Source organism: Microtus pennsylvanicus, chromosome 1 (assembly GCF_037038515.1).
Source record: "Microtus pennsylvanicus isolate mMicPen1 chromosome 1, mMicPen1.hap1, whole genome shotgun sequence".
Taxonomy (NCBI): domain Eukaryota; kingdom Metazoa; phylum Chordata; class Mammalia; order Rodentia; family Cricetidae; genus Microtus; species Microtus pennsylvanicus.
This window is the reverse complement of record NC_134579.1, coordinates 47,276,822-47,421,000: the sequence shown is the minus strand read 5'-3', so window position 1 is coordinate 47,421,000 and position 144,179 is coordinate 47,276,822. Positions and strand designations below refer to the sequence as shown.

At 39.1% G+C, this 144,179-nt stretch overlaps 3 protein-coding genes across 11 annotated transcripts; 1 reads left to right on the top strand and 2 right to left on the bottom strand.

Moving 5' to 3' along the window:
* Positions 1–19,592: 19,592 nt before the first annotated feature.
* Positions 19,593–49,829, bottom strand: Btla (B and T lymphocyte associated). 3 transcript variants are annotated; one of them, XM_075963640.1, is made up of 6 exons: positions 49,526–49,829; positions 35,167–35,487; positions 32,013–32,048; positions 30,621–30,779; positions 27,573–27,619; positions 19,593–24,911 (listed from the first exon to the last, which is right to left on the bottom strand). In XM_075963640.1, exons 1-6 carry the CDS (start codon positions 49,608–49,610, stop codon positions 24,651–24,653), a joined length of 909 nt encoding a protein of 302 aa, XP_075819755.1. In that variant the 5' UTR covers positions 49,611–49,829; the 3' UTR covers positions 19,593–24,650. The 3 variants fall into 3 exon arrangements, with proteins under 3 accessions (XP_075819755.1, XP_075819761.1, XP_075819766.1); XM_075963646.1 differs by having other exon boundaries at positions 30,621–30,776; XM_075963651.1 differs by having other exon boundaries at positions 30,621–30,761.
* A 47,204-nt stretch (positions 49,830–97,033) lies between these two features.
* On the bottom strand, positions 97,034–123,199 carry Atg3 (autophagy related 3). Its single transcript, XM_075963594.1, has 12 exons — positions 122,789–123,199; positions 119,737–119,778; positions 115,644–115,693; positions 112,894–112,964; positions 111,304–111,411; positions 107,113–107,162; positions 104,310–104,391; positions 102,173–102,207; positions 101,902–102,057; positions 101,089–101,216; positions 98,792–98,860; positions 97,034–97,271 (listed from the first exon to the last, which is right to left on the bottom strand). Exons 1-12 carry the CDS (start codon positions 122,858–122,860, stop codon positions 97,190–97,192), a joined length of 945 nt encoding a protein of 314 aa, XP_075819709.1. The 5' UTR covers positions 122,861–123,199; the 3' UTR covers positions 97,034–97,189.
* Positions 123,200–123,293: 94 nt separating this feature from the next.
* Positions 123,294–142,868, top strand: Slc35a5 (solute carrier family 35 member A5). 7 transcript variants are annotated; one of them, XM_075963546.1, is made up of 7 exons: positions 123,294–123,528; positions 124,284–124,469; positions 127,530–127,628; positions 128,633–128,766; positions 132,365–132,432; positions 137,454–138,234; positions 139,460–142,868. In XM_075963546.1, exons 2-7 carry the CDS (start codon positions 124,304–124,306, stop codon positions 139,523–139,525), a joined length of 1,314 nt encoding a protein of 437 aa, XP_075819661.1. In that variant the 5' UTR covers positions 123,294–123,528; positions 124,284–124,303; the 3' UTR covers positions 139,526–142,868. The 7 variants fall into 7 exon arrangements, with proteins under 7 accessions (XP_075819661.1, XP_075819654.1, XP_075819677.1 ...); XM_075963539.1 differs by having other exon boundaries at positions 123,312–123,768; XM_075963567.1 differs by lacking the exons at positions 123,294–123,528; positions 124,284–124,469 and adding exons at positions 127,941–128,021; positions 128,120–128,381 and having other exon boundaries at positions 127,529–127,628.
* The last annotated feature ends 1,311 nt before the right edge of the window (positions 142,869–144,179 follow it).

Here is a 144,179-nt window from a genome sequence, read left to right as displayed (position 1 = left end):
ATTTCTTCCAATTTTTGTTTGTCTTTTCCCCCATCTCTTTAAGGGAGTTTTTCGTTTCCTCTTTAAAGGTCTCTATCATTTTCATAAAGTTACATTTAAAGTAATTTTCTTCTACTTCTTCTGGGTTAGAATAATTGAGTTTTCTTGTTGTGCGACCATTAGGTTCTAGTGTTACCAGGTTGCTTTTCAGGTTGTTGGAAGAATTCTTGCATTGGTATCTACCCATCTCTTCCTTCAAATGAGGCTGGCAGTGTCTTTGCATCTTGGTCCAATTCTTGCAGTGGCTATTCGAGTGTTTGGGAGTTTTTCTTGGTCTGCTCTGTACTGTCAATGTCTTTCTCAGAAAGCCTCTGAGGTCTCTATAAGCCTGTTCTCTTGGTCTTCTCTCCTGGTTTGCTCCTTGGTGCTCTCTCTTAATCCCTTCCATGTTGTAGCAAGCTTTCAGCTCTTAGGTGGGGTGTAGCTAGTAGCTTTGGGGGTCTAGTGGATGGGTTTGGGTTTGGGGGATCCTATTGACTGGAAACTCCCTGGTGGCTGGCTAGAAAAGCCTGGGGAGTTAGGGGAGGGGCCCAGGGCTTTGTCCTACTGGGAAAGTTTTAGAGTGTGGGGCGTACTGCCTTGTGGCTGTTCACTCATCTCTTAAGTTGCTCAATATTGGAGCAAGCTGTGTTTCAGAGTTCCACTGAGGTTGCAGGAGGATAGGCCTCTTTCTTTATTCTGTATGTATAGTGTTTTGATTATTATGTAGTGAAAGAACTTTTTTGGATCCAATCTATTTGGTGTTTTGTAAGCTTCTTGTATCTTCATATGCATATCTTTCTTTAGGTTGGGAAAGTTTTCTTCTGTGATTTTGTTGACTATATTTTATGTGCCTTTGAGCTGGAGTTCTTCTCCTTCTATACCTATTATTCTTAGGTCTGGTCATTTCACGGTATCCCATATTTTCTGGATATTTTGTGTTAAGCATTTGTTAGATTTAATATCTTCTTTGAGCTGATGAGTCAATTTCCCCTATTGTATCTTCAGCACTTGAGATTCTCTCTTCCATCTCTTATATTCTGTTGTTTATGCTTGCATTTGTGGTTCCTGATCATTTTCTCATAATTTCTGTTATAATTCCTTTGGTTTGTGTTTTCTTTATTGTCTCTATTTTGGTTTTCAAGTCTCTAATCATTTGTTTCACCTGTTTGGTTGCTTTTTCTTGGTTTTCTTTAAGAGATTTGTTGATTTCTTCTAATTTTTTGTCTTTTCCTCCATTTCTTTGAGGAAAAGACAAATTATTCATTCCCTCTTCAAGAGCCTCAAACATTCTCCTAAAGTAATTTTTAAGTCATTTTCTTCTGCTTCATGTATATTTGGTTCTTCAAATCGTGCTGTTGTAGGGCTACTAGTTTTTATTGGTAGTGTATTGCTCTTTGTGGTGTTGAATGTGTTCGTACCTTGTCTACCCATCTTTTCCTCTGATTGGTGTAGTTGGAGCTGTCTGTATCTCTGGTGATCAATCTTCCAGGTGCCAGTAGATCCATGGCTCAGATGGTTACTCCTCATGCTGCAGTCAGGGCCATGGTTCCAGTCACCCTGGAGGTCACTCAGTGTTCCTAGAGGTTGCTCAGTGCTCCCTAGGGACACTCTGTAATACCAGGGGTCATTTGGACCTGCTCCCATAGACATTGCTTGTTTAGAACTGCTTCTTCTGAGGTTGCAGCCTTGGGCCTACTCCAGCAGAGGTCACTGGCTTAGGCCTGCTCTGGGGGAGGTTGCTGGTTTGGGCCTGCTCCAGCAGAGGTCTCTGGCTCAGGCCTGCTCCCTCAGCAGTTGGTCCCTTGTACCTGCTTCTGTGTGGGTTGCTGCCTCAGGCCTGCTCTGGTGGAGATTGCTCAAGAGAATCTATCTTGGGACAGAATTTGGTTCAATGATGAATTCCAGAACCACATAGAACTAGTACATCATTTTGAAAGGGGAAGAGAAAAGTTACTAAAGAATTTTGAATTTAGTCAAGTTATCATCTACATATGAGGAAGAGAGAAATGCATAGGTAATTTTTAAATGTGTAATTCTCCTTACATTAAAAATAATGTTGTCAACATTATTCCAACTGCCTGGAAAAAAAAAGAATCTAAATCAACACCCAAGAGAAGGGTGATTCAGGGAAGAGAAGAAACAATAAACTTTTAAAGGAACCTAGGGAGCTTTTCAGGTAGTTTGGCCATTTCCCTAATGGAATTTCTGAATCTCTTATATCTGGAACTGTCTATATCTGTACACAATTGCTCCTCTTGAGGAGAAACCCATCATGTGAAAAAATGATCTTTGTTGCTGTCTGGATTGGAAGCTAGGAGAGCATGTTAAAACCTTTCTGGAAGGTCTTTCTGCCCATGTAGCTAGATCTGGAGATGCTACTTTCATTGTCTACCTATTTCGCACATACCAACATTTCCATCAGAAAAAGCCAAGATCAATATCTGTGAGTAATCCTTCTTTAAGCCTGGAGATTAGCTTTGTCTGGTGTTCAGCTCTTCAGTGCTACATCTCCTTGACACACACAATCATAAGAGCTAAGCTGACCATTCCTTCTCATGTACCCAGAAGGAACACCAAAGACATAGTTGGAGGATGACATATATGGTTAGAGTCACCTTCTTTAACCACCCATTGCTAAACTTCTGATTGGTCTCAATGTGAGAGGACCCATTTGGAGACTCTAGCCTGACTCCTATAATAGCCTAAATCTGTTCATTCAATTAAGTTAATGGCTTATAAAATATAAATTCTTTTGAAGTTATGTTTTTAAATGCACTTTTAAATGCTTTCTAAAAGGACAAAGGTCTTTCTTTCTTGATGTTTTAAAGGGCCAAATGTGCTGTTCACTGTTTTTGGATAACTGTGGCTAAGACTCCCCTTGAAAACCATGTAATGTCTTCTAAATTATTTTAATCTTTCTTCACTACAAGGCATATTCACACAATGAAGATACCAGTTACAGAATAAGACATTTAGGCCCTGTATGGGAACACATTCTTATAATCTGAGCATGTGGATTATGAAGACAGAAAAACCAGGAGTTTAAGGATACCTTTCTCTATAGAGTGAGTCTAAAGTCAACCAATGCTATGTGAAAACTTGTCACAAATAAACCAAACAAACCAAGCAAAAATTGGAATGTAGGAATTAGATGAAAAACCACAATTCATGACTATGATAGTTTGAATGTAATTGGCTCCCATAATCTCATAGGAAATAGCAATATTAGGAAGTGTGGCATTGTTAAAGTGAGTATGGTCTTGTTGGAGGAAATGTGTCACTGTGGGAGTGGGCTTTGAGCTTTCATGTGCTCAGGATACTGCCCAGTATGTCAGTCAACTTCCTGTTGCCTACAAGATGTAGGACTCTCAGCTACTCCTCCAGCACCACATCTGCCTGCTCCCTAACATGAAAATAATGAACGGAACCTCTGAGAGTGTTAAGCATGCCACTCAAATTAAAGGATTTCCTTATAAGAGTTATGGTGGTTATGGTGTTTCTTCAGAGCAATAGAGACCATCCTGAAGACACTGGCATATATATTTTGTTTTCACAAACAAAAGGGACATCTTAGAATGTCAAGTAGATTGATCTTTAGGGGGTATGGTATAATAAGGGCAAGAGTGTTTCTAAAACAATTTTATAAATGTTCATTTTTACCTGAAGAGTTGGTTTTCTGGATAAGTGAAGTAAATGCATTGTGCATAAACCATTCACAGCCTCCCCACTACTTATGAATATTTTCCACATCTGATAGTATGGCAATTAAGAACCATCATAGCTTTTACTATGCTCAGGATATAGAATGCACAAGAATAGATTAATTTTACATCTTTTCAAGTGTAAAAATTTCATTGCTTTTTAATTTTTCTTTCCTCTGGGCTTCAATCCAAGCATTTCATTTTTCTGTAAATTGGAAGCATAGCCCATGGGCAAAATTGAATCAGTCTCTCTCAAGCACATGCTGATGGATATGTGGGATCATTTGTGGGGCTGTAATGAGGTGAATTTGTAGCATGAATCTACTAGTTCTTTTTCTGACTGCCTGGCACCTCAGACCCGAAATTACCACACAGAAAGTATATTGTAGGGTTAAGCCAGCCCCTTTAGGGGGCGGGTTTGCCTTGGGCGAATGTATACTGATAAATCGGGCGCGTGGGAGGCGGCTAGTCCCTTTTTCCTGCCTCCAGTGCTACGCGGGAACCTCGGTTCTCTAAGTTCATTTAACCATTAAAGCTGTATATATTAATATCTGCCTGCATTTATTTACACCGATACAGTATATTATTTGCAATATTATTTGGCCAACAGCTTAGATGTATTTCTGGCTAACTCTTATATCCTAAACTAGCCCATCGACAATAATCTGAGTATCGCCACATGGCTGAGGCCTAACATGTAAGGTTTCAGCGCCTCTCTCTGGCGAGGCTACATGGCTTCTCCTGACTCCACCTTCTTTCTCCCATAATTCAATTTAGTTTCCCCTGCTTCGCTCTGTTCTGCTAAGACACTGGCCAAAACAGCTTCTTTACTCATTAACCAATAAAAGCAACACATAGACAGAAGGACCTCCCACACCATGAATTAAATAGGAACTAATATGAGTTAAGGCAAGGGATCTCTTGGCAAGACCAGGTAGAATGTGATCCAGAGCATCTACTGGTTCAGACCTTAAATATCAAAAGGAATTTCAGAGGGAAATTTTGTGAATAAAGACAGTGAGTAGCAAATTAGAAATAGAGACATGTGCATAAAAGAAAAACAAAATAAGAAGAGTAGATTCATCCCCTTGGTGTTAAGAAATAATATTAGAATACACTGAAGAATTTACAGATAACATGTGAGTTTAAACATCAATAATATCTAGAGGTAGAACAAGAAATCCAAAGCCAGGCTCAGCTGCAGAGCTGTTTACAAGCCAGCTTGAACAACATATAATCCTGACTCAAAAGCAAAATAAACCAACTATTAAAAGTCTTAGAAGGAAAGTGATAGGAATTAGGTCTGAAATAATCTACCTGCCAAGGGCACAATATATGAAGTGAAAATGGGAAAAGAATAGATAGATGTTCAAGGTTAAAGTAAAGTAAAGAGTTCATGGGCACTGGGTTATCAGGATTGCTATGGAAATTTTTCCCTCCATGCATAATCTCTTAAAGTAGAACTCAACACTAGCTTTAAGATTCCGTGGCTATAGCCGGGTAGTGGTGGCTCATGCCTTTAATCCCAGAACTTGGGGGGCAAAGGCAGGTGGATCTCTGTGAGTTTGAGTCCAGCCTGGTCTACAAGAGCTAGTCCCAGGACAGGGTTCAAAGCTATAAAGAAATCCCTGTCTCAAAAAAAAAAAAAAAGGATTCCATGAGAGCAATGAAAAAAGACATGCTAAACACAGCATGACAGCAAACATCACTCCATGAGTATTCTGTGGAACACAGTGAAGACCACTGTGCTCTCTATTTAGCAAGATTTGAGCACTTAAGGCAAAGATTTTTGTCTTTTAGGTATGGGAAGAAATCAGGAAAATAAGTCTAAGAGGTTTAAGCTACAACCAAATTGCATAGGTTTGGCATGCCTCACAGGGGGTTTTGAAGTTAACCTTCATCTATTCTTACATCTAGAGAAACAGATTATAAGGAGAATGGGGGAGGGGTGGCGGGGGGAATTGAATGGGCAGAGGTGCCTGCTGCTGAACCTCAGGTTTGAGCTGTACCTTCAGGATTTTAATTGTGTGAAAAAGGATTGAGTCCATTTGGATTTCCTCTGTTCTCCATGGCAGCACCATCACACACACACACACACACACACACACACACACACACACACACCACACTCACACACACACACACACACACAGAGAGAGAGAGAAAAAGAGAGAGAGAGAGATGCACACACAATAACAAATGTACTAAAAAAGTTTTAAGAGAAAAATTGTGAACTGAGAGGTAGAAAAAAATATGAGCAAAGCACAAAGCAGGCTGATAAAATTCCTCTCTAACAAAATTCAGGACATTGAGTAAGAACTTAATAGGTGGAGAAAGCAATCCAGCAAGTCTACCATCGACCTGTAATCAATCCAGTGCCAGACGGACTTGCCTATGCAAGTGATAGCACGTATCAGCGAGATAAAAGGAGCCCCGACTTTAGAAAGAATCAGTCAGAACTGAGTGTTGGAAGAAACCTTCCACAAAGACAAACAGAAACTGGAAAAGACAGTAGGGCCAGGAATATGAGCTTGCTTACAAGATAAAAGAAACAGTCCAAGAAATTTGGCCAAGACAGAAAGGCGGATCCCTTCCTGTTAATTTCCAGGGGTAAGGGTGAGAGAGGGTTGGAAGAAAAATATTTTGTAACTAAGATATGAAGCCAGGTTTATTTGTGAAGCCACGGAATTTTGGTGAGATATTTTCTGTGTTTACAATCTCATTTCTCAGACTGGAATTGACTAAGGGTGTTTTCCATTCCTCTCTGAAACATTCCGGGAAATTCTCTCAGTAGCCAGCCATCCTCAGGTCTTTTGGGTTCTAAATGGTGATGGACTCACTCAGAAATGCTTTGGAGGTGGGATGAAGCAGAGGTAGATTGATTTTTTTCAAGGTCAAGAGTAGCCCCCAGACTCAAGATCCAACTTCAAGATCCCCTCTTCATTAGCAGTGTGTGCACCTAGCTTCATGACATCACGTCACACAAACTGATGTCAGCAGAAAGCCGTTGTCTCCTGACTTACTTTACTCAAGAGTCTAAGCCAAGGGTGAGGGAAATTCTAAGAACCTGAATATGAACACCCTTCCTTGTAACCACATAAACAAGACTTTTCTTGACAGGGCTCCTAACCTCTGGCAAGCATGCTAGCCATGCTAATCTCTGACCTAATCTCCCATTCACATGTCTCTCTGTTTATTCCCATCTGTCAGGCAGCATCATAGGGCTTAATGAATAGAGGGAAAACTAGTTATATAACTTTGCACCACTTTAGGTAGGTCGTTTAAGATCCATCCAGACGGAACCTTCATCTGGTGATGGATGGAGATAGAGACAGAGACCCACACTGGAGCACTGGACTGGGCTCCCAAGGTCCAGATAAAGAACAGAAGGAGGGAGAACATGGGCAAGGAGGTCAGGACTGCAAGGGGTGTGTCCACCCACTAAGATCTAATGGGAGCTCACCAAGGCCAGCTGGACTAGGACTGATGGAGCATGTGATCAGACCAGACTCTCTGAATGTGGCTCACAATGAGGGCTGACTGAGAAGCCAAGGACAATGGCACTGGGTTTTGATTCTATTGCATGTACTGGCTTTTTGGGAGCCTAGTCTGTTTAGATGCGCACCTTTTTAGACCTGATAGAGTGGGGAGGGCCTTGGACTTCCCACAGGGAAGAGCGCCCTGACTTCTCTTAGGACTAGAGAGGGAGAGGGGAGGGGGAGGGAAGTGGGAGGAGGGGAGGAGGTGGAAAATTTTAATTAATTAATTAATTAATTAATTAAAAGATCCAGGGCAAAGTCACTAATAATCTCTCTGGTCAGTTCACGTTCTCCTGTCAGGACATCCCTAGCCTAGTCTATTTTAGAAGGAACATTTTTCAGATCACAGGGAAGCAACAGTATTTTCTAAGCAGAAAGAATCACTGAGGACTAACTTTAGTAAACAAACTTTTTTTCCTGCCAATGGATAGACCCAAACTTTCCTATAATGTCCAAAAGAGCCACATCTTCATGATATTTTAATTGGAATTTATTAAATACTGAAATTTTTAGGAAAAGTCATGTGGCATCTAAGTCTAAAGACGTAGTTTGTGTTTGCATTTAATTTAGTTTCTAACCTAAGAGAGGACCTCTTTAAAGTTGGAAGTGTAATTGTGTGCCATGGAACATCTAGATCCTAAATATTCTGAGTTTTGCTGAAAGTGTCTACCTCTGTAGCCACATCTCCCAGTCAGGACAGAGGGCTTCCAGTTCTCTGAGGAAATCCCCCTGCGAATCTTCCTTCAGAATTACTACATAGATACACTCAGCCAGCATCCTATAGTTGTTTTTCTGACTCACTTTTCCTATTCTAGAACTTCATACAAATGAAATTACCAGAACTATGTCCACGTTCTTCCCCTTAGCAAAATGGTTTAGAATTACATCCACGTAGTCATAGGCAGTAGCACTCCTTTGTAGTGCTGAATGGCCACATGTGACTAAAGCTTGGCTTCTAAATTCGTCATCCTATTGATAGAAATTTGCTGCTGTGCATAAAACTGCAGCTGAAACTGCTGTACACTTTCTTGTACAATGAAAATTTTATTTTCATTGGTCTTTTGTAAATATCTAGGAAAGGATAGAGACATGTTTAATTTTATAACAAAATGTGTGAATTGATGTATAGACTCTCTCTTCCACTGATGTGTTGTCTCTACAGAGGTTTCTTTTTTTTTCTTTTTTTTAAATTAATTTATTTATTAAGGATTTCTGCCTCCTCCCCGCAACCGCCTCCCATTTCCCTCCCCCGATCAAGTCACCCTCCCTCATCTGCTCAAAGAGCAATCAGGGTTCCCTGACCTGTGGGAAGCCCAAGGACCGCCCACCTCTATCCAGGTCTCCTAAGGTGAGCATCCAAACTGCCTAGGCTCCCCCAAAGCCAGTACGTGCAGTAGGATCAAAAACCCACTGCGATTGTTCTCAGTATTCCTCATTGTCGTCTATGTTCAGCTAGTCCGGATTTATCCCATGCTTTTTCAGACCCAGGCCAGCTGGCCTTGGTGAGTTCCCGATAGAACATCCCCATTGTCTCAGTGTGTGGGTGCACCCCTCGCGGTCCTGAGGTTTCTTGATTGAGGTTTTAATGATAGATTAATAAATTTCCCCATGCCCTTGATCTTTGTTATGTCTGTTTTAAGACCTTCTTTCAACTCCATATACATTGAGAACTGAAATTTTTCCTACAAAGTTAATGCTTGAGTTATAAAATATCCCTCTTCACCTGATAAACTTCCTTCTTTTAAGTTCTGTTAATATCAGTATATACTTTCTACTTTTATTATGATTGGTATTTGTGTGGTATATCTTTTTTCTACCCTTCTACTTTGGAGCTGAACTTTAACATTCAAGGCATATTTCTTATAAACTGAATATATAACCATGTTTTATTGTTTTCCAGTGCAGCAGTTTCTAATATTAACTGGTAATTAATTGGAGCTTGTATTACTTTTTCATTTGTGAAATGGGTGATATGTTTGGTTTATTATCATAATATTTGTTTTTATTTGTCTCATATTTTCTCCCTGTTTCTTCTTTCTTGATTATTTTCTGTTTGATGGTTATCCTTTCATACTCATCCTTATTTGGCCTTTTAGCTGGAGTTCTTCAAAGCACACAGTGATTGTCCAGGGCAGTTCAAGTTTATTTAATGCACCAGTTTGATATGCACACCCTGCTTCCACTTCCCATGTTCATTCTTCAATCTCCTATTCTTATATATTCTAAAATTTCCATATTACATTGTTCCTTTTTTATCTCAGTCATTAATCTTTCTAAAAACTTAAAAAAATATAATTTCACCTTTTTAATTAGACATAAAAAGGGAGATGATGTGGGATGTCCTTCTGTATATGTGTTGCTTTCATTTGTTCTTGAATAAAACTGTTTTACCCTGTTGGGACCATTTGGAGTCCTGGCCTCTAGTTGCTCTTCCCCGCTAGTGACCTTTTCTTTCCCATTTGATTTGAGCTTCTGGGAGCTGTGTCAAAGTTGTTTACCAACCCTGCTTCCTGAGCACACATTGCCCTGGTCTTGACTGAGGATCAGGCGATGAGGTCTTTACCTGTTGACCCACCTGGCTGTGTTAGGTATAAACACCTGTTGGCCCACCTGGCTACGTTAGATATAAAACTTCCATGGTGCTGTCCAATAAAGGGCTTCTTCTACCAGCAGCTTGAGAGGTGTGTATGTGTGTTCAATCCTGACATCCTTCGCTTGGTTTTGGTTCCAGGCCATGCAGGCATGGCATTAGCCAAAAAAAAAAATAGAATTTCAAATGCTCTTTATATTTATCCATAGACTTCTATCCCTCACACTCTCTATTATGGTGCCAGGACCTGCTTTCCTCTGGAACTACTTTCTTCTTCCCAATGAATACTTTTTAAATACTCAAATATTTTCTTTGAGTTTTAAAAAAGATTTTTGCTTTGTATTTGGTTTTTGGTAATTTAATTATGCTCCCTCTAGCCATATATAGTTTTCATTGTGCTCAGATCTTGGTCTATCAATTCAAATTTAAAGTCAAATTCATTACACTGTGTATATGCATATTTCTGCTCTTATTTAAGGTATTGTGTTTATGCAGCTCATTTAAAAATGTATTGTATAATTAAAATTGCAGATTAATAGTATTCATTTATAATAATCAAACTTGCAGTCATGTTAGTTAGGTTTTCTAGATATATAGAAATAAATTTCAGTTAGATAGATAATCTTCAACACTTCAAAGACCTAGGAAATATGGCATTTAAAATGTTTAAAGAACTTAGACCTTTCTCAACAGTGAGACACGTCTGCTTCTGGCAGCACCAATTACTTCAAAGAAATTAATAGGCATTGATAAAACTCATTATGGAATTTGCTTTTAATGTGACAAGGGTAGCCATTTGGACAAGAAACTGTTCTTGTCTGGACTGCTTAATGGTATGCTGTATGAACTGGGTATGCAAGACCCACAAAAAAAAGTAACTGCTAAACATTCCAAAAGATAGGATGGTCCTTCAGAGTTCCTGCTTCATAGAAGAAATTGCCAGACATTATACAGGACGTAGAAAAAAGTGACTGACAAACTGCTAATATAGGCATAACAGATCTTCAAATTTCCTGCTTCATGGAAAAGTCTGCTGGATACTATAGGCCTGTAGGCTGAAGAGGAATGCCCCAACATTACAGAAGAATTTTGGGTGACTGTCCAGGCAGCAAGATGTCTCTGCCAATTCTAGAGTTTTAGAAGTTGCTTGCAATACACTTCCTGTTTATTAGATAATATTATATCCTTTTGGAGTCTTTGATGGGGTTGAAGACTAGATAGTTATAGTTTTCCTTAGTTATGATAAAAGATAAATTAGATATGAAATTGTAGACTCACAAAAAAGTATTATAACTGTAATGCTTGCTTGATAACTAGTCTTTATTTAATCAGAAAAGGGGAAATGATGTGGGATATCTTTCTCTATATGTGTTGCTTTTATTGACTAATGAATAAAGCTGTTTTAGCCAATGGCTTAGCAGAATATTGCCAGACTGGAAGAGATATATAAAGAGAGTAGGCTGAGTCTACAGGGAGATGCCATGTAGCTGCTGAAGGAGACAGATGCCAGGACTTTACCTGGTAAGCCATAGCCTTATGGCAAAACACAATTGAAATTACTTAATCCAAGATGCAAGACCTAGCTAGAATCATGCATAAGCCATTGGCCAAACAGTGCTGTAATTACTATAGTTTCTGTTTGATTCTTCAGGTCTAGGTGGCTGGGAAATGAACAAGCAATCTCTGCCTACACTTGTGTTCTTTTCTGTCACCCAGGAAAGTTTTGTTCCCAATCAACCACATATATCCAGGCTTGTAACACCCTATATTCTTTATATGTCATCCATTTTTATTTTGGGAGTAAAACATGGGGTTGTATGCCTTCATATATGTTCATATGTGTTTGCGTGGGGGTCAGAAGTGCATATATGTTCCTGTGTATATTTGCACATCTGTATACAATGTGTTTGCATGGAGGCCAGAGGTTGATGTTGTATCTTCCTCACTTGCACTCCATCTTAGTGTTTTGAGATCAAATTTCTTATTGAACTGGCAGTCTACAGATTTGGCCAGACGAATAGGCCAGCAAGTCCCCGGATCTTCCTGTCTCTGCCTCCCCAGTGCTAGGATTACAGGTTGACATCATTGCACTTGGCTTTTAATGTAGATTATAGGGGACTGAAATCAGGTCTTTATATTTGTGCAGCGAACACAATACTGACAGATTAATATTCTTATCCCTCTATGTATTATTTCTAAAATAAAGCATTAGTTTTACTATGAAAATATGGATTAAAATGCCTGTCTCGTTTTTTCTTATAACATATTAAGATGATTAAAATCATTAGACACATTTATTTTAGCTATCTGGCTATGGTATCACCCCAATATGAATTTAAGGTTATTTCAGGTTTTTTTAAAGGTTATTTATGAAGTATTGTTATTACCCAACTTTACAAAGAATTCCCATGATTCCAAAGTCAAACTCTAGAAGATATGAGCTTTTATTTTTGTTTTTGTTTGTTTTTTGTTTTGAGATAGGGTTTCTCTGTATAGTCCTGTCCCTTCTGGAATTCACTCTATAGATCAGGCTGACCTTGAATTAACAGAGAGCTACCTACTTCTGCCTCTGCTGGAATTAAAGACATGCACCACCGCTGCCCTGCCAAAATACAGTTTTTAAAGACCCATTTTCTTTTTATTTCAATTTTTTGACACAGAGTATCTCTATGAAGCCCCAACTATCCTGGAACTCTCTATATAGAGCAAGCTAGTTTTGAGTTAGCAGAAATATGCCTGCCTGTGCCTCTGCCTTCTCTTCTTCCTCCTTTGCCCTTGCCTCACGAGTGCTTAAATTTCAAGTATCCATCACCATGCCTTGCAAGACTCAGTATTTTTCTTTGCTTATTCTACACTATTTCTTCCCACCAAGAGGTAGCCATTTTAAAATTTTTAGTTTTCATTTTTTAAACTAAATATACAAATGTATCCATGAAAATGCCTGTGTCTGTGTATCTATGTGTGAATGTGTATAGATATATTTTTTGATAATACTGTTAGTTAGGCTTTCTGAAATGCTAAACAAATCTTACAATACAGAATAGGAATTTTACAAAACAAAACCAGCTTGATTGTGGGGTTGTGTCTGTTTTAAAGTTGTTTTGGTTTTCATAGAACCGTATACCACAAGACCAGCATATTTTAGAGTCGTCAGCTAAAAGGGAGTAAAACTGGGTGTTCACAAGACATGTGGTATTTAGTAAATGGAAACTGTTGATTTTCCCAACACCACTAGAGTTCATTTTTAGCTTATGGGTGATGGGGCTGGCCCTTAACCATAAATTTGGTTCAGCAGTTTGCCCCACCCCTGGCCTCTACTTTCATCTTTGGTATTGCTGCCAATCCTATTTTATTTGTTTTTCCAACATATCTGTGCTTGAGGGGGGGGGAAGTGCGGTAAGAGCTGTCAGTTCTGCCTACAAACTGTGCTTTCCCCAGGACTGTTACTGGAAGCATCCACCTTCTCTCATTCCACGTTACTCTTCTCCAGAAAAACCTGGAGCGTCTTCATCTTCAGATTTAAGTGCACTCCAGTCTGGGACCAGACCTAGGTATGGAGTATGTTACAGCCCCCACACTCACATGTAATTGGCCTGAACTCAATGTAAACATTAGTTTTCTGTACCATTTGCTTGGTCTCTCGCCACTCTTGCTTGGATCACTGATCTCTCATTTACAGTCTGCCCATTTTTCTCCTCCTCAGCATACCTGCCCTGAAGGCCATCTTACCCTTTGCCCACTCCACCACAGTGTTCTACACTTCCCTTCGCAATCATTCTTTCCATCCACTTCTCAACTCCCTCTGATAGCCAATCACAAACACTACTGATCTCACACAGGACTCAGCAAATACTACGTCCAAGTCAGCTTCAGCAGACAGCTCTAAGGCATCACATGGCTCTCAGCTCTTGTGCATACTATAGAGCCCAACTCAACCCCAGCTCCTTTGTTGCTTCTTGAGTGGGAGAAACACAGGGTCTGCAACAAGTCTGCTATCTTGCAACTCACTCCTTACACTTATGAATGATAGGAATATGGGCAAGTTATTTGATCTATGTGTGCCTTGGTTTTCTGATCAGGAACATGAGCACAATGTCCACCTTTGTCACGGTGGCTGAGAGTGTTAAACAAGCTGTGTATGTAAAATTCTTAGAACAGTGTTTGGTGTACTGGGGAATATTATTTTAAAGTGTGTGGCTTTGTTTATGCTACATTTGTTTAACTTTGTGAAGCTGTGATTCTTTGCCTGTCTAAAACACCTGATGTTCTTAATAAAGAGCTGAATGGCCAATAGTGAGGCAGGAGCAAGGCCAATAGGAAGGACCAGCAGGCAAGAATATAAATAGGAGGAGAAACGAGGAGGAGTAAGAGCTACAAGGAGAAGAACATGTCAGGGGTCAGCCACCCATCCAGCCACAGAGTAAGAGTGAAATCAGAATACACAGAAGTAAGAAAAGAGAGCAAAAGGTAGTCAGGATAATTTAAGTTAAGAAAAGCTGTCAAGAAACAAGCCAAGCAAAGGCTGGGCATTCATAACTAAGAATAAGCTTCTTTGTGGTGGTCTCCCCAAAATTCAAGAGAGTAAAACAAACAACATCGGTGTGTGGAAAAGCAATAGCCAAATAGCAGCTACCTGCCATTGTGGACAGTAGTGCTCATAATGCGCAGTTATGAGCATAGAAAGGCCCTAAATAGCACAATCTTACTTTCATACCCTACTGATTGGAATAAATGTATTATACTATTTAAGTTAGTCTTCCTAAGTTTAAGAGAAGATATACTGAGCATTTATAGACATAGAATGAACTTGGAGATCACATCAGTCCACACTCTATTGAATATCACTCAAAGAAAATAAAAATTCCCTAAAGTTTGAAAACCAACATAATCTATGGTAGGAGCTATCATTTCGCAACTTTCAGTAGTTCGTGAATAGTAAGAAAGTATGAAGAATTTTTGTTGTTAGTATTTTTATTTGTCTCTTGATTTGTTTGGTTCAAACAGCAGCTCACTATATACCTGGCTAGCCTCAGGCTTGTGATACTCCTACTTGATCCTCCTAAGTGCTTGGGTGGGCATGCACCACCATCCTAGGTTACCGAGTTTGAACTTTCTAATCTTTGTTTACTATTTCACAGGATTTGATGAAATTCTAGCCATGCCTGCCAAATAAAATTATCAACATAATTACTAAGATTTGGCTAAGTTCATAGCACTGTTGTAAATAGAAATGAAAGTTATTGTTATATAAGCATGTTGCCAATGTGGTTTTTTTTCTGCACATGTATATGTTCATGAATGTGTCCTTGCATGTGGATGTCAAAGACCAACATCAGGTGTTTTGTTCATTTGTTCCATACCTTAATTTTTGAGACAAGTTCTCTCACCAAACTTGCAATACATCGATTTGATAAGATTGGTTGGTCAGCAAGCTCCTGGGACCCTCCTATTTCTACCTCCTCAGAGATGATATCCTAGCTCTGCACTGCTGTGCCTGGCTGTTATTTTATGTGGATTGGGGGTATCAAACTCAGATCTTAATGTTTGCATTTCCAACATTGTCAAGACATACAATGCTTACAGGAGCAACTACAGAGACTCCTAACTGGCCAGCATGTTCATGATAAGGGCTTGAGTGCTCAGTCATAAATAGGACATCTATATCTCCCACTCCACATTTCATGGAATAGCACAGAAGAGGGGCAAAAAGAATGTAAGAACTGGAAGACAGAGCAGGACACTATAGAGTGCAGACTTCTGGGCACAATATGACCATCAAGGTCTTTTTTTAAAAATTAACTCTACTTTCTATGTTTGCGGGGAGGGAGATGTGTGTGCCATAGCACACATGCGGAGGTCAAAGGACAACTGAGGGAGTCAATTCTTTCATTTAGCCTTGCGGGTCCCAGGAATCAAACTCCGACCATCAAGTCATGTAGCAGACAGCCTTACCCACTAAACCAACTTGCTGGTCCATATCATTGCAGTCCTGGATTCACAGGAATGTGAGTAGCTACACAGTACTTACAAAAGATAGGGCCTATCTATATCCCATCATGGAGCAGTGAGGGGCACAAGAAGCCTTCCACCCCCCAAACCCTGAGTATCTGTAAGCAGTTAATGCCTTCTGGAAAAGGGAGTGATATTTTCGTCAATGATATAGCCACTGGTAAAGTGTCTGTGCTCCTGTAAACAGCCTCGCCACCCATGCTCTCATAAGTAACCCTGATGATACTCATAGAGTCACTGAAAACTAACAAAATCCAAAAAGGGCATGATAGTAGTGGGGGGACTAGTTGCGAAGATGGCCAGAGGGTAAATGTGATCAAAATATATTACATACATGTATAAAAATTGGGCAATGAAACTAACTAGTGTGTATAATTAATATGTTTTAATAATATATTATATATAACTATATAATATATATGTATATATGCACTAATAGAAACAGTTTTCAAAATACCCTGTCTCCTTAAAGTGGCTATCTCCAGTTAAAATTTTCTCTCTTTAGTCTGGCTAGAAGAGAAAGCACAAATCCCATTTCTTTGATCTCTCCCAAAGAAGAGTACTTTTTATTCCACCCAGTAATTAGTAATGTTTTGTGCACTCTTAATATAAACTCAAATAAACAAGAAATCATTCTTTTGATTTTCTCATGGCTTTACCCTAGCCACAAAATAGATTCTTTGTCTGGCCTACTCTCTGTTCAGGCATGCCCTCCAGAAAGAGGATGTGTAGCTGGTTCCAAGAGACAGGGCTCTTGCCCTTGTGACCACATTAACCTCGGGAAGAAACTCTTACATTAAAGATCAGGAAGTTTAACGATCAGGGAAATGCAAATCAAGACAACTTTAAGATACCATCTTACACCTGTCAGAATGGCTAAAATAAAAAACACCAATGATAGCCTTTGCTGGAGAGGATGTGGAGAAAGGGGTACACTCATCCATTGCTGGTGGGAATGCAAACTTGTGCAACCACTTTGGAAAGCAGTGTGGCAGTTTCTTAGGAAATTTGGGACCAACCTACCCCTGGACCCAGTAATACCACTCTTGGGAATTTACCCAAGAGATGCCCTATCATACAACAAAAGTATATGCCTAACTATGTTCATAGCAGCATTGTTTGTAATAGCCAGAACCTGGAAACAACCTAGATGCCCTTCAATGGAAGAATGGATGAAGAAAGCATGGAATATACACATATTAGAGTACTACTCAGCAATAAAAAACAATGACTTCTTGAATTTTGCATACAAATGGACAGAAATAGAAAACACTATCCTCAGTGAGGTGAGTCAGACCCAAAAAGAGGAACATGGGATGTACTCACTGATATTTGATTTCTAGCCATAAATAAAGGACATTGAGCCTATAATTCGTGGTCCTAGAGAAGCTAAATAAGAAGGTGAATCCAAAGACAAACATATAGGCATCCTCCTGAATATTAACCTTCATCAGGCGATGAAAGGAGACAGAGACAGAGACCCACATTGGAGCACTGGACTGAAATCTCAAGGTCCAAATCAGGAGCAGATGGAGAGAGAGCACGAGCAAGGAACTCAGGACCATGAGGGGTGCACCCACCCACTGAGACAATGGGGATGTTCTATCGGGAACTCACCAAGGCCAGCTGGCCCGGGTCTGAAAAAACATGGGATAAAACCGGACTTGCTGAACATAGCGGACAATGAGCACTACTGAGAACTCAAGAACAATGGCAATGGGTTTTTGATCCTACTGCACGCACTGGCTTTGCGGGAGCCTAGGCAGTTTGGATGCTCACCTTACTAAACCTGGATGGAGGTGGGTGGCCCTTGAACTTCCCACAGGGCAGGGAACCCTGATTGCTCTTTGGGCTGATGAGGGAGGGAGACTTGATCGGGGGAGGGGGAGGGAAATGGGAGGCAGTGGCGGGGAGGAGGCAGAAATCTTTAATAAATAAATAAAGATCAGGAAGTTGTAATTCCGGTCCCTCCTCTTGGTCCGCAATCAAAGCTTGTAGCTTCCTCCACAGGACTGGAGCATCTCTCTTGTAGATCAACTCTATCTGCCTGTGAGCGCAAGTTCAAGCAGGGTTTAGAAAGGAAATTGCAGGAAACTGGTTTTGTCTTTGGGCTCAAGCCACGCTTGTCAATTCATTTTTACTTCTGATATTGATAATTCTCCTGGTCTGACTCCCCATTTAGTATTTGGGTAAAGATTGGTGCAGAGAGGGAATGTGGTGGATTGGGGTTTCTTCATAGCCCTCCAGGCCATTCCTAGGGAATTAGGAGTCTAGGAAAGTAAAAAGCAAGCTTTACCTTCAAGGGACTGAGAGCTGCGTCGGGTTTGTACATGTTCTGCGTCTACCTATACAACATCATTTAGCGGCTGTGTTACACGTTTTCTTCAGTTCCTGCTGATCCATCTGCTCGCAGTGTCATGCAGAGAGAGGATCTTGTTCATCACGTAGTCTCAAGCGAGCAAACCAAGAGGTGCAAGTACGTGCCCATAAACACAGGCGAAGCAATGCACACTGAATGTTTCCTCATTCTGACTTCTGAACAGAGCCTCTTTTTGAAAAACAACCTCTATAATTTGCTTTTCAGGCTATAAGTTGATTTCTAGCACAGAACTTGCAGTTCTCATATTCTCAAGTTCTTTGGCACATGCTTCTTTTAAAAAAAAGTTGGGTTTTCGTTCTTAGTTGCCATTTTTACTTTCTGAGTGGGGTGGTAAGGGTCTTCCTGTGCCTGCTTAAAATAGAACTTTTTAGATTCGTTTCTCCTTTAGACGTACCTTTGCTTCCTACCGCACTTGACTGAGGGTGGGGACAGAGGCTCACAAAGGCTCAGTGAACTGTGAGGTCCACAGACTGCATACAACCTGTCTGAGATGTTCAAATGGGGACTCCTGTTTAGGGTGTGAAGAGCTCACACTACTAATGAGCTCCCAAGAGATCCTATGCATCTGTCAATAATATCACCCTTTGCATATGAAGGAAGTGGATGGGGTTTCACCATAAGCATTCAACACTAATTATAATGTATGCCAAGCACTGGGTTGTGAAACTCAATGGGAATGTGACAATATTTACCCCTAAGAAGTGCACAGACAGGTACGGAGAAATTCCTCATACAGGTTCTCCTTGTATACTGACTACAAGGGGAAGGTGCTGAGTCTTACTGCAACCTAATAGGCCATACTTTGTTGATAGCCATGGGAGGCCTGCCTTCTTCTGAACAGAAATGGAGGAGGGGATGTGGGCAGGACAAAGGGAAGGTGGGAGGAGGGACTAGGAAGAGAGGAAGGAAAACTGTAAATTTAATAAATATTTTTTTAAGTAATTTCAAAAAAGAAGCCCACAGATAGAGAAGGAGAGATGGCTCAGATGTTAAGAGCACTGACTGCTCTTCCAGAGGACACAGGTTTAATTTCTAGCACCCAAAAAGCTGCTTAAAGCCATTTCTATTTCCAGTTCCAGAAAATCTGATGTCATTTTCTGGATTTTGAAAGCACAAGACAGTTTGTGTGCATATACACATATGCAAGCAATACAGCCATATATATTAAATAACTTTTAAGTCTGCAGTCTAATATGGCAGTCGTCAAAACAAATAAATTCAATGATTAGCATGAAATTAAGAAGATGAATTGTACATTGGGATGAGACATTTGAACACATACCTCACCATAGAAGATCCAGAGAAGAAAAATAAGCCTATAAAGATAATAAGGAACAAATGCCACTATGAAATTTAAAATTTAAACAACCATGATATATTATAGCCAAACACTAGAATGATGAAATTCCAAAACAGGGCATCAAATGTTAGCTAGAAAATTGGTGGAAGCATAAAATGGTACAGTCATTGTAGTAGCTATTACAAAAGTAAACACAACCTCAGGCCTACGATCATCTTCTTCGGATTTTATCCAAATAAAATAAGAATTCATTCCTACCCAAAGACTTCTGTATGAATGTTTATAACATGTTGAAATTACCAAAACTTGGAAGCAACCAAGATTTCCTTCAGAAGGAGAATGAATCAACTATAAGTTGTTCAAGCAATAAAATATCATTAAACAGAAATAAGCTATGTGAAAAAAACATGAAGGAACTAACATGTTACCGCATCTAAGAAGCCAATATGAAAAAGACACATAAGATGTGACTCCGACTGTTCTGGAAAGGGCAAAGCTACAGGCACAATACACAGATTACACAGTTTCCAGGAGTTAAGAGGACAGAAGGGTTAGATAGGCGGAACACAGTGTATGGGAGGGTAAATTCTATAAAGTTATTCTTCATGTCACCCTGATGATGGCTACAGGTCACATACAGTTCTATAAAGTTATTCTTCATGTCACAAGAATTATGGGTACAGGTCATTCTACAAGTCTGAACTCCATAGAAACAAGAATACCAAGAACCAATCCTAAGGCACACTAGAAACTGTGGTTGGTAATGACATCTCAGCATTGGTTCTCTTTGAACCAATAGTTTCCTCCCGAAGGATGAGATGGAGGTCAGCTGTGCACACTGCAGAAACCACATGGAAAACTTCTGTGCTTTCTTGTTAATATTTGTTCTGATGAAAAGTTTTAATTACTTTAATTTTTTAAATGGTTTTATTGAAAATTTTTTTTCATATGTTCTGAATATGATTTGCCCTCCCCCAGCTCCTCCCAGATCTTCCGTCCCCCTTCAACTCCACACTCTTTCTTTATCTCTTTAGAAAACACAGCAGAGTAAAGATTTTTTGAAAGAAAATTCCCAAGAAACACACACAATTCACAAACACAAACAAAATCCATTAAAAACACAAAATCATAAACTATAATTTACGAGCAAAATACTAGTAAGGAAAAAACTGCAAGCAAAACAATATGAGACAAAACATCTACAAAAATATCATTGAGTTCATTTTGTGTTGCCAATGGGTCTAAGTATACAGACCCACAGCCAGACATATGTAGAGCGAGAGACCTTGAAACATTCAGTCCTGTGATGTCTCCATAACACCCTACATAATAGGATGCAAAAAGAATGTAAGGGCCAGAGGGAAAGAAGAACACCAAGAAAGCAAGACCTTCTAGACAGAGCAGGACAGACACATATATGAAATCAGAGACTGGGGCAACATGCGCAGGGCTTGCACAGGTCTATACCAGATGAGACACAAGCCCCACCTTTAACCCAGAAGCTGTCTCCAACTGATAACCACTCACAAATGGAAAATTAATTTTCCGCAACATAATCTTACTAGATATACAAACTATTCTTAAGGGCAGTCCCCATGTTCAGCAATAGGTAGACAACACAAAATGAACTCAATGGACTCTTTGGAGGCTCCGTGTCTCATAAGGTTTTGTTAGAGCATTTTTTTAACCTTACAGGTCCTTTGTGTTTATATTATGACTTCTGGTTCTATGTTTTCATGGGATTACTATGTGTGTGAACATGCATTTCATTGCATCTATCTGTATTTCCTGTGCTTTTTCTTCTATTTGTTTTGTCCTGCTTTGATTTGTTGGGTTTGTGTTATTTTCTTATTATTCTTTAAATGCCTGTTTGTTTTCTAAGCACAGAACCGGTGTGTATCTGGAAGGGAGGAGAAATGGGAAGGATCTTGGAGGCATTGGGGAAGGGGGAACAGCAATCAGAATATATTGCATGAAAAAAACCTATTTTCAATAAAAGAAAAACAGAAAGAGAGGAAATACTCAGTAAATTGTCAGCTGGCCAAGGAAGTTTTCTACCAGTAGATCTGGCCCTTTCTCAGCCCTGGGCAGAGGAGCTTCTTAAGGTGGTGGGTGTGATCAACACAGAGACTGACAGCTGGTCAAAGGGTCAAAAATAAGAGTCTGTTGAGCGATCTATCAATGTGACCTCTGTAGTACCCCTCCAATGCTCAAGAAAGGTGAAGGAAGAGGGAGGGGAAGGAACGTTCAAGCTAGGATTCGGAAAGGAGTGTTGTAAAATGCTGGTCTCTACACATGCCGGGAGTGTTGTACCTGTGGACTCACAACAGCTGTTGGGGTTGTTTGTGTAAGCCCTGCACAAGACTGGTGTCATCGATGTCCCTCATTGATAGGGAAGGGACTTACACTGGCTGTTCCAGCCAGCTGAGCTATTGGAAGTTGATTGCTGAGAAGGGGGTCTTCTGCTTCGGTGTTTTAATGGCTTGTAAGTTTGCCATTTATTCAATTTCAGGTAAATTTTAACAATTTTACTTTCTTGCTGTGAACAATCAACAGTCTTAAAGTTCATGGAAATCATTAAATTATCCACCATCTGTGATTTAAATAAACATGGAAATAATCCTAGAGCAGATTTATTTGAGGAAATATATGCATTTACTAAGTAGGAATAAGAGCATAAGTGATATGTGATATTTGACAAGCATGGTACAAGCATAAACGTAATCAACCATTTATAGAGGTGAAGTCTCTAACAGTGTCTTTCATCTTTTATTGTAAAATACAATAAGAACTTTAATTTTTTTATTTTTTTATTTTTTTTTTTTTAGTTTTTTGAGACAGGGTTTCTCTGCGTCACAGCTTGAGCTGTCCTGGAACTTGCTTTGTAAAGGAGGCAGACCTCAAACTCACTGAAATCTGCCTACCTCTGCATCCCAAGTGCTGGGATTAAAAGCATGCACCACCATTGCCTGGCTAAGAATATTTTAAACAGGGGGTGTAGGAGAGGGCTCAGCAAGTAAGAGTGCTTGCTCTGCAGGCTTGGAGGCTTGAGTTTGAAATCCCCACACCCATGTAAAAAAAACCCAACATGAGCAAATATAACCCTAACAATCTGGGGGACAGAGACACAGGATCCCTCACAGTGCTTGCTGTCTGCTAGCTTAGCTCCAGGTCCAGTGAGACCTTTCCCTAAGGGTAGAATGGAGAACTATAGAAAAGTGCACCTGACGTCCTCTTCTGGCTCCTACACACCCGTGTGCATACGCCACAATACACATACACCACGTACACACATGCATACACAGATTACAGACACACACAACATTTTTAAAGGATTGTTTTAAACAAAATAGAATTTTGCTTTTAAAGTTGGAGACAATTCTGATAGACTTGCTCAACTCCCATGTTGATCTGATAAGAGGGACAGGGTGCCGTGCTCATCCCCCATACTTCCTGTTTCTATTTTGAAGATGAGTAGCTAAAGCAGCTATTCTAAGGCATTTTTTTTGCATAAATGCCCACAAAAGCACCCAACTTACCTATGGTTGGTTGCAACATTATCTGAAAACAGTGTCTGCTGTTCCGGATCCAGGGAACCGAAACCCGATGTGAGCACTCACTCGGTGAGGAGGGTTTTGCAGTGAAGCCCCTTTGTTGTGTTTATGAATACATTCTCTAATCACATTCCTATTGTCACCGCTTCTCACCTTATTTTCTTTAATGACCAATTTGTTCTAGTGCTTTGTACCTCCTAAGCAAACTAAAAATAGGATGGCAATCTGATTGGTTTCCCTTGTCTTGTTTCTGTAAGTCACATCTTGCATTTGCACGTTAGCAAGTATGGACACAGGACACACACACACATGCACAATTACATAGACCACATTCACTCATTCAGCAGCTCACGTGTTTGTTCCAGTGGCTTCTAGCTCTTGCCATCCACTGTATACTAAAATGGTGACGCTATTCAGTTTCAGAATCTGAGAACTCAAGCCTCAAGCTAATGAGTAAAATTATGATCTGTGTTTTAAACAATTAGACTCTATAAATCTGGAAATTCAAAAAACTTGAAAATATAGCCTCTCAAGCAGCTACAAAGTCAGAATTTAAACCTGAGTGATCTCCATATGACATACTTCATTACATGTGATTCATCCTGATTCACTGTGTAAGAAGCAAGAAACAGACATTAATGAAAGTACGTCAGCCCCTACTGGTCAACTAACTATTCCAGACTCTTTCCTTTCATGAACCATCCTTCGAGTTTGCTCTCAGTTAAAGCACAAGGTGGTTTAAACGTTCAGTGTTGATTTGCCTTATAATACCTGATCTTGTTCATGACTCTTGTTTATGTGTTCATATGTGCCTTAGTTCGGCAGCATAGCATCACATTTACATACATTACTTGATCCAAACACTTCTGCATTGGTTACAAATGTACTTACTATTCAATGATGAATTCTTTACTCCCTGAGTTTCTCAATCTAACAGGGTAGAGATAAACATCTCATTACCTTAGTGCTGAAAATATACAACCCCCCTCCACATCTATCTGGCATATTCTGTGTCTGTATTGCACCAATTATCCTTTCTAATCATTTTCTGAATTGAGTGCAAGATAATTTTTCTTTATATTAGAAAAATAAAACATGAGCTATAAATTGACATGGAAAATTGTCTTATCGTGGAAGATTGGTTGAGAACATACAATCATTACGGTATTTATGATTAGTTAGTCAAATTGGGCCATTCATTTTCTAGAATGTGTAGTGAGCTGACCCAAATAACACACTTCTTTCTTCACTGTAAGTCGCTCTGATAGTTCCAAGGGAAATATTAAATTCACATGTTGGGTAAGGCATGGTCAGATTTAAACATTCTATTATGCTGCAATTTGTGCTATGAGTTTTTCCAGAGAAAAGTCTATTCTTCAAGGCTCTTGTACAAAACTCCTTCAGAGTTTTTAGGAGAAATTTTAACTAAGTATTCCATGGATCTTTAAGACACAGCCCCAGCACGAACCATCTGAATGTGAAAATCCCAGGTTGAAGAAGGTTATTTGACACTGGAGGTCCAGACAATGATATTCACAAGCCCGCCATGCCATGCATCATTGCAAGGTTTTACTTCTCCTACAAACGGACGCATACTCTGTGGGTGCCTCTTGCATGTTGCTTGACTGTCTTGGATTCCTTCCCATAATCGAATGTTTCAGGGAAGCATACACAATGCCCTGTTTGTTTCCCTCCGATTGTGAATTAGTTGTGGATTCAGAACTTTCCTGCCCACTTGACCAGGGATCATTATCATAAATGGCAGTTTCTGAGGGCAGTGTTTGGGAATTTTCCCTGGGACTCACTGCAATATCAACCTATGAGAGAGAAGAGATACACCACGTAAGGACGTGACAAAACATATTCATTATTAGACTGTGAGGAAAAGGCTACATGATGTCATGCACATTGAAAGAGACGGTCTATTGTTCTTCATGCAAGCTACTTAATATCTACATTTTCAGTAAGCATTGTATTATCAAAAGATGAAAGGGCTGGTTAGATTTTGAGTGTTGTGTTTGTTTGTTTTGCTTTGTTTTTTATAACCAGGTCCTTATGAATGTTAGGCAGGCATTTACCACTGAGCCCCTAAGGCCAAACATTTGAAGTTCCCAAGCAATTGTTTTATGTTGTATTATGGGCCATTTGAGGTCACACACATACACACAATGATCTTTCAATGGAAAAAAATCACAGTCCAATTCATGGAAAAGAAAACTAATCCTATAAAAACTTTAGGCAGTCCATAACACATCGGCATGTGGAGCATAGAACATCAAAAGATTAAGCCCAAGGCAGAAAGACCTGAGACCTCCTGAGAAGAGCAGGAACAGGAAGCGTCATGGGTTATCTAAGACACATTATGATCGGAGAACTAAATTGGAAAATGAAAGCCAATTTTAAAAGAATAAAGTTTCTATTAAATTCTAAAATATTATTCTAGTTGCTATTTCTATCATAAGAAAATAGTCATACTTTCAAATAGTACCAGAGACCTAAATGGTGTGAGCTAGGTGAGGGGGGTTGTGGAAACTAAAATGAATCCTGCTATTTTCTCCCTCTTTTCAGTTATTGGTAGCTGCTCCCGACTATACAAAAAGTGCGAACGGTAAAAATGGTGATGTGTTAATATTAAGGCCATGTGTTAATAATTTCAGACATGGGAGGGGTGGGGTGGGTCTGTATGTTTGTAGGTAAGGTGCACTCACCCACGTAAGTGCATGTAGAGGTCAGAGGTCAATGTTAGGTTTCTTCCTCTATTCCCATCTACCTTACTTATTGAGAAAGGTGTTCTCACTGAAGCTCTACTTCAACTAGGCTTTCAACTAGGCTGGGTGGCCAATGAACCCAATTCAACCTGTTTTCACATCCTCCCCACCACTTGGTTTCAAACTGTATGCGACCACACCCAGATTTGACGTAAGTGCTGGAGATCCAAACCCATTTCTCAAGCTTGCAGAGTGCTATACCCACCTGACCATTTTCCTGGGCTCTATTCTGACTTTTTAAAAATCTCCATTTTGTCAGTCAAGTTATGCTCTCCCTAAAAGTTCTCAGGTTCTTGATCTTTTGACTATTTATATTCCTATGGTGCTTGGAACATCTCACTGTGACATTTGCAGAAGGATTTCTCTTATATCTGCTAGGGAAAGCTCTGCTCTAAAAATATGCTTCCTCCTAACTTGAGAAATGAGGCAGTAACTGCCGATCCGCTACAATTTTCCTATGAGGTGAGCGCTTGGAAATAGCACTATGGCTGGAGGTCTGAAAGAGTCGAGCGTGGGTTGGCTAGGATGGAGATGCCCCCACACAAAGTGAACCTACATATGGGACACTGACGATTGTCAAGTGAATGGATAAAGAACTGTGAATTCTCTGTATGTCTACCAAGGTCCCCGCTATCCTTTCCAGTCTTTAGTAGGCTGTCAGCTCGGTCGACTTGGCTCTCTTCACTGGATGGGTCATTTTCACAGAAAACTCTGTTAGCACGAGCATGGTTCTTTGCCCCTGAAGTCCTCCTGTGACACTCTATGAAGGCAGGGGATATCACAAGGCAGGTGCAATACAATGTGATGGCCAGAGACAATAAAGGGTGTTAGACAGAGCTAGCCATCTCGCCTTACATACTTATTCCACTTAGCTGTTGTAAGGCTCTTTTAAAATAAGCATGCTGATTTATAATTCACTTTCCAAAAGCCTCACCCTTTTAAGTATATTATGACTCAGTGGACTTTCCTATATAATCACATTTATTCCCTTAGAACAGCGATTCTCAATCTGTAGGTCATGAGCCCTTTGGCAGACCTCTGTCTCCAAAAATATTGACATCCTGATTCAAAACATTGGTAAAATTATAGTTATGAAGTAGTAATGGAAGCAAGTTTATGGTTGGGGGTCACTGCAACATGAAGAACTATTTTAAAGGGTCGCAGCATTAGGAAGGTTGAGAACCACTGCCTTAGAAGGACTATTTTGAAATAAGATCATAACTTTGGACTTTTCAGCTTTGTTATATTTTTATGTTTCATTGCCATATAGTAACTATATATATACATATATGTATGCATGTATATACACACACACAATAGATTTGTTCACATTCAACCTCCATTGGTCTCTTTTATCCCCTTCCCAATCGTCCCAATCGCCTTTCTCTTCCCAACTTGTTCCCTTTCAATTTTTATAGATTTCCCAGCAATGAATTTCATTTTGGTAGTTTGCAATAGTGTAGGTGAGGGTTTATTTACAATGACCACACTGAAAATTGGCTCCCACTCTGCATCAGTTGTTGACTACCATGTGAGTCCCTCCCACTCCACACCAAGTTGTATATGCGCCTTGTATTATTCAAGTATTATGCAGGCAATCATGACTGTGAAAAATCTGGAGTGTGTGTGTTAATGCCATATAAACTTACTGAAAAAAATACATATGTATAATAGAAAATGTATTTGTCTTAATAGATACTTCAAACATACCAGGTTAATTTCCTTTCCTGCTGAGTCAGAATTCTTCTTTCCTTTCCCTGAAAGATTGAGAGAAGGAAAAGAAAAAAGATATCAAACAGTGTTAAGAAAGCAAAGCAAACTATCCCATTATGCCCACCCCATTGCACGCCAGCAATCATATTGTTAGTTTTGCCTCCTAACTATGTTGGTTAGCATGTACCACACACATTTCAGTCTGTGAGAATGCACATGCCCGCTTTCCTCCCCTCACTCCTTGCATCACACAACAGTCTTCACATCCAAGAGAAAGGAGTAGGATCTAGTAAAGAACAGTTTCAGACGGTTGGGAGTCATTGTATACTCAATGTTAAAAGTGCTGCTGTCATCTCTGTGATATATGAGACAGCTATATCATACTCCTCCTCCAAGACTCAGGTAACATTGAAGAAAGACTGCGAAAGCCAGAGGTTGGGGCAGACTGAGGAAAACTGTCTTCTGGCCATGGTTATGCCATTGTATCAAGTAACTCACAATATCTTTGATTTCTTCCGCAGACCTTTGTAAGATTAAGTCAGCCAGAATCCCAGTTCAGGAGCCCTGCAACCTTCAGTCTGATGACAGAAGATGGGTGCTAACTGAGCAAGAGCTAGTTCTTTTAGGGGTGTAGTTTCTGATAGGTTTTCATACCCCCGTGAATCTCCACAGCTATATATGTATATGAACAATACTAATAGACTCGATGGGATATGTATTGTGACTGTCTGATTGTAATTGGCCCCATAATCTCACAGAAGTGACACTATTAGGAAGTGTGGCTTTGCTGGAGTACATATGGCCTTGTTAGAGAAACTGTGTCATTCTGTGTGTGTAGCAGGGGGGGGGGGCTTTAAGGTTTCCTATGCTTAGAATACTGCCAAGTGTCTCAGTCAACTTCCTGTTGCCTGCAAGACAGAGGACTCTCAGCCACTACTCCCATAATATATCTTCATGCATGCCACCATGCTCCCTAGCATGATAAAGAACTGAACCTCTGAAACTGTAAAGTGAGCCACCACAATTAAATATTTTCTTTATAAGAGTTCATGGCCATGGTGTCTCTTCACAGCAATACAATCCCTAAGACAGGAGCTGGTATCAGGGACTGGGGTATTGCTATGATAGGTCAGACCATGTTCTGGTTTGGAGGAATTTGGACTTTGGTACTTTGGGTTAGGGAAAGAGTGGATATTTTAAGGACTGCCTAATGGACCATACTAGTAGGAACATGGAAGACAGTGGAGCTGACTGTGAATTGATGAACTGTGAAGGGCTCCTTCAAGAGGTTACAGAGGAGAATTTTAGTATGTTTCCTAGAGATTGTTCTTGTAATATTTTGATGAAGAACATGGCTGCTTTTGCCTTTGTACAGCTAAATTTCCAACTTGTTAACTTGTTTAGAGATTGGTGTGGTGGTGCACGCCTTTAATTCCAGAACTGCAATGGCAGATCTCTGAGTTTTGAGGCCAAACTGGTCTACAGAGCAAGTTTCAGGACAGTGAAGCAAAGGCAGTGAAGAAATGAAAGTTGGTGGTGATATAATTGAATGGGGTGAGGGAGAGTCTCATGTTCTGGTACCAGTAAGCAGCAAAACTTGGCAAAATGGGTTACAGAATTTGCCTCTGCACCAAAAAAAAATTCTTAAAAAAGCCATTGAGGCAACACATGTGTCAAGAGCATCCCTGAATGGAGGCCTAGCGAGGCCTTTGTATGAAGCTGTGAAGTTGAAGCCTGGACTGCCTAGGAGAACTCAAGACATTAGAGATGCCAGAGTCATGGGACAGTTGCCGAGGAAAGCTGCTAACACAGAGTAGCAGCCGCCCAAGAGGAAAAAAGTGTGTTACAGTCAACAAAGCTGACCAGAGTTGGAGATCTGAAGAATATTTTAACATCAGACATGGAGATGCAGAGTGTGGAGTTTGCCCAGTAGGTTTTCAGTCTTGCTTTGATCCAGTATTTCCTCACTGTGATTCCTTACCTGCTTTTGGGGATGGTAATGTATATCTCATGCCATTGCATGCTGCAAGTGATTTGTTTTTAAATTTGATTTCACAGAGAATTATAGTTAAGAGATTGCATGAATCTCACAAGAAACTTTGAGTTTTGGACTTCTAAACATTGTTGAGACTGTGATAGACTATAGGGACTTTTGAATTTGTACTAAATGCATTTTGCATTAAGATGTTTTTATGAACTTATGGGGACCAGTTTCTTGTGCTGTGTAGTTACAGATACAGAGGTGGGTTTGCAGTGGAATGTCTGAGAACTACAAAAATGCTCTGGGATCTAGGAGCACTTCCACCCAGACAAAGGTTTCTCTTGTGGCGTCAAACACGGGATGCTTTGTCCTACCCACTTTAGAGCTACACTGTGCTCCTATTATAGAAAGGGAGGGACATGGAAAAGAACAAGGAAATAGAAACTATAGATGCACCAGATCAGCATGTCTCTTTTGTTGAGTTTTACTGTTCAATGGTGACAATGAAGACACGGTTTCAAAAGGAAAAAGCAACCCTTTTCAAAATACCACAGCTCTCTCATTATAGGCAACTCCACGTTCTCAAATGCAATGCTACTGAGTAAAAACTGGATTCAAGCATGTGTTTATAATAGCAATAGAAAGCACAAATACATTCCTGCTGGGGACAATGATACTTTATTTAGGTAAGGGTGGGTATCATTGGAATTATGTGTAATAGCTGTGGAAAATGGCTCAAAAAAAATAACAAGTTGGTTCAAGAGATTGTTTCAACCAGCCTTTCAATGTGGTTAAAGCTTAGGAGAATGCTTTCTTGTTCACACCTAAGATTGATGTGTATAGAATGAGAAATTTCCAGCAATGCTAGCCTAGGGTTGTGGTGAGTGTGCCTTGCAATGCCTAGACCAAGACAAAATTCACGCATATAGTTTTCCACTGGCAACCAGTAGTTCCCCAGGAATCATTATCCAGAAAGAAAATACTAACCAGCTAAAAATCCATCAGCCCTGGAAAACAAACCCCAAATGTGTGGCACATGAGGTCAGAGGGAAATTGCAACCCACCTTGGTGCCTTTTCAGGAAACAGACCAGGCAGAAACAGGCAAGCAGCAAAAGCAGTGCCACCACAGGAAGCAAGCTGTAAAGCAGCCAGGTCCTGCTCCCCCTCTCTTCCATGGTGGGTGGTCCTGAGGCATTGGTGGCACCTGGGATATCAGACACTGCTGAAAACAGTTAAGAAGTCCTAGAAGCATTAGAGTTGGCAGTACCTCTTTGCGTTGTCATAATTTGAATGAAGGAACTAGCAGGCCAAGCCCTCTGTTTCTCCTTTGGTGGTCCCAGTACCATCAACTACTATTTTTAACTTTTGTGAACATCTCACATTCTGCTTGGATGAGCTATTGTAGAAAGATCCCTACGGCAGTTCTCACAAACCACTTCACCAGGCCCTTTCATTTATATATTTAGTTCAGTGTTATGGAAGTCATTTTCTTAATACAGCTTTAGAACTTGAAAGGAATGTTCTGAATAGTGCCCAAAGACCAACAGCTCGTGAATGGCAGTTGGGACTCACAGCAGCAGGTTTCTGATGCTGTACATTTGCTCCCTCTTATAAGTCATCATTACCTCCAAACAACAAATGTTTTCATTTTTACCGAATATGCTTTGCTTAGCATCTAGCTAGTGCTCATTCTGACTGACCTGTGTTAACATTCACCGATCCCTATTTGATCAAGGTTGGTTTTTAACTTATAAATAAGTTGTGACACAGATCAGTGGATCAAAAATAGTGTTTTTTAAATAATATAAAACAAACTAGAAAATATCTGAATTCATAAGACACACTGCTGCAGTGATTCTCAACCAGAAAATTTCTCATCCCCCAGAAACACGTGATAGTTTTAGGAGACACTTCTGATATCACAATGTGGGAGAGAATCTGCGTCCAGTAAGGAGAGATCCAAGGCTTGATAAACCCCTTGCATTGCACAGGACACTCCTCCATTCCCATAGCACAGAAATCAAAAATTCTACTGTCTACAGATTTTGTGGATTTGCTTTTTATGTGTGTATACTCTTGGATATGATGTAAGATACACTGTTTCTTTGGGGTCACTATTAACAATTTGTCAAAAGCAGAGAAGTATTGAATTGTATGTGTGATATCTCCCCCTGACCCCAGATCCTTTCTTTGAGGTTACAAACTATCAGGAGTAATTTAAGGAGGACATACAGTGAGCATATAGTTCAATGGTACAGAATGGTGGCAAATGTACTGCAGCTGCTGTTTAGGTTGGGCAAGCAGCCAAGAAGCAAACACGGCTGTCTATGGGGAGGCAGTTTGATGGCAAACAATAGATAATCTAATACAAACAAACCCAATTAAGAAGACCTTATTCCCATTATTTATCTGATCATCAAACAAACTTGCTAATTTTGATTGGTTTCACACTTACTTTTTGGATGGTATTCTGAATCATTTTGAGTCCTTTCTGAAACAGAAAATAAGACTAAGTATTAAAATGGCTTGATGAAACACAAAGGTGGTACTCAAACTAAAGTCAGAGTTATTTAGAAAGGACTCCAATGTTGCCACAACAGAGAATCCAGTAATCCTGGCCAAGTTCAGCATGCATAATTCACAGAACTTCACCCTGAGATCATGGCATACAAAGCAAAGGAGTTCTTTTCAAGCCTAAAGAAAGACTACTGTCAACACAGTATAACCTTCATCTGACTTCTTTGGTTCTCTCCTCCTCGTTCTTCAGGTAGATGAACACATAGACCATGTGTGACCTCTGACACCTGCAATATAATAAAACATTCAACCCCCAGGTGCTCCTGAGACTGTGAATGACCACAAGATAAAGAAGTTCTGCGTGAGATCCTAGGTGTTCATTTTGAAACAAAGACTGTGCCTCTCACTTCCTGCATTCTCACACAACATGCATCTTCCTGCACAGATAATGACCTCTGCATTTTTCTGATGTCCCCAATCAGAAACTGACCTAGGACAATTGAGAAGCACAGAACTATAAATCAATGTATATATTGGGGTGGCTGTTCCTGGCTCTGTAGGATAATCTCCTTGTACTCTGTTTCACAAGGTGCCTTTCCTCATTCTAGGAGACAAATGCTTTCTCAAGAATACCCAAGCCTCCTTCTGTCCACATTGGTTTTTACACAAACCAATTTCTATTATGAACATAAAAAGCAAAGGTGAATCATATGCAAAAATGGGGGCATTCCCAGTATCTTCCCAGAAAGATATTTCAAGGGGGAACGATCAAAATACTTTTGTTGTATTTCCAAATTTTACTAATTATAAGCAGTTCCAGAACATATTTCTTTCCGCATTTCATAGGCAGTTCCCTGAGTACTCTTGGGTTCAAAAATAAATGGAATATCTTTCCTCTTTCCCGGTAATCCCCATTTCCCTAAAGAAGACTATATATTTAGCTAAAATTTAAATTAATCCTAAAAAGAAATGTATTTGAACTCTACAAGAGAGCAACAATCCCCAAAAGCAAGATATGATTCCTATTTGTAAGGTACTATAAGTTTTGATGGAACTGGACGTATTTTTATATACTGCACAGGGAAGGGAGATGTGTGATGAATGAGGGATGTAGACCTTACAAAGGAAAAGGATAATTGTGATAGGTATAAAAGTGGATATTCTGAAATAGATGGGAATGGCATAGCAACGATGATGATGGAGATGAGAGAAGGCTGGACCTGGGAAGATGGGTCACGTGTATGCGCTTGAGGACCTCTGCTAAATCTTCAGTGTCCACATACGAGGTAGAAGATGACAGCTCCTGTCTCCAATCCAGTGCTAAGGCTGCAACAGGAGCATCTCAGTTTCTCACTGACTAGCCAGCCTAACAATTCCATCGAGTCCTGAGTTCACTGAGAAACCTTGTCTCAAAAAATAAAGTAGAGAGCAATTGAGGAAGACACCAAGTGTCACTCTCTGCATTCCACATACACACTTGTGCAGACGCATATGTGCACACATATATGTGTACTTGCATGCACATGTGCACACACAAAGATGGGGCAATGGAAAGTAGCATTGTAAAGCTTGGAAAGGTTCCTTCCTGAAGTGATCCAAGAAGGTAGGTAGAAAGCTCTGGAGAGTCATTACATAGTCTGGGCAATAGTCTCGCATGAAGCATGCGATTCGCAAACACTTTCTCATGTTCTGTGAGGTGCCTTTGCACTCAGTATAATGATCTTTGATGCAGAAATGTATTGAATTGTGACAGTCTTTTCTGTCTGCTTTTGCTGTTGTTTTATGCTTTTGTAATATCTAGGAAATGATTATAAAATGCAAGATCAAGACTTAGTTTTTTATGCAGATATATAGTTTGATGTAAAAGTAGTTTTGTAGGTTAGTTTCCTATATTTAAATCAGTTGAGGGTCTTGGGAAAGGTGACTCATACCTTTAAGCCCAGTATTTGGAGAAAGGGGCAGGAGGATCTCTGAGTGCCAGCACAGCCTAGTCTACACAGCGAGTTTCAGGCCAGGAAAGACTACACACTAAAACACAGTTTCAAAAAACAAAACAAAACAAAAATAACAAAAAAAAATCTGAAAGGAAATTGAGAGCCTATAGAGATTACTCAGATGTTGAGCGCATTGGCTGCTCTTCGAGAGGGCCCAGGTCCAATTCCCAGCATTCACATGGTAGATCAAAACCATGTGTAATTCCAGTCCCAGAGGCACCAGCCATGTATGTGGTACACAGACATACTTGCAGACTAAAACACCCATGCACAGAAAATAAAAATAATAGAAAAAGTCAATTGATCATAGACAGAATTTTATTCTACACTCTCAACTCTACTATGCTGATCTCACCACAGTATTTAAGTAGCTATATTTCAATAATGAAATTTGGAATAGAGAAATCTTTCTTTATGCAGATTATTTTGGCTGCGCAGGGTCTGTTACACAATATGATGTGAATTTTAGAATTAAGTTTGATTTGTTGGAGATGGTGTTCAATCTTGGGGTGTGTCATCATTATAATAGTGAGTCTTCCAAGATGATGACAATCAAATAATTTTACATCTTAATTTCTTTGTTTATTCATGCTCCAAATCTGCTGCTTATGTGAGCATAACTTCTGCAAATTCTAATCAACAAAAAACAGAAAAAACAATGACGAAAAAAATGATATCATTGTGATCATTTCTGAACCTGTCAAATAAATGTTTTAATCTCTAATGACAAGTACAGTCAGTAAGTGTCCTGCTGTGGCAGCACATACCTTTAACCCAAGCATGAGGGAGGCAGAGGCAGGTGGATTTCTGTGAGTTCCGTGACAGCCTGGGCTACAAAGAGAGCGCCAGGGAAGCCAGACCCCATCTCAAAAAGACCAGTAACTTCTATTATTTTTTCCTCTACTGCTCTTGACCCCACCCTTCTCTCCCCCTACACAAATACTTTATGTCCTCTTTACTGTCAACCTGGAAGAGGAGGTAGACTGTGGATCTGATACAAGTGTTCCAGTTTTTAACCACAGTGTCTGAAAGTCGGGATTGCCTCTTTCACAGTAACAGGATGGAAAAACTATAGATGGCCTGGGGTAGAGCACTCACCTTTCACATGGAGGACTATTATGTTGCTATTAATAACCTCAGAAGTAGAGTTTACAGAACAACCATACGACCCATCGTCACTGAGATATACTGGTTCAAAATGGAGAGTAAAAACTGAACCATGGTCCTTGTCTTCCCAACCAGTATGTTGCTGAGGTCCAATCTCAAGAGGTAAACAGTTTTTTCCACTGTACTTGCACCAAGTCACATTAGGTCTCTGAGCACAATATGTCACAGGACATTCCATTTTAAAGGACTCTCCCACTGTGGCATATTCTGAATGCCTGGGAACGATAACTTGTACTTGACATGCCTTTTCACCTAAAACACAAAAGGAAAACTGGAATGAGTATGATCTTCTCGAAGAATCATAGATACCACAGCAATTATTTCCACCAAAGATTTCTCAAACAGAATTCCATAATTTTCCCTCAATACTATTTTTTCAGTACTTTATCTCTGCTAGTTCAGTGTGGTGCATAGCTACACATAATCAATATTTGCTTTAAAAATAAATTGCTTCACTGAATGCTGGAGGCTCACACATTTAATCCCAGCACTCTGGAGACAGAGAAAGGCAGATCTCTGAGTTTGAGGCCAGCCTGGTCTACAGAGCGAGTTCCAGGACAGCCAGGGCTACACAGAGAAACCCTGTCTCAAAAAACAAACATACAAACAATTAGTTAATTAGTTTCATTCTCCCCCAAAAAGTAATATTATGAGTTCAGTTTTACAGATGAGGTTGAAATACTAAAGAACTTGTCCATGGTTATATGCTAATAATTAGGAAAATTGAGACTTTAAAGTCATAATGAGGTCTTTACCATGTACCATTATCTTGTTTGTATTACTTCTCAGCCAGAAATCACATTTTCTAATACCATTTGCTAATTAACCTATAATTGTATTATTTTAATAACACAAAAAAATCATAAAACTTAAAACTGTTAAATTACACCCCTTTTCTTGAAACAAATACGTGTGCAATTTGGTTCACAAAATATTCAACCAGCATGGGTGTTGAGAAACAGAGACTGGCTTCAAAATCACAAGCTTCAATTGCTCATGAAACAGTCATGTGTATGTCTTCATTCATTACTGAAAGTCTGTGTTGTTCCTTTTGGGAAAGGACCATGATCTTCATGATCATGACAACTTTAGAAGCCTTTGGGCTTCATTTCCATATTATGAAATATGTGGCTATGTCTGCCACATCTTGAAATTACTAGATGGGATTCCCTAAGCTGGTAAAACAAAATAAGCAAACAGACCAAAATTTCTTTTGTTATGCACTTTGTGGCACTTCCGTCTTTTTCTTTTTACATTAAAATGAGGCTAAACACAGGGTCTTAAAGTATTTCAAGTTCTTTTTCCTCCACCCTCACTAATCGTTCTTTGTTGTTATGCTGCTTTGCTGTTTTGGTTTGAATTTTTAAGACAGAGTCTTACTATGTAGCCCTTGCTGTCCTGGAAATCACTCTTTAGACCAGGCTGCCCTTAGACTCACAAAGATCCATCTGCCTCTGCTTTCCCAGGGCTGGGTTTAAAGGCGTGTGCCACTTTGCCGGACTCTTACTTTTGAACTATTCTATTTCATGGCATTAAGCGTACTGTACCTCCTCACTAACTTTCATGTTCAAGTACTTTTCTAAATAGATTTATAGAATCACAGGCTATAAAGATGCCTAAATGAGATTATAGTCAAAGCCTTTTTTAAAGATGAAAAATGCTTAGGGTCTTATTTTAGCTATTTCATAACAATAAATTTCTCACTGTAACTTTCACCCTGATCTCATCAACTCTTGCTTAGAACAATTAAAATTTCATGGAATTCTCAGGCATCAGGTAGAGTCTAGGGACCTGCAGAGAACTTTCAGCATCTCCAATTTATTTGTGACTATATTGGATTCTCAGACAACTTCACTTTAAGAAGTTATGGTTCAGTTGCTTCAATATTTTTTTTATAGCGTAAACTTGTAAGCAAAACAAAATGAAAGTTCTAAGGGTGAGGTTTTCAAAAGCTTGAAGAGAAAGGATAAGGTCACTGACACAAAAGGAAGTGCCTAACAAAACAGTACCTGATGTGGTCAGATTTGTGGCAAAAAGCAAGGAAACCAAAGGTGGAAAGGCCAAGTGAAACCTTGTCTCCAAAGTCCGTTCCTCTCCCGAGTTAAGAGACCACAGCCTCCTCGCTTCCCTTTTTAATTTTCTTGAGTACTTGTGAACAGCAAGGTGGTTGTGGTCAAAGACCTGTTGTCCCCAATGAGCTTACTTTTGATTGATGGGACAATTATGTAATAATAGTGACTTTTTCTAAATAAATATATTATGTACTACTCTTTTTTTCCTCAAATGTAGCCAAGCTTGAAAGCAAGGTTAGGGGGAGTCCCGTGTACTCTTTCTTAGAGGGAATAGGAATTAGAAATGATGTCTGTCTTTGTGGAATTTGCCTTCACATGGGAAATGAACATGCCCAGCAATGGGAGAGTCACGCTGTACATAGACACGAAGTACTTGGCCTGGGCTGCTGACATGCTTTCCGAGAAGCTGACCTGCCCTTCAGCGGATTAAAAGCCCTTGGCCATCAAAGTAGAGACTGTTGAGGTACTAAAGTCTGGTGGAACAGGAAAACACAGGCTTCTCAATAGTCTTCTCAATAGTCTCACAGCAGATTCAGGGAACTGATACACAACTGCATCATGGCTTTCTGGACATGAAAAAGGTCATTGGTTATTCCAGAATAAATATGGTGAGCACTGTTGGGAAATATTAAAATTTTCCTGTCCCCAAAGAAAAAAATATGAAGTCCAACTTGGGTAGACATATAAAATGCATGGAATCAGTTTAAAAATGGAAGCATTAATTCAACATAGCCATTGGAACAGTCTCAGCGACCCTCAATTTCTTCAAACTGAGATAGACATCAACTATAAAAAGAGGAAAGTTCTTATGTGTCAGTTCTCAAAACAGACACACATGGGTGTGCATGCACACACATGTGCATGCGCGCACACACACACACACACACACACACACACACACACACACCTTCATTTCCCTCAATGTATGACTGTGAAACTAGTCCTAGTCTACAAAGTCTGTCCCTACTGCAATGTATAAGCCTTTCATTCAGCCAGAGAACTGTTACTTCATGTTAATAGCACAGTCTATCTTTAGCATTCTGTGTCTATACACTTGAGAGGAGCACACAAAACACATGCAGAAAAGAGCTTGTGATTAGCCCCGACTGTGTCACTGATTTGGAATGCAATGACAGAAACATTATTGTGGCTTCTGAGTATTTTTCTGAGCAGGATAAAGTTGATTGACAATCACATTAGCTGGCATATAATTTTTCTCGAATATTAGAATAAATAAATATAAATAAATAGAAGATGAATGCTTTTATAGCATTAGAAATCAGGAATAATCAGTCTGGGTGCAAATTAGGCAAGATTTTTTTCTTAAGCTCAAAGCCTGTAACTGATGTTAGGAGGTCAAGAATTATCCACTGAGTCAGATGTCACAGTTCTAATTTTCTATCTGGCAAGCATGTTGACAATTCCTTTCTGCCTGCCACGACATGTGCCAGTCAATTATGTGACATGCATGATGCACACAGCTACCCTTGACTGGTTTGTCTTCTCAAGCAAACATTCTCTGATGAGGGGATAATTACAGTTGGTTTTAGCTTTGACTTATCTGCCAACTGCCAGTCACTTTGTCCTTGGTATTATTGTTCCTGGCGCTTATCTCAAACATTCATATCTTTTTTTTTTTTTTGATTTTTCGAGACAGGGTTTCTCTGTAGCTTTTGGTTCCTGTCCTGGAACTAGCTCTTGTAGACCAGGCTGGCCTCGAACTCACAGAGATCCGCCAGCCTCTGCCTCCCGAGTGCTGGGATTAAAGGGGTGCGCCACCACTGCCCGGCAAACATTCATATCTTATATGGAATTTTCAATGAAGAATAATAAAATCACATGTAGTAAGACAAAATATATATCCATCACCACCTGGATTTCATATGACATATCTTTGTGAGCCACCAGAAGTGGAGGAGCCTGTAAAAAATTCTTCCAAGAAGTCATTGTTTTTTACCGCAGCGTAGTACTCTAATGTGTATATATTCCATACTTTCTTCATCCATTCTTCCATTGAAGGGCATCTAGGTTGTTTCCAGGTTCTGGCTATTACAAATAATACTGCTATGAACATAGTTGAACAAATGCTTTTGACATATGATAGAGCATCTCTTGGGAAAATTCCCAAGAGTGGTATTGCTGGGTCCAGGGGTAGGTTGATCCCGAATTTCCTGAGAAACCGAAACACTGACTTCCACAGTGGTTGCACAAGATTGCATTCCCACCAGCAATGGATGAGGGTACCCCTTCCTCCACAGCCTCTCCAGCAAAGGCTATCCTTGGTGTTTTTGACTTTAGCCATTCTGACAGGTGTAAGATGATATCTCAAAGTTGTTTTGATTTGCATTTCCCTGATCGCTAAGGAGGTTGAGCATGACCTTAAGTGTCTTTTGGACTTCTCGAATTTTGCATGCAAATGGATGGAAATAGAAAACACTATCCTGAGTGAGGTATCCCAGACCCAAAAAGATGAACATGGGATGTACTCACTCATAATTGGTTTCTAGCCATAAATAGGGGCCACGGAGTCTAAAATAGGCGAATCTAAAGAAGCTAAGTAAGAAGGTGAACCCAAGGAAAAACATATAGTTATCCTCTTGGATAAGGGAAGTAGACAAAATTGCCGGGGAGAAAAGTGGGATGTTGGGGGTGGGGTGGGATGGGGGTAAGGGGAGATGGGGAGAGAAAAGGTAGAAGGGAAGGAGGGGGGACTTGGGGAAACAGGAGGATCGGGATAAAGGAAGGTTGGATAGGGGAGCACGGAACCCCATTTCTTAGTTAAAGGACCCACTTTAGGATGGGCAGGAGACTTGACCCTAGAGGGGATCCCAGGTGCCCAAGCTGAGGCCCCCAGTTAGTTCCTTGGGCAGCTGAGGATAGAGAACCTGAAATGACCCTATCCTAGAGCAATACTGACAAATATCATGCATATCATCCTAGAACTTTCATCTGGCGATGGATGGAGATAGAGACAGAGACCCACACTCGAACACTGGATAGAGCTCCCAAGGTCCCAAGGAGGAGCAGAAGGAGGGAGAACATGAGCAAAGAAGTCGGGACCACGAGGGGTGCACCCACCCACTGAGACAGTGGAGCTGATCTACTGGGAGCTCACCAAGGCCAGCTGGACTGTTACCAAAAAAAACATGGGATAAAACTGGACTCTCTGAACATGACGAACAATGAGGGCTGATGAGACGCCAAGGACAATGGCACGCGGTTTTGATCCTATGCAATGTGCTGGCTTGGTGGGAGCCTAGCCAGTTTGGATGTTCACCTTCCTAGATATGGACGGAGGGGGGAGGACCTAGGACTTACCACAGGGCAGGGAACCCTGACTGCTCTTTGGACTGGAGAGGGAGGGGGAGAAAAGTGGGGGGAAGGGGAGAGGGGTGGGAGGAGGGGGAGAAGAATGGGAGGAGGGGGAGGGAAATGGGAGGCTGGGAGGAGGTGGTAATTTGTTTTTTTTTTTCTTTCTTTTCTTTATTCTCCTTTTATCAATAAAAAAATACATTAAAAAAATTTAAAAAAAAGAAGATAAAACAAAAAAAAATTCTTCCAAAAGCTACTCATGTGTTATATTCTATATGAACGGTACACACAAATAGATAGCCAGGTACTGTCTAACCAATGAGAACACTGGTTTTTATTATTTTGAACAACTGCTATCTCCATATGAAAAATATCTATTCTGAAATCACAAAAGGAAACAATCAATGAAATTACCAGGTAAATAAAATAAAATAAAATGTTGTAGGAATATTTACTATTACAACGAATGGGGGATACTCTATTGTTCCTGAGTATAATTCATGCTTAAAATAGGCACAAGGAATTGAATTCATATGTGATCAGGGCCAGTTCTACAGCGAGGCAGTTCTGAGTTAACTTTCATGTCGAGGGAAATTTCTGCTGAGGATAAATATTACAAACATGTTAATTTTCAAATTACAAACATATTATCAAAACTCAGTGGTAACATATCAATTAGTTAGAACTTAAACCAAGAATACTCTCATGGGAAATGTCTTACCATGGACATTGCTCAGAACTTCTCATACATGGTGATAATCAGCAATAGATAGTATGGATACTGTGCCTTCTTGTTGTCCATAATCTAAGGGTATAGACAGCCCAGTGCCTATCATCATTAGGAGTGTGAGAACTTTTATCTTAGATATGACATAAACTCCTACCTTTCAGATCCTTGAGAGTTCTTCTGGTTGAGTTGGTCAAGAAAGGTTTCATGAAAGAAGAGGGATGTAACCCAACCCCACCTCTAGGGAAACTCAGTGGTCTTGTTCTCACGATGCCATCTCCAATCATTAACAGGCCTTATGCTATTCTTTAATCATTTCAACTGCCTTGCCTTGATTATAACTATTATTTTAAAGCAAATTCCAACCGACAACCATCAAGCCTCCATTGAAAAATTCTTACAATTTATAGAAATTTCAAAAATCTAAGACATCTAAGTTAAAGCTACCAAGTGAAATTAGTGAAAAAATGAAGATTGGATTAATTTGAGTTGTAATATCAGAGATGAACATAAAAATGTAAACTATTTTAGAAAAAAATGATCACCAATGGAGTATTAATAATTAATATTAGTGGTATATTTACAGTCAGGAGAAAAGGTCTCTAGATAATATTTGATACTATATTCTGCTTACTTTAAAACTTAGCAGTGATGAAGGGTGGGGGGATATTACACTCACTGAAGCAAAGAAAGATATACATCTTTACTCGAAAACAGGGATGCAAAAATCCTTTAAAGTAGTGGCCTCCACCTAACCCATGCACATCCTTGTAATTTCACACTAACCAGCCTATGACATCAGCCCAGACACTAGAGAAAGTCACAGGCACCACATCAGAAAGGCACAGTATTGTATTTCCCGCCCTAAGCTAGTTGCCACAGCCACAAAATCAGAACCGCGGTAACATGAAACTATAGTGAGGGATTTGCACTCCACTCAGAAACCGCTCATTTCATGGTTTGTAGTTTTGGATAGATGTATTACTTCATGGTAAGTGAATCTATTCCATAACTAAGATATTCCCAGAGATTCTGGGGGACGTATAGAGCAGTATGAAAGACAGCAATACATAGACATCTAAGTTAAAATCTGAGCTGTAATTGGAAAAGAATCACTGTTGAAGGAAAACCCTGTGTCTTGGTCTCAGAGATAAAGCATATAATAAAATCTGAGGCTGCTGTGAAATTGACCAGGAATGAATTAACTCCATGGGAAGCGCATACATGGCATGAATTCATACATCACTTAAAACACAGCAGAGACTATGAAATAAGAAAATTGGAAGAAATTTTATAATCATCTGTTATTTTTCCTCATAAGTCATCAACATCTCTATAATCATATGTGAAACATCTAAATTTGATTTCATATGGTTTTTTTAAGAACATAGTTTCCTCCAGGGCTAGAGTGTACAATAGTTACTGTGACATGTCATTTTGGGAAAGAATTTAAAGACTATCTCTTAAATTTAGTTGTATAGAATAAGCGCATCCATTACAATACCACTTGTCTTTAAATACTCCACGATGCCTGTGGTATTTCCTTTCCTAGAAATACTTAAAGTAGGGCAAGCACAGACCTGAGAGGTCATCCAGGCAGCAGATGTGCAGTTTAAGCTATGTTTGGCAGATATTTCCAGAACTTTCTCTACTCATTCATAACTAGTTACACAGTGCACTAACCCTTCCTTATCAGTGTGCACCTACCCTTCCCAGATCCAGGGCAAAAACAGGCAAAAGGAAAGATGACAAACAATTCTCAGGTTCTTACTACGTGCTAAGTACTGTTGGGCATCATATATGGAAGTACTCCTTATGGTACTTATGTCCTGATACACCCATCATGATTTAACATTGTTGTAAGCCAAAATTTATCTAGTAAACCCAGTCTACCAAGCACCGTGTCTGGACCTAGCCTTCCTTAAACTTATTCAGAATACACTAGCCTGCAGTTAGCCCAAATAAACTAAAAGAAAGTCTCTTTCATAGTGAAGTTTTGGTACTTCATGTAAGTTTAGAATACACTTAACCAGAAATGTTGGCAGCACGGTATACTGGATGATATCGGCCGTTTACCTTAGTGATTGCATAGCTGAGTAGGGATAGAGCCAGCACTACAAAAACAATCGCAACACATATTGCTAGCCATGGAAAATACCAACATTCAAATTTTGAAGTATATTCTCTACTGATTTCATATCACTTACAAATCATTGTAAAATTTTGATAATTTATAAGTTGAACTGTCCTAATTAAGGAATCACTCAAAGTGTTGCTTCAATCCATCACCATAATGATTGTGAGGTAATCCCTAGCATTATCTTTGCATTTAAGATGAATAAACTAAATTCTAGAACAAATAAGCCATTTATCATAGGTCACCAGCTATTGGAAGACAGACTCAGGACTAGAATTTAAACCCAGGAAACCTGCTCACTCCAAGGCATAGGCTGTTATCCAAAAATTTATTGTGAGTGGGAATATGTAGGAAAAGTTCTTGGCACTACACTTAGATTATATTTCAACAACAATAAATGCCAAGTGTTACAATTTTTATATTAGAATGGATTTACAAAACTGACATATAAGTTGAGTAATTGTCAAAAGTCATGAAAACTATAATTCTTGCAGTCAAAACAAAAATTCAAAGGTCTTCCCAAGTGCCTTTGTTCTGAAAAGTGAACTTCACTTTTCACGGGATTAACAGTGGTCTGTAATGAGTGGGTCTGTGCCAGGCAAACAAATAGAGAGATTGAAAATTGAATGTTGTATAAAGATGTAATTCTTTCATATAAATAGAAATGCTATGGAATAAGACTGACCAGGAAGGCTTGCCACAGCTACAAACTAAAGAGCTTTGGCTCTCTTTCCAAGGTGGCTCTTGGTAATTCATTGTAAGTCTACCAGGTGGCAAGTGTCATCTCATGTCACCTGTTGGTCATTGCCTTTCCTCCACAGCTCAGGGTTCACATGCATGCCACTTCATGGAGCCTTGCCCATCCTATGTGCCAATGGTGAATGCCTCTTAGTTAGGTTGGAAGATAATATATAAATATTTCCAGTGAACAACAGAAAGCTTTTGGTGACTCCAGAGAAGAAAGATTCATGGTGACAAGTTACAGGTGCTTTTGGTCAGGGGGAACCTGACCACCTGGTATAAGTGGGCCTCGTCTTCCAGAGATGCCAGGTCCATAGATCTCTTTCAGAAAGAGAAGCCATTGACAATAGTGTTTGGTGAGCTCCTCTCATTCTATCAGAAACCAGTTTGTGTTTTACAAATGTCAGGGAAAGGTGTTTCCTTGCGATGCTCAGTAAGAATTTGTTAAGTAAGAAAGGTACAGTGAAGTCCACTTTCACTTCCCTGCAATATATTTCCTCACTTCCCTAATACAGTCTGCGGAAACAGCACACTGAACTTCAGTGCCTCTCAAGCTCCAGACATGGTTGACCTGTGGAAAACATGGTTTGTGGGAAAACAAAACAAAACTGCCAATTGCTTCCCAGAGTTCATTTCCTTTTCTAATATTACAGAAGGAAATGAAACGAGCCATGACCACCCAGCTAAAATTTGAATGATTCTTCTGACAATGTTTTCTGAACCATGGACTATTTGTGATAGGTGTGAATTCCAGGCTGTTTGTTGGATGAGTGTGGCAGTTAGGGAAGAGGAAATGGTATTAGAGAGACCTACCAGATAAACTTGGTTTTGTTTGTGACTGCCCTACCTGGTCCCTCAGACATTTCCCTGATCCATGTTTAACAGGGATGTCTTGTCAGACTCTGAGGATACAAAGAATGACATCCCTACATTACACAAACACAAGCACATGAGACACTCCTATCATGGGATGAACACATAAACCATAAGTGCAAGAGCAATGAGACAGGGATACGATATTATAATTTCAAGGTAAGAGAACTGAGAACTTGAGAAAAGTGAATTACAAATCACAAATGCTTCCCCTTACTGACACTGTGAGAGAAGCTGAGTAACTCGCCAAAGAAAAGCCTATTAGCGCTCATTCCGACTAAAGATGGTAACAGATGGCATGGAGCTAGCCTGGAAGGAAATAGCACTTCTCAACCACTTAAGAAAACAATAAAGCTAATTAAAGTTTGAAATAAAAGAAAACAATAACAAATAATCACTCTTAACTAAATTGACACAGTATTTTTGCTCTTCAACATTCTGGGTATTTGTCCAGAAAAAAATGGCACTTAGTCTGCATCACACCTCAATGAAACACGTGACTGTTTTCTTTTGTCAGTTGAGGAATTGAGGACTAGAGCTGCTGCTCATAACCAATAACAGCCATGGTCTACTGACAAAGCTATTTTTAGACACCCATCCTTAACAACTGCACAACAGAGATTGTTAAAGAAAGCAAGCAAAAAGTTAATCACATCTTACGAACCTGATTACAAATACTTTTCAACATTTTTTTTTCAGCAAGTTCAAACTCCAAGTTACAGCAAAGCATCCAGGTAATGGAAGTTAAGTAGGAAAGTCCCGTGGAGGTTTGGCAATAGTTTCAACTTCAGTAATACAATAGAGGACAATTTTATAGTGTGGTAAAGGAAGTAACAGGAACTTAAAGAGCCCTAAGATGCTAGTGAGTCAGTTTAAGAAGGCAATCAGCACATAACTTAATCTGATTGTGCTCAATCCAGGAAATCATGATGCATAGGAAAGTATTTCTAGGTATTTGCATAAGTATCTTGATACCTTTTGATACACAAAAGGTGTTTGGAATTTGGGGAAAGATGCAGCTTTGCTTCCAGTATTTCATGTGAACATTTCAACAGGAATACTGGAACCATGAAGATGAGACAGAGAGGGGCTGGAGAAATAACTCAGCAGATAAGAACATTTGATGTTCTTCCAGATGTCCCAAGTTCAAGTCCCAGCATCCATCTCAGGAAGCTCATAACCACTGTACCTGAAGATCCCCAGGATCCAATGCCTTTTTCTGGACTCTATAGGCACACACAACATGCAGATGCAAATACATCCATACATACAACATAAATAAAACTGAAAACATTGTATAGTGAGGTGAGGAAATGCTATATTGTCAAGGGATAGTAGACTGACTTGGAGCATGACTGATCTGACCCAGTTTAAAAGTGGCTTTACACAGCAACATCATAATGCTCACCTTCAAGAGAAAGAAGACACAGGCCAAGGCTAAGCAGGCAACAAGACTCTAGCCACTGTGTTCTCACTGTAGCCAGGCTGTACATGTTATCCCTTTACTGGGCCTTCTTATGAATATTTCTATTACAATAATCAATGATCCATCAAAGATTTTGTACCACCTTTATTCCAGATTAAACACACATACACACATGCGCGTGCACGCACATACACACACACACATACCCAACGCCCATGCGCATGCACATGCACGCACACACACATGCACACACACGCACACACACAAGTTGAAGTCCTCAGTTGAGTCTCAACTGAATGAGTAGTTCAGGCCCTCAAAGATGGAGCAATCTCTGAAAACCTGCACTCAGAACTTCCTAGTCTCATGTGACACAGGTGTTTATGCTCTATTTCCATCAGGAGAGAAATGATGCTATTGAAACTGGGGAGAGTTCCTCTATTTTTTCTCTTTTTGAGAAACACCAAAAGCACAGCTCTTGATCATTTTACATTACTATAACTGGGGAAATGTTAACTGATCCTTGATTCATTTGAGAACACACTACTTCACTCAGTAGTTGTTGAAAGTCACAGGACTAATTCTTCGAGATATAAAGGCTCTTTCTGTCATTAGTATAGTTTTATGAGCTGGAACTGCCATCAGTTTTGTCCAGAATAATACAATTTACCAAAGATTATTTTTTTCTTCTTTTGGAGGTAGGGCACAGCAGGTTGCTGAGGATAGAGCCTAAGTCCTCACGAAAGTTAGGCAAACACTCTACCACTTAGACACACTTTCAAACCTCACCAGATGCTCCTTTCTCAGCTTATATTCTTTTAAATTTTATTTTATTGAATTTATTTATTTAGTGTGTGTGTGTGCACAGGTGTGTGTGTGTGTGTGTGTGTGTGTGTGTGTGTAACCCATGTATAGAGGTCACAGGATAACTTTCAGGATGCAGAAGTTGGTTTTCTCCTTCTATCATGTGCATCCCAGAAATTGAAGTGAGTTTTCAGGTTGACAGCAAACACCTCTACCCATTACCACCAGCATCCAATCTACATTCGTAATTCAAAGTGACGCTGTAATCCACTAATCCATTAATTCAACCCGAGCAGCACTGTAATCCACCTTATCAACTGCTGTATAAGCCACCTGGACAGCGCTTGTCTAAATCTTTCTTTTTCATTTTCTACATATATTATGATTCATTACATTTGGATCTAAACATTGTATACAAGATATTTTATTATTTTAGCTTTGAAACAAGTATTAGGAAAACATTGATCACAGAGCATGAAGTCAACACTGGTCAGAAGTAAAAAGTTTCGGTCACAGCAGAGTAACTGCAGCTTATTATTTTAAAATCAATAACTGGATAGATTTAAAACAATGGGTATGCGAGGTCATAGGCAAGTTAGTTCACTTGATTTAAACATTCTAAAATATTTGCCTGTATCATACTTCATACATATACATATAGTGCTTGACAATTTAAAAATGATGAAAAGTTTAAAACCAGAACTACTTAACGTACTTAAGTTAAACCTTAATTCTCATCTAATTGAATTTTGTAAGAGGAACTGATAAAAAAGAACTTTTAGGAAACTTACCATTAACATTTATCGAGCTTTAATTGCATGTGCTTACCATAACTAGTCAGTATAGACATAACAAAGACACATCATTTAGGTATAATTATTATATGTTTTTAAATGAAAGTAGGGCTGAGAATGGAAAAGAAACTTAACTGGGTCTATAATGTAAGTGGCAGAGTCACTAAAGAATCCAATTCTGCAACCAAGTTTATGTGCATGGATACAAGGTTATAGCACACTGGGTGGAAGAATGGAGGACAGCCTAATTGTGATGCAGAGTTAAAATTTTCCTTTGTTCCACAGAGGTAAGTCTACAATCGATGCCTTAGAATTAAATAGACTTAGTTTAATATTTGACTTCAGCTATAGCTATGTGATAGACCATTAATAAGTAGGGGCTTGGATGACTGAGGCGATGTTTTACTCTGCCCCAGATAGGTGGTCTGCTGACGTCAGAGTTGAATTCTAAGCTTCATAATTCTAGAACTCAAAACACAGTCTGCCACAGCCATATAACTGTCACCCACATTAAGAGAGGTGGGGGCTGAGAGATGGCTCATCAGATAGGAGCATTGACTAATGTTCCAGAGGACCCAGGTTCAATTTCCAGCACCCACATAAGTGTCTATAAATCCAGTTCCTGGGCAAACTGACACCTTCATACCATTGCACATAAAATAAAGTTAAATAATCATTTAAAAAATCCTTTTCTAAGGCATGTTGCTGTGCAGAAGCAAAGTGTCGAGAGATAAAGAAGAACTGCAGGTTTTGGTAACAAAATGGCTTTGTAGGGATGAGCCAGATCACCTATGGAGAATCACTTTCTATGTTCAGTTGGCAACCACTTACAAGTCACCTCGTTCAACAATGAAACAACAACACCAGCGCTCGCTGCTTTACTTCACAGTATGATGCTTGTCCAGTGTTCTCATAGTTCATTTCACGAAAACAAGGAGGGATTGTATTTAGATTGAACATTGAGAGTAGCTGTGGCCACAGCTATGAGCTCAAGTATCCAACACCTTTCCCACCCAATTAAGCACCACAGCTTCCTGCTGACATCCATGTGGAGAGAACATGAGATTTATTTCCCATTAGTACAACAGCCAGAGAGATTTCATGAGCAATGGTGGCAAATTTGTAATTAAGCATTTATAACATCTGCTAAAATATCTTTACTTACCACAAGGACAGATTTCTAGGAAACTTGGCCAAACTATGGATTCTGTGTTTGCTCGGTAGGCAGTTGAATCCCATATTCTAAGTTCACTTGCACCCTCTAGCATTTTCAGGAAGCAAAGGTAACTACTGAGCTATACACTGGACATAAACATCCCTCTCCCCCGAGCAAGCTCAACAAGGAAAACCATCACCGACATGAACACTGAGAAAGAAAATAAGAAGTCCTCTTAGGAGGTGCCTTACCAAGGATGCTCCAGAAGCCCACATGCAGGATCAAGAGTTTGCTAAACAACCCTGGAATCCCAAACATGGCAGGCGGTATCTTCATTCTCAGCACCTATCAGGCAGGAGCAGACTCCTCAAGCAGAAGGCTCCTCTTCCTCCCTAGGGATCTCCAGAGCTGGATGGTATCCTCTATCCTAGCAGTATCTTAGGGGGGAAAATCAGAAGAACTGCTGGGAGAGGACAGTACGAAGAGCCTGATTGATTCTGTGAGAGCAAGTGAACAGAGACTCTGTGCTGTGGTTTTGCTTCTCATCCAATCTGCTCTTCACTTTCAGGCTCTCTGATGTGCAAAGCAGCTGGGTCCCTGCTTCTCCTTCCGCCCTGCTACCATTCTCACAAGACCTTGAGGTTTTTCTCAAAGTGAACAATTAAACTCGAAAGAAATCTAAATTGTTCCGGCCTTTAGGTTTAGATTTTGATCAAATTAGGGTTGGAAAATTCATGCTAAAAGTACCTATGGCAAGCATATATGCCCCCTTTTCATAAGTTGTGATTATAATACTTCTGTGTAGTATATCTTAGGACCCCCTCATCTCCACCCCCACCATGACATGGTAAGATGAGAATGCTCACTGACATGAACACAGTGAAGACTTCTCTGAGGTTATGGAGAGAATGAGTGACAGGATGCACTTCAGCAGCAGAGGAGAACAGGGCCTCATTCTTCAGTCTGTAGATGTCTATCAGTGGAACACAATCACCATTAGTACTGGCTATGTGTTCTTTCAAAATATTAAAGTTCTAAGCAAAATGAGATCGTGAATACCAATTAAAGGAAACTTCCATTTTTGGTATGTGATTGTTGTCTAGATTAAGCAGTAAAGTAAGAAATGGAAAAGTTCTAAATTAGATAGCTGGGAGGCTGTAGGGTCCCCGCTCACACTTAATCACTAACTTTTAACAACAGGAACTTTTGTAATTCCAAATGAAAAGGCTTGGTTTGTATCAACGGTGCATTTGTAGTCTCTGAGAGAAATTGAGAGATCTTTCCCTTAGTGGTTGGTGATATCCATCCGAGGTCAAACGACAGTTATTGTGGTCAGTTGTGTATTCATTGACCCAAACAGATAAGCCCCCATGACTGAAGATACAAGTATGAATGAACAAACTGCTCCTGGATTTAAGAAACTTAGCTAAGAAGTATCCAGGGAATACAGTCTAAGGAGCTCTTAGAAGCTGAACTGCTGACCAAGGAGGCACCCTCTTTATGGTGCATTTTATACAACTCATTCCTTTTCTCTACCCAGAATTCCTTTGACAATTGAAGCAAGAATCATTGTCCTTCTTAAATGACCTGGGAGGTTTAAAAGAAAAACCTTTAGTTATCCATCATAAAGCTCAAGATATCAGGCAAACCTGAAGTAAATAAAGGCTGTCACGAGCAGACCTTCGTAATTCTCTACTCTTCTGATTGTTCTCCACCCTACTCCTCTTCCTCCTCCTGCTTTTGGTGTGTGTGTGGTGTATGTAAATGTTCATGTAAATGCGTGGACATGCTGTGTGCAGTCTCCTGACTATGTTCACGGGTCAGGTTTCTATCTCAGTCATTCTCCACCTTTTGTTTTTCCACAGTGTTTCTCACTGAACCAGAAGCTCGTCAATTTGACTAGAGCTAACTGGCAATGAATTCCATCTATCTTTCACTCACTCCCCAGCACTGGGATTACAAATAGATACCATCCTATCTGGCCTTGTATGTGGTTTCTGGAGATCTGAACTCAGGTCCTCATTCTTATGTGGCAAGTATTTTACTGGCTGAGCCATCTTCCCAGTCTAGTGATTACTTTTTTCATATAAAGGAATCTATACTTAATAGATAAAACTAAAGGAATCTATACTTAATAGATAAAACTTGAAAAAATCTTACAAAATACCTCATGGATTTTAAGTGATGTCTATCTTGATAGTTTATCGGTGCGTTTGGATCTTTATCTCTTCACAATTGGCAGTACTAAAAGCAATATTAGCCAAGACTTTGCCATAGAATCTCACTCTTGTTTTTATTCTAGTAAAGAATTGAAAGAAACCAGATTCAGAAATGCATTGTTCAGTGTCAGTCTCTATTGCTTTGTGTTTATAACTTATCCAGTAGCTAGGCTTTTTATCTCAAACCATCCTACCATAATCATGTACCATTTAATTTGAAAATTGTAAATTTCCATGTCAATGCACACAGTTAAAGAGTTAGCTACATTCTTAGAAGTGATTCTTTGTATACTTGGAACAGCTTTTGAAACACAAACTTTAAAACACAAACTTCTGGTTTTATGTTGAATGACAAAAAGTAAGAGAAAATTTGGCAAAATGCAAATGATCTTCACAACCCCTGAAAGAGCTGCTCACACAGCAAATTATCCCACTCTCTTGTTGACTCAGTTACTTTCGTAAATCATAAAGCAACTTTATTTTCTGTAGTATTTCCTCCAGGTGTTAAAAAAAAACAGCAGTCACAAACTTAGATGCAATAGTGTAGGTAACATCAGCCCCTTCTTAGACCTAATTTTTTGACCGTCACCCAAATAATATTCCATAGCCTTTACAAGAAGCACCACTGCACATCTAAAAAAACTGTCATTCTAACGTATGTGCTTTCCTCACTAATGCTATTGCTAGCAGTAGCATCTACACACGACTACTCTTTACAATCAGCCTGAGTACATGATAGAAAATGAACAGTTCCTAGATCCTGCCCTTAACGTGCTGAATTCAGATCCCACAGAGCAGTGGCCAAAATGCTATTTTGAGAACAATACAAACTTGGTTCTGACACATTGGATTGAAAGGATGGCTAGAAATCGACTGTTGGAGTTGGTAAATTTTTGAGATGTGGGATCAAATATTTGGTACTCACTAGTTACCATGCTTTTTAAATTCTTAGAGACTAAGGTAGACCCAGGGATACCTCACACAGCTTGCCCTCTATAGATGTGTTTACTCTTAGCTCTGGGGATGGCAGACAAGTCTCAGATATTAATTCCCTCAGTGAGTTCTCCATTGAGAAGCACTTTACCCAGGGACATGGTGTTCTTGATGTCCCGCATGCAACAGTGGACCAAGAAAACTGTACAAAGCATTGGTATTTTCATGCAATATAGAATGCTGCTGGGATGTTCTTGCTCTAAAAATCAAGATATAAATGAATCATTGAATTGGCAAGGTTGTCAGACCTGTACTACAATTTGATTGTTCCATGTCCTGCTTCATCTCTGTGTTTAAACAGACATGTATTGAAGTGTTAGTCTAATTCATCTTTATAAAAAAAATCGGGACTCAGATATAGGGTAAGAGCCTAAATGATCAAAGAAACAGGGAGCTTCAACCAGTGGCCTCCTCCATCTACCTTTCCTGTCCTAAAGGGCTAAGGTTCTCTCTCTCCTCTGCCTTCCTGCTTCCTGTCTCCTCTCTGTTTACAGTCCTCTAAGCCTCTATGGTTAATTTAGGTCAGCTAGTGGCTGGCTTTGCCCTCTAACTCCAAGCAAGCTTTATTTGTCAGAACAAAATAAAACTATCATACAATATTTCACCTTTTTGTCTAAATAAAAAGCAAAGGTTTTACTAACATAGAAAAACTATATATAATAAGTACAATACCTATATACAAATATATACAGGGAAGAATTACATTAACAACATCTAGTCCGTTTGCATTAGGCAAATTTAGAGAAAATACTTCATTATTGATCTTGGTGAGTCCAAAGTTTTGTACCTAATTCACTTCTTACATTACTAACCCAAAACTATCTTTTTGTGTCTCTCAACCTTATACACTTTACACCTCTTTTGTGAGTTTCCTTCCCAAATTTGGTAACAAGGAAAACTATAACAAGGGAAGTCTTTAGTGCCCTCAGAGACCTGAGAAGGAAATAATATTACCTGCATACACAGGAAGTACAAGCAAGCAACTTCCAAAAATGTGAGAAATCACAAACAGCTGACTGCCTCAACACCCAAAGTTCCTCTGTAACATTGGGGCATCCTTCTTCAGCCTTCGGGCCTAGAATATCTGACAGACTTTTCTGGCAGGACTTTTGGGGGACTATTCCACCTTGCCTTGGCACAGTTAGGCAGCCACTTTCATTTGTGTCCTGCTTGTTCAGTTTGAACAGTAACTATCAGCTATTGAGGCAAAACAGTTTCCTGCCCCATGGCTAACTTTGTCTATAAAGAAAGTAAACTCCATATGGAGTTTTTGTTGATTCCCATCATCTTCTCTGAAGTAGACTGGTGCTTCCAGGAGTGGAAATGACTCATTATCTCTCTCTCTCTCTCTCTCTCTCTCTCTCTCTCTCTCTCTCTCTCTCTCACACACACACACACACACAAATTTATGTTATTAAAACATCTTAAATGCCATATTCTGTAGATCACTGACATGTTAGAAGAATACCTGTCTATTTAAAATATATCTATTTAAAACATACCTAACATGACTTTAAGTTTGATTGTAATAGGTGACAGACTATTAACCTGTATTTCTATTCAGAATAAGTAACTATATTAAAAGTTTATGGAAAATCTAATAATACCATGATAGCATATAACTCTGACTTTTGAACAGAATCATAAAGACTTTGAGCCACTTTACTTAAATTCCCTGACTTATAATTTGTCTTTCCTGATTTGTTTGCATCAGTATAGAATGTAGGAGCACCATAAATTGGTGTTCCTCATTCAATGTGAAGAAGGATCCAGCCGGGCGGTAGTGGCGCACGCCTTTAATCCCAGCACTCGGGAGGCAGAGGCAGGCGGATCTCTGTGAGTTCGAGACCAGCCTGGTCTACAAGAGCTAGTTCCAGGACAGGCTCCAAAACCACAGAGAAACCCTGTCTAGAAAAACCAAAAAAAAAAAAAAAAAAGAAGGATGCAGTTAGTTCTTTTTACAAGCTGAATTCTTCTGCTTGTGAGAATTTTGTTGCTACGCTCCGCCAAAAAATTTCTGGAAGCTCTTTGCAAATGTTCATTTTCTATCCATAAAACAAATTCAGTATTATTAAAAGATACCACCATTCCTGCTGGGTGTATTCCTGTTAATTAATGTAGTTTCAATTTTCCTTTCAGAATCACATCAGAAATGTTTTCTACACAGGTCTTTAATTTTTCTATAGTAAAAACTAACCATTCTATGATATTATTTTCTCTGTGGATTATTTCTTGTGTGAGAATGTGTAGAAGGTAAAATATCTAGAACACAATTGAGTTCTGGACCTACACAATCCACATGTGCATCCTGTAATTTCTTTTCTACCAGAATCAATTCTCCCTTGGCTCCAGATGATAATTTTATTGGACTATTTGAGCCGTTATCGCCTTGCTAGATTTGAAATAAATTACTCAATTCTTGACTTGTCATGCTGATTATGGGCCATTATGGCCCATTATGATTATGGGTCAGTTAATATCTCCACACATTTTTGAAAATCCTTATGAGTTTAATTGATTTCTCCTGATTTGTACTTTCTGTGGCTGAATTTTTTGTGACCCTATCCTAGGTAATTAATAGAATCTCCTCTTTCGAATTTTTCAGGAGCAATTTGCAATCCCCAACAAAGCAAAATTTTCTTTGCTTCTTCATTTTCTTTAAGGTATCTACATTTAAGTCAGCTAGTAAGATATCATCCATATAATGGTAAATTATAGACTGAGAAAACTATTTACAAATTATTTCCAAAGGCTATTGTAGAAAATATTGGCAGAGAGTGGAGCTGCTTAGCATCCCTTGTGGGAGAATTTTCCTCTGATATCTTTTAATGAACTGAGAATTATTGTAAGTAGGCAATGTAAAGGCAATTTTTCTCCATCCCATTCTTGAAAAAGTATAGTAAAGTAATGGTCTTTTAAATCAATTGTTATAATAGATCATCCTGTAGGTAATAGAGAAGGCAGGGGAATTTCAGATTGTAGAGAACTCATTGGCTGAATTACTTTACTTATGGCTCTTAAATTTATTAACATTCTCCATTTTCCACATTTCCTTTTAATGAAAAATATAGGAAAATTCCAAGGATTGGTTGATTCTTCAACTTGTTGAGCATTTAGCTGCTCCTATACCAGTTGTTTTAAAATCTGTAATTTTTCTGATGTCAAAAGCCATCGTTCCACCCAGATGGGTTTGTGAGATAATCATTTTAAAGGTAGGGATGTTGGTATCTTTTAAAGATGGGTAACTGTTGTGCCCTAATTATGTACAACCTGAATGGTCAGAGACTATTCTTTATAATACCTTTTAGTATTTTTCCTGGAAACAGAAGATAGTTTATGGTCTGTTTCTGAGATTAGAGGAATGCTAATCTGGGTATTCCATTGCTGTAACAAATAACATCCCCATAAATTCATTGTTATGTTAGCCACATATGGCTTTAATTTTCCTCTCTGTCCTCTGGCCCCATACATTTGACCCATCTGACACTTTGTTTTACCTGCGATAAACTTCAAATGCTTAAAAACTGAGCATTTATCTCCTAAAGGGTAAATTTGGATGCCAAGATTCTGGTACAATTATTGTTACTTCTGTTTCTGTGTCTACCAAACCTTCAATTCCAATGTCATTTCTTCCTATTTGTAACTTTGATTTTTGATAATTTACATTAATTTGCCAAAATTTTGCTTTATGGTTTCTCCTGAAATTTTTTTTTATTTTTCTTCTTTCTATCATACAGAGCAGTATGGTTTTTAAATTTTCAGCATCTCTAGTCTTACTTCACTGTTTAATGGTTCTATCCTCATCTTTCCACCAAGTTTTCCACTTTAATTGAGAACCTGGTTCCAATACTACTAACATCATCTTCCTAATCTTGTGGCATAATTCTGTTACTAATTGTCCATGAATTTAACATCTGCTTTCCAAAACGTAAATGCATGTCATATGAGATTATCACTTCCTTAAATCTCCTCAAATTTAGCATTTCCACAGGAATCCAGTGAGCTCTTCCATAGCCTTGGGGATACATGTCACTTGGAAGTTGTTCCTGTATGGTGAATGGATAAATTAAGGTTGATTTTTTGATAAACTTTGACAGTTCCTTTTTAACTTCATAACATAATGGTAAGGTTGGTTCTCCTTTAAATTCCTCTGTCTGCATCTGAAGATCTCTATTATATGTTTTAATATGTTTTTCTAAGACTTGCAACCTGTTAGTCATAACATCATAACCTTTTCTAAGGCCTGTATCTTCAGTCAATTTCTTTTATTGGGCACTGATATCAGCCAAGAATTACCAAATTGATAATGATTATAATTGACATTACATAAATTCCAGCTAAGTTAATTATCCCCTCATTCAATTGGTCCATTTTCAAACCATCCATTTTGGACTTGTACAAAGACCTAACTCTCTCCATCATAATATTATTTCCCATTTTTAAGATGGTATAAAACTCTCTCTCTTTTCACCTAATCCCCCTTTTAAGAATTCCAAGTTGTCTAATCAAATCTGTTGACAAAGATAGTGAAGTGTGAGGCTGGCTATCACTGTGTAGCATATCTGGAGGGAGGACACAGGTGGTGTACAGCTAAGGACAGTTTCAGAGAACACTGTAAGAACACTGACTGAGGACATACACCACTGATTGTGCATAATTGTGAGCTGAGAGTATGTGGCAATCACCTGAGCAGGTGTCAAGGCAACCCTAGCCTGAGGAGATGCAGAGAAAACAATGTACAGGAAAAAGGAACCAAAGAACTAGTCATCTAAAATCCATACACAGGGGACCATGAAAAATAAGCATATGTGATGAGCAGAAAATAAGCACAGAGCTGCCTGATGACAGAGCTGGCTGGTTGTGAGTGACTAACTCTGGCAGTGTTTGGGGTCCAGGTAACTGTGGGGTTTTGGGCTTGTAGAGACTCCTGTAAGAGGCTGCAGCAGGAAAATTCCAGAGTGCTTGCTCAGAGTGCTTGAGAAAGAAAAGGAAAAGTTGGTTGTCATCATGGTGACGCCACCGGGTATAGCTCCCAATTCCAGCTCTAGTGTATGCCAGTGGCTGCACAGTCAGGGGTAAGCAGCTACCTTATGAATTCATGACCCAAGAGTTGGATGTCAAATTAAGTGGTTAATCCAATTAATCTTTATTAATAAAATATTGGGAATCAGATATCAGGGGAAGAACCTGAAAGATCAGAGTAGCAGGAATCAGTCACTAGTCACCTCCTCTGATGGGGGAGTGTCATATATCAATCTGTTGATTTCATTGGTTAAGCAATAAAGAAACTGCTTGGCCCTCATAGGTTAAAACATAGGTTGGAGGAGTAAACATAACAGAAGGCTGGGAGAAAGAAGCTGAGTCAGAGAGTCACCATGGTTCTTCCACTCCAGGCAGTTGCAGGTTAAGATCATTCCTGGTAAGCCAGCTTGTTGGCTACATAGATTATTAGAAATGGGCTAGTTCAGGTGCGAGAGTTAGCCGAGAAAAGGCTAGATATAATGGGCCAAGCAGTGTTTAAAAGAATACAGTTTCCGTGTAATTATTTCATGTAAAGCTAGCCGTGCAGGCGGCCGGGTGCCAGGAACAAAGCCCCACCACTCCTACTACTACACTCCTCCCTCTACCATTCCTCTGTCCAAAAGGGCCAAGATCCTCTCTCTTCTCTGCCCCACCTTATTACTTTCTGTCTCCTCTATGTCTGTAGTCCTCCAACCCTATATGATTAATTTAGGTCAGCTAGTGGCTAGCTCTGCCCTCTGACTTCAAGCAAGCTGTATTTGTCGGAATAAAATCAAAATATCCCACAACAATGGATTCCTAGTCATTTTAATATCTGCTCCCAGTGAATCAAATCTGCTCATACCTCTATTGCTAGTTTTGTTGAATAAAGATGGTAATAATACCACTCTTTTAGGCTGGTTGGTTACCTGAGGTTATTATGCATAGTGAATAGCAATTGTTGTTGTAATAGGAGTGGTGGGGCTGTGTCCCCGGCACCCGGCCGCCCACACAGCTAGCTTATGCCCTGAAGTAACTACACAGAAACTGTATTCTTTTGAAAACTGCCTGGCCCATTAGTTCCAGCCTCTTATTGGCTAGCTCTTACATATTTATCTAACCCATTTCTAATATTCTGCGTAGCACCATGAGCTGGCTTACCAGGAAAGATCTTAACCTGCGTCTGTCTGGAGTGGGAGAATCATGGCAACTCTGACTTGGCTTCTTTCTCCCAGCATTCTGTTCTGTTTACTCTGCCTATCTAAATTCTACCCTATCAGAGGGCCAAGCAGTTTCTTTATTAATTAACCAATGAAAGCAACAGATAAGATACAATACCCATCTCCATCATTTCCCCTTTTTCTGTTTAAAGAAAAAAAGAAAGGCGTTAACTTTCACATAGTAAAATTACATATAACAAAACAGTTATCAAGTAAGAATTACAGTTACAATATTTATATCTACTTTATCTTTTATCATAACTAAGGAAAACTATAACTATCCATTCTTCAACTCCATCAAAGACTCCAGAATGATATAATATTACCTAAGCAAACAAGAAGTCCAAAACTCTAGAAATGACAGAAACATCTCGCTGCCTGGACAGTCACCCAAAATTCCTCTGTACCGTTGGGGCATCCATCTTCGGCCTACAGGCCCATAGTTTCTAGCAGACATTTCCATGAAGCAGGAAATTCCAAAGACAGTTCAGTCACTTTCTGCTGTGTCCTGCAGAATGTCTCGTAGACTCTTTCATAGGTCAGGAACCCTGAAAGACCATCTCACCTTTAGGCAAGTTCAGCAATCCTCTCTCTGTGGGTTCTCTGTGTCCAGGTTACACATCAGTCTAGGCAAGAGCAGTTTCTTGCCCAAATGGCTATCCAACTCCATAAGGAGCCTCTTCGATGCCCATCTTCCTCTTGAAGTAGATTGGTGCTGCCAGGAGCAGATGTGTCTCATAGTCATGAAAAGCCCTAAGTTATTAAAACATTAAATGCCATATTCTGTAGTCTTTGAAAGATATAAAGAATGCCTATCTAACTGAAATATACCTCTATATATCTAGAAAATCTAACTAACATGACTACAAGCTTTACTATTATCGATGATTATCCAACAACAACCTATATTTCCTAATTATACATTACATTTTAAAAATGAACTACACAATCACAATACCTTAATCAAGATCAGAAATACATATAACAAAATTGACCTTAAAATCCATACCAATGCAAATTATTCATACCTATATCATTTCCCCCTTTAAATGTAAAAGAACATTTATAAACAATATTTGGGAACATGGGCGCAGTTTTTTCTCTCCAAACTGCTTCCTGCTGAATGGGGGCGCTGTTAATCAGGTCTTTTATGGTATAACCTGTGTGCTAGATTCATCTCAGTCAGCAGTTGAATGAAGTAATTTTCTGAGGGTGTTCACAGCAACCTTTCAGGAGGGCGTGGTCTATCATACCATATTGGGATAGACGCAATCCACAGGGTCTCATCCTCTGTGAAAACAAAAGAAGAAACTCCTTTCCAAAACATCATATCCTTAGACCCAAATTCTGAAGTCATAATACCCTTATGAAATCCATTCTGGTTCAGCTTGGCAGCACACACAATAAAATGTCTCTCTGTATTTAGCTCCTTCACAGTCAAAAATTTAAAGAAAACACAATGTACATAATCCAGACTCTCTGCGAATCTTCCATTTTTACGTGTCTTATTTTTACTCTATCACTTTACTTTATTCTGTCTCTTTAAAGACTTTACTCCCTTTTTTAAGGCATTAACTTTATTGTCTATATTTTTTTTCTCTCTCCCAAGCCTATGTCTGAATCTGTCCTGTTGTGAATCTGTAATTTTTTTACTATCCAGGATCATTTCTTAAAATGTTAAGCACTTCTTAAAAACTTAAGTTGCACCATGTAGGGGTAATATAGTAATAGGTAGAGCCTGTTTTTTGCCCAGTCTAAATCTTAACTGTGCTGCTGTAATTATGGTAATTACGGCAGTTCCTGCCTGAGACCAGCACAGTTCAGCATGGTGGAGCTGAGCCACTCCTGCCTCAGAGCCATTTGGTGCCCCTGAGCCACACACAGTTCCAGGCACACAGCAGTCCACATTGCCATCAAGCAAGCCATAGAGCTTTACTCCAAATGCTGCATTCAAAAGCTCTGTCTCCCACAGGAGCCAGACAGAGATTGTGATGGCGGCGCAGCCCAGAAAGCCGTGATTTTAAAACAGCCAGTTTTTTCCTGCTGCTGAGTCAGGACAATTTCTTTGTGGCACACAACCCACAAACAGCAAAAAGCTGTCTTAAATTCTCTCTCTCTTCTTTTTAAGCCCTCTCAGGTTTTACGTGGAGTTCATTACCACGTTGGGTGCCACTCTGTTGTAGTAGGAGCAGCGGGGCTGCATCCCCAACACCCGGCCGCCCGCACAGCTAGCTTATGCTCTGAAATAATTACACAGAAACTGTATTCTTTTGAAAACTGCCTGGCCCATTAGTTCCAGCCTCTTATTGGCTAGCTCTTACATATTTATCTAACCCATTTCTAATATTCTGCGTAGCACCATGAGCTGGCTTACCAGGAAAAATCTTAAGCTGCGTCTGTCTGGAGTGGGAGAATCATGGCGACTCTGACTTGGCTTCTTTCTCCCAGCATTCTGTTCTGTTTACTCTGCCTATCTAAATTCTACCCTATCAGATGGCCAAGCAGTTTCTTTATTAATTAACCAATGAAAGCAACAGATAAGATACAAGACCCACCTCCATCAAATTGTATCTATAATTATCCTCAAACAATGGTTAGCTTTTATTTGGAAAAGATAGATACAAAGACATACTGCATTAATAAGCCAAACACTAATGATGGTGGAAATACACACACACACACACACACACACACACACACACACACACACACACACACACACAAACATTCCAAGAACATCTTATGCAATTTTACCAAAAGACTTTGCATACTTTATGTTTCTTCCATGTACTCACTATGATATCTAACATAAACTACATATCTTTTTTTAATCTCACATCTTCAACAGAATTTTTATTTTTTTAATAAAAGAATTAACAAAAAGGGAGGAGCAAGTGTGGAACAGAAAATGAAGACGAACATAAACTGTTCTGTTAATTGTGTAATCCATAAATCATCAGAAAAGATGCCCTCTAAACAACACAATAAAGAGTTAAGATGGAAATTTTCCTGAGCAAGGCTGAAGATTTTAGTCTCTATATTTGAAATTTAGAATGCAGAGATTAAATAGTATCTATATTCTATTGCTTCATTTGTAAAACATGAATATTAACAACCATGTAGAAGGATGGTCTGAGGACTAGAGACATAAAAAATTATAAAATTTAATTATTGTGTATGGAACTAACTACCACAGTGCCTGGAACAAAGGGCTGGAGAGTTTGCTCAGTGGTTAGGAGCACTTGTTAATCTTTCAGAGAACCAGGGATCAATAGCCAGCACTCCCATGGCAACTTACAACTGTCTGTAACTCCAGTTCCAGGGGCTCTGACGCCCTCTTCTGGCCTTCTTGGGCACCAGGCATGCACATGGTACACATATATTCATGCAGATAAAATACTATACACATAAAATAGGAAATCTAAACAAAAATTGAATAAAGATCCTAATACATGTATTTTCCTTTCTTTGATCCCACTCAGAAAGTTTTCTTATATCTTTTTTATGTACCTCCAAAGCATGAGTGAAGAGAGAGCTGGCTTCTCTTATATATGTACATGCCTAAAGTGTATTTGTTATATGCTTGTATATTTTAATCAAATTATGCCTAACATAGACATAAAAAAACAACTTTTTATTGAAAATAGATTCTTCTATCATACAATACATCCCAAACACAGTTTCCTCTCCCTCCTCTCCTTCCTACTCCTTCCAAATTCCCCTCTCACCCAGATCTGCTCCCCCTCCAGTTCCTCTTCAGAAAGAGAACTCCCAAGGATATTAACCAAACTTAGCATAACAAGCTACAATAAAACAAGACAGAAAGTCCTCACACTGAGGGTGGATAAGGCAACCCAATTGGAAGTAAAGAGTCCCTAAAACAGGCAAAATAGTTAGAGACACACATACTCCAACTGTTAGGAGTCCCACAAAACATCAAGCTAGCAGCAAACATATTCAGAGGACCTGATCCAGACTCCTTCCGGCCTCTTCAGTCTCTTTGAGCCCATATGAGCTCTGCTTAGTCAATTCAGCTGGCCATATTAACCTGGTGTCCTCAATCCCCTCTGACTTTCAATCCCCCTCTTCCATTGGGTTCACCAATCTCTGAGGGGAGGGACCTGTTGGGGACCTCCAATTTAAGCTCTTTCTCTACAATATGTTTGGCTGTGGGACTCTGCACCTGCTCCTATCTGCTGCCAGAAGCTTCTCTCATGACGACTGGAAAAGGCACCAATCTATGAGTATAGCAGAGATTTGTTGGAATCATTTCATTGATTTTTTCCCCCAGTATATTTGGTTCTACCCTAGGTCTCTGGGCTATCCAGTCTTGGGTTCCTGGTCATCCAGCTATGTAGGGCAAGGGCTCCCTCTCTTGACATGGGCCTCAAGGTAAACCAAACATTGTTGGCCACTCCCACAAGTTTTGTCCCCCAGAACATCTTGTAGGCAGGACAGATTATCTGACAAGGGTGTTCTAACCATGATGTTGTCCAGGTTTCTCTTTGCATATTCTGTAGAGCACCTTCTTATGCCTAAGAGACTAGAATACAGGGGTGAAGAGTCCAAGAGGGTAACAGTTGGACCTCTCAACATTTAATTAGATAAGTGGAAGTGTCTTCAGCAATGCGGCTCTGGTGTCATTTTCAGAGAGCCATCTTCTCTTCTATCAGAACCTAAATTGTTTAGGGATCTCCACAGGATCTGTCAGCCAACAACTCAACACAAATGCACCCCAGTCCCACCACAGGACACCTTGCCTGTCTCCTAAAGACGGCTGAATTTGTTCGGTCTCCATATCCCTCTTTACTAGAAGACCTCTCTAGAGTCACCCTGGTAGATTCCAGGCAGTTTCTATTGCACAAGGTTCCACACACCTCCCATACTCTCCAAATCCAACAATCTCTCGTCAGACACTCTCCAACCACTGCCCCACCTAATCATTGTATACTTTATTTTGTTGCTTCCCTTGCAAAACCAACATTATGACATATTAGCACACCTCTTTGTCTTAGTTTTGTGGATATGCATATGCTTCAACATGTCTCAGCTTTGAGATCTCAGCAAAATACTAGGATCTGAATCCATGACATGCTTCTGCCAGAAGAGACTTGGGGGAAGGCAGTTTTCATCGAGTGTAGAGTATTATAATGCAAGTGTCTTTAACAATAAGGATGGTAATTGAGCAAGAGGCTTCAGGCTCTGAACTCTGACAACTCATTACTGCTTTTATGCTAAACCCAACAGAGAAGCCTAAGTAGGCTTATTCCTGGAAGATACAAGATTCTCTGGTGAACTTTACAATGTTGATTTGCATAGCAGGCTTGGATACTTACACTCACACTACTTCCTATTTTTCTTGGCCTGCAATTAACTCATACTATGAGCAAATAGTTCTCCTACTTCCCATTTTTCCTCACAGGAATTTCCCTATGATAAAATCTTTGCATATTTGACCCTGACTTGGCATCTCTTAATGTAGTAGTATTGTGCTAGTGTACCAATATCACACACAATATATTATTCTTTATGTCCCTTTATTTTTTGTGCAATAGACAACATTTTTCAGAATAGGCGTCTGTTTTCTAGGAGGTATAAAGGTATTTTAAAGAAAGTTAGTAAAAATAATATGATTAAGTCGATCAGTCCAAGATAAACTAAATCTTATCCAATGTGCAAAACAGACATAAAAACAGAACCATGGAAAGTTCATAATACTTTAACCATAAAAATAATGGTATCTACAAGCACATGGGGAATTTAATAAAATAAAGAGCAAGTGTGCATTGCAAAACCACACTATGCATACTATCACGTTTGTCTTGAAATGAAATACTCTTATTATTATCTTTTTTTATTTTTAGGTGGGGCTTTATGTAGCCCAGGTTGGCCCCAAACTCAGTATGTAGCCAAGACTGCCTTAAATTTCTGATTATTTCTTCTTCTGCCTCCAGAGTTCCAGGGCTCATAGAATCTTGGACCACAATGCCCTATTGAGTTTCTGAAATGCTAATTGAGCACTCCACCAACTGAGCCACATCTCTAGCCCCTATAGGGCTTTACAATAAGAAAGGGCACATGCAAATAACAGTAATTCAGTGCAAAATAAAGTGGAAGGTAATTTGGTTGGTTGGTTGGCTGATTTGTTTTAATTTGTTGGTTTATTTGCCTATTTATTTTTTGCAGAGCATAGTAAGATCAAAGAATTTGATTGTTCACTCTAGAAGATGGACGTCAATATACATTAATCAGTAGAGCAAAGGCACTAGTAAAATCACATGAAACCCAGAGCAAAGTAGCAGCTTTCTGGAAGCTGGAAGAAGGACATTTTAATTGCTCAATAAAGAAGAGAATCATAATTGAGGTCTCAACAAAGGGCCCAGGAAATCCAGGACAGGAGGCACTACCCCCAGGACTGCAGGGCAAGAGCTGTTTGTCATTAGCCAATAGTTCAGAAATACATCCCACAAATTTTAACACTTGACAGAACCACAGTAGCGCCCTGATTGAACGTCACTCATGTTTATCTCTTTGGTGTTATTTGAGCTCAGTGCCAACAAACCCCAATAACCTAAGTCACTAATGCAAATGCAATTTGGAAAGAAATTCAGAAGCCCAGGTCTGAGTATCATTTTTCTTCACCCCTTGCAGATTTTACCTGCTAAGCTGCCCTATCAGAATTCTCTCTTGCTCTGTCATAGGCCTTTCTAAGTGAAAACATGTTCTCAATGGGCACAGTTTTGAATAGCTGGACGCCTTATGATCCTAAGATTTTTCTCTTGTAAGCCATTACATTTTTCTAATGTTCGACATAAAGATTTTCCTCTACTGTATTTTGCAGGTGAATTCCTCAAAGTAGAGTTGAAAAGTTAAAGAAATGAATACTAAAAAATATTCTTGATAGCTAGTGTGGTTTGTTTTTGCTGGGAAAAAAAAGCATTTTAATAGTAAGTTTTGATTTATAGAAGTTTTCTTTGAAGTTGACATATCTATCCATTCCTGTTGTTTATAAATTACAAAAACCCTTCTCTGGATGTTCTCTAATCAAGAAACCTAGAAATATTTAATGGGTTAGCTCATAGCCTTTCATATGTGCCTACATCTTATCCTTAAATCCCTTGAACCCCTGCTGCTTTACATGGCAACACACACACACACACACACACACTTTACAGATGTGAATAACTTAAAGACCTAGGGAAAGCAAGATGGAGGTTTCTCGAGGATGCAAAAATAGAACTATAGCTGTGGGCATCTACCCCAAGAATCCTCTATCACAGAGAGACATGCATATTCTTGTTTCCTGCATTGTTTTTGCAATAGTAAGGAAATAAAATGGGCCCACATGGCCATCAAGTGATGAATAGATAATGAAAATACATATGCAGTGGAGCATTTTTAGCCATAAAGAATATAGTTTTCAAGAAAAAGAACAGTTCTGGAAATTATTATAATGAGTGAGGGTAGCAAAGACAAGTAGTGCATGTTCCCTCTCATGTGTGGGTACTAGATTCTTATTTGTAATGTATGTGTGCCTATGTGGGTATGATTGCGGGCATAAGTCAAGAAAGCAGAAATGGGGCACTGGATTGGAAGTGTTGAGGTAAAGAGGACTCACATGTGACCATGTGAGATGACAGCAGTAAGGGAACCACAAGGGACAGAAGAGGGATAAGTAAGGGAATGAGAAGAGGCAAGGAAGGGGGAAGAGCAACACTACCAAATTATGCATGAAAATTAAAAAAACAAATTATACACTTTATGCCAATAACAAAATAAAAAGATCAAGCATATCGAGGTTAATTTATCCTGAAGTAACCCAGGTAGACCTGATGAGGTTCCAACAGTCCTTATAAGTGAGGCACAGATACTTACACAGGGCTGGAGGAATAGAAGGTGAGGAATTCTAAGACCTATTTGACTTTCTGCAAAGATCAGATATCTGACAAGTATGGAAGCCATCCTGTAGTTCATACCAACCTTCCTTTGGAGAATTGATGACAAATGTAAGGACTATTAGGGTAGTGTCATTTGAATATTTTGTTAGTTTGGACAAAGTTCAGCTCTATACAGTGAAATAAATGCAAAGTAGTCATGGCTTCGATAGGATTGAAAGTTGTTTCTCACACTAGAAGTAGACTTAGAGATAGGCACTATGGGGCTGATCTGGGGACTCCTTCCTGATCAGTAATCTTGTATCTTTTTGATTCTGTCTTTTTGACTCTTTATCTTAACTCTGAGATCCATCCTGGAGTGCTTTATGGGCTCACATCCAGGGGCCTTGTAGGAGTTGTTAGTGCAGGATGCAATAGAGAAAAATGGTGGCCTTCAGTGATGTGTAGCAATCATTAAAGAAGCATTTTGGAAATCTAAAACCTAAGACTCACGGAGCATGTGTGACTTAACCACAGGTTCCACTTTGCTGCAAGGAATGGTTGGAAAGGGAATTCTCACCAGCCAGAAGGACTAAATGAATGTCTAGTTCCTATTACCAAGAAGAGCCAACACAGTTTCTATCACAGCTCACCCCTTAGTCATAAGATATCCACACACAGCTTCCTCCTTGAGAACATACTCCCCTTCACAAAAGGAACAACACTGACACCTCACCTCACTAGCGTAATAAAAGCGTGCTTGTAAGACTTGTGCCCTTTCTAACAGGTCTATATGCCATGTCATATGGTTCCATGACCTATGAACTGTAAAGATAAGTTTCATACTCCCTTGCTTCATCAGTTCCAGCACAGTCTTTAAAATTTTTAGATAACCACTTTTGGGCTCCCAAGTGAAGTTTTCTTTGCAATAATAAAATGCAAAGTGAAGCATTTTCACCTGGAGAACAACTGATCTCCTAAAGTGAACTTGAAATCCTTGAACAAGCAGTTATCAGTTCTTACTGGCTAGTATTTTGGTCTATTTTAATAAAAATAACTGCTAGATTTCTAAATATCGGTGTTCTTTAACAATTTTGAAAATGCTGACACTTCACTCACATACTGATACTCATAAGAAGTACAGCCTTTGGGACAATTGGGTCCAATCACCTTACTAACGCGGCTTCAAAAATGACTGGCCTGTCGCCCTCTGCTGCCAAGGATACAACAAGAAAGCACAGGAGTAACCCCCACCAGACACTGACTCTGAAGGTGCCTTGTCTTGGACTTCTTAGCCTCCAGAAATAAGAGGGACAAATTGCTATTCTTCATAAGTCTCCCACTTGTATGTATTATCATAGTATACCAAACAGACAAGTACAGTGAGATAAATTTCTGTCCATCTTTCCAACAGTGATGCATCCCTGCTGCACATCGAACAGACAATAACCTTTAGCTAGAGGTAAAATGTCAATATGACATTTCCAGTTTTTAGGAAACACACACACACCTTTTCAGAAAAAGGTATAAGGAAGACAGAGATGTCCACTGGTCAATAACTAACCTGCCACAACACTGCATGAAACTTCCTAGTTAGCCAAAAATTCGTCTAGGCTTCTGTACTCTGGAATGTCTTTCTTCTTTTTAAACACATATTAATTTAACAAAATAATTCTACAAACTCAGAGATCCACCTGACTCTGTCTCCCAAGTACTAGGACTAAATGTGTATGCCACCACCACCTGGACACTTGCACCATGTGTTAAAAAAAAAAACCTATTTTTCATTCTTGGTAATACAACCATTTTAACCATTATTCTGGTGATCCATGAATGACCCATCTTTCTTCCATCTTCTGGTGTCTTCTTCAGTGTTTTACTGTTTTCATTATAGAGGCTTTCTATTCCTGTGTTTAAATTTATCCCTGCATTTTGGATAGAGTTTATTTTCCTAATTTCTTTCTCAGTGTGTTTCTTATTGACATATAGAAGCTGTCTGATTGGGGAGCTGGAACAATGGCTCAGTTGTTAACAGCACTTACTTCTCTCTCAGGGAACCAGAATACTGATCCCAGCACCCACATCAAGCAGCTAACAAATACTTATTAATTTTGGTTCCAAGGAATCTGAAACCCACTTCTGGTCTCCTTGGGCACCCATGGTAACATGTTCATTCATGCACACATACACTATATATATATATATATATATATATATATATATATATATATATATATATATATATATATATACATACATATATATATGTATACATATATATGTATGTATACATATATAATCTTTTAAAAGAAAACTACTCATTTTGTTGTGTGTTAACATGTATCCCAATATGTTGAAAGTGATTGTCAAGTCTAATAGTCTACTGGTAGAATCTTTAGGGTCTTTTAAGTATAGTAGGGTCATGTCACCCACAAATAAGGATAATTTGACTTCTTTTCCTTTGTGTATCCCTTTTATTTCTCTTACATTATTGTTTTACCCAAACTTTACCACTGTATTGAATAAAACCAGTAAGAGTAGGCATTCCCATACTGTTACTAATTTTAAAGATAATGCTTTCTCCTTTTCCCCCATCACTACAAATGCATATGCATATTGTATAAACACTTTATGTTGAGGTATGTTCTTCCAATCCCAATTTTCTTGAGGGATTTTTCATATAGGATATTAAACTTTGTCAAAGGCCTTTTCTGAATCTACTAGGATGATGTAGCCATGAATGCTTAAACCATGGAGGTTTACTCAACCCTGTGTTCTGCCCAGCCTCCTGTTCCTATTTTAGTAAGAGCTATCCTAGGTCAATTTGTAAGTGGGGAGAAAATTCTTAATATGGTATTTTCACTAAGCTAGCTCCCATTGCTAAGCAAAGAATTTGAAGGAATTTTTTTTAAACACACAGCATCAGACCTTCTGTCCTTCTAAGGCTATAGCTGTTCAGCTTGAGAAAAGGATTTGGATTTTCAACAGACCTTATTTACTAGAGCAGTTTCAGGGTTTGCAGGATCGGGAAGCTCTACATGAGAACCTATCTCCTCACCTTTGTAATTTCTAGTAGCCACCTATATTGCTGAGCAGTTGTCTCTCCCCTTATCTATCTTAAAAGCTAATAGCACAGAATTATCACACTTACATTTGACTTTATGGCCTTTGTCGTGGTTTGAAAGGAAATGACCCCTAAAGGGACTGGTACTATTTGGAGGTGTGGCTCTGTTAAAGTATATTTTGTTTTGTTGGAGGAAATGTGTCACTGTGGAGGGGGGTTTTAAGGTTTCACATACGTGTAAGCCACACTAATGTTTCAGACTACTTCCTATTGTCTATGGAATCAAGATTTAGCTCCTTTTCCACTCTCAGCTCTTTCTTTAGGACTGTGTCCTCCTGCACGCTGCCTTGATTCCCAACATGATGAAAATGGACTAAACCTTTAAAACTGTAAGCCAGTCCAGTTATATATTTTCCTTTATAAGAGTTGCCATGGTCATGTTATCTCTTCACAGCAAAAGAAACTCTAAGACAGACCTAGCTACATCTAGTTACATCTGCTTATAAGGGGTCATAAAAAAGTTTGAGGCCATTTGGATAATGCAGGTTACTTTTCCACTTAAAGGGCAGAAATCATTCACATCTGCAAAATACCTATGTCCATTAAGGCAAAATCTTCAGAGTTTGAAGGATTAGGTTATGATCTTCTTTGGGTAGCCCATTATTCTGTATTGCATACAACTATTCTCATTAGCTGAAGGTTAACCCCAGAGAAGTAGACTGTGCTCAGGGAGGCCAAGAAAGGTTGTGATCAGAGAAGCAGATGTCAGCAGTTTTCAGAAAGTGATGAGAGTAGGGGATTTAGGTGGGAGTCAGACACAGTCGGTAATTCCTCTTAGATGCAAGTCAACACTTGGAAGGCACAATTATAATCTACATTTAGTTTTTGTATTAAAACAAGAAGAAAGGAAGGAAGGATAGAAGGAAGGGAGGAAGGAAGGAAGGACACAAGGAAAGAAGGAAGGAAGAAGAAAGGAAGGGCAAAAAGACAAAAATACCAATTCTGTATAAAAATATCACCTATATGTAAAAGAAAAAAGATTCATATAAAGGTAGAAGAGGGTTACCAAGTACATGAAGTTGACCATATTTTTAATATAGAAGAAGAGAGTGGGGAGAAAGAGAGAATCAGATAAATATAGAGAAGAACTATGAAAAATGAATGGAACTTCCTTCCCTTAAAAGAGGCTTATCAGAAGGAAGAGAACATAGTATTTTTGGAAACCTTATGTTCACTGTTTAAGAGTTCACTATTTATTTAAGGAAGATGGTGGTGGGCAATGACAGCATTTTCTGTGTTACCAAATTCTCACATCAAAACACACAGAGCATCTACTATAGCAAAATCCAAAGCTTGTATGCAACATTTATGAAACTAAGGAGAATACAAAGTACCCCACAATGCAGAGACCAAACATATGAGAAAAACTACTGACACTATAAATCTGTGTACCTGCCTTCTGAACAGAAGACGCACAGAGAGGCTGGCCAATGGGATATATGACAATCATAAGAAAAGAAGAAACACAAAGAGCCAAAAGGAACTCACTGGAGAACAGCATAGTCAAAGGCAAACAGAAGATTAGCAGGGGTAGTTTGACTACTCCATCATCAAATAATCACAGGGTCTTCTTTAAAAAGAAAAGGTGCTAAAGAAGGGTGCTCACTGTGATCTTAAAAACTCAGCTACCATGACTGCTTTCTAGGGCTGGACCCTTCCTGTCACTGATATGAAACTGACCAGAGTCGTCCAAATAAAATAGGACATGGATAATGAAGAAGAAGAAAAAGCTCATTAAAAGGAACTTTAAAATGAAACAATACTAAAAATTAACTTCTTGAAGATACACCTAAATCTTGAAGAAAAATTTACAAAATAAACCATTTTGTCATACTATGCATATTTGTTTCAGATTTCAACCACAGTTCCTGGTCCATAACTAATCGCTCCAAAGAAGGTCTTTGAGACTATAGATCTTTTTTTAAATTTATTTATTTACTAAGGATTTCTGCCTCCTCCCCGCCACCACCTCCCATTTCCCTCCCCCTCCCCCTCCCCCAATGAAGTCCCTCTCCCTCATCATCAGCTCGAAGAGCAATCAGGGTTCCCTGACCTGTGGGATGTCCAAGGACCACCCACCTCCATCCAGGTCTAGTAAGGTGAGCATCCAAACTGCCTAGGCTCCCACAAAGCCAGTACTTGCAGTAGGATCAAAAACCCATTGCCATTGTTCTTGAGTTCTCAGTAGTCCTCATTGTCCACTATGTTCAGCAAGTCCGGTTTTATCCCAGTGAGAGGTGTGCCTGGAGAGGCATCCTGTTTACTGTCGTCCTGGAGATCTCAGGCAGCTATTTCTTGAGGGAGATGAGAAGGCAGCTGGCTATGAGAAAATATATATTGTTATTATTGCCCCTATGAATGGGGCTAGCCAAGGGAAGAGTCATTAACTGCAGGAAAGAATGGGACAGAGAAGTGCCCTGGTTGGACAGGTGAGGCTCAGCTGAATAAGTGAGACACAAGACCAAATTTTAGTTGGTTGGTGTCCTTTTGAGCCAGGGAAGTTGGTACCAATAATGAAGTCCCAGAAGCTGGTCTAGGTGTTGGCATTGTCTGGAGGGCCCTTTGTAAGCTAGTCTTGGCCCAGACAGCAGGAGTGACCTGTAAAATATTCTTTAAAATGGGTGGGGTTAAAATATGCTCTCAAGACTGTTAGTTTTTATCAGACAAGATTTTTTGATAAAGCAGCAGAACATTTTAGGAACCTGCAGATATCTAGAACATGAACATTTTAGAAGACAATTAGAGGGAACTGAGAACTCTGAATTTTTAAAGATACACCTGAAACCTGTTAGTCCTGGACTCTGAAGCCTGTTAAAGAGGCACACCTGTCTGTATTTTAGCAGGAAACTTAATGAAGCAATGAGCTACCAGTACCTTAAGTCATCAAATGTCATTAGACAGATGTAAGGCAGATAAATGAGCAGAAATGAGACAGCTTTTTTAGCTATGTAGGCAATCACAAGTCTCTCCTTAGTCCTTGGAGAACACCAGGCTTAGAGGCAGTTCTTGCCATTAGCTGCTGAGTACAAGAGGCCCGATGATTTTTCTGTGGGGGAAGATTTAGTCTACCTGTCTTGGCAGGATGAGAAAGAAGCTCCCTGGATGTAGCATCCAGGAAACTGAAGAGGTGGAAGGCTGCTTTTTGCTGTGTGGGGTGGCTTGGCCATACCCAAAGGCAAGCCTCAAGGTGGAAGGTCTTTTGCAACCATGTATCTATCTTCTTGGAGAAGCTATAGGATGCTGTGGGAGCTGGCATGTCTCTGTATTAGAAGCTCTTTTCTTAAATGTTATACTCTTAGATCTGTAAAAGCACTTGAGAATTAGATGCCATTACCTGTTATATTTAAACTAGACATATAAGCTAAATTTAGGCATGTATTTTACTCAGTTAGTTACAACTTACCAATGCTAGTACATGTAAGAAGATTAAAAGGAATATTTTAATGAGTCAAAGAATACTAGCATACATGGGTACCCTTACCCAAGATGGTGGTGGGTTCAAAATGGAGGTTATCCACGTTTGTATTTTTCAGAGCTATTATAATGTGAAGTTATAAGTTCCACAAATCCTAAAACATGCACACTTACACACAGAGAAATAAGAGAAGCATACTGTGGAAACACTCCCATAAGCACACAGACATAAAACAACCACACTGTGGAAACACTCCCCTAATCACATAGACATAAAACACATTATCTTCACAGACAGAAAAATAAAACTCTTTTTGGAACCTGTGTCAGCTGACCAACTTAAAAGTCCTGGTGTAGGCAGGCCACAGAAGCCAGGGAAGCACAGAGGTGGTCCCATTAAGGACCGGATTAGCAGATGCTGCAAGACGGAACAAAAACAAAAGGACAGAAGAACTATATGGTTTTAGAGTGGGAGGAAGAGAGTCAGGAATGGGAGTAGGGGCGGGAACACCCATCTAGAAACCATGGGCTTTTGGAGCCTTGTTTTTACTTTAGATGTTAACCCCAATTTAAAAGGATTTTTGTAAATGGTAGCCCAAGGGTGTTTGAGGATCTAGCTTCAGATCACAAGAACCCATTTAGAAGTACATGTCAAATCTTGGGACTCAAGACTGTCACAATACGTCCAACGGAACAGGGCCCTTCAGTGAAAAACAAGGAGTGGGAGGGGTCGTGGGAAATGAGTGGCAGACATCCATACACTCAGTTCCAGCTCAGTGAGACTTGGCTCGCTGCTTGAATCGGGTACCTGACACAATCTTGACTCCCATAGGAAAGCCCGAAAATCAACAAAAATAAATAAACGCAAATGTGAATCCCTGGGCCCTAACAGCAAGTACTCAAAAGGGGAACTCACTGAGACGAAGCCAATGTTAGCCTGGCAGAAAGCAAGAAGGGTGTTTTCCAACACCTGGCCCGTGGGAAAAACAGTCCCCACCCCCCCCCCCCACCCCCGCCTCCAAATGTTAAGTATTTTCTTTTCTTTTTTTGGTTTTTCGAGACAGGGTTTCTCTGTGGCTTTGGAGCCTGTCCTGGAACTAGCTCTGTAGACCAGGCTGGTCTCGAACTCACAGAGATCCGCCTGCCTCTGCCTCCCGAGTGCTGGGATTAAAGGCGTGCGCCACCATCGCCCGGCAAGTATTTTCTTAATAATGAACCTCTCCACTGACGCAAATAATCCCAATCAGACCAAATCAGGCTGAAATAAAAGACGCCCAGGTTTAAATAAATGAGAATGTTCCCGGGTGGCCCTGGAAAAACATGGAGAGGGGAAGAAATAGAAGGGGAGATCACGCAAAATCCAGAGACCACATGTTCATTCTCTGGGGGGGCAGTTTAAATAGCCTGTGGGAGTGGTCGTGACCTTCCCTGGAGAGGGGTCACCATTTGATGGGCTTCCTTGACTCTCTGGGGAGGGGTGGCCGGCTTTCTCGGAGATGGAGTTTGAACTGAGGTAATTCCCAGGGGAGGGAGCTTATGCCAGGAGCTGAGTGAAGACCCCAGCCGAATAGTCCAGACTTTTTGTATAAAAGGGTGCCAGGGAGCTGAGGTGACACTTCCAACCAAACATTTTAGACTCCTTTCATAAAGGGGCCCTGGCTCAAGTCTGGCTACTTCCTGCGGGTATGGGGGCAACATGGGAGAGGAGAGAGCTTGGAATTGGTGGGCTCACGCTTAGCAAGAGGTGTGGCTGGAGCCCCATCCGGTTTCTTGTCATCTTGGAGACCTCATTTGGAAGTATCACCTCAGCTCTCTGGCATCCCTTTATGCAAAAAACCTGGATTGTTTGCCTTGGGGCTTCACCCCAGCTCCTGGCATAATCTCCCTCCCCTGGAAGTTGCCTCAGTCCAAACTCCACCTCCAAGAAAGCCCACCAATTGGTAATCCCTCCCCAGGGAAGGTCAAGACCACTCCCACAGGGTATTTAAACTGCCCCCCCCCACACACACACCCAGAGAATGAACACATGGTCTCCGGGTTTCATGTGATCTCTCCTTCTCTCTCTTCCCCGTTTCCATGTTTTCCCAGGGTTACCCGGGAGCACTCTATTATAAACACTGGCATCTTTCAATTCAGTCTGATTTGTTTGATTGGGATTATTTGCGTTGGCAGAGAAGTTCGTCTTGAGAAAACACTTAACATCAAGTTCCTTTGTTCTTGAATAAAAACTAAACATGCCCTACAACTTTCTAAATTGCATGGTGCTTACAACTCTGGAAGTTTGTCCATGTCCTCTTCCTTCTTCCAACAGAGGGTTTGCTTCTGGGAGTTTTACATTTTTCCTCTATAATATTTGAAGTATAAGGCTAGAGATTGAGGCCAGAAGGTTAGTTAGGGATAGACAGGCTTTGAAGGAGCCGTGTTGTCTGTAAAACTAATCTAGGCTGATCTCACAGTGGTCTGAAGGTCACAGGAAACCAACAACAGAGCATTACCTTGGACCAGAGTGCCCAGCTTACATAACAGGATCTGTGACTCACTCCAGATTCCTAGATATCAGCATCTTGCAAAAATCTGTCAGTGTTTTTACCATCTTCCCCCTACTTGAATGGTCAATGGTTATTTATAATACTGCTTTTCTTATACATATCTAGTTTGAGCATTAAGCTAGGCACATAAGAGGTACCTTTTAACTCTTAAGTAAGTCAATGAATGAATGAGAAGGACTCGTATCATTCAAAAGTCTTGACATCTAACTTAACTTCGCTCAATTTTCTTTCCCTTTTGTCTCTCTGGCTACTACTAGAATCATCCTGATTCCTGTGTGTGTGGTAAAAGGGAAAAGATGGTATAAAAATGATAGGTTTCAGAGTTTTAAAAGATTTGAGTTCAGACTCAAACTTTCTCTGTTTTAATCAGAATATATTAGACTTTAATACAACTGCAAAACCTTTAAACTCCAGTAGCTTAACATACGTATCCCTCACTTTTCTACCCTCATCTAGAATTCCAAATGAATGTAAGGCAAATTCCTTCAGCAGTAACGTGGGTGTTCAGGATTTTTCCTGTTTGTATTCTCATTATCTCATGAGGGAAGCAGAGAGTCTAGTAACTTACCATGGTTTTCTCACTGCTTCTTCTCCTCTTGCAGATCAGAACTATCAAATGGTTCACTCAACTGCAAAGAAGATACAATATAAGCTTTTCATGCCCAGGAAGGAAGAACACTAGCATGAATCCTAGACTGCAATGAGACTGTTTTAAAATTTTTGCAATCATAGAGTATGTACTTTGATTTTAATAACGTAGAACAATTTTAAGAGGTTTAGAAAAATCCCCAAATTAAAAGCAATAGGCTTCTTAAGAGTTCATGGGTCAAAAAAATCTTCAGAGAAACTATAAACCCCTAGAAAGTGCAAATTAAGATAAGTAAGTTCTGCATGTCTGTTATAAAGTTGTTTATAGAGAATAGTCGGTGGGATAGTTTTACATTGCCAAAGAGTGATCTCAAACATTTTCACAGTAATAAATAGGCAATTATGAACATGTCCATGAAAATGATTTGATCATTTCACTACATAAAAGTATGTCAGAACCTAAGTGTACAGTGTAAATATATATGATTTTACTAATAAAATCTTACTTACGCTTTGGTGAAGAATTATGAATTGAGTGATAAGTAAAGTATAGCACATCACAATCTGTGAATGAGGCTACAGCAGTGCTTCCATGGAGATTTATAATTTAAAGACATTTTATTGTTAATTATGTGCATATGTCTGTATAGGGGTACATGTACCTGAGTGCAGGTGCCTTAAAGGCCTGAGGCATCAGATCCCATGAAGTCAGAGTGATAGGCAGTTGTGAATCACCGAAGATGGGTGCTGGGAACAGTTCTCTGCAAGAGTAGCAAACACTTTTAACCACTGAGCACTCTCTCCAACCTTGAGATTTATAATGTAAATGCTTATTTTAGGAGAGAAGAAAAGTAAAAATCAGAGCAAAAATTTAAGCAAAAAGAGAAAAACCCAAAATAGTAGAAAATAATAAAAGTTAAAAAAAAAGCCATGAGACAAAACAAAGGTAAGAAAGTCAGAAGTTCAATCTTTGCAAAGATTAACAAACGTGATTCATCTGGAGCCAAGAGAACTAGAGATCACAAACAGAAGAAATAAAAAAGGAGCATGTACCAACAGCTCCCACACATTAAAATGGTAAGAAAATATAGCAAATAACTTTATACAAACAAATTTAGCATCTTTGACTAAGCCTATAGGAAGAAGCTAAGTATGCAACAAAAATCTTCCCAGAAGATAACATTACCAGAAACATAGATGTAAAAGGTCCTTTACAAAATATTAGCAAAACAAATATTGGATGAAAAAACTCAATAACACATTGCAAATATAAAGGACATATCCCAGGAATATCAAAGCAGCTTAGTATTAAAAACTCAATATAATTAGTAAAATATTTTAAATGAAGAAAAGAATTTTAATAGGTAAATAAGTATGCAGCAGAACTTATTTATTTGGGGTAAAACCTTTCATCAAGTTATAATTAGAAGGGACTTTTTCCAGTTTGATGAAGTTTGTTGGCAAGAAATGAGTATGGAAATATGATATTTTGCTCTGTTTACAAGTTAATAATTAGTCTATCATACCTCATAGATGCTGTCAGAAGACATGAACCTCATAATCCAATGGTTACTTTTTGTAGGAAAAACAGTATCAATTATATTTTTTTGTCAGGGTCCAAAGCCCCAGTTACCTAAAAGGAAATACAAGAGCCAGAGGACACTTGCTTGCCAGGTGGTTTGTATTACAGAACTTTGAACTAAAGGAACCAGATTTCTTATGATAAACAGTAACTAAACATGCATCACACTGCCCAAAGGGAGCGACATTGTCTTTATTATATTGGGCAATAAGCAGAACATCCTTATTCTTTAACTGCTGTATCTGCCAAGTTTTTACTAAGTATCTTTGAAAGTATAGTCCATAGGAAAGAGTGATTTATGCTTGTGTGCACAAGATACAGGAACACAAGAACCTCACAGAGAACTATCTTCTGATAATGAAATATTGAATGCTCTTAACTAAAATCCAAAGTAAGAAATTTATGTCATTATATGAAGTCAATTCAACATTTGTCTTCTCATATATCCTGGTGTAGCCCTTACTTTTTTGGTTCTGTAATAAAACACAAAGATCAAGGAAACATAGAAGAAAGAATTTAACAATTATAACTTTAAAATATTGCAGCAGTTAATTAAATAATTCTAAAAATATCTAGAAAGAGAAATTTTTAAATATCAAAGTAAATGGAATCCCTAAATAAACAATGAGATATATCATTACCAATCTTAGGGTCAAGAAACCATGTTCCTCCATCCATCCTCAATAAGATGATTAGAACATCCAAATTTACTAGTAACAGCAGGAAAGGGAGGTGCATTCAATGTGGCCACAGTGGAATGAGGATCAAAGAAATACCTTTCTGCTACAAGTCTGTCTTCTGCATTCTGAAGTGAAGGCCAGAGGTAAGAACATCTAAGCAGTCCTGACCAAGGTATGGTTCTGCACACCCATCACTCTATTCAGAGAGGTAGTTTAACAGTGGCAAATCTTTCTGTTTACCTTCTAGTTGGTCTTTTAGGCTTTTTTCTCTTCACAGCATGAGATGCCCAGAAGAAGTCCAATATCTTGGAATCTATTATGTTAACAGTCTAGAAGCCAAAATAAGGGACACATGTGTTTCTTCAAAATATCTATTTCCCTGACAGACCCATTTCTATACTCCATTCTTGCAATAATGTAAATATTCCCAAAATAATCCCAATTTAAAAATCTAAAAGGATATTCTTTATAGAAATGTATTTTATTCTAAATATTCTAGAAAATATTTTATTCTAAATTACATGTTCATGTGTGGGTATGTGCACATGGTTGCAGGTATTCTTGGAGATCAGATGAGGGTGTCAGATACCTGGAAATGGTATTACAGATGATTGTGGGTCATCCAACATGAGCACTGGGAACTAAACTCTGGTCTTCTACAAGAGAAGTATGTGCTCTTAACCAGTGAACCATCTCTATATGAATTTCAAAGGACCCAAAATATCAAAAAAAAAAAATAAACCCTGCATATAAATGTAACAAATACATTCGTGATTTTGTTTCTATAAAGAGTGGAATCTTCCTCTGGGTGGAGACACATCATCTTTTCTTCCTTAAAGGTTAACCCAGTGGCCAGGTCAATCAACTGGTCTTGCGAAGGTCTGTTTGAAGCTATGTTAGAGGTAGGAAGAATAATTATCCCTGTAATGAGATAATGTACTTTTCCTTCCCAGCATTCATCCCCTCACAGAGCCTGGAGACCTGATATGAGGCTCTGTTGGTCTCTGAGTCCTAACTCTGAAACGTGTTTATTTTCCATTTTCCTGTCCTTCATGTTTGTAAGATGCTGGCCAGAGCCTAAGCATGCTTTCCCTAATACATTGGACTTCACTCATTCTCTAACGGTTCCCTCCTCACCAGTAACTCAATGAGAACCCCTTTTCCTTCTTTCTCATTTCTCTCTTCTTGGTAGCCAAGATTTTGCAGCTTGTTCCATTTATTTTTTAAACTCTAATAAAGTTTCTCAAGCTTTCTGTTGAATCCATTTTTACATTCTTTTATTTACAAAACTAAGAACCTCACTAGAAATGCCAGTTTACTCAGTAACAGGGGTGACTCCAGTGAGACACTCCAAAATTTTTACTAACAATTAGAGTGTAGAATGATTTCTGAGACAGAATACAGAAGCACCACACACACAAACACGCACACACACACACACACACACACACACATGTATGTATGTATCTAATATATATTGGATACATATATATTAGAAAACCAGCCTCATAAAAATTAAACTAAAATGTTTATTCTTCAAAAACTATATTTAAGAAAATAAAGCAAGCATGGTGGTATGTGCCTTTATTTCTAACACTCACAAGACAGAGGCAGAAGGATCTCTTTGAGTTTGAGACCAAGCTGATATACTTAGGAAGCACCAGGATAGTCGGAGTTACCTTGTGAGACCCTGTCTGAAAAACAAGTAAGTGAAAACAAAAAATAAAAACCTCAAAAACAACAAAGAAAAGAAAAATAAAAAAGAACAGTCAACCCACTAAATAGAAGAAAATATATACAAAGCGTACATAAGCTAAAAGTCCAGTATACAGAATATATAAAAACCACAACTAAACAATTTATTAAAATTTCTACTTACATAGAGTTTATTTTAAAGAGATCTATACGGGGTCAGTAAATGTATGAAAATTATCCTTATCATAATAAGTTTTGGAAATGCATATTAGAGAGCATAAGTTACTATTATGAGCTTAGAGAATGTTTAACATGGAAGATGAATAGTGCCAGATGTTGGTGAGGTTTTGCAGCAACAGCACCTCTTAAGTGTCCTCAGTGGGAATGTGATATATGCCAAATACCATGGTTTATCAGTTTTTCCATAAGGCCACCTGGACTATTTTCAGTTGTCATCTTTTAAAAAGAGAATACTGTGAATATTCTTGTATAAGTCCTTTTAAATGTTTTTCAGTTGGAGGGTAATTGACTACTTTGGCCTATAGTTTTTTGATCTTGAGGTAGATGAGTAATTAGAAAAATTTAAATTATCAATAGAACAATTAAGATTGAAAGGCATTATGGGAGAAAATATTTTCAAAACAACTAGCTGATTCCAAATAGTTAAGGAATGTGTCTTAGTTAGGGTTTCAATTGCTGTGAAGAGACACCATAATCATGTAACTCTTATAAAGGAAACATTCAATTGTGGTGGCTCATTTAAAGTTCAGAGGTTTAGTCCATTGTTATCATGGTGCAACATGGTGACCTACAAGCAGACATGGTGCTGGAGAAGTAGCCAAGTGTCCTACATCTTGACTTGCAGGCAACAGGAAGTTGTCGGCCACAATGGGCATGACTTGAGCATATATAGAAACTCAAAGCCTACCCTCACAGTAACATAATTCCACCCAACAAGGCCATTTCCTTTCCAACAAAGCCATAGCTCCAAATAGTGCCACTCTCTTTGGGGCCCATTTTCTTTCAAGCCATCACAAAATGTCTACAATTCAGTAGAAAAAAACTTATCCAATTTAAATATGAAAAGAGATTTGTAAGACCTTCTCCACAGGAAATACATGACTGATATTGTAAATCTAGACAAGAACCCATGACTAGTGAGCTCATGGGCCCCAGGGATAAACCTACTACTATTATTTTGTTAAATTGACCTAGTATCAAACTGCCCTCCAAATTCACATCTCTAAACCCATAGATTAGTTCAATTCTCAAAGCTCATCAGAAAAGTTTCTTTGTGCAGTGAGCAGTGATTGATGCAGAAATTCACAGCTGACTATCCTGAGTAAGGTAAGCCAGACCCAAAAAGAGGAACATGGGATGTACTCACTCATATTTGGTTTCTAGCCATAAATAAAGGACATTGAGCTTATAATTCGCGATCCTAGAGAAGCTAAATAAGAAGGTGAATCCAAAGACAAACATAGGCATCCTCCTGAATATTAACCTTCATCAGGCGATGAAAAGAGACAGAGACAGAGACCCACATTGGAGCACTGGACAGAAATCTCAAGGTCCAAATCAGGAGCAGAAGGAGAGGGAGCACGAGCAAGGAACTCAGGACCGTGAGGGGTGCACCCACACACTGAGACAATGGGGATGTTCTATCCGGAACTCACCAAGGCCAGCTGGCCTGAGTCTGAAAAAGCATGGGATAAAACCGGACTTGCTGAACATAGTGGACAATGAGGACTACTGAGAACTCAAGAACAATGGCAATGGGTTTTTGATCCTACTGCATGTACTGGCTTTGTGGGAACCTAGGCAGTTTGGATGCTCACCTTACTAGACCTGGATGGAGGTGGGCGGTCCTTGGACTTCCCACAAGTCAGGGAACCCTGATTGCTCTTCAAGCTGATGAGGGAGAGGGACTTGATCTGGGGAGGGGGAGGGAAATGGGAGGTGGTGGCAGGGAGGAGGCAGAAATCCTTAATAAATAAATAAATTAAAAAAAATAAAACATAAAAAAACAAGGAAAGATGACATGCATGCATTCTAGAGGCTCAATAACGTGTATACAAGGAAAGATGACATGCAAGCATTCTAGAGGCCCAATAAATGTGTATACACAAGGAAAAAAAAAGAAATTCACAACTGGTCAAAGTATAGAAAATAGTCTATAGAATGTCTACAAAGTACTCACCCCTAAATGGAACATTTACATTACACCTCTTCCCCTTCCCCAAGAGTAGGGACCATCATGGAAGATGACACAGAAAGATTGGAAGCGTCAGAGGTCTGGAAGACCAGTGTTAAATTGTGTCTTCTGGAAATAGCAAGACTGCACTATGAATGAAATCATCACAGCAGCAGTGACTGTCTACACAAGAACTGAACAAGATCAATCCAGTCAACATTCCAGCATGGAGTAAAGTAGGGGTCATGAGCCACCACACCTGAATAAGAAACTATTGACAGCTGATCACTTCTGGGTGAAAGAAGAGTCAATTTTCTTTAAGTGTACAGCCTTTGGTAAGCTGACCATGCTCCAGTAAATAGCCTGATTGTCATGGATATATGAACAATATAAATTGGATTAAGTAAGTTATAAAATATAGGACATGAAGTTGAGAGGGGGGTAGATCAAGGATAAATTGAGGTAGTGGTAGGAGGCTAATATGATCAAAATACATTGTATACTTGTATGAAATTTTCAAACAATAAATAAAATATTAAGTATTTTGATTACTTTGAAAAAATCTTGGCAGTAAAATATGGGGTGGGAGGACAATTAAAAGACATTTCTCCAAAGAAACCAAGCAACTAATAAGCAAATGAAAAAATACCATCACCAACCATCAACTAAATCAAACCCAAGCCACAATATTACTATCTCACAGTTGTTAGGTGGCTATTGCCACACCTTGAAAATGGTTTGTGTGTGGTATCCAAAGGTCCACGTGCTAAAGCTTGGTCCCCAGCATGCAGTAAATAGGGGAAATCATTAAGAAGTGAAGGGTAATTAGGTCATAGGACTGTACCTTCTGGAATGGATTAAAATGTTTTGTGAAATTGAGTCCAGTCTGGTCAGTGTCATTTGGTTCCTATGAGACTAGGTTGTTTCTAAAGCATGGATCTAGTGTTTACTTTCTTACCATACAATCTCTTCTGCATGTGCTCTTGCCACTGATACCATCTACCACCAGGTCCACACTGGAGTTCCGCAACTGTAAATGTCACCTCTTCAACTTCAAGAATGGTAAGCTATGCAAGGTTACTTTCTTGATACAGTATCCAGTTTTAGACGATTTGTTATAGAGAATAAGGGGGGTGAAATTACAAGTGAGAAGGAAACACAGAACACACAACAAACCCACTTAGGAGCTCATTAGAGGGGGCATTCACAGGCCTGGGAAGTCAGTGAGCAGAGAGAGGGAGGAAGATGGCACATCCACCTTGTAAAAGCTGCCTCGCACATGTGCAAATGGGTTGACATGACTATATCATACGCAGATGACAGGGCTCATGCGTACACGTAAGGGCTTAGCTGAGTCATACGTGGATCACATGGGGCCCTTTAACATCCCCAGAGGTCAGTAGGTACTTCTGTCTGAGGGCTTGTCTGCACCTGCATGACCCCTAGGACCTGGAAGTATCAGCCTTATATAGCTGAAATAATTACATCCCACCCTTTTATTATAAAAATTTGGGGATTTGGGGGTCTTTAATGAGTGGGAATGGGGTGTCATCTCTCGAGACTGCTTCTTGCTGATTTTGTGGGCAACGGAGCGTTGAGATGCTTGACCACATCCTGGGGTGGCTGATTACTTTTGTGTTTTTTCCAGGCTCTGTGGAACTGGCTGACTGGTAGATTGGACCTCACAAGATGCCGGAAAGGCAGAAAATTATATCCAGAAAAAAAATTAGATCCCAGTGATTAAGGGAGGAGAGTCCCAAGATGAAAGATAGAGGGGTTTTTGGGGGGTGGATGAGGGTTATTCACCAAGGGTTTCCAAGACCAGGAATGATAGGGAAGAATTAAATGATACTTATTCTGGGCGACTCTAGTCTGTTTAGGTAGATCCAATTGGCTCCCTGGAGCTTATGAAAAAAATGTCTGAAAAGAAATAAATTTTAGACATGTTATAAGCTTATGATTACAATAATATAGTGTTGAAATGGAAGACAGTGGGGAGGAGGGAGGGAAAGAAGGTAGAATTATTGGAAAAGGGAATTATTAAACCTCTTAATGTTTTCCCTGAAGCAAATCTTAAGGCACTTCTCTTTAGCATCATGGTATTACCTTAACATCCAGGAGACACCACTGCAGCCAGTGAAAAACCTGTTATGTTAAAGTCTGTTTTGTGAGTTTTTGGAGTTTGGGGCTATGAATGTCCCCAAACTCATTATTGTTTCTTACCACCTGGGCCTTTGACTGTCCTTGTACCTCTGGCTCTATGTTTAATGATGGTCCCTGTAATAACAGCTAAGTGGTTAACTGGAAATTTAAGCAAGACATTGGAGATATACAGAAGCTGGTAAAGCAGATAGGAGAAAGGAAGAGAGAGAGTATATGGAGTTTTGGCACAGGAGAGTTGTGTACAGTAATGAGACTTATTTTTCTGGAGCTGGAGAAAGAGTGGCTGATCTTGGTGCCCTCTGGGACTTAAGGGAGCAGGCCCCTATTTGAGTTACCATACACGAGGGAGTATCTTGAGCTGAAAGGGTAAAACGTTTAAGGTGGGACAGGTGAATCCAATGAGGAAATCCCTCGAGCTTGGCAGCTATGGGAGTTACAAGAATTACTTTAAGGGGGGCCCTGCCATTTAGGGGAAAGGGGTGAGGGGCATTGGTCTGGGGGAAAGAATAGCACCTGATCTCCTATTTTAATTGGCAGTAGGCATGAATTAGCACATGGTTGAGGTAATGAGTAGTTGGTAAAATCCCATAATAGGGAGCAAAGATGGGATAACAGCAGAATCAGAAGGTGATCAGGAAGGGGAGAGATTTTAGGTGAGAGGCTGGGGGTTAAAACCGACCAACCATACATGAGTTCAAAGGGTGAGATGAAAAGGGGGCTTTTTGGAAGAGCCCTAAGCCTAAGAAGGGCCAGAGGCAAAAATTTTTCCAAGTCAAGATGAAGCTCCTATGACATTTTAACAAGAACATTTTTTAAGGAATGGTTGGTTTGCTATACCTTCCCTGTAGACTGAGGGTTGTATGGAATATGGAAATGCCAGGGAATGTTAAGAGCCTTAGACAAAGTTTAAAAAATCTGGGATGTAAACTCTGGGCCATTATCTGACTAAAGAGAGATTGGGATTCCAAACTGCGGGATAATTTCCCTGAGAAGACCATTGGAAACTCTCTTGGCCATCTTGCTAATGGTGGAAACGCTTCAATCCATCCAGATATGGTGTCCCCCAAAACCAGGAGATTTAACTCTCTGACCATGGGCATATGAGTAAAATCAAGCTGCCAGTTCCTGGAGGAAAACCCCTTTCCTGGTGGGTGGGAAAGGAGAAGCTACGATATTTGGTCTTGGGATCTGACTTTTGACAGATTTTACAAGAGGCAGTGATAGCTTTTAAGAACTCAGGGGTAGGTTGGAGGTGAGCCTTGACAAAACAGAGCTTTGCTATTAGGATAAAAGAGCTGATGTAGGTAGGAGAGAATTTGCCGGGTGTTAGGGGGTGTCTGCGAGAATGTGGGCTGTACTGTATGAACCCCTTGAGGTGACTGAGGTAGGTTTGGGCTCTGGAATGTTGCTGTTCTAGCTGCTTGGTCAGTCCAGTTATTTCCCTTGGAGCTGATGAGATCATCAGTGAATAATTCCTATAGCTTTGAGGAGATGGGAGGCTTTTAATGGGTCCATATAACCTGAGTTAGTTATGGATCTTCCTTTTGTTGTAAGAAGCCCACGCTTCCTCTAGATAGCTGCATGGAACAGGAGGATATGAAAAACATATTTGGAGTCTTTGTAAACATTTAAAGATTGTCCCTTTACTAACTGGAAGGCAAGGGTAAGGGCTATTAGCTCAGCCTGCTGATTAGTGGTATGGGCAGGGAGTGCCTGTGCCTCCACTACCCCAGTATCTGACACTATGGCATAGCCTACTCTATGGGTCCCTTCACTTATATATCAGATATAAGTGGCCTGGGACAGTTTGCCCTCCTGTATATGTGAGGGTTGGGGCAGTAGATCCTCTAAGGTTTCTATGCAGGAATGAGATGGAGAATAATTAATGTTAGGGTGAGGTAGGAGATTTGGGATATTAAGGGGTGGGCAGCATTGGAAAGTGAGTGTGGTATCTTCTACTAGTGCCACCTGGAGGGAAAGGACTCAGGAAGAGGGTAAGGTTTGTAAGCCTTTGTAAGATAAGAGATGGGACAGATTGTGGTGGGAGAAGACAGTGGCGGGTGACCCAAAAGTTAGTTTCTTTGACTCAAGAATCAGCTCAGCAGCCACTAAAGCACGTATGCAGAGTGCCCAGCCCTGAGTGGTGAGGTGTAGCTTCTTTGACAGGTATGCTACAGATACAAAGGAAGGTCCCAGGTGATGTTCTAGGACCCAAGGGCATATCCCTCCTTCTCTGTTACATAGAGTGAGAAAGAATGAGTTAAATCTGGGAGATGAAGAGCTGGGTTTCTGGATAGGGGCTTGTTGGAGTCTCTGGAAGGGTTTAGTAACGGGATGGAGAAGGAGCTCAGGCAGAAAGCTGAGAGCTGCCTCGTATAAGGCGTAGGCAAGGAGAGAAAAAGAGGGGATCCAGGAATGCAGGAAGCCAGCTATTCCTAGGAACAATAAAACCTCTTCTTTTGTAGAAGGAACTGCAAGGGACTGAATTAGCTTTTTTCTGTCTGGGGTAATAACTTTTTGGGTTGGGCTCATAGTTAATCCCAAGTAAATGACCTGAGAGGTGAACAGTTGGGCCTTAGCAGGTGAGACTCTATAGCCCTTTTTGGACAGGAAATTTAAAAGAGCAAAGGTATCAGTTTTGCTGATTTCCAATGATGGGCTGCAAAGTAAAATATCATCTACACACTGTATTAATTAAGGCTTAACGAGAGAGTAGATCAGAAGCTGAAGCCTGACCAAAGAGCTGTGGGCTGTCCCAGAATCCCTGGGGAAGGACAGTCCTGGTGAGCCGTGTGGAGAGGTGAGTGTTAGGGTCAGTCCAGGTGAAGGCAAAGATATTTTGAGAGCTGAGAGAAATAGAGAAAAAAGCATCCTTGAGATCTTGAACTGAAAAGAGGGAGGTTCCTGGGAGGAATAGCGGAAAGAAGTGTGTAAAGGTTAGGCACTACAGGATGAAGAGGGACCACTGTGGAGTTAATGAGCTGGAGGTCTTGTACCAGGCGATAGGTTCCATTAGGTTTTTTAACAGCAAGTATAGGGGGTGTTAAAGGGAGAAGTGGGGCAAAGTAGCTTTTTTCTTAGAAGGTCAGAGATATTAGGCTCTGGAGAAAGAGGGGGTGCTGAGGTTAGGTAATATACTTAGTAGGATCTTGTAATTGGATAACGATAGGGGAATGGCGCTTAGCAACATAGGTGGTTTTGGGTGTCCCAGACGTGGGGGTTTACCTGAGAGGCTGGTAGAGGAAAAGACACATTGGGGCTCAGAGGTTGGGAGGCTAGAAGGAGGAGGAGGGGAGCTGCTGGTGAGTCCAGAGTAAGGTGAATGGAAGGAGCAAATGAAATGGAAGCTCCTATTTTTGCTAAAAAAAGAAAAAAAATCTCTTCCCATAAGAGGTACCAGGCGGGTTGGCATGACTAAAAATGAATGAGAGAGATAAAAACCCCTAAAAATACAGTTAAGTGGTGGGGTCTGCTGAGGTAGATAAGGCTCCCCCTAGCTCGACAACAGGAAAACTATAAGGAGAGGTAGGCCCCCAGAATTCCCTCAGTACTGAGTATGTCGCTCCAGTGTCCAAGAGAAACGAGATGGTCATCCTGATAGTGTGATATTTACCCATGGCTCCCTGTTACAAATGGCGGTTGTGGTCAGGTCGATGAAAACACAAAAGATGGTGGTACCTGTTATGCCCAGATCACAGAGTCCCCCCAAACCAACTAGGAGACCAAGTCCTGTATGTAAAAGCAAAGAGTTTTTATTCTTACACAAGTTTGCAAACTTGGTCTCGCTGTGTGTCCAATGTATTGACGTGATTGTAGAGCCATGGACTCAGTTGGGATTGGGTTTTTATAGTAGCAAAGGTGAAGGTGAGGGTTTTCTATGGTTCAGAACCCCTGATTGGCTGACATCTGCCTGGGAGTGTCCTGGTAAAAATAAATGGGTGTGTGCTGGCAGGATCCTGTTTACAACGGTTGGAACATTAGGAATTTCCTTTGGGATGGTTTGTTCCTGGGTGGAGCCTGGGTAGTCTCAGTTTGTGGTCTTGGAACCAGAGTAAACTACTGAGACTCGGGCCTCTATTGAGTCATGGCTGGGTCCTACAGTACCCTCCTATAATCCCAGTTACTTGAGAGGCTCAGGAGGATCATAGTTAGAAGGCATGCCGAAGCTACAGAGGGAGTTCAAGACCAGAATGAACACAGTGAGACCCTGACTTACAAAAACAGCAGGCTTAAAAGGGCTGAATATTTAGTTCTGCAGTAAAGCATTTGCTTAACGTGTACAAGGCTCTAGGTTCAACCCACAGCATCAAAGAAGGAAACACAGCCCAAGAAAGCATGTTGGAGAGAACAGGGGCATCTATTTCTTGAAGTATAAAACTCTCCCCTCCCCCAAAATGCTATGAGAAATTCCAACATACCAAGCAATAACACACTCATCTTGGTAGATGATGGTAGGGAGAGAGCTGGAGCCCCCAACTCCTGGCATCCCCAATGTAATTCTTAAATACCAAGCGTTCTTGGAAACAGGACTTTAAAAATATCACCAGTGAAAAATAATTGGTTTAGTCAATTACCCTCGTTTTACAAGGGGACATTGAAGCATTCTGTGCTAAATGTGAAGGACAATAGAGGCATGGGATTGAAAGTCAATACAAATGCCTACATGTTCTAATTTTGTGCTGTTCTACTGCCCTCTGCTGGATAAATGGTTCTCAATGTCTGAGACATGAATCTCCCAGATTGACGTCATCATATAGCATTCCAAGCAGTAGGATTTTTCCAAGGAGGCAAGACTCGCGGCAGAGGAATATTAAGTGAGGTAGAGAAGGGGGTGGGGGTTTTAAGAGGATGCCTACCTTTGGCTCAGCAACTGGGTGTTTAGTAGTGATGGAAAGAATTTGTAGGGACATGGGGTCTTATCGTTCGTTCATCCAGCTGTGAAAGTTGTAAAATCAGAAATTTTAAGCTATACACACTATCTCTGAAATGCCAAATAAATAAGAAAATAAAAGTGAAATCAGAATGATAATAACTGACTTTATTCAGATTGATATTAAAGAACTAGTCAAAATTTCCTGTATTCAATTGCTATGTGGTACCTTGTAAATCTACCCATGATTAATAACTAAATTTCTTTGAACTCTCACCACCACAAATAGAACCAATACTCCTAGAAGTCCCTTATGATGCTCTTCTTCCTTTTCTTTAGGATACATGCCCTAAAGTAAGACATACCAAAATGTTACATGCACGTGCTAGTACAGTGCGCATCACCTGAGTTATCCTACCAGCTTAAATTACTTATGTGCAGAGAGCAGAATATCTCCCCCCCCCATTTTTCTTAACTGAGTAACCTATTGTGGGACTGAAACTGGAGCTTTTAAAAATAGAGACTCTGTTTTAGAATGTAGAAAGCTGGAAAGTGCTAATTTCATCTTTAAAGTGAAGAACAGAACTAAATTCATATTTAAGAGTTTAAATGAGATCTGGAAACACAAATGAAATCAGCTGGTACAAAGTTTGGCCTCATCAAAAAGAACTGACTCTGTTGTGTGGTATTTGGTGTTCTGATGCTTGGAGTCAGAGGTGTGGCTAAACACCATCTGCCCTAAATTAACCATAGAGGCTTGGAGGACTGTAGACAGAGATGAGACAGGAAGCAGTAAGGTGGGGCAGAGAGAATCTCAGCCCCTTTCAAGGGATGAGTGATAGAGATAGGAGGTGAATGGTGGCTGGTCCATTTCTCTCATCTTTCAGGTTCTTACCCCGATATCTGACTCCCATTTTTTATTCATAAAGATTAATTAGTTTAACAATTCCTGATTCACACTCCCTCCATGTATACCAGCTAGACCAGATGACAAACTGGTGAAGACACAGTGGACATGGGTTGAAAAAACTTCTCTGAATATAATTTGGTAAGTCCACATTATTTTCCAGGTTTTCTTTTTATAAAGTGTACATGGAACTCAACAGAAAACATCTTTCAGAAGTATCTATTGTTGTATATAATTGGGGTTAGGGGTAGGATGGTAGCCATGCGTAATACGTAGAAATCCCATTAGGATACCTCTATTATGGCCAAATTCATTAAAAAAAATCACAGAATTCACCCAAGAAGAAATTGTCCTAGAATGTATGAAGCCATGAATTTGATTCCTGGTACTGCATAAACTGTAATCACCAAACTCTGCAGGCTTGGGATTTCAAGGCCATTCTCAACTACCAGTATGCCCAGTGAGCACAGATGCAAAATTCAACACAATAGGAAGCTGAACTCAAGTAATATATATTGTAGATTAGATAGATATGCAATTCATCCAAAGAATGCAAAGTTGTTTCAATAATCAAAGTAATGTACTAAGTTTTTTTAAAAGATCATTTCAGTAAACATAAGGGGAAAACTTCAATTTTCACAGTAACTCTCAGTCTGAGGGAATTTATACAAAGCTACAGCTGATGCTACAGAACTGGGAGCCTAATCTTTCTCAAAGAGCACAAAGGCAAGTGTGTTCTCTGTCACTCCTACTTGACAGTTCCTAGACAGTCCAGTATGAGAAAAGGGAAAGATTAGAAAAAAGCAAAACTACTTGTGTGTGACAATTTTCTATGAAGGAGGATTTGAAATGACAAACAAATCACTAGGATATCTTAAAAGGCTTTTAATTTTTAATCATGTGTGTGGGAGGGAATGCAGGTGAGTGCACCTGCTCCGAAGGTCAGAAGAGGACAATGGGTCCTTTGGAGCTGGAGTTACAGGCAGTTGTGAGCCACCTAGTGGTCGTACTAGGAACCAAACTCGGGTTCTCTGCAAAAGCAACAAGCAGTCTTAACTGCAGAGCCATGTCTCTGCCCATCTAAAAATCACTGGTATTTAGTACAGCTCCAACAAGAATACACAATCGGAAGTGTATCACAGTAAATTATATTCCACATATAAAGAATAAAATATTGGAATTAGAAATGACAAAAAGATATAATTATATCCAAATCATTCATATATATATATATATATATATATATATATATATATATAACAAATCCTATATATAAAACAAAATCCTATATATAAAACAAAATAATTGCAGGATAAAAAAATCAAAATGCAAAATGCTAAACTTAAATATTTGAAGAGACGTTTTGTCATGAAATCTCCCTTACTTGATCTATTGACTCAATGCACTTTCTATCAAAACCCCAGCAAGTCCATTGTACATACAGGTTTATACTAAATTGACATGTGAAGGAGAGGATCTAGAATTGCCAAAAACAACTGATTAAAATAAAAAGTTAGAAGTCCCACACTACTCAATTCCAAGATTTATTACAGTAAGTCAGGCAGTATGGTAGAGGCCAGAATAAAAAATGAACATACCATTAAACCCCTACAGTAATACCTGTTTCAAGGAAGAGCCATGGAAGAATGCTGAATTAATGGACAAATCTGTAACTAGAAACTGAGTATTTGTGGTAACTCAAAGTATCTTCCCTCAAAGCCTACTAAATGTGATGAACTTTTAACAAAGAACACATTATTTGAAACTCCTTTCTCCAGGAAGACCATAGCCTCTCCCCAGTGAGCCAATAACCTCTGATATATATGTTATAGAAGTTCAGACTCACTTCTAGGGATGCAGAATAGAAAGAGTAGAACAAAAAGAACCTGGCAGACACCAAGAACTACTTGGTATAATGCAAAGGGCAGGCATACTACTATTGTATTCTCCAAAATCCCTAATGGCAGACTGGTCACCAGAAAACAGTCTGAAACTGAGGATACTGAAAAAATTTCTACCATTAAGCTCTGAAGGTATCAAGATCATGAAAACCAAAAATATCTAAAACTTAAACACACACACTGCCACCTACTGGTTTCTTTTTTTTAATTTATTTATTTATTAAGGATTTCTGCCTCCTCCCCGCCACCGCCTCCCATTTCCCTCCCCCTCCCCCGATCAAGTCCCACTCCCTCATCAGCCCGAAGAGCAGTCCAGGTTCCCTGCCTTGTGGGAAGTCCAAGGGCCTCCCACCTCTATCCAGGTCTCGTCTAGGCAGTTTGGATGCTCACCTACTGGTTTCTGAGATAAACATGACTAGCTACTTACCCAGAACAGAAAAGAGAAGGAATTGAAGATATTTAATCTACTTTCTCATGAGAAGACTTAACCGGGAGAACACATGCCAATAACATCTAATAATACACAATTTACAATAAAGGTATATAAAGGGATTAAAACTATAATACTCCAGTAAAATCCGTTCGAAAAATTAAGACAGACTTAATTTGCAGAGGCTAGAGCAATATGCATGAATGAAAAATGTCGCAATGAAACCTGGTTTTTATTTTAACTTTATTTTATTTTTAACTTTAAAAAGCTAAAAGGAGAGTGGCTTACAGACTGTATGAGAAGATGGCATTCACCACCTTTAAATCTCGGCTCTATATCCTAACAAGCACCATATTACAACTATTAAGTCATTATCTTCATTATGAACTTTTCCTTTTAATAAGATATGGATGACTAGGGCTGGAGAGATGGCTCAGTGGTTAAGAGCATTGCCTGCTCTTCCAAAGGTCCTGAGTTCAATTCCCAGCAACCACATGGTGGTTCACAACCATCTGTAATGAGGTCTGGTGCCCTCTTCTGGCCTGCAGGCATACACGCAGACAGAATATTGTATACATAACAAATAAATATTTTAAAAAAGATATGGATGACTATTTAAAAGGCATTAAAGGTGAGGTTTCATTTTTCTTTACAGTTGAGTAACATCCATTGTGTATATATACACTTCTCATCCATTCATTAACTGGACAACTAGACTGATTCTACTTCCTAGCTATCGTCAGAGCGCAACAGTGAACCTAGATGTGCAAGTATTTCTGCTATAGGATGTAAAATCCACTGGTTTCCTTACCCAGGAGTGGTATAGCTGGGTCACGTGGTAGTTCTATTTAGTTTTGTTGAGAAACCTACAAGCTGATTTCCACGGTGTCTGCCAGGTTCTTTTTGTTCTACTCTTTCTATTCTGCATCCTTAGAAGTGAGTCTGAACTTCTATAATATATATATATATATATATATATATATATATATATATATATATATATATATATATCAGAGGTTACGGGCTCATTGGGGAGAGGCTATGGTCTTCCCGTTGCACCTGGAGAAAGGAGTTTTATGCTTCCAACAATGTGTAGCCTCTTTCCCCACACCAATGCTAATACTTGCTGTCATTTGCATTCCTGATCAAGCCATTCACACTATGGTGAGCTGGAATTGTAGAGTGATTTTAATTTCCCTGACAGCCTAGATGTTGAACATTTTAAGTGTTTTCAAGCCATTTGTATTTGAGAACTTACTTTTAGGGGGAAAAAAGTTTTTATGTACATGTATGTATATGTGTACACATTTACATGTGTGCTCGTAGAGAGCAGAAAACGGTGTCAGATCCTCTGGAGCTGAAGTTACACAAGGCTGTAAGCATCCAAATATGAGTGCTGGGAACCGAACTTGGGTCCTTCATGAGCTATCCAGCCCCACAAAGCCCACCTTTTAATTTGGTTGTTTCATGTTTATTTTAGTTCTTTGCACATTCTACAGACACTAACTTTTCTTCCATTCCTTGTGCTGTGTCTTCACTCCAGGATGGTTTCCTTTGTTGTGCAGAAACCTTCTAAGTACATGAGATCCCTTGTCAGTTGTTGACCTTACATCCCACATCAGGGGAGTCCTATTAAGTCCACACCTCTGCCTACAAGTTGAAGTGTTGAACTTGTTTGATCCTCTTAACAGTCTCAGAGTAAACAAAATCATCAAACTGGAAAAAAAAAATACGGAAGCCAACCAGACCAGAAAGGCAGATGCTGCAGTTCTATGTGGATGCCATCTTTGCGTCATCTTCATGTTTACCTTGGAGTACATGTGAAGGCCAAGTCATTACCAACAGATCATTGGAAGTGGAGACTGAGCAAAGGAACAAAGCAGGTAACACGGAAGCAGAATGAGAATGCTGAGGGTGGAAAGGTCCAAACATGGAGGGGTGGGGAAGGCTTAGCCAAAATGTGCTATGAAAAAGCTATTTGGAAACCTATGATCTTATATACCAAGTTCAAAAAGTAGAGGGGATAGAACACTGGTAGCATAAGAGAATGGGAGTAGGGATACTGAGTTAAAGGTTTAAGTGAGCATGGGAGCAGGGGCTAAGAGAAATCAGATGGTAGAAGATGAGTTTATCAAAATTAAGGAAGTATAAAGAAGGCTTATACAAACACACTAGTTAGTAAGCTCAAAAATACAAAAATAGAGGGGAGTTTGGGCAGAGGTACCCTGCAAGGGTGGACAATACTGCTTTCAGAAGACATGAGTTGCTTAATGAAATTGAAGTGCCAGGCAGAGGATACCTCCCTTACGAGTTTTTGGTGACAGAGGACTTGAGGCACCCAAAACAACTTGTTACTGCCATTGTTCCTGGTTGCCCACCATAACTCAATACTAAAACCCTATTTCTGAAGACACTGCCCACTTTGATGTCCATACATTGAGTAATTAATGCCAGACTGACCAGGAAACCTTCTCCCTGCTAGGTAGCTTTCATATTGTTGGCAGGAGCTCATACAGGTTACAGCAGTAGGAAAGGCGGCAGCAGACCCGCTATAGCACTAACCCACTAGGAGGGTTACACCCACTGATGCTACAGTTCTACAGTGGCACTGGAGGGATAAACACCTGTTCTGATTGGATTTGAGGTCTGGCATAATGACCTCATTTTTTAAAAAAAGCCTGTAACTGAGAGAGATCATAGGTCTTAGGGAAGGACAATTTCTGGTAGTGTTTCACAAAATGGTCAAATGGTCAAGCGTTCTTCTTAGTCTATACCCATAGAATTGTTCAGCTCTCAACCTTGGTCAGAGAAACTTTTTCCATTGGGCAGCAGTAAATGTAACGAATAAGAGACTGTGAGTGGGTCATCTATACCAACCTCCCCCATTCAAGGCTCAGGAAACATCATGGAGGAGTAAGCAAAAGAATGTAAGAGCTGGGGGTGGAAGAGATGGCTTAGAGGGTACGGGCACTGGCTGCTCTTCCAGAGGTCCCAAGTTCAATTCCCAGCACACGCATGGTGGCTCACAACCATCTATAATGAGATCTGGCACCCTCTTCTGAGATGTACATCCCAGAAGAATATTGTATGCATAAAAAGTAAATCTTAAAAAGAAGAAACAAAAAAAATGTAAGAGTTGGAAGATGCTAAGTAGAGTTGTGAAATGCTGTCATATAGACTTGACATGGCTGATGTCTTGACAACAGCTATCACTGCCCGCACAAAACCAGCACAAGATGAGGCCAGTCAAAACTCCAGCGAGAATAGGAAGGGGTGCTTAAGGTTACTGGCTGGTGAAGAAGGGTCACTTTTCTCTGGATATATGGCCAATGACAGGTTGTCTGTGCCTCAGAGGGTGGCCCTATATCATTCAAATATGGTCAGTACTAATTGAAATTGGGGTTATAAATAAAAAAGATAAAAATGAAGACATGAATTTGGGATGAAGACAAATTGATGGGTCCTGGGAGAAGGGCAGGGAGTTGAGGGTGGTATTGGAGGGTGGTCAGATCAAAATACACTGTATATGTGTACAAAATTTCACAAAAGCTTTTAAAGTTAAGGAGGATATTCTTGAATAATGAAAACAAGATGGAAGTCAAGGTAAGTCACTCCACTTCACACAAACTGAGACAAACAGAGATTGAGAGACATTGCAGAGGTTTAAGTAGAATGTTAAAACACAAAACAAAACAAAGAAGCCAAAGGTCTGGGTTCTCTTCTACAACTTAAAGTATGCTGTTCCAGAAAGACCTGCTTTTTAAACTCCTATGACCAGATCTATAAACTGATACAATACAACTAAAGATTCCTTCAGATCCCACTATGCTACTGGCAATTGTGTTAAGAAAAAATTTCTAAATCCTTAATAAAAAGTGATCTGGGGCCGGGCAGTGGTGGTGCACGCCTTTAATCCCAGCACTTCGGAGGCAGAGACAGGCGCACCTCCCACCTCCTTGAGTTCAAGGCCAGCCTGGTCTTCAAGAGCTAATTCCAGGACAAGCTGCAAAAGTCACAGAGAAACCCTGTCTTGAAAAACAAAAACAAAAAAAGTAAAAGTAATCCGGGTGAAGTCAGTTAATCAGGAAACAAGATAACAGTTCTGAGCATGCTTCTTGGCATATAATTAGGACTTCATAAACATGAACTACAGAGCAGACTGGGGAAATGGCAAGACAGAAAAAGGAGTATGAATGGAAAGGGAAGAACACACAGCCTGGTATGGAGTACTTCCTAGAACAAGTTCTGACACCATTTCTTACTCTGCAATCGTCCTGATGGGAAATCCTATTACAACCTTTTGATAGAAAATAAAAACAATACTTCTTCACACTCATTTTTATTAAACAAATAAGGCTGGTAGTGGAACAGTTTTTATTTAATGCATAAACATATAAGTCCCTTTATTAGAGAAATTATTCCTATTGGTAAATATGGTCAATGGTCACATCTATGTATTAATTCTTTAAAAATCAGAAGCAGTAATTAGGACACACCCTATGTCCTCTTCACTACATCGTGAAGTGTCTCGTGTAGTCATATTCTATTGTTGGAATGACAGCTTGTACAAATTTCAAAAAAATTAGAAGATACCTGAAGGTCTTTAGCTAAGGAAAATAAAATTTATGAATAGTGCTGTTCTAAATCCATAGTAATTATTTTATTAATTTATGTGAAAAATATAAAATCTTCTATTACACCTATTAAGGATGCCTAGTCATGAAAATGTCTATCTACTTAACACAGGGGTTCTACAACTGACTGCCAAGTCATCTACTCCAACATCTGAATTTGAAATTTCTTAATAAGAAGTTCACACATGTCAACTTGCTTCAGTATTTATAAGGACAATGTCTGTGTTTAAAACTCGTGTTTATAAAACTCATTCACTTACCTTGCACTTTTATTGCTTGTAAATTTTCTAGAATTTATGCAAACTTAAAATGAAACAAGTGTACAAACACTGTAGCAAATGAAAAATAAAGTAGAGGCAAACACTTCATAAGGGACTCTGAAGCTAGGTCACACATTTAACAACCACATAATGAGCGATATTGTACTATTTTCGTTTCATAAAATGCTGACTTTTTTCTTCTATTGAACCTAGAAACATTGAGTTTACTTATTATGAATCACCTAGAGTATTCTTAGCTGCTACCTAGCCTTCCACATAGAGATGAATGCGAAAGTTAATGTACAGCAAGAATCCAGAAATCTTGTTGAACTAAAAGCTCCTGGTGTTTCTTGCAGTATCAAATCAACCCAAAGTTCCTCTATAGACATGTTTTATTAATAATACAGAGGTCATCATAGCTTTAATACATGAGTAACCTGTTTCTCACTGAATGGTATAAATCATACAATTCAATACACACCTATGTCCAAGTCAATTCAGGCCATTTGGCATGTTAATCACTGACTGTGAGTGCTCTGATGAGTCCGATATGGACACAAACATCTCAGGATATGACAAGGTGCTCAGACATTAATACTAATTTACTCCTCCTACCTACCCTGGAGAACTAAGTAGGAAAGCCAGAATAAGATGCTTTTCCACAAGAGAAAATTTTATAGGTTGTACTTTTAATTAACCTGTCTAACTTGAATTCTTTGCTTTAGGGAGGCCTCAGGTTGACATAACCTTAACCTTACCGTCACCTGATGGGAACACACATTTGTGTGTTAACCTTAACCACCTGATGGGAGTATACATCTTTAACAAGGCAGACTGAACTGGCCTGCAAGTGTAGGGTCTAGTCACTGAGTGTGAACTACTTTTCATAATATGACATAACCCAGATAAATTAGATTTTCACTAGGACTTCCTTACACAAGGAGCTAAAACAAATTATAGGTTCTATCATGAAAGTTACACTAAATTTCCAAAATGAACAAAAATCCTTAGGAGCCACCGGATGGTGGTAGTACACACCTTTAATCCTAGCACTCAGGAGGCAGAAGCAGGCGGATCTCTGTAAGTTTGAGAGTTTGAGGCCACTCTCATCTACAGAGCACCAGGACAGGCTCCAAAGCTACAGATACCCTATCTCAAAAAAAAAAAAAAAAAACTGTAAAAGCTATTTGCCATCAATCCTATATACAGGTAAGGATACATATGAACGCCAAGCTCTCCCCCACCTTCTGCAACTGTCTCAATAATTTTCTTCATCACTTCAGCATGCCTGAAATCAAACAACAAATCTTATTAGCATGGGTCAACTCTATCAAAATAGATTTTATTTATAAACAAACCCCCAAAAATCCTATGGTAATTGTTCATGGTTTAATTTTTAATATAAAATAATTATATTATAAAATTACATTGCTGAGCCATAAAGACTCTCACTGGAGTGGATAGCCATTTCTAAAAGTTATAATCACAATAAACACAACAGCATCAGTCAGCTTTCTGATAATGGAGGCAGAAAAACCACAGGGCAAACCCTGCCAGATGGTAAATGTGAAGCTACAGTTGTTTGCTCTGGAAACATAAATATCAGTGTATGCAAATCAACAAAAGAAAAAGCCAAGAGAGTCTTGTGACTGTAAATGTTTGTTATTACTACTGTGTAAGCTTGTGTGAGGTTGAATACGAGTATGTGCATGCCAGTGTACATGAGAGGTCATAGGAAGATTTCCAGGAAGATCTCCTTCCCTAACAGGATTCAGGCTTGTGTAGGAAGAGCTTTTACCCACACTAGGCCTCTTAAATCTCACCAGCCTCTTAAATGTTTAAATATTTATTTGGCTTAGGCAAAAAAAAATTGTAACTGAAAGGTTCTAAGAATCAGAGCCAAGTTTATATCTTTCCTTTGTATTAATGGGCATTATCTGATTCTACTTAATGAGAAAATTTTGAATTTATATGAAGATTTTGTCCTGTTAATTTGATATATAAACTAAAAAAAATCAATATACAAAGCAAACAGCTTTTCAAACTTTCCTAATTTATACAATACTATTTAAGCTCTTACAAACAACCCTTCACCCACAGAAAAAGTTTCTTAGAAAACAAGAATATATGGACTAGCACAGTCCAAGGCAGCCCCTGGAAAAGCCTAAAAATGTCCCCATTTCTTGTTAGGATCTCAGATTTTTAATTTTTATTTCATCCTCCTTTATCATAATTATGTTTTACTAGAATGTTTAGTGCAGTTATCAAGTACCAAAGTAAAACTTATGCCACAGATGGACATTCAATTAGCACCTATTAAAACATCAAACTGTGAGAAGAACAGATTGACTCTTAGAAATGAAAACCTTTAAAGTTAAAAGTAGGCCACCTGATGTTTATGATAGGCTGTGTTCTCACTATACAGAAAGGAAAGGCAGGGTTTATCTACATAATACAATTAACCCAAGTCCTGTGCATGGGGATATAAATGGAGAACCACAAGAAAAACAAACACAGAACAACAATGAAATCCCACAATCAGTGGATCCTAATGAATTACTTTTTACAGAAATATTACAATTCCTGATATAAATAAGCTGAAAAAGTAAAGCAGGCCTTCCATGAGGTAAAAGGGTCAACAAAAAGTTTGTGTTAAATAAGTGGACACCATCAACAGTTTCTAGCTTTGGTTTTGAGCTAGAATTTGCAATCCTCCTGCCCCAGCCTCCCAAATCAGAGTGCTGAAATTACAAGTATAGACCAACATGTTTGTCTAAACGGATTTTTTTTCTCAAAAGTTATAATCTAATTTTTCAATGGATTATCAGCATTCTCATGGGTATTTTTCAGTGAATCATGACTATTACTTGTTAAAAATTATTAATCCAAAGAAACAAGCATGTTGCTTTTTAGTAAGGGAAATTCAAAACCAACCATGCATCTAGGTCAGTTTCACTTTACTTGGCCTTATGAAAACACACTGTCAGATAAAAAATGCTAAGGTACAAAGTTCATCTGATTTGGGAATGCTAAAGAAAAGATCTCCTAAGTGAAGAATAAAGGCGTGTAGAGACTCATCTCTTCCCGCTAACCAACAAGAGGAGATAAGGAGGCCACCCAGAGAAGCACCAAGTTAGGCTTACAGACCACATGGTGAAAAGACACACACACAACATGTATATCATATCTGAAAAATGAGCGTTGAGTCCACAGTACAACTGCCGGAGCTACTGACTAAAAGGAGACAGATCAACAGATCTATAACTGAACAAAGAAAACTAAAATTAAGTTCTGAATACAATATTTAAAATAAGTCAGTAATGTTCATCTTCCTTCCTCTTGGATACTACACTAAGTACAAGGAGAACATTTCTAAAGATAAAAGAGATTTTGCTTATAAAGTAAAATTTTCTGTTACTGATGTTTAAAGATCCCCCAATAAAAGACTCGTGAAATTTACACGTGCAGACGACACACATTCTCTCTCTTTCCCCATACACAGATATACACCCAGACCTGCACGGGTGAACTGAACACATAGGAGGTGGTGGAAGATGAGGATGGTTTTCAATGGTCACTGTTTTCTTCACATGATCTTGACTGATGTCTTCATACATGTGCTCAACTGTTAAAGGCTGCCGTTGCTGAAAGCATAAGAAATGCTCTGAAACCACTACTCAAGCTTTTAGCCTGCACCTGTTTATTACCCCATAGCACTTATAATTTACAATTTCAGATTTAGAATGAGCAGAATGTTGGAGAAAGGATTCTGAACATTCAGGCTCTGTAATAGGAGCCATCACTTAATGCTACAAAGATGCCACAAACAGGGAAGATTACAGATGTCAAAACATTTTAAAATTGTAAGAATTTATCCCTTAGGTCCATTTCTTTTTTTTCCTTTTGACAGTCATAAAATGACAAAAGAATTAACCTTATTTCAATTATTCTTTAATTCAATATTAGCAAAATAAAAAGTGTAAAGGAAATACTATATAACACAATAATTTTGTAAATGTTTCCATATTCCACAGATGTAAAATCCTGACAAAACATGAGGAACTCTACAGAGTTCAACTTCTCACCCTTTAATAGGATAAGCTTAGAGCAAGGGTCAGGAGTCAGTACGCAACACATTATTTGTATTCAATACTTCGTACTGTCACACTGAATAGTGTATTCTAAATGTAAATCAAGTTAATTGTCAAAATACTGGAGAACAAATGACTTCAAAAATTTGAAAGACGATATATATTCATGGATCTAATAAGGAAATTGGAGTAAATCCACCATTTTAAACATCTACTTTAAATTTCTTTCTATTTTTACCTCATCATAGCCAAACAACCATAGCCGTGGTGTCTGGTAATATTTGTCATAAGTGATGTACAGGTCATAAGTTCTCGTTTGCAAAATAGCATCTTCCCCTCCAGCATCACCTTTGGCTTTACAAGCTTCCACTACTTTCCTTGTGTCCAGGGTAGCCTGTTACACACAGTGGGAAAAATTTAGAGCCATTAAATTATTTTGAAAGACTTACCAATATTAAAAACACTAACTCCAAGTTTATTCATAAAAGTCATCTTAAAAATTTACAAACCTCATCTGTTTCCAACAATCCACTCTCTTCATATTCTTATATGAAAAAGGAAAAGGAAGAAAAATGTTAACTGAGTTAAACTTAATGTTTCAAGACTTAATCTTTTCAGGTTGACATATTATTAGCAAAGTAGCACGAAGTGTTTTTCTCCTTGAAATTTAATAGACAGATTTGGTCTCACTAAAGAACTTAGAACCTCAGGATAAGATTTTTCTATTCTTACCAAATAATGGACTTTCACCGGCTCACTTAAAGTACTTTATAGACCCTCTGCTCCTGTATTAACATCTATTTATCACATCGATTCACATCAATAACAGGGTCAACTTCACTGTCTTTCTGCAATGATGAATTGAAAGCTCTTAAAACTGAACCCAAACAGGTCTTTCCTCCCTTGCTTCTGCCAAGCATCAAGGTGATGAGAAAGGAACTAATATACTGTTTTGTTAGAATGGTCGGTTTGATCCTTTGTAAGAACAATTAACCAAAATACCCCCTCCTTGTTCTTTTAAATTCATGGTATCTTTTCTCACTGTTACACACACACACACACACACACTTCTTAGTCTGTATAATGTTACTTATAAAGTATGTCTTCAAGGCTATTTGGTATTAGATAACTGATTGGTATGCTCTTCCCAGGAAAAAGACTATTTTTCCTATTATCAGTATTCCTTAGTTATCTCTATAGCTTTGTGCAGGGGCCTCATGATCTCTCCCCATCCACTTTAGCATGTCTAATGTTGTCCTTGTTCAGCTCATATTGGGCAGTTGTGTTAGTGAGACTTTAATGGATACAGCTTCTGACATTACTAGAAGACACAATCTCACAGTGAACTCCCCAATCCTTTGGCTCTTACAATCTTTCCAATCCCTTTGGTAGTGTTTCCTGAATATTAGATGTGGGAGTTGTTTTGCAGATGATGATACTTATCTGGTAACTTGGAAGTTATATCACAATCAAAAGAACAAAAGGGGATTCTACATTGCTTCAAAATGCCCATTAAGATTCACCCAGGCATGATACACACCTTCAATCCCAGCACTCACATGGCTGAGGGAGTAGGATCATGAATCTTAGGCCAGCCTGAACTACATAAGGAGATTCTGCTTTAAAAACAACAAAAACACTATCTTTCCAAGTATAAAAACACAGGACTGCAGTCCTAATTCTTAGAAGACTAAGGTCGGAAGAATTTCTTGAGCCCAGGTGTTTTAAACCACGCTAAGACAATTATCTACTGCATCCTCCAGAATTAGATTTATGACTAAGAGTCAGTAGAAATAATGTTCTCAAAATCATGTTCTGAGTAAAATAGAAGAACCTAAGATCTAATTTTTACCCTGATCTGATAAAATTTAAATAAAGAAAAATATTCACTAGGCTCTTAAATGATAAACCAACAGAATAAAATTCTTTTTTTACTTAAATTACATAATTTTAAATGGCTTTTAGATACCATATTAATTATTTCCTTTTATTCTTTTTTTATTGTTTTTATTGAGCTATATATTTTTCTCCGCTCCTCTCTCTTCTTCTCCCCTCCCTTTCTACCCTCTCCCATGGTCCCCACGCTCCCAATTTACTCGGGAGATCTTGTCTTTTTCTACTTCCCGTGTAGATTAGATCCATGTATGTCTCTCTTAGGGTCCTCATTATTGTTTAGATTCTCTGTGACTGTGAACTGTAGGCTGGTTTTTCTTTGCTTTATGTCTAAAAGCCACTTATGAGTGAGTATATATGATATTTGTCTTTCTGGATCTGGGTTATCTTACTCAATATGATGTTTTCAAACAACCTTCCTCAAGACCCAGCAATACCACTTTTGGGTATATACCTAAAGGAAGGATGCTCAATCGTACCACAAGGACATGTGCTCAACTATGTTCATAGCAGCATTGGTTGTCATAGCCAGAACCTGGAAACAACCTTAATGCCCCTCGACCAAAGAATGGATAAGAAAATGTGGTACATTTACACAATAGAATACTAAACAGCAGAAAAATATAATGACATCTTGAAAAATAATGGCATCGTGAAATTTGCAGATAGAAGAGAATTCTTAATCCACATGAATTATAACTATTCCACAATCAACAATCTAATGGAACTGAAGCAATTGTAAAATATTGGTACCTTCCATGTCTGCAGCTTCCCCTTCATCTTCCTCTTCTTCCTCATCGCATAGTGCTGAGCAGTCTTGGAGCTTTATACTATCCTTTGAAATTATATTTAATTTGAAGTATATTTAAGTTATTCAAGTATATATTCATTATTTCAAACAAATACATTTAACACAAAATTGTTATTAGCAAATATTCATTTATTTCCTTCACAAACATTAATGGAAAGCATGTTACATACACAGTCTTCGTCTTGGCACTGGAGATAGAAAAGTGAAGAAAATAGACTGTCTCCTCCCTCTGTCCGACTATGTATGCTTTTCTGTGAATAGTTTTACAACTGTGGATCACTTAGTGACAAGAACACATTCTAAGAAATGCACTGTTAGGCGATTTCACCAATGTAGGATCAAAGTGTAACCAAGTAGGCCATTACTACAAGATACCATTTTATAGGACCTCCAGCGAAATTGTGGTCATCTTCAGAAACATGTACACTGAACACTGAGCACAATAGGAAGTAAGCAATGTAAAATTATGTATTATCTAATCAGGTAGTTTATGCCCCCAAGAAATTCACTTACGAGTGACAATGGCCAACCAATAAATAATTCACTGGAAGTAACACGCTAAGTGCTATGATTGAGAAGTAGCAGAGGCCATTATAATAAGCAGTAAAGTTACCTTAGGTAACCACTTAAGTCATTGCCAACTGAACTCACTACAATAGTACATACATTTTTAGACATTCGTGTGTGCACATGGGTATGGAAATTTTAGGAGTCGGTTCTCTCCTCCCTCTATATGAGTTCTGAGGACTAAATTCAGGTCATTAGACTTCCCAGTAAGCATCTTTACCTACTGAGTCATCTCACAGGCCCCAAACAGTACATCTATGGGTATCTAGTTCATCAGCATTATAAAACTAGTTCTACGTTATATTAACCTGCCTGTTTACAATTTAAGGAAAAACTACACTTAAAGTTAAAATGAAGTAGAAACCATTATTATATTCTAATTTACTAACAATATCTTAGCTGAGTTAATCAAAAGTTATCAGCCATCACAACTATAACATTATTTTCATTCAATGTATTAATATTGTCTAAGAAAGAATAATGCTAATGAGAGGCTACTTAGGCTTAATTAGCACTAGATAATTAAAATCAAATGTATCCCTATTGCATGTAAAATGTAAACCAGAGAAGATTGTCAGTACTAGGTAATTATTTAGTGAATCAGTGTGTCTGACATTGACACAACAGAATAGATATGAACAATCAACACTTGGGTTCAAATGAAGACTATTCTAAGGGCTATATTACAAAAATAAGAAAGAGAAAAGTTCTATTACAAAAATAAGAAAGAGAAAAGTTCTAAATAGTAACAAATTACAGAAAGCATACACCTAGTAAAAAAAATTAGTACACCGCTTCGTCCTTTAGAACAAGAAAGTTAACCACCAAAATAACCATTACCGTACTTGTTTAAAAAAAAAATTCTTTAGGAAGGTCTACTGGCTTAAAACAGCTACTTGGAAAGCTACAGCTGGCAGAATTCAAGTTCACAGTTTCTCTGTGCTACACAGAAAGCTGTAGGCCAACATGGGTGACACAGTGAAACCTGTCAACACAGAGTCAGGAGAGGGGTCACTCGGTGGCAGAGCACTTGCCTGGTACTTGGAAGGCAAAGATTCCAACTTCAATTCCCAGTACAAAATAAACAAAAATGCCAGCCATATTACATTGCTATCTGTCATTACAAATTTGAAGTAGACACAATAATAGCAAAAATAAAGATGTTCTGAAGCAAAAAAATCACTTCTGAAATTTGTTCTCAGTCAGACTTGCCAAAAACTAGAAATTCAAAAGGATAAATTTCCAGGCCAATGAACCATTACTTCAAAATAAATGAAAATAACAAAGCATATTTTACTTTCTATCCTTTAAGTCCAGTTAACAACTCCCAAAGGATAAAATGACCAAAACACACATTTAAAAAATGCCTTAGTTACTTCTGTATGGAATAGTTGCTAAAAACACTGGGACATGGTTGTTCCAGCCAAATATTCTACTTCTGAGAGATTTGACTATTCAAAAACTTGGAAAAGGTATGTTCAACACAGTAATACACATATTAAAACTATAACAACACAAAGAAAATTTATACAATCACTATGTAAGGATAAAACCAAAGTTAATGAAGCATTCCATATTTTTTCAATTTGTTATATAAAAATATGAAGACAGATGCAGGCATTCCGAGAAAAGAGCTAATACACCAAAGTGAATGAAAACAGACTAGCATAAAAACTTGACCCACTACACTTACATCTATTTTCGCCCAAACTTAAATGATAAAATGACATTATTCAAAATGTCACCATTTTGGCTGATAGTAAAGGACACATGTAACCCCTAAAAACAAAACTTAAGAAGTTACTACCAGTAATTAAAAATCAGAATAATAAAATTGCTTAAACAACAAAATGTAATACTAATATAAAATTAACTCCTGTAAATCAGCAAAGGTACCGCTCACAAATGCTCCACTTAACCAGCTACTGTTCCGTGTACTTAAACAAGTAGTTTATTGAATTTGTAATAGTTATGAGCCTGATGGCCTGAATTTCATCCCTGTGGCTCACATGATGGAAGGAGAGCACCAAACACCCCAAGTTATCCAACATATTTCCACATGCTTGCTGTGACACACACAGACACATGCACACACACACACTCAAAATAAGAAAATATAATTTAAAAGTTACACATAGGAAAAACTAGGTCACTGACTTTAGAAATGTTAAGCAATACCTTGCTTTCCAGGGTAATCTCCTTAACTGCTTCATTAACTCCTGTAATGCCTGTTTAGATTCAATAGAAACAAAATAACAAAGCTGCAAACATCCCATTTACTTCAATAAAACAATGTAAAATATTTTACTTAAATTCTCACAACTTTGAAGTAGGCATATATTAACAGAATAAATTTTTATAAGTAATCCCAAAGGTACTTCAAAAACACCTAAAAAAAAAAGCTAAAAGAATTCTGATTTGATAGTTTACTTATATTACCATGACTTGCCCTATGCCCTATTAAATAACCCATTTATGGTTGTTCATTTAAAAGTTTATCACAAGACACATCAAAAGATTTTTATGACTTATATTTACATTTTTAATTAGACCTTCACCAAAATCAGGATTTGGTTATTATCTATTTGCTTCAAATATCTTGGACATCTGAATGTAATAAGACCACATCACACTCTTATGGATCTTTTTACTTTATTAACTTATTTCCACATTTTATTAATCCTTACAAAATCCACCTATAAAGCAGAGTAAAAATTCCTCCCTATGAAGAAATGAAGTTGACAGACAGGTTAAATGAGCTGCTTAAGGTTCACAGCAGTTACGAGGAAGCTGGGATAAAAGTCAATCCAAAGAGACCTTGGTTACTTATTCTCACTCTATTCACTGGGCACCTCCTCAGAACTCCCTTGTCATAGGAGGGCACAATGTAGGTAAGCAGCAACCCTACACCACCACCCTGCATACTATTCTAGTTCCAAGCACCTATCAGAGTACTCAAATGGACAGTTTTTTTTTTTTTTTTTTTTTTTTTTTTTTTTTTTTTTTTTGGTTTTTCGAGACAGGGTTTCTCTGCGGCTTTGGAGCCTGTCCTGGAACTAGCTCTGTAGACCAGGCTGGTCTCGAACTCACAGAGATCCGCCTGCCTCTGCCTCCCGAGTGCTGGGATTAAAGGCGTGCGCCACCACCGCCCGGCTTTCAAATGGACAGTTTAACCAGAGGGTAAGTTCAGTAAAATCAGAGTACCTAAAGTTACTACAGACCAAAAAAATTCCTACATTCAAAATGCATTTAGCTCCTAATAAGTACAGCATATTTTCTTAAGCTCCTAATAAGTGCAGCATATTTTCTTAATCTAAACCTGGCATGCCGCCTTTAGCATTCCTAAACCAAAGAATAACAAGTTCACCTTCAAAAATGGAAGACGGCATGCTCCAGAGACCAGTACTACAAGTTTTTATTTCATAAAAGTTTGGCTATCATCCTACAACAGATATGGTCAATCAAGACAATAAAACTCAAATGTCAGCCAATCAAACCAATAATACAAGAGTATTTGCTAAACCCAGAATATCAAACCAAACTTCATCTATCTGCCAAAATACCATAATGTAGTAGAATAACATTAAACCCAACCCAAGGCCCCAGCTTCTCTCTGCAATGGGAAACAGTCATGCAGAGATTCGTGGTGGTCAAAGTGCTAAGACTATGTTACTAGTTAAGTGCCCAGCCCTGAACAGGATGTCTTTATTAACACCCCCAGGGATCAGGGAACATCAAGGAAGTGGGAAAAAGTAAAGAAAATCTGGTAGATAGGAAGGAATGCTGACAGATGCTGAACTCTGGACAGGATATGGAAATGCACTCATGACCTCACAGAGTCTGTACTTATCTATATCAGACCTACATAAGATTATGCCAGTTAATCTTACAGCATGGATGGGAGAGGTGCTCATGAGGTTCCACCCCAGATGAGTACTACTGGTACTTGATGACTGCTTAGGGAGGTAGAATAAGGTCAGGCCATTGTTTGTTTGTTTGTTTGTTTTGGAGGGAGGTGCCACTGGTGGGTTCCCCAAGCTCTAGTGGATGGTTGCACATCCATGCATATGTGACCTACACTAATTCAATTCAGAAAAAAGGGGGGGGGCAAAAAGGTGGCTTAGAGGTTAAGAGCACTGGTTGTTCTTCCAGAGGACCCTGGTTCTGTTCCCAGCACCCACATGGTAATAACTGTTTGAAACTCTTGCTCTAGGGAATCCAATACCTTATTTTTTGGCCTCCCACAGACACTCAATTTCATGCACATGGTACAGCCATACATGCAGATAAGACATAAATACACATATAAATAAAAATAACAAGGACATGTGACTTTTTAAAAATGACATGAAGGTGAGAAGGAAACATGTCGGGAGGGAGTTGAGGTGGGGAGTGGATATAGCGAGATACGCTACAAATGATATGGGGTTGTCAAAAAGATCATTTAAAAGAAGGCCAGCCTGGTCTACAAGAGCTAGTTCCAGGACAGGAACCAAAAGCTACGGAGAAACCCTGTCTCAAAAATTAAAAAATAAAAAAAAGAAAAAAATCTTAAAAGTATGGCACACAAAAAAGAAGGTTCAAGTAATTCTGAACAAGGTTACATTCTAGCATTATGATGTTTTATTCTGCCAACGTGTTGTAACAGCCAGGTGTCCAGTGGTTAGTATTGTAATAACCAGATGTCTGGTCAAAAACTAATTCAGAGGGGCTGGAGAGATGACTCAGTGGTTAAGAGCATTGCCTGCTCTTCCAAAGGTCATGAGTTCAATTCCCAGCAACCACATGGTGGCTCACAACCATCTGTAATGAGGTCTGGTGCCCTCTTCTGGCCTGCAGACATATACACAGACAGAATATTGTATACATAATAAATAAATAAATATTTAAAAAAAAACTAGTTCAGAGGCTGTAGTAGAGGTACTTTTTAAAAAGAGACTATGAATAAATATTGAAACCAGTTTTAAATAAAGCAGATAATCCTTCAAAAAGTAGGTAGACTGTATCCAATCAACTAAAAGAGAAAGGAGGAAATAAAGGCCTACAGACTGCCTCTACATCAACCCTTCCTTGGTTATCCAGGCTGCTGGAGCATACCTTACAAAATTCATTTGTCATATAAGCCAATTCCTTACAACAATTCTACTTATATTATAGTGTACCAGTGGTCCTGGAAGAACAGACACTAGAGAATTAAAATTTCCCCAAGAGATTCTATCCTGTGAAAAAACCTGGCTATAGAAAAAGAGTTAGCTCAGGCCTGACAATTTATATCATAGCTAAATCTACTTGATATTTCTTGAATTTTGTTTTATCTTTTCTATAAAATTATAACATCACTAAAGAGACAGTAAAAAGACAGTCTCTCCAATCTAGCTAAAACTGTAAATAAACCCATTCCTATATCCCGTGGCTTTCCTCTGAATGCCAGAGAGCTCCAGTGTCTCTTGTCATACTTATCCTTAAAGCAATGTCATTATACACCCTCTATTGCTTCCGTCCCTCTAAACAACTGATGAATACAGGGGCCAATAATAGAAAACAGCAACAATGAAACCTCAATGAGACAAAACAAGGGAAACTGGCCTCAGTTGGGAGCACTGCCTTATCCTGAGATACAGCTTAAAGTTATAATTCTACAAGTAGCTCTAATGAAGATTAGAATTTATGTATTAAATGAACCAAAAGATATTATAATAACAATACTTTTGTTATTTTCCATATAGGAAAATATGGATGATGTCACTTGTTCTGTATCCTTAAGTAAACGTTTTTAGCTGTCAAACTTTTGCAGACTTTTGCCAACCCAAGTGTACTAATACGTACTTAGCTTTGTGTAGTATGATCCTATCGGTAAATTCTTTAAGTTTAGGATAGAGCTTCTGAAATAAAATACAACCAGAAAACAAAGTATCTTTCCAGAGGAAACCACAATATAAGTAATCATTCTAGTCAGTCAACAGTCAAGTTATATCAATGAGCTACCTATGTCTTCCAGCCATGAGAAAATTAATGAAGAGCATTGAAAATTCTTTGACAGAAGGCAGGGGAAGGGGCTAACTGGTTTAAGATGATGCTGAACCTACCACACCCTCTAGGCTTTAAACAGTAGATTCTGGGCAAACTTATATGCACAGTCAGTGCTTTTTATTGGACATATTTTCTCTTCTATGTAGCAATAATGGAAAAAATAAATATTTCAAACTGCAATTAAGTAGCAGATACTACTTTTTCAGGGTGAAGTCTTTGGGGACAAACCTGTACCTTATATGCACTTTTTAAATTTTTAAATCAAACCTATTATAAAAATTATTTTAAAAACTTTAAAATAATTTATATTAACTACATGTCATTCTGTACACCTCTCACCTGTGTTGTGATATGTGTCTACCCATCCCCCATCACCATCATCCTCTTCAATGATAGCCTCCAATTCATCTGAATACTCCATCTGTTTACACCGTTTGTAGCATGGAACTATTAAAAAAAAGGCAAATAGGGTATATAACCACTAATAATAAACCTGTCAGAAAGACATAGCTTCTGTCATTAAAAAAAAAAATACTACCAAGATATTAAGTGAACCTTCCCATTCCAATGAGACTGATACCTTAAGATTACACTCAGCCCACAGACACATAATTGTCTGACCCCATTAATCAGAAGTCAAGTAAAAGGTTCTCTGGTTTAAGCATCTCTGTCTTCTTTTACCATGATCATTGTGGGGAACAGCTGGCTGAAGCCAGATGACAGTGCTTGGTTCCTGCTACTGTATATTTCACACTAACAGTTCTGATCTCAAAATATGCAAACACCACCTGTCATACTGAGAGGTGGTAGAGGTGACCTTGAAATACAAGGTTAAAGTAACTATCAATATGAATTTCATAATTCATATTTAAGTTCCAGCTATTTACAAAAGATAGATTAAAATTCAATGAACTGTAAATTTTTATTTCCTAATATAGCACAGGTGCCAATATTTTCATAGAGGTGTATCAATTAACAAGTACAATTATTTCATAAAACTATTAAACACGATGCTCAAGGCTATTTATTTCCTGATTAAACAACCAGGATATGAATTATCAATCTTAAAACTAAACATAAAAAAGAAATAACTGCTGGGATTTTTTGTTTGTTTGCTTTGTCATACTGTCTTATCAAACCCAGGGCTTTGAGCTGAGCAAGCCCTCTCCCAGAGAGCTGTATGCCAAATACTTGGCGTTTTTGTTTGGAAACAACAGAAAACATGGTCTCCAAAACCACAGAGAAACCCTGTCTCATAAAAACCAAAAAAAATAAAAAATTAACTTCATAAATAAGATGACATCTACCTTAGGAGTTTTTTTTATGCCTGTGGGTACTTTGAATGGCACAATGAATGATAAAAATCTTTAATTTTGAACTTTTCTATGTCAAAGGTGGGATCAATTTCATTTCCATAAAAATACACAAAAATCAAAATCAAATAGCTAAATATATTTTGATTATGAAACCAACTTAAAAAAAGTAAGGGGTGTTGGGTGGTGGTGGTGCATGTCTTTAATCCCAGCACTAAGAAGGCAGAGGCAGGTGGATCTCTGTGAGTTTGAGACCAGCCTGGTCTGCAGAGAAAGCTCCGGGACATCCAGAGGCATTATACAGAGAAACCCTGATTCAAAAGACAACAACAAACAAAACGCTAAGGGGAATCTAAGTGTTTTCCAGGAAACTTCTTCTCCATATTTTGACAATTAGAACTTTTCTGTAAAAAGAGCTAAAGAAAAGGGGATAAAAATCAACCGCAAAGTATCCTGGGGTAGAAACCAAAGCTCTGTGACGTTTTCATGTTTCCATTTGTGAGAAACTTCAAGTGTAACTTCAGCCACAAATTAGGATCAGTAACTGTGAGTGGGATTTTGTTGTTTCAATATACTGTGCGAACTTTACTAATGTATACAATGATATAATTCTTACCATTTTTGGTTACCAAAAATTGTTTCCCTGTTGGTAGATATGCCTTCACTTTCAATTCTTCCCCTGTAGCCCTTTAAAAACAGTGAAAAGCACCGAAATACAAAATATTTTAAAGTCAAATATGTAACAAGATATCACATGTAAATCTCAAGACTACAAAATCTGCATTTCTGTGGAAATTGTTTTAGGACTTGTTAAGGAAGTTTGCCATTAAGCAAGGGCATAGAAAACATATGCCAGCATGAGTGAAATATATTAGGAGATGCAGACAGAGGGGATTTGTATTTAATATTAGGGAAAATGGTATAATAATAGAACTAGGAAACTATTGCACTTGCCTCTAAACAAAAAGAAAATGCAGCTCTTCCATAATCTAGTCCATCATATAACCTCTCAGGCTGTTAATATCGAAGTGTTGCTCATTTTGACATTAGGGCTAGGAATGGAAAAGGCTGAATAATACTACATACAAAACAGACAATTAACAAGATCACTTGTCCCCTAGAAGGGGGGAGGAGTTGAAGAGGGTAAGGTGGTGTATGAAGGAAACTTCTACATGAACCCTATCGCTCTGTACAATGACTCTATTCTAAAAATTTAAAGCCCTCCTCCCTACCAGTGTTTAAAGATGAGACTAAAAGATAAAAAATGTTTGAACCAAAGATGGTTCAAACTGAGAATACTAATCTTAAAAGCAAACAACAACAACAACAACAACAAAAATCCAGTTGCAGCGTGTAATTACAGGACTTTCAGCTCTAAAATGAGCTATTAATTATCAGTAAATTCTTCTAACACTAAAAGGCAGGGAATACTATTCCCACTCTATAGGTAAGAAAGTGAAGTTTAAAGGGGCCAGAGTGCTCACAGTCAGGAAGACAGGCTGGAGGAGCTAGGATCAAGTCAAGTGACTCCGGGACCCTTCTTCATCTCCTCCTCCTCTGACTTGGGACCAACTGCTTGCAATTCTGAGCTACTGTGACATCTCTCACTAACAATTTATTCAGTCTTCTGTGCACCATCTACTAGACCTGACCAGGACAGAGCAGGCATATGGTGCCTTCACAAGTATCAACACATAAATTTGAAGTTCTGCTGCTTTTTCAATCTTTCTTAATTTAAACTCTACAAATTTGAAAATGAGATAAAGCCAGGAATATCATTTGACAGCCTATATTCTTCTTCCACTAAGTTCAACTATCAGACTCAACATCAATGCCTGAAGTTCTGAGGGAAGAAGTTAAAATAAGATCATGATGGCATGGAAATATTTGCTTCTAGCAGTAAGTTATTATTCCTTGGCCCTAGCAATTCAAACAAATGTGTGGGCACTAGCATGAGGTGTGACTGAGTTCTCAGTGTAATTATTTTAACAATCAAAATCCATAAAAATAAAGCTGACGTGATAGTTTAGCAGCTACAGGCACTTGCCACGAAGGCTGAGCATCTGAGTTCAATCTCTAGCACCCAGGGAGTGGAAGGAGAGAACTGACTCCCGTACCTTGTTCCCGACCTTCACACGCTTGCTCTGGCATGCTATGCTCAAACACACAGTCACGTATACAGTCATTTTATAAATCTATAAACATAGCAATCTTAACTACTAATACCTGTTAAAAGGTATTACCTATATATACTGCTCTGCACTGTGCTTTACACGTACGGCATCTAAACTATGTGGATAACTTAAGCCATCATGAAAAACTCTCAATAAGGAAATGTGGATCTATCATAGTAAAGTCTAAGAAAATTCCTCTAATCAAATAAGTGTTAGCTTATTTCTATACTTATTTGACTTGAAAAATATGAGGATATGTATATGTGCATAAATATACACCAGAAACTAACTGTAGCAAAAAATATTTAGAACACACACACGGACACATTGAATCAGAAAACATCTATGACAAAAACTTGATTTTTAAAATTTAGAGCAGAAATACACACACATGCACATAACTAAATGAAGCTGATAATCTGGCATTTCTTGGTACATAAGACTTAATGCCCTGTAAGACACACAAAAATTGATAAAAGCCAGTGATGAAAGGAACTAAAACAGGTCACAAAATAATTTTCTACCTTTAGTTTAAAAACTATTTTGGGTAATTACATTATTTAGCCAAAAAGGAAACTGGTAGCAACTACAACATTGTCATTCTAGAATCCAATAATTAGAACTATAATTGAAAAACATCTTTAACAAAAAGATATATTAAAGCATATGCAAGAAAAAAGTTGATTAGTTACAGATAACAGTGCCTAAACAAAACAGTCCAGCCAGTACTGAGATAACATTTTAGAACCCTCTCCCCATCCATTAGTACTTAAAAGTAATAAAACTGCATTTATTCTAAAGTATATTTGTATTAAATTACTTTAATATTTCAAAGTAATGTTAATGAAAAAAATTAACTATAATTCATTATGGGCCTATTGAGCAGCAATACAAGCCTTTGGTGTTAGCTGACCTCTAAAGAGGGCAAATAACATTCACCTGTGACAGTAAAGTTTGGGTATTATAGCTTAAAGAACATAAACTCCAGAAAGTATCTCCATATGTCATTAAAATGTTCAAAAGCTGTTCACAGGATTAAACTCCTAAACATATTTTTTAGAACACCCACAAGATCAGACGTGGAGAGAACAAAGGAAACACAAGCAGAGAGTAAGTGGATTTGAGCATGCCCATGCTTTATGCTAACATGCAAAGTAAAACAGATAACAAATCTTTACACAACATTACGTACCATTGCCACGTCGGACAGTGGTGGACTAAGTGATCTCCAGCTGCCACAAACTATTCAGGGTTTGCAAGGAATATGGAAAAAGCAGAAAAGAAACATGAACATCACTGAGTACAGGATGGCAAAATATCAAACTGATCACCCTGGGTAACTCTGATACTTAATCAATTAAAACACAAATTTTAACAAAACCTGTTTTTATCAATTTATTTTCAATTAGGAAACTTAAAAGTTTTAGGTCTATAAAAAACTCAAGTTAACTTTGGAAGAAAGAAGAAAATTGTTATCTTTTTGTTTTGTTTCTCAAGACATGGTTCTCTGTGTAGCCCTGGCTATTCTGGAACTCACTCTGTAGACCAGGCTGGCCTATCATCTACCTCTGCCCCCAGCGTTGTGTCACCACACTCAGCAAACACTGTTATCTTTAATTCAATTTTCATAATCAAACCATATTTCAAAGATGATACGAAATGACTACAGGTAAGGCAATGAAGTTCAAAATCCACCTTGCAGTTCAATAAATAGTCTTGTTAAAGACTGAAAACGCAAAGAAAATGTTTAAATAAGTAAATAGATATAGGTCTATAATGTCAGTCTATTTCATTAAATCACAGTGGGAGTTTCTGCTTCCTCATATAATTACTTAATTTTTCTAGCACTGTTTTACAAGTATTTCATCTGGATGTAAGTCTTTGTGCTACATGCATTCCTGGTATCCACAAAGGTCAGAAAAAGGCATGAGAGTCCCTGTAACTGAAGTTAGAGATAGTTATAAGCCACTGTGTGGTTGCTGGAAATGGAACTCGGGTTTTCTGCATTAACAAGTGAACTTAATAAGTGAGGCGTCTCTTCAGTCTTCTATTGTTTTTTAAGAAACTTTTAGTTTTTGTGGTTCTGGGGATCAAACTTGGGGCATGCAAACTAAGCAAGCATTCTGTGGCTGAGCTATATGCCCCAGCACTAGACCAATACTGAAAGTTTTATTATACTCTTAAAAGAAGTAAGGAGAAAAAACAATTATAGTAACAAACAATGGGGGGAAGTTTAAGTTCTGAACTAACTATGAAACATCTATAAAATCAGGCTTGGGTTCTGGCTGGTCCCCAGCACCTGAGCCACCAATTGTGGTGGCTCACGCCTGTAATCCCAGCACTGGTGAGGTGGAAGAAGGAGAAAAGAGTTAAGGCCGTCTTCAGCTACCTGGTGAATTCCAGATTAGCCTAGAGTACGTGAGACCTGTCCAAAGAGTCCCGAGAGAGGGGTAGAGAAGGAGATGAGGAGAAAAAGGGAAAACAGCTAATGGATTCCTTGAGCTTTCTGAGCAGGCTGAACGTTATTATAAGCTTTCGCTTTTCTTCACAAATAAAAATCACATCCAGGGAAAAGGAATTTAATATGTGAAGAATGGTCAGTTCTCATAAAAATAAAGAAACCTCACTGAAGGGTACAAATCTTTCTTTTAAAAAAGAAAACAAGAGTCTGCTCAGCAGAACTACAGTGTAACTGCAAGGCTGTCTATATCTTTCCATTTGCTATGTCACACAGCTCTAACTGATAACTTTGAATCATTTATGGATTTATTACACAGTACGAAATAAGAATTTCTCAATATCTTTTGAAGAAGTATGTGTGTGTGTGTGTGTGTGTGTGTGTGTGTGTATCCAAAAGTCTACTTTCATTTGAGAGTAAAATTCAACCCAATAAGCATTCTAAAATTAGTCTACTCTAAAATGGTATCTCACCAGCGTTAAGATATGGCAACTTTATTCCCAACACAAACTTTTTTCTTCTTTCATTTAATACTTTTTAAATTATTTAAAATGGTTAATTAATAATAGAAGCCAAAATAAAAACAATAGCTTCTTTCTACCTTCAGTTTTGAGCATCTGGGCATTTGAACACAACCAAGTATTACTTTTAGTTCTGTGGTTGCCAGGAATTAATTTATTGTCACCAAAGTAACAAGTTAAGAAAATGCAAGCCAAAGAAACTATTTAAAATGGAGATTCTTTAATTATATTGCCTTCAAGTCATAAGATATTAATTTTATCTAATGGTCTCATGGTAGTAATTATTTAAAAATAACCAAACATTATGAAATAAAACTGAAAAAAGAAACCCACAGAACTGCACCAATAATTAGCACATGTGAATGTCTGTCCTAATTAGCAATAGCCACCATTACTTGTTAGAGTTAAATTTCAAATTACCAATTGTTTACATCTTTCTTATAGTAAATATTCTCCTGCGATATTTTTCACTACATAATACAGATTAATACTGTGTCCAACAAGATGTAATCAATATTTGCACTTTAGCAAACAGTATTATTCCTAAACTGACCTTCAATTCATGTAACAATATTTAAGTTAGTTACACTAGCATTTGTTTTTCCCCAAAGAATACAGCAATAGATTTGGGCTGTCCTCTTTTGAAACATAAATACTTCCACATTTCTCAATGAAAACAAAAAGACAGCTAGCTAGAAACTGATGAATAAGAGCCCAGAAATTAGAAGAAACAAATTAACAACTCAATTCAGTATGCAGTATTTATCCTGATCAAATCATACCTTCCTATTGTCTCCCTTGGGCTCATTTAACTCAATCCTCTAATTATGTTCTATCTGAGCCTAAAATTACATGCTTTGTATCAAATTAAGCTAGTTTTGCCTTAGATTCTTTTAAAGGAAACTCATCATGAGGTTATTAAGTTATTCATGTTAGGATAAATTTTTGTTTGAAAGTAGCTTAATTCTATAAAATGCATCCAACAATGATTTATTTTCACACAGCGGAGATAAAGTCAAGGTGTGCAAATATAGCATATGCTTATCTCTGCTCCTGACTTCAGATAGTTCAAAAGCCCTGGCTAGAAAATGCCTGTTTGGGAAGGAAATTAATGAGAGCCCTAAGAACAAAATGGACTTTGAATTGGCATTCAACATATTACACTGAAGACATCTAAGGCAAATAGGTCCTTTCAAGAATGTCTAACCCAAACCCCTCATTTCACAGATGGGTAAGTATGAGGCCTAGAGGTAAACAGCTAACTGATTTGTCTAAATTTAGAGAAATTAGAGAAATGGTTCTAGAAAGCGGGTTCCCTAGGCTCTTTCCACACCGTCCCGTGTGTTTTTTTAGGAATAAAGGCAGTTTCACAAACAAACAAATCAGAATGAGTGCATCAAGCCATTCTTAGGTCTCAGAATGAAGTGGACTAAAGAGAGTGTCACCATAACTAAAAACTGAAAGATCAATTAATTCTCTCATTTGAAGCCTTTTAATTTATAGCCACACCCAGAGCCTCATCATATAACACAACTTATTTTATTATGGTTTTATCAAAACAAAGGATATGATTCTATTGCTAATGAATAATGTTTTTAGTAAATGTTGAAGATCAAGTGTAAATAAATCTGCTGCCTTTTTTTAAGAAGCAAGGGTAGTGCAACTGTAACTATTCATAAAGCTGAACTCTCTGGAATAGGTCTCTCTAGGGATAAACAACCTAAGCCAATGACAAATCATAATACAGATCTGGTGAACAAATAAAATGATTCGTCAAAGCATTATTCTGTGCAAAAAAGTTTGAAAAGTATAGCGAGCAGGTAAAATCCCCACAGTTTCCCCGTTACTTACCTTCAGCACAATTAATTTAGCAAAGGGAAAACATGGTAAAATAAAATCACTGTCTACTCTGCAAAAGTTGAGCTGAATGTCAGGAGAAAAAGCACTATCAAGGTTTCCAACACAATGTCATAAAATATACATTTGGTCTAAACAGAGCCAAGGCAGCCAATTCCAGGGCACATCCTCACACAGTGGTACAAATTAGTGAATACAACAGAAATTTCCATTCCCCTTCACGACCTACATTTCCAGAATTCAACTACACAGAACTATGAGAAGCAGCAAAATGAAAAGATATTATACCTTATCTGCTCAGGAAAGTAGAAATTCTCTTAACCTAATTACTATAGTTACCTAAACATAATTTTCCTCAAAAAATTCAGGATGTTTTCTAAGAACGAGGAAAAGGCACTAGTATAATAGAATCGTAAAGACAAAGGCTTCAGGGTGTCTTCGATGCTCACCTCTTCTGGGGTGAGTACACCTGTCTCCTTAAATTTTGATTCCTAAAGAGAACAAAAAGAATAAAAATATTAGACCATCTTCACATTCAGTTAAAAAAAAAAGTCATTACGGCAAAAAGCTGCCCCTCCTAGACAATGGAGAGTACGCTATGAAACAAACAAAACACTGAAACCTAAATGTGCTATGTAAAATAGCACTGGTCCTCGATTACAAAGATATATAGGTATAATGTAGATAAGTTACATGAAATTACTTGCTGTATAATTGATCAGTACTACAATAAAACATGAAGGTTAAAAAGCGTACAAATATTTAGATTACAGTGACCCTGCACAGTGAACAAGTCATTCTGCAGCACATTAACACAGCTGTTTTATTTAAACTGAGTAATATTAGAAATCTATAATAGTAATCATTTAATATTTTCCATTAGTCTCATCTCCACCATAAGTTTTTTCTCTCTTTTTATTTTTTCTTCTTCTGGACTAAGTTTTGTTATGCAGGCCAGGCTGGTGTGTAAGTCAAAATCCTCCTGCCTCACTGGACTTCTCACCAATGCATCACTACCGCCATGTCCAGCTTCACTAAAATTGTAAAACAGTATCTTCTCCTCTAAAGCAAGAAGCTATTGACTAATTTTTATCCTACACTTTAACTTATAAGATTTTGTGGTAGTCTACAAAAATAAAAAGATCCATTTGTGAATAGTATTTATTCAACAAATTATTTATCCCTATATGCCAGTACTATTGGAAACAATGGGCTGCATGCCTGAAAAACAGATCAATTTCATCTTCATACTATAAAGAAAAAATAAGTTATGTAGGGGAAAGGTGGTATTAAAATAACTCCTCAGTTAGGGGCTCAACTTAGTGAACACCTCCAGAACCCACTGGGATTTTGACTGGCTTGATCATACACAAGTAATCACAGACATTCTGAGTGCAGTAGCCTTGTAACTGCAAAAGATACTTTCTAAGCAGTCCCCAGCCTCTGACAGTTGATGCCTGCTAGGGAAGATAAGTCCTGTCCAAGGTGTGGCCCCTGGAAGGCTGTCCATGCTCCAACTGTATAGGCAGCAGGACTGCTCAGAGGGTTAAAAATAAAAACGTAAGTTGGTGGAGTAATGCTGGGAGTGATCTGAGAGGAATTGGGAGAGGAAATGAGGGACAGATAATATCCAAATTTACTGTAAACATATATGAAATTCCCAAGGAATAAGTACAATACATATTATAAATAAATAAAGGACAAAGAACCAAACTGTAAGGCTGTTGGGGGGGGAGCACTACTGGTTGAGGGTTGGCTATGGCCAAAGTACTCATGAGATGAAGGCTGGGACTTCTACTGGCCAGAGAGAACCTTCAAGATCACTCTAAGGATTCTGGCTTTACTACAGAGATGCCATCTAAACAAAGCATGCCTTCTCAAGCTTCTACTTCCTAAGAAAGGGCCATCACCTCTTTCTAGATATTTCCTCCCCACCCCTTTACGTTCCCTCATCTAGAAGGAATCTAGAAGGACTGTCTCTACAAACCAGGAGTGACTAGAAGAAGGCCATTAATTCTGCTTTCATTTATGCTAAAAACATTTGCCACACATTGCCTTTGAGCATGGTGACAAATGCCTTTTATCTCAGCACTTGGGAGGCAGAGGCAGGAGGATCTCTAAGAATTCAAGGTTAGCCTGGGCTACATAGTGACTTCCAGACCAGCTAAATCTCCACAATGAGATCCAGTCTCAAAAAATAAACACAAAAATATATACTATACATACTGATTTTCTAACATGCCTTTCAGATTGGTGAAGAGAACAAATGATTCCTCAAAACAGTCCTACATCACAAACTCAATAAAATCCAAGTGGTCTAAAAAATAGTCATTTTATATTTAATTGAGAAGTGTTTTGCCCATCTTTCTCCCTTAGACTAAAAGCTGAATAAATGGTACACAATAATGTACCAGATAATACAACAGTCTGGAAAAGTATAACATACAATAGAAGCATTTGATTTCCATGTCGAAATTGTACTCAATTTCTAAATAGATGAGTGATCTTAACTAAAACGACTTTCACAAAACAAAGCAAGAGTAAAGCTTCTCATTTACAAGTGTTGCAGCCTTTTCTCGCTTGATCCAAAGGGCTATCATTTTCAAAGGTGTCTTAGAAAAATAATAATGAAACAGTAAGATAAAGACCAAGCGTTCCCTTTGTCAAGAAAAGAGATCGAAGAGCCTGCTTAGCCTGTCTGCCTATTTCTTGCCTGCGGTTAAGATAAGTAAAATTCTTACAAAAAGCTCAATACTGAACGAAAGCAAAAACTAAGCAAATATCTGCCACTCATTAACTATTCTTTCTCACAAGGCAAAAGCAAGTTACAACAAAAAGATGGATCCCAGAAGTTGTAAGGAAACTTTGAAGGCAGCGCTGGAAATTTAGAAGTACAGCGTGTCACAACTCTCCCCCGAAAAGGTTCTGCTGTGTCCAATCTATACGCAGACTTCCCGGTGGAACTGCTGTCACAGGATCACACAAATCCAGGACTAATAATCAGTTGCGGCTACTTTAAAAGCTTGGGAAACCAGAAGTTTCGCCTAGTTCCGCTCAGAGTTACTAACGTGTTACAATTTACTATGTTCCTCTGAAACCAAAAGAAGTTGGAAATCTAGATCACCGAATAATCATAACTCCCTATGAAACTTGGAAGAAAAAGGAGGCATGCCGTTGGCCACCGAGCTGTCATCTTTTCAAAGGTTAACCCAGATACCTGTTTAAAAGACTGTGGAGGTCAGGATTCAGTGTTCTTATCTCTGCTCCACACCACCTCCCATAGCAGCCCAACGCACAGAGGAATGACCGGTGGAGACAGCAGGTACCCCGTCGCTCAAGTTCAAGCCGGGGAGCCGGCAAGCCTTGGGACCGGCCCAGAAGCCCAGGGCGAGCGACAGCACACGGCGGCGCGTCCCGCCCCTCCACCTTCTACACCAGCCTCACGCTGGGGACCGGGACTCGGGCGGATGGTGCAGAGCGAGCCAGAGCCGCCCGGCTTACCTTGAGGACCGGCGTCAGGTACTCGGCCACTTCCAGAGCCTTTCCCTTCACCGTGTTGATCACATTCTGCATCCTGGAACTGGAGCAGCGATGGGGCAGGGAGGGACAGTCGCGATCCGGGCCGGGGACTCAAAAACTGCCCCGGACGTGGCCGACTGGCATCGAGCCCCGCAGACGGCACCCGCAGGGCCGGGGGGGAGGGGCGGCGGCGCGCGGAGGCCGGGCCCAGCTGTCACCTGGCCGCGGAGGCAGAGGCGCAGCCGGCGGAGCGAGAGGCGGGTGCGCGCGCAGCCCCCTGGCCTTTTTCCCCGAAGCCGCCTTTCGCCTCCCTGCTCCACTTCCACCCCTTCCGGCTTCCCCTTCCTCTTTTCTCTCTCTCCCGACAGCAGCGCCGCCACCTGGGCCTCACGTGACTCGAGTCTCCCCCGACACGTGACAACATTGGGGCCGCGGGGGCGGGACCCACGGCTCGCTCCTCACTCCGGCCCGCCCCCCGGAAGCACCGGAAAGAGTGCGCTTGCGCAATGGGCGCAGACGCCGCTCTTCCCGACCGCCCGGGTCTCCGCTTTGGGTCCAGCCCAGGAGGCCGGCGGGAGGAGGGTTTCTGTCGCCTTTGTGCCCGGCTCCTGCTCTCCCCATCAATGGGCCCTGAAAGCCTCCTGCTGCTACAACGGAGCTAGGCAGTCACTCTCTCAGCTCTATGATGTCCGTTCCGCTAGAACCTTCCCTGAGCGCCTGAGGTAACCGCGCCCCGAGGGCAAAGCAGAGTGATGCTGGGGCGTGTGAGGGGCGAGGGTGCCGCCCGCCGCTCCTATTGCGCATGTGTGGGAGGGTTTCCCTGACAGCGAGGGAAGCCTGGCCACCGTAGAGGGGCGCTGACCCACTGGCCTTCTTCTGCACGCTTGCGCCCAGCCGGTCCCTAGGGCCTTTGTCGGCGGTCCTCAACGGCTCCATGTGTCCATCCTACTTGTGTGCTTCGGGCAAGTATTTACCCTGCCCGGAGTTTCATGTCCACTTGTCATAAAAGACTGACCAGTTAGGCTCGCTGACCTGAGGCTAGCTCTCCGTTCCTGTCTGGTTCAGAAAAAGTCAGTTGCCATGCTTCTGCTATTTGACTATGGTCGTTACAGTAAAAGAACCGTTCCCACTGTGCTCTTTTTTTGCTCTGAAGGAAGAACTGAGAGTAACCCCCTCCCCGCCCCCCCAAAAAAGAGGCGATTCCAAAATTCATTCCCTCTGGAGCAAAGTTATTACAAATAAACAACTTCCCTGCAGTCCCAAACTGTCCGTTACTCCCTTCCTAACTTATTTCCCTTCTGGACATCCTCTGTCTTGAGAATACCCCTTCCTTTAAGATTTTGTCATTATCAATCATTTCCTTTAAGTTTCCTCTGTCCCTTCAGCTTTCTTGGTTCTGATTTAGTCATGGCCGAACATCAGCCAGCTTCTTCTGCTCTGCGCAGTCTATAGTATTTGCCTTGTGCTTACTCCTTAGGTCTGCCAACAGGGTTGCTCATGAAGGTGTTATTGTTAAGACAACTAAAAAACAGTGGAATGGAAAGAAAATGCTTCTGGCGTCCTGGGTTAGGCCCATCCGCGCTGTACACAGTCCTCCTAGGCGGTATATTCGTTACTCTAAGTTCAAGTCGCATCTTACTGGTAAAATATTCTGCCAATGAAGGTGAGTTAAGATGTGGATTGTCTGTGGTATGAATAAATTATACATGATACCTTAAAAGTACTATGTTTTGTGAATGATAACGTGTGTTTTAAGTTTGTACCTTCACCTTAGCAATTGTTTTTTGACCCTGAATGAGGTTTGGATCATTCAAGTGTAAAATAAAACACAGTGTATCATAACATCTGGTTATTAGTTCACCCAACAAGTATTTCTGGATCTCTAGCAAAATGTACAATTGTAGCTTATTTGGAAATAACTTGTTTAGTTTCTTGGCATCTGTGAGCCCATATAATTATTTTGTCAATGGAACAGTAAGAATTTAAAGTTTGGTACATGTACATTCAAGAAATATATTTTAATGTAAGGGTTTCTGCAAATATTTAATTTCACAAAACTGCACTAGTTACCCCTAACTATTGACAACTATAAAGTTGTGACATGACTTTTAGTGGTCTACTTGGAGAGCCTACATGTGAATGTAAGTTTTTTTTTTTTCTTTTTTTTTTTTTTGATTTTTCGAGACAGGGTTTCTCTGTAGCTTTTGGTTCCTGTCCTGGAACTAGCTCTTGTAGACCAGGCTGGCCTCGAACTCACAGAGATCCGCCTGCCTGCCTCCCGAGTGCTGGGATTAAAGGCGTGCGCCACCACCGCCCGGCGTGAATGTAAGTTTTAACTTCAGTTAATATTTATCTTTCAGGTCCTAGGTCGAGCTTTAATATCACTTTTCAGTTTCTTTCCTCGGAGGTCTGACAAAAATACCTGATTAAAGCAGGCTGAGGAAGAAAGGTTTCTTTTGACTTACGGTTTTGTAATCCCTGATTCTCTTTGTTACCCTCTCGGTACAGTTCCCACGTTACTGGCCACGGTACTGTGTGCGAGCTGGGCAAGGGCCTGGAGATTGAAAGAACACACAAGAGACCTGGGTCATTGGAAAGGAGATCAGCAGAATGTCGTTTATTTAACTTTGGGGAAATCCTTAAATACCTAGATGTTGCACAAGGAATTTCCCCTGGCAGGTGGGAAATTGCCACACCCAAGATGGAGTAAACAGTGCCCTACAGCTAACCACCAGGCAGGACAGAGGGAACACAAAAGCAATGTTTAGCTGGCTGACCAGAAACTGTCCTCAAGTAACCCCAGGTGCAGGGGCAGACCCTGGCCCTACACTGTTTGGAAGTACAGTTCATCATGCCCGGGAGATCATAGCAGGAGAAGCTTGTAGAAGTTTCGTGGCATCCTCAGGCACCACGCAAGAAGAGATAAGATATGCTTGGGGCTAAAGGGTTGCTCAGCAGTGAAGAATGCTGGCTGCTCTTTTCAGAGGATATAGCTCAGTTCCCAACATCCACATAGCAACTCGAAACTGACTGTGCCTGCAGTCCCAGAGAGTTGTAATGTTCTCCCCCACCCCAAATATCAATACTCTGCGAGCGACACTTCTACTCTATCCTTCTGCCACCTAGCTATAATCTTTCAAATAATTTCTTATTTTCCCAGACTCTAGAACATTAGCCCCAGCAATTTAGTGTAACATATGAAGCCCTCCACTGGTCTCCATAGTATACAGATGAACATACAACCAAAACACCCATTCACATAATATGAAGGAAAAACACTTAAAAATATAAAAATAAAAAATAAAAGGTCACACTCAACTCAATTTCACATTATTTAGTCACAGATCCTAGCCTCAGGTTGCTCCTCCCACCTCAACTAATCTAATCTACATAATCCCTCATGGGCATGCTCAGAGGCTACTCTGATCTACATAATCCCTCATGAGCATGCTCAGAGGCTACTCTGATCTACATACTCCCTCATGGGCATGCTCAGAGGCTACTCTAATCTAGTAATTCCTCAGGGATGTGACCAAAGGCCCATTCCCTACCCACTTCCTTTCGGTTGATTGGTTTGTATGCCATGATAAAGATCATGAAAAGTATCTTTTGGGGGTAACAATGTGATTTAAGCCTATCTTTGTACTAAGAAAAGGGAGGAGGTATTTGAACTAGGCTTTGAATAGTGAGCATATTTGAACAAGCAAATACTTAAATTCAGGTGGATAGTTATTAAATGTCAGGTATAAGAAATTGACCAAAATCTGGTCTTTTGTCATAAGACATTTACTTTCTAAGACTATAACATAAGCACAATAAGGAACTATAATATAGTTTTCAAATGCTGTTATAGAGGCTGGTAGATTGTGCCTAGAAACAGAAGAGGCAAATGTTGAGTGTTCAAGAGAATCTGCAGAAAAGAGGGAGGAAGTATCCTGGAAAGAGAAGGTTAAGTTGGCGCCCACCCACCCCAGTGTCTGCAGAGTTGTAATATGACTAAGAGAAGTTACCAAATGTCTTCAAAGTGGGGGGCAATGCATCCCTGAAAGTAGTTTCTGTTTGTTCTTGTCCCTGTTTAGAAGGTAAGTTGTTGTTAAGCATTTAGAAAAGCTAGGTAATAACTAAGACCAGGGTGTTCTTGTCAAGCCTTGTTCTCAATTCAGTTGCCCTATTACCAGGGCTGTACTTTATAATTCATTAATGGATGTGGGTGACCCACTGTTACTTCCTCTCAGCCCTAAATGTAGCCCAGTCCTTTGCCAGACGGTTTTTTTCTTTCTACCCAATTTACCATATATGCCAGGGGCAGGGGTACCAAGCAGTGTTCCTGTATACACTATGATGTGAACCAGGTTGGAAAATTCTGAGTTAAAGAAGTGCCATAGGCAAGATGTACCCTGATCTTTGTAAGGCAAGCAAGTCAGGATTAATGACTCATAGGCTGAGTACTAATTCAGCTGATAAACTCATAACTTCTGATGAGTCAGGTGCTGAATGCTAATTATTTGTTTAGAAGTCAGTCCCTGCCTCTTTCCCGTAGAGCTTCATTTGCCCTTGATCTAAACCTCCCAACTGTAGCTACTCAAAGATTGAGAAAAGCTGTACCAACCAGAAGACATTTAATATGAGTATTACGTTTGAATTTTAAATTTAAAAATTATTATTACATGTAAAAACATGCAGAATATTCTTAATAGTTTTAAATTTTTCTGTTGTATTTCAGAGAACAAGTATGACTATCTCCCTACTACTGTGAATGTGTGCTCTGAGCTGATAAAGCTGATTCTCTGTCTACTTGTGTCACTCTGTGTTATAAGGAAAGGTAATTGTTAAGATATTATGTATTTGTTAAATCACACTATCCAAAATCCATTGGACCTGGCACAACATTTGTATCGTTTAATCTAGTCCAAGCGTAAGTATGGTTTATGGATAGGAAAAGAGGATCAAAGAAAATGTTATGCAGAGTTGTATTAGAAGGAGGGGAGCTTGATTTTCCATTTTGTTTCCCAATGTCCTGCCCATTGTTCTACCTCATCACTTGTCCCTGGAATGTTTTACTCACTGGGTTTTTACTAATTTTCCATCTAAGCTTCTTGGGCTTTGATGCTATCTTTTTCCTTTCTTCTCATAGGAGGTAAACAGAGCGTTAAAGTGCTTGCACAGGAAGTTCTTCATGCCAAACCTTTTCAGTCTCTGATGCCTATCTAGAAGAGTACGTTTTGTGATTTCATGAAACCCATGCATTGCTTGAAGGGCTTGAATTTAAACTGCCCCTTTTCTTTCTTTCTTTACATGTTATCTCTATTGCAGCGTGCCTTCCTAAGTCTTTGGATGCCTGGAGCTGGAATATTAACTAAAATCAGGATTAGTAAAAGTTAAGGATCTCATATAAATTTTCACCTATTACTTCCCTTCTCTGATCACGCATTGAAGGAGAGTGAAAGCTTAAAGGTTTCATTGTTCTTTTCTGCTTACTCTCACCTGTTCTCTTGGTGGTTCATGCAGAGAAGTAAACACACGTCTGTCTGGAGTTACCTTAATAAGTGATACTTCTGCTCTGAGTTAGTTGCAGGTATGGTTCTGTTTTGCCAAGGGTCTGCCTGGTCCGGCTGTGTGTCCCACCTTGACACACAGGTGGGAAATGAAAGAGATACTAATATGCCATAGTATTTTTTGCTTCTGTAGGCTTATAATTATTTAGCAATTTAATAAAGCCCATATTATCAAATTGTACTAATAGTCAAGATTTCAGTGAAAACATAAGCATTCTCAATAAAGATGATTGGCTTATTGCTGTGTATGATTCATATATTCTTTCTTCAGACAATCATCAAAGTAGACATTTGAGATGTATTTCCTGGAAGGAATTCTCAAATTTCATGAAGTGGTCCATTCCTGCCTTTCTCTACTTCCTGGATAATTTGATTGTCTACTATGTCCTCTCCTATCTTCAGCCTGTAAGTAAAACTGTAACAGAGGAAGTGCCGTTGAGAAGACACAAAGAGATGAGTCCCCAAACTGATCTTCTTATTTTCCAGTGGCCTTCCTGACAGTTTTCTAGAACCATCTGGTCTGTGCCAGATCTTCACATTGCTAATGATTCCTATGCTGACTACTGGGGAGAGTTGCTCCTAGGCACTCAGAAACCACCCTGATTTGTATAAATGATCAAGTTACTACTAGTTTGAGCTATCTTATGACCATTCAAGACCTCCACTCAGATTTCTAGTATTAATTCAAAAAATAGTACAGTTGATGGGCTTCTCTTTGTTCTGCCTACTATCAGTATGTATTACACACATACTTACTATGACTTTTTCTTATTTTTTATTACATTTATGTATGTATTTGTGCATGTATATTTGTACATATATACCATAGCTCAAAAGTGGAGGTCAGAGAACAACTTGTGGATGTTGGTTCTCTCCTTCCACTGTATGGTTCCAAGATCAAACTCAGGGCATTGGACTTGGCTGTAAGCACCTTCACCCACTGAGCCATTGTGTTGGCCACTTTTTACGTTACTCTTATCTACAGTTTCATTAAGAGTGTGGAGCTATATAAATTCAACTGATAATACTAGAAATTCACCTCTGGTGCTTCTTTTGTATCAATTTAGAAATGCATTGATAATCACAATTAAAGTCTGTCTTCTGTTTGGGAAGACGCACGCCTTTAATCCTAGTACTCTGGAGGCAGAGGCAGACCTGGTCTTCATGGTGAGGACAGCCAGGACTATGTAGAGAGACCCTCACTCAAAAAAAAGAAAGAAAGAAAATTTGTTTTCTACCTTTACCTGTAGTCCAATTGAGTTCTATTGCCTCCCTCCCCCAATATTTTTTTAGGATGGGGGTTTTATTGCCCATGTTGTATTTTAAGTTTTTAAAAAATAATAAAATTAAACACTTTAATTATAAATAGTATTTTTATTGGCACTGATCCTTTATGTGAAACCTTCCAGATCTGCTTTAGAACTAGATGAAAGGAGGGAGCAATAGAACATAGTAGGAATCAAGAGCTTGGCACTTTCTCACCTGCGGTAGTCTGCGTAACTGGGAAGGCCCTGTCTGTTCTCGGTTTCAATTATTCTGCCTATAAAAATAGAAGGAAAAATGCTAAACCAGCTCAAAGGAAGGTGCTTATGCCAACTGAACACCTGAGTTCCTGTTTGCTTTCAGATTTGTAATGATCGTAAGTATTCAGTTCATATAACATGCCTTCTCCTAAATTCTATCTACTTTTTCAGATAATTCCTATCACAACATTATGATTATTTACATTTGATAATATTACTTATATTTTTTCGAAACCCCCAGACTAGCTGTGCATTTATGTCCTTTTCTACTTGCCCAGTATTAAGCAAAATTGCAAGTTCCTTATTCTTCTTCCCTATTTATTGGTTGGGCCTTCCTGATCTGCTGCAACCACAAATACTGTGAAACTGATTATATCATTAATTCTATGTATTTCTTGCCTAATTCCACTTAAGGAATGTAAATAGAAGTTGTAGGACAAAGAATTATGATTAGATTGATTTTCTAGTATCACCATGGGAAGTGAGTTCAGAGTTAGTTATGTGTGTTTATGCTGCTCTTAGTGTGATCTCTCAGGACCTCTTTCCTCATCATGCCTTCCTCTGCTCTTAACCTGAAGCTCACAAGCATTTGTATATAGTGAGGTACACTGAGAAAATCCCACAGATCTGGCATCTCTAACATCTTGAGATCTCCAAGGCAATCCAGGCTTCAACTTCACAGCTTCATACAATGGTCTGTCTAACTAGGCCTCCATTCAGGGACACCCCTGGCACATGCCTCGCTGCAGTGGTTTTCATTAGGCTTGGTTAACTCTAAACCCAAAGCCACCAAGCAGAAGCTACCAAGATCCGCTGCTTCCTGGGACTGGAACATGGGCTCCTCGTTCAATTAGATCTTTACCCACTTTCTACCCTTCACTGCCTGAGCTTTCTTGTCCTGAAATTTTCTCGGTAGACCAGACTGGCCTCAAACTCAGAGATTCACTAGCCTTTGCCTGTGCCCCATCACACCCAGTTCTAAGCTTTTCTTTAGTTCCTTTTCACGTGTTGAAACTTAGTTGGGTGGGATCTTGCCCTGGGGTCACCACTCCCTTTATTTCATTTCTCAATTGCTTTATCTCATTGAACATACAACTTAGCTCCATTATATTTTCTGGTGCCCCTTTTCTCCTCAAATAGTTTTCCTTGCTCAGTTTGCTCCTTTTTATTGTACATCTTCCATAGAGTTAACACTAGTAACCACAAAACAGTCTATACTAAACTGTTTGGAGATTTCCTCTGACAATGGAATTATTCCAAAAGTCACCACTTTAGCCTCAGGCAGACTCTTCAGTCAAGGGCAGAAAGCAGCCACTTTCTTTGCCAACATATCACAAGAACAATTTCTAGGCAACATACTAAAATCCTCCTCTGAAACCTTTGATCCAGCCCCAGACTGTTCACCAAATCACACTCAGCTCCACTGTCTTCCATGCTCCTACTGGTATGGTCCATTAAGCAGTGCTTACAGCATTCTGCTGCTTTCATAACCCAAAGTACCAAAGTCCAAATTCCTCCAGACAAACACATGGTCAGACCTATCACAACAATACCAGTCCCTAGTACCAGCTTCTGTCTTAGTTAGGGTTTCTATTGCTGTGAAAAGACACCACAACCATGGCAGCTCTTATAAAGGAAATGTCTAATTGGGGTGACTAGCTCACAGAGGTTGAGTCCACTATGGTAATATTATGTAATAGGTAATATTATGATGATAATAGGGAGCATGACCACATGTCGGCAGACATAATGCTGGAGTAGTAGCTGAGAGTCTTACATATTGCAGGCAACAGGAAGTTGACTGAGATACTGGGCAGTATTCTGAGCATAGGAAACCTCAAAGCCTGCACCCATGGTGACACACTTCCTCCAGCAAGGCCATACCCACTCCAATAAAGCCATTCCTCCTAATAGTAACACTCTCTATGAAACTATGGGGATCAGTTTAAACTACCACACCATATAAATAGGCCTAACATGTACCCTTCTCTGCCCATAAAGCCAATATTGAATATAAGGGGGCTGTGATAATAAGGTTGGTAAGGTGCTTGTCTCATGTGTATAAACTCTTGTTTGGATCCAGAGCCACACACAAAAATAATACTTTTTAAGACATCTATAAAGTGCTTTGATAGCTTTAAGGATAACAAAATGTGTGTTTCATAAGCATGGTAACTTATTTCTAAGCCTAAACCTTTAGAATTTGTATTTCTTGATATCTGCATGGAGGTCGTTTATGCAGGTGTGAACTGCATATAAAGCAAAACTTAAACATATTGTCAAATCCTAACAATAACTTGATCATATCTGCCTAAAGTTAACAAGCACTAAAAATGGAATTTAATCCCCCAGTGAAACAGCTGTGCTAATAACCCTCTGCTTTTGACTAAAAGGCTTTTTGTGTCAGGTGAACTAGCAGGCTGGGAGGTTCTGAGGTCAGGCCTTTGCTTGGACTGTAATTCTATCTTCTTTCTTTCTAGGCCATGGCTGTTATCTTCTCGAATTTTAGCATCATAACGACAGCTCTTCTATTCAGGATAGTGCTGAGGTAAGTAATTCACTGTGGAAGCGTGTATCATCCTTTAAAATTGGCCAGTCTGCCTTTAGATAATTTACCCAGAATTCTGAGCCCTTAGACCCTCTAGGTCAAGATTTTATTTCTAATTAGCCTTATATATAAGATACCTTGTTTATCCAATGTGGAATGCAGCTCTAGTGGCTGTTTAAATCCTCTGCCAACAGGTATATGAAATATCTTGAACTTTTCAAAAATGAGATATTTGATTACTTTTTGTAGTTATTTTAATTTTTAATGTTTTTTTAATTGCTTGTTCTGTGACAATATTTTCTTTTGTAACCCAGAATAGGCTTGAATGCATAATTCCCCTGCTTCAACCTCCCAAGTGCTAGTATTACTAGCCACACCCAGTCTACCAGGGGCTACACTCTTAAAGAATACTAATTCTCCCTTTCCTTGCAGTTACCAGTTACTAACAGTCCTTTATGTATGAATGGGACTTTGTTCTTGTCTGCCCATTCCATGCTGGAATTTCTTCTGGTTTGAACTTGCATAGGTTTGTGTATGCTACCACAATGGCTATGAGTTCATCATATGTGCAATTGCCCTACTGTGCCCAGAAAACACTACTTCTTTGAAATTATTTACTCTCTCTGGCCCTTACATTCTTTCTGCCACCTCCTCCCCTGTCAGCCCTAAGCCTTGGGAGGTAGGGGTATGATACAAGTGTCACATATAGAGTGAGAATTCAACAGACAATCTCTTATTCTCTGAACTTTGACCACTTGTGAGTCTTTGTGTTAATCACCATCTAGTGCAAAAACCCACTTATCTAATAGGAGTTAAGAGATACAATAATCTATGGTATAATAATATGTCATTTGGAGTCAGCTTAGTAATGTGCCCATTTAGCAGAACAGTAGTAGCAGGTTCTCCACTAGGGCCTCTGGCGTGTCTAGCCACAGGTTCTTGGCATGGAACAGTGCCAAGTATGTATTTCAACTTGTGGAATGGGCCTTAAATCCAGTCTGAAAAGGTTGGTTACCCCTGAGACATTGTGCCACCATTTTATCAGTGAGTATGTGTTGCCAGGCTGATGGCTACTGTATTTTCCAGGTTTCGCAGTTGAGTAAGGGTGATGATGACTTTCTCTGATAACATGCAGGACACCTCCGAGCACTGTGAAAGCTAGCCAGTATAAAGCTTGCATAGCAGTCAGGAACAAGCACAGAGCCTTGGGAGAGGATGAAGGGGCCTCAAGGAAGAAAAGAAAGAACACAGGGTTAAAGATGAATAATAGAACAGGAAGGGTTAAGTGGTGTGGAGAATTGGTGGACCTGTTAGAGGAGTGGGATAAGAAACACCAAAGACCTTTCAAGAAAGTCTTATGGAAACTACTATAGAGGCTTCCTAAAATATAGAACTATAGACAAATATATGTGAGTCTAGATAGGGTTACTTTACATTGTGGCAATACCCCCGCTAGACACTCAGTGCTATCAAAAAGGCAAGCCAGGAATAGCTTGAGTTGTTGGCCAGTGATAACCTTCCCCCTCATTGACTTTTTTTGTCAGCTTGATACAGCTGGAGTTATCTTGGAAGAGAAACTTCCATTTGGGAAAATGCCTCAATCATAGTCAATTATTTGGGTTCATTTTCTTACTTAATGATTAATTAATATGGGAGTGGGAGGCTCCCTGCCTCCTGCCAGCAATGCTACTTCTTAGCAGGTGGTCCTGGATAGTAGAAAAAAAGCAGGCTAAGCAAGCCTTGGAGAACAAGCCAGTAAGCAGTCTCCATGATCTCTCTCTAGTTCCTGTCTCTAGTTTCCTGTCTTGCTTGAGTTCCTGCCTAGGCTTCCCTCAGTAAGGAACTATGATTCTGTAAGCCCAAATAAAACTTTTCCTCCCCAAGTTGCTTTTGGTTACAGTGATAGAATGCAAATGAGGACATTGCCAGTGTTCTTGATTACCCTCCAGAACTTGCAGCAAGACTATTGCTGAATACACCATGTACTTTTACTCATAGAACATGAAGAAGTCAACTGGTACTCACCAGGAAACTTTGTATTTTTTCTACAGAACCCTATGAAACCTAATAATTTCTAGTGTGTGTGTGTGTGTGGTGTGCTATAGCACTTGTGGAGATCAGAGGACAACTCAGGAATTGTCTCCTTCTGCTATGAGATTCCATAATCAACTTAGGTTGTCAGGCTTGTATAACAAGTCCTTTTACCAACTGAGCCATCCCACTACCCAGATTTATTCTGTTGAAGTGTAACCACTAGTTCACGATGGAAACTGATGACAGACATGCCTCAAAGCCCCCCCCTCACTGGTTTGTTCTTACCTTTGCATAATTATGTAGTTGTGTTTGCTTGACTCTGGGAAATAACACTACTTGGAGATTAAGATTTTAGGGAAAAGAATAAAACCGACCAGTAATATTTTATCTCTAACTGTAAGATTCCTCCACTTTTGTCAAAGAAGAAGTTGTAAGAAAAGATCATTAAAAAATTCCAAAGTCAGCAGAGTGTATTAGCACACGCCTTTAATCTCAGTATTTGGTAGGTAGAGGGAGGCAGACCTCTGTGTTTGAGACCAGCCTGGTCTACAGAACAAGCTCCAGGACAGCCAGAGCTACATGGAGAACCCCTGATCCCCCGCCAAAAAAACCCTAAGTGTTGGGGTCCTAGAAGTTATAAAGGCAATACTGTTAGAACCAGCAAAAAAATAGATTACTCAGTAATACAATCATTTTCTCCAAAAATATTTATTTAACAAATCTTTATGATTTTGCATCATAATTCTGCATCCCTGGAAACTCACTCAGTGCTACTCAGAAATGTGTTTTGTGTAATTTTCTTGAGAAAGCATCACCAAATGCATATGATACATGATAGAACTGCTTTTACCTGACACAATTTAACCAAATTTCTCACTTAATAGATAAGCTAATAATGGTAAATTATGCATAGTTACCCCTAAGAATCCACAGGATTGGTTCCAGAATGACAAAAATTATGTTCAAGTTCCTTAAATGCTGTAGTGTCCCCATGTAACCTGCCACATTTTCCCAAGTGTTTTAGATTGCATATGCTGACTAAAATAATGTAAATGTTGTAGAAATAGTTTTAATTACTTATCGTGCAGTCTAAAATTTTTTTCTATTTTATATTGCTTAGGAATAATAAGTCTGCACATGATCTATCTTTTTCAGATATTTTCCATATTTATGACTCAATATTTCATATTTATGACTCTGGATATAAAACTCAGATCACTAGAAATACAGTAGTTCCCCTTATAGATGAGGAATATGTCAGTACCCTAATTGGATTCTTGAATAGTGGTGAACACTGCATATTGCTGGGTTTTTTTTCTCTATACATGCACACATACTCTTTTCATTTTTGAACTAAAAACTTAACCGTGCATATCACTATAACTTTTATAGTTTGAAACATAACAGCAAAATTAGGAAAGGTTTCATTTTTCTTGAACTTCATGGACAGATTTTTATTTTCTCAAGTGATCACAGCAACCTTAGCATATTTTCTTCTTTTCCTTGTTAAGTTGAAAACTTTTTACTTAGAGGAAACACTTTATAGCATTTTTGAAAGTTAAACTGTCAGTATCACACACTCCCTTTGCACTTTGGGGCAAGCATTGTGATTTCTCATCAGTCCATCAGAGCGGACAAGTGCTGAGTGACTGACAGGAAGATTACACACAGCATAGACACAAGGGGTATGAGGTGATTCACATAGAGCAGCAGTTGTCAACCTAAGAGTCGCAACCCCCTTGAAGTCAAATGACCCTTTCCCAGGGGTTTATATTACGGATCATAACAGTAGCAAAATTACAGTTATGAAATAGCTACAGATGTTTTTTGGTTGGGGTTCACTACAACATGAGGAACTGCATTAAAGAGTTGCAGGATTAGGAAAATTGAGGACCACTGACATGGAGGATACGCAAACAGAGCAGGAGATTCTGTCATGCTCCTCACACAGTGGACAATTTAACTTTGGGTTGACAAGATGGCTCAGTGGATTAAAGTAATTGTCATAAAGACCAATGGACTGAGTTCAGTCCTCAGGATCCACATGGTGGAAGGAGAGAACCATTTCTGCAAGTTGTACTCTGACCTTCATATGTGTTTATGGGCATACACACACATGCATGTGCACACACACATACACACACACACGTAAATGAAGTAAAAGAAAGATTTTAAACAAAACAAATGATCTTTTCATAATTTATCATTTATGTGAGTGTTAAACTACATAAGACACCAATGAGGTCACTTTGTAAAAACATAATCTAAAACAAATAATTTTCATGGGAGAAGCAGCCCTCAGCCATCCAATGACACTCTGAACATCAGCCACTGGTCTTTGAACTAAGTATATTGACAAGTAGACTAACAGTACATAGCTTCACAACTTTACTCTCAGGTAAAGCAAGCAAGGAAAGCTTAATTGGGCTTCATAAACAAAATACTACCCAAGTGTAAGTTTTGCTTTTCCTTATTATCCAGTACTTGGCTCTGTGGTGACTTATTAGGCCATTCACTCAGAAGCCAATGTCCTCAAAAATCTCATGTGTCATGAAGTCCTTAGAGAATGGTCTAGTATCCCTTGTGAAATTTTATCGATAGCAATTACTAAAGCTTATCCATACTGCTTTTTCTGATTCTTTGAAACTGAGGTAATGTCCTCTGTCAGAATTTAGACCTTATCACAATAAAAATCACTGTGATAGAGCCATGGAAGACAGGAAGCTGGGCTGCACCTGCATGTCCAAAGCTAATCTGTAAACCTGTAGGAAGAGAAGTTAAGAGGCATTTTGAAAGTGAATAGAGAGGTCAGGTTTGAGACACGGGCCAAACAAGTTTACACTCTGCTTGAATTGTACGAAATGCTAGCAATCGGTTGTAGTTTATTAAATCAAGTATTCAAGTTTCTAAATTTTCAATAGAACAGTGGGAAAGACAGGGTGAACAAAATCTTGTGATAAAATCTTGCTTCCTTTCCCTTTGGATAGGCGGCATCTGAACTGGATACAGTGGGCTTCCCTCCTGATTCTGTTTTTGTCTATCATCGCCCTAACTGCCAGTACCAAAACTTCACAGAATGACTCGGCGGGACATGGATTTCATCACGATGCCTTCTTCACGCCATCCAATTCCTGCCTTCATTTCAGAAGAGAATGCTCCCAAAGGGACAATTGTACAGCCAATGAGTGGGCCTTCAGTGAAGTCAAGTGGAACACCACAGCCAGAGTTTTTAGTCACATCCGTTTGGGCTTGGGCCACATTCTGATTATAGTTCAGTGTTTTATTTCTTCAATGGCCAATATCTATAATGAGAAGATCCTGAAGGAGGGGACACAGCTCACCGAGAGCATCTTCATACAGAATAGCAAGCTTTATTTCTTTGGCATTGTTTTTAATGGGCTGACCCTGATTCTTCAAAGCAGTAACCGTGATCAGATTCAGAACTGTGGGTTTTTTTATGGCCACAATACATTTTCAGTAGCCCTTATTTTTGTAACTGCTTTCCAGGGCCTTTCAGTGGCTTTTATCTTGAAATTCTTAGATAACATGTTCCATGTCTTGATGGCCCAGGTGACAACTGTCATCATCACAACAGTGTCTGTCCTGGTCTTTAATTTCAGGCCCTCCCTGGATTTTTTCCTAGAAGCCCCAACCGTCCTTCTTGCCATATTTATTTATAATGCTAGTAAGCCTCAAAATCTAGAATGTGTGCCTAGGCAAGAAAGGATCCGAGATCTAGGTGGCAATCTTTGGGAGCGTTCCAGTGGGGTAAGTTGGTGAAATTACACTGACTTATTATTAAATTTAAAACATTTATTCAAGAAAGAAAATTGATATCATTTTATCATAGAAGTGCATTAGATATGTATGACTTATAGAAGTCATACACTGGACTTCTGGAGCTGGCAAGGGCTGTGAAACCATAGTGCCTCAAGGATTTTGTGTGTTAACTATATAATTGTATCACATAGAACCACAACCCATTCCTTGTCTCATCCTGTCTCCCCTGCATTTATGGTTAGCGAGTGAGTTAACCAGCTTACAGACAGTAGGTAAAAGGATAGTAATGGTGCTGTGTGGTCTGACTTCTGGTTCCTTGCTTTTCCCACTACACAGTGGCTGTGGAAATAATCTTTTACATTAATAAATCATGTGAACTAGAAAAGCTGGTACCTTAATCCTCCCTGTAATTATAAAAATGGTTTTTAACAAGGACTTTGTCCTACAAGAGTATATTCGAATAAATCATGCACTATTATGAATTTATAATTTTTATTAACAAATCATGAAAATCTGTCACTAGGTTCATAGAAAACCTCCAGGTATTGTATCTCTGGGTTATTGCTACAACAAATTTTAAGATTAAAAAAAAATAATAGATCATATGTCCCAAACCCCTGAGTCAGCAGGAGTACACATGCACACTCGGGAAGTCCTCTGTTCTGTCTAGTAGACTGGTAATGACTTGCTTGCCTTCATTTTTAAGGAAAATAAAATCCTATTAGGTACCAAGAATGCTTTGTGTCATTCACCATCCTTTGGTCACTTTCCTGCCCGGCCAGCAGGTGGTGCCCTTGGCCTGAATTGAATGCACTTCACTTTTAAAACTGTTTAGATTTATATAATTATACATGTATGAGTGTTTTGTTTGCATGTGTGTACACCATTTGTGTACCTCAGACTTAAGAAGAAGATGTCAGATCCTTCAGGAGCTGGAGTTGCAGGCGATTGTCCGTGTGGACGCTGGGAACATGGACAATAAGTTCTGTAAGAGCAATAAGTGCTCTTAACCACTGAGCTGTCTCTCCAGTCTTCCCGCTTTACTTTCTGATTATCTCATGTGCTTTTAACTGTAGCGTTTTAATGTCAATTATTTGACCAGATTATAGTCACAGTTATCTTTGATTTATGTATTTATTAAGACATTCCTTTAGTAATTGTTGAAAGTGAAACATTTCTAATTCAACTAATTATTTTTTATGTTTCATTTTAGGATGGAGAGGAGCTGGAAAGGCTTACCAAAACCAAGAGTGATGACTCAGATGACGACAATTTCTAATCGTCCCTTGTCTATTCATGGTTGACGGCTCCCACAAACTATGTTTGAGCATTTTCAACATTTGTGGCAATTGTCTTTTCTGATAAACTGATGATGTTTGAAAACATAATACTCTTTACATGTATCTAACCACTGCATAAACCACTCTGTCCAAGACTTAGAGCAGCCACAGGGTGGCAGGTTTCTGAGCCATGAACACAGGACTGTGAATACCCAGTGCTTGATGAGCAGGACACTTCAGCAGATTGTGTTCCTCATCCTCCAGGTTCCAGAAATCATGTTAAGTAGACCTGACAGATGCTAGTGGAGACCCTGTGCCAGACACTAGGGTACTAGTCATGTAGCTTATTGTTTGCTGCGGTCTCCTCTATCTCTCTTTCCATCTCTCTACCTCTCTCTCCCTCCTTTTCCTACCTCTCTTCTACTCTCCCTCATCCCACCTTCCCTCCCCTCTTATTGTTATAAATATTGTCTATGTTGTCCCTCAGATTTCAAGGTCTTAGCAATAGTCATTTTGCTTTTATTAAAGCAATAAGACTCTAAAAATTTGGGCTGATAGACCTAAGTATCTGGCTCTGCCATAGAATTTACATAATAACATCCTTTGTGACATTTTTTAAGCTATTCTGAAATAAAATATCAAAGTTTAGGGTTTTGTTAGAACTTATGAGAAATGTTATTCTTATCTTTTTTAGGCTTTATTTATGTGAATGTTGGTCAACAGGTTACCATATTACCTCTTGTCTTTTAAATCACCTAAGCCATTGTGATTTTTTGTTTTGTTTTTATTCCATTTTCCTCAGTTTGTACATTTACAAAATCTTGGCATCATTTACTTTTTGATGTTGAGTTATTCTGTTGAGAATTAAGTTGTTTTACTTTTGGGTTACTAATTGGACCTTGTAACGGTTAGCTATCTTTGTATAATACCCTGTCCTAAAAGTCAAGACCCTGGCTTTAGGACTCCTTTATAAGAATCCTTTTTTAAAAACAATAATGACTTTTAATGACAGAGTAGTGTTTCTCTAGCAGAGGGCCAGTAATCATTAAGTCAGCCCTAACCATAGTTCATACTTAGAAGTTCATGGTAGTTTTCAAGAGATGTTTGCATGCAGCCAGTTGACTCCTCACTGACAGTAATTTAAAAGTTAGAGTGATTTGTCCCAGGCCCTACAGCTAGGTTGTGAAGGAAACAAGCTTCAAGCCTGTATGTTTACAAAGTCCTGCTGTAAATGTGAATTACCATGCAGTTTGCACTTTCTGTCAAATTTCCATGTATTTATATATAAGAAGTTACTATTGTTAAAATCCACCTGTGTACCCAAAATAATATAACTGGCAATAATTGCTAAAACTTTTTAATTTAAATAATTACCAAACTTGTATCTTGTGTCTGTCCTGTGTGGTGAGATGTGAAGTGCTTTTATATTTTAAAAAAAAAAATTGAGCAAGGCAAAAACTCAAGCAACTTAAAACTTTGTCTTTCACTAAACCTTGTCTAAAGAAAGGTTAAATTCTCTGCCTTGTCATAGGTATTCTCACCAGAGTTCCATAAAATGGGAAGATTGTATCCACCAAGGTGACAGATTTTATAGATAATGAAAGTAAAATAAAATAGAGCAGGACCTCTTTTAAGGAGCAAGAGCATGCAAATCATCTCAGTGAGTGGGTGAAACTATGCAGGTGTCACCTGCAGGACATAGTGATACAGGTGTCAATGTCTGAGGTGTGTTGCAGTTTAATTTTTCATATTCACAGTTACTTTTTACATGCTAACTTTTTGGGAGACAGTCATTGTTCCCCATCAGCCTGAGCTGGAGCTAAAAAAATGTCAGGTAGACACACTGCAGTCCTTGAGGGCATTACTGTTTTCAGAAGGACAGAAGAAGGTGAGAGGTCCAGAAACCATTTGCCAGGTACTATTGGAGTCAGGGGATTGTATGGCCTGGAAAGAACAATTGTCACACAAAAAGAAATAGACATGGTTCCAACTCCAGGAACTAAATGGTGGTTAGGTTATAGAGTGACCCTTTCATGTACATGGGATAAAGCTCCCAACAAATTGTATTTCTCAACAGTGATGAAGAAAGCAAGAATGCAGATGCTGGCTCTACAAGGAAAGGTGGGTTAGACCTAGATCCCAAATCCTTGCCTAGCTGCTTCTTGTCCCATAGGTTTTCAAGATCTATTTACAGAGTGACCCTGTCGGGGCATAATTGCCCATCCTTAGAGCCGAGGCTTGTTTTTGTTCTGCCTCTGAATCCCTGTGTGGAAGCCCAGTTGTTTGTGATAAGAACTAGATATGGTAGCTTTGTAACTGCTAGTGTTGCTATAACCCTTTCTGTGTAAGCCAACTGGCTAGATGCGCCCAGGACCTCCTTGGTACATTTTCCCTTTACCTTTATTTATGAACTCTTAACATTCCAAGCAAAGACGGTTAAACATAGTGGGTAAGATGGTGATTTTTCCCTTGCCTAGGTCAGAATTCTTGAAAGTGAGTAAATTAAATTTCCACTTTTAATGAAGAAATCATTTGATAGAAATCTCAGCATGAATTTTTACTCTATTAAAGAGTGCATCCAAACAATGTGAAATACTAACTTTTTTTTTCTAAATAGTCTCCAGTAGCCTAGGCTAGCCTTGAATTTTCATTTTAGACTATACTGGACTTAGAGCAGTTGTGGTTTGAAAGAAAATGACCCTCAAAGGAAGTGTTGTGGGACAATGGTCTTTTATCCTGTCACTTGTATTGTTTTTAATAAAATGCTGATTGGCCAGTAGGCAGGAATTATAGGTGGAGTGACCAGGCAGGAAGTAGAGACAGGGTGATGAGAACAAAAGAATTCTGAGAAGAGGAAAGAGCTCAGTCTGTACTCCCAGCTGCAAAGGAAGCAAGATGAGAATGCCTCACCAATAAAGGTACCAAGCCACATGGCTAACACAGACAAGAATTATAGGCTAATGTAAGTTGTAAGAGTTAATAAGAAGCCCAAACTAATAGGCCAACCAGTTTTATGGTTAATGTAGACCTCTGTGTGTTTCTTTGGGACTGAACGACTGTGGGACTGGGCGGGACAGAAATCACGGTCAACAGTGGCTGGCCTCTCTGCTTCTCTGATCCTTCAGCTTTCGCCCCTAATATCTGACTCTGAGTTTTTATTATTAAGACAATTAGAATTCGTGTGCATTATCTTCTACAACCTACTTTCTCATTTATAGTTTGGATTAGTTTTGTTTTTATTGCTTGAGACTTGGGTTTTATTTGTTTGCTTTCTTGTTGTTGATTCCTATATATTCTGGATATTAATGCTTACACAGGTGAATAAATAGCTAACAAATGTTCTTCCCAGTCACTCTTGATTCTCTCCTTTGCTGTGCATGGCTTATTTTGTTATAATCCCATGTGTATGAGATTGGTTTGGTTTCTTTTATTTTTTGTTTCTGTTTTTTTTTTGTGCTTTTTAGCTCTTATTTTTTAAAAAAAAAAACTATGCTTTTATTAGAGTTTTGAAGTGTTTCATTTTCTAATAGTTTCAAAGCTTTAGATAAAACTCAATATTTCATCATAAAACTTAGGTATAGAATAAATTAGGTATAGAGGGAATATACATCAGAATAATAAAAGGCACACATACCCATCTATGTGCACTCACATACATGTGACATCACATTAAGTAGGGAAAACAAGAAAGCATTTCCTCACATCAAAAATAGCATTCAGATGTCTACTTTTAATGCTTGTATACAGTATTATACTGTATGAAGTTGTGTCACTGTGATTGCCTTAATAAAGAGCTGAATGGCCCATAGCTAAGCAGGAAGAGGTTATACAGGCCTTCTGGGGACAGAGAGGTTTCAGGGAAGAAAAAGGGAAGTTGCCAGCTGGGCACAGATGGAGCAAGACATGCAGGAGAAGAAGTAAAAGCCACAAATCATATGGCAGCATATAGATTAATAGAAATGGGTTAAGTTATAAGAGCTAGTGGGACAAGCCTAAGCTATAGGTCAAACTTTCATAATTAATATTAAGTCCCTGTGTCATTTTTTGTGAGATGGTGGCCCAAAGAAAATCTGTCTACAAGTCCATCTTGGCAGGGCAGGACAGTGGCAAGCATGACATCAGCTGTATAAAGCTAAAAGCTTTCATCTTCAACCATAAGTGTGAAGCAGACAGAGGGAACTGAAAAAGGGTGAAAAGTATAATTTCAAAGCCCATCCCCAGTGACATATGTCCTCCAGCAAGGCTCCACTAATGCAAGAACCAAAGTGCTGGATGACTACAAGGAACCTTTCCCAAACAGTGCCACCAACTGGGTACTATGTGTTCAAACATCCAAGCCTGTGGGGGGAAATTCTCATTCCAACCGTTACTGTAGGGAAAAGGAGATAAATCTTGGGGTCTTATTCTGCTTCTTTCTTGAGTCTTTTAAAGTTTTCTTTGTATAAGTCTTTCATTTCCTTTTTAGAGTTTATTCCATGATATTTAATTGAGGAAGGGAGTTGTCATGAATGGGATGGTTTGGGCATTTCTTTCTCATCTGTTTGGTGTTTAGAAAGGCTACTGATCTGAAATGTTAATTTTATAACCCTCCTCTTTGCTGAAAATGTTTGTCAGTCTTAGCTTTTTCTTGATGGAGTCTTTGGCTTTTCTCGT

Coding starts and splice junctions, on each gene's coding strand:
- Btla (XM_075963640.1), bottom strand. CDS start 49,610: ATGAAGATACCGCCTGCCATGTTTGGGATTCCAGGGTTGTTTAGCAAA. Junction 30,780..32,012: donor TTCAGAATACCATCCAAAAA/GTAAGTGTGAAA, acceptor AACTGTTTTCAG/CAGTGTCTGATATCCCAGGT. Junction 27,620..30,620: donor TTTCCTGAAAAGGCACCAAG/GTGGGTTGCAAT, acceptor TCAATCTTTCAG/GGAAAGGAAAGAAGAATTCT.
- Atg3 (XM_075963594.1), bottom strand. CDS start 122,860: ATGCAGAATGTGATCAACACGGTGAAGGGAAAGGCTCTGGAAGTGGCC. Junction 107,163..111,303: donor AGACACATATCACAACACAG/GTGAGAGGTGTA, acceptor GAATCTAAACAG/GCATTACAGGAGTTAATGAA. Junction 104,392..107,112: donor AGATTACCCTGGAAAGCAAG/GTATTGCTTAAC, acceptor ATAATTTCAAAG/GATAGTATAAAGCTCCAAGA.
- Slc35a5 (XM_075963539.1), top strand. CDS start 123,741: ATGTGTCCATCCTACTTGTGTGCTTCGG. Junction 132,433..137,453: donor CTATTCAGGATAGTGCTGAG/GTAAGTAATTCA, acceptor CCCTTTGGATAG/GCGGCATCTGAACTGGATAC. Junction 138,235..139,459: donor TTTGGGAGCGTTCCAGTGGG/GTAAGTTGGTGA, acceptor GTTTCATTTTAG/GATGGAGAGGAGCTGGAAAG.